We start from the raw sequence: 144,179 nt of genomic DNA on the forward strand, positions 1-144,179 counted from the left end.
AAATATTTCCTTAAGCCATTGAATTTTGATTCTCATTCTTTTCTTAAAAAAGATTTTATTTATTAATTTTACATAGAAATTAGAGAGAGGGGAGCAGGGAAGCAAGAAGTATAAACTCATAGCTGCTTCACTTTAGTTGTTCATTGATTCTTTGTCATATGTGCCTTAACTGGGCACCCCAGGGTTTTAAACTGGCGACCTCAGCATTCCAGGCTGATGGTCTATCTAGATTGTGCCACTACAGGTCAGGCTGATTCTCATTATTATAGTAGAACATTCTTCTTTCCATAACTAAAAAACAACTGTATGCAGCTCCACAATCTTTTACACAGCATTTCAGTTAGCTAGCTCTAATAACTTAGAGTTGGCTTGCAAGTTAAATGTATTTACCATACTAGCACTAAGGAATCACTTATTAAAAGTAGATCCTATTTTTTAATTACTTAATTAATTAACTTTTTAGTGAAGGAAAGAAAGAGAGAGAGAGACAGGGAAGGAGAGAAGAAAGGGAGGGAGAGAAATGAAAAGTATCAACTCGTAGTTGCAGCACTTTAGTTGTTCATTGATTGCTTGTCATACATCACTTGACCAAGGGGCTCCAGCCTAGCCAGTGATCCCTTGCTCAATCCAGTGACTTGGGCTTCAAGCCAGGGACCTTTAGGCTCAAGCCAGTTACCATGAGGTCATATCTATGATCCCACACTCAAGCCAGTGACCCTGTGTTCAAGTTGGTGAGCCTGTGTTTAAGATGGATGAGCCCGCACTCAAGCCAGAGATTACCTCAGGGTTTCAGACCTGGAACCTCAGCATTACCACTGGTCAGACTTGAAATTTTTTTTGAATTTACAGTGTTGACATGATTTCAAGTGTCTCATTCAATATAACACCATCTACACACCGCATCATGCCCCATGCAAAGTCTCTTTTTACCTCATTTCTCCCCTTTTGCACCCCTTTTCTTATTTCCACCCCCCCCCTTTCCCTCTGGCTATTGCTGTCCTGTATCTGTATCTATGTGTTACGTACATATGATTTTGGCTAATCCTTTCACCTTCTTTGATCCTCTCCCCTCTTCACTGGAGTGACCCCCCAACACTTCTGGCAACCCCTTGCTTCTGGCAGCAATGAGCTATTGGACTTGTGGAGGACGTAAGAGGTGAGGCAGTGAGGAAAAAGGCTAGAGACAAAAAATGTCAAATAACACCTAGCATGGGGGGATGGAGATTAAAAAAAAAAAAGAACCCTCTGGTTTACATGTAAAACTCAAAAAAGGAACAATCACTTGCATTGGGTGAGGTTATAAAGAGAAGAGTTGTTAGAGGGAAAATTCAATAAAGAACTGCTAACAATGGAGTGCGTTCTGCCTTGTCCTCAAAAGCTGGATTCTATCATCAGGTCAAGTCCAGGGATACCCTTCAAATGTAGCCCTCTAGAGTAGCTGGCCTGACTCAATGGAGTCCTGGTGGTAGCTGGGCCTGGGGTCCCATCTTGGAAAGGTGCATCCATACTTGACAAGCACACATTCAGCTTGTCCTCGACCCCCCCCCCCCCATCCTGCCTTCCCAAGACCCCAGGAAACAAAGGGGATATCAGACATAGTCCCACTGGGTTTTTTTACTTAAAGAATCTTTTTTTTTCTGGTTTTTATTTTATTTTTTTAATGTTATTAATTTTAAAAGAGTTTTAAGAAATTCAATAGGATTCTCAGCAATGATTATTTCTGAGATTTGAAACATAATTATAAAAGGCTAAAAACCAAAAGATTCATTCCTGTTTTTTCTTATTTTAAAAAAATCCAGCCTGACCTGTGGTGGCGCAGTGGATAAAGCGTCGACCTGGAATGCTGAGGTCGCCGGTTCGAAACCCTGGGCTTACCTGGTCAAGGCACATATGGGAGTTGATGCTTCCTGCTCCTCCCCTCTTCTCTCTCTCTCTCTCTCTCTCTCTCTCTCTCCTCCTTCTCTCCTCTCTAAAATGAATAAAGTCTTAAAATAAATAAATAAATAAATAAAATTTTTAAAAAAATCCAGATGATTTGCGACATCAGGACAGTTGAACAGTTGTGGCGCAGCCTCAGTCATCCTCAGAGTCATTGCCTTCCATCATGGGGGCCGAGCATCGCACGGAGGACAGTAACGCATCTTCAACTGGTTTCTTGGGGTTCTCTTCCAGGTCTGTGTTGATTGCTTCTTACTTAAACAATTTCCACTCCAACTCATCTCTTGTCAGGTTCATGCCACCAAACACTAGAGGTCCAATAAATTGAGCCTTGATGTCACCTTCAAGGTAAACAAATACTGTGGGCAGATTCCTGTCAGGAAAATTGGGTATGCATGCAGGTTGTTGAAATGGCTTTGATAAACTTGACACCAGGAAACTTCCTGGCAAGTTCACTGAAGTGCTGATTTATCAGAACACAGAGGAGAATCCCTGGTTTGTAAAGGTGTAAGATCCCCCACAAGCCCTGCCAGCTTTGGTAACTTCCTAAATATAATCCTTTCCTGAGATCTCCAAAACTTCTCCAAATTTATTCTTCAGTTTAGTTGCTTTCCACTCAGCCAGTCTCTGCTGCCTGTACATTTCAATAGCTCATTCATCTTCCTCATTAAATTAATCTTCATTATCCTCTAATTCAGGGGTCTCAAACTCAACTCAGCATGTGGGCCGCAGAGCAAGATCACAGCCGTTCGGCGGGCCGCACTAGGTCTACAAAAGGCAACTGTTACGCAACACTTTTCTCATTGCAGTTGAAAACAAAAAAAAATCAGTACAAAATTGTTCGGCGGGCCGCGAGTTTGAGACCCCTGCAGTCTAATTCTTCCAAAGTCATATCTTTGTATGTTTTCACAACTGACTGCTGAAGGACTCGCTGCTCTTCCTCTTCTGCCTCCTTTTCCAGTTTGTTCAAACTTTCCTTCGAGGGCAAGATGCCCTTTTTGCATAAGATGTCATTCCACTCAGTGTCTGCATTAGGTCCTGCATCTTGTCTCAAATAACTCAAGCCAGGCCGGCCGTGGTGTCCAGGCCCATCACCTCTCTTCCACGCACCCCTTAAAGAATCTTGTAGTTTAATATTTCATTAGTTAAAAAATGTTTTAAAAGGTTTGTACTGTGGGTGGGGGAGGGAGGGAAAGACAGAAGCTTACCAGCCTGGTCCCTTGATTCCAACCCTGGTCCAATTGCCTCTCATATCTTCATTTGTTTAAAAGCAAAACTCATACACACACCCACACACATATGAGAAAGCAATCAATGAATAACTAAGGTGCCTCAATGAAAAACTGATGATTGATGCTTCTCATCTCTCTCTGTTCCTGTCTGTCTGTCCCTATCTACCCCTCTCTCTGATTCTCTCTCTGCCTCTGTAAAAAAAAAGAAAAAAAAAAACCACATAGGATAATGTGAAATTAAAACTTTCCAACTACCCTGATCGGTGGTGGTACAGTGGATAGAGCATTGACCTGGGACACTGAGGACCCAGGTTCATAACCTAAAGGTGCCCTGGCTGGTTGGCTCAGTGGTAGAGCATCAGCCTGGCGTGTGGATGTCCTGGGTTCAATTTCTAGCCAGAGCACACAGGAGAAGCACCCATCTGCTTCTCCACCCTTCCCCCTCTCCTTTATCTCTGTCTCTCTCTTCCCTTCCCCTCCCGCAGCCAAGGCTCCATTGGAGCAAAGTTAGCCCGGGTGCTGAGGATGGCTCCATGGCCTCCACCTCAGGCCTAGAATGGCTCCTGTTGCAGCTGAGCAATGCCCCAGATGGGCAGAGCAGCGCCCTCTGTTGGGCACGCTGGATGGATCCCGGTCGGGCGCATGCAAGGGTCTGTCTGCCTCCCCACTTCTAACTTCAGAAAAATAAAACAAAAACAAAAACAGAAGAAAAAAACAAAAAACAAACAGAAATAAACCAAAGGTCACCAATTTGATGAGCATGGACTAACTGTGCTTCTGGACGATACCCTAACCAACCAAGCTATTCGGCCAGGGTAGAAATGGGCAATTCAGAACAGCTACATTTAAGTGAGGTCAAATTTAGTAAGAATGTCAAGATTTTGTGCTCAGACCACCTTGGCAATGAGTGTGCATGAGAGGAAGGCGCTGTAGGATTTAATAAAAAATACACAAGACACAACATAAAGAAAAGATGGGTACAGGGGACTCCCAGACTCCAGGACTGAGAGCCCAGATCTCTGCAGCCTCATTGTATTTATTTATTACTTTAATCAGCAAGCAAGTTACCACAGCATAGGCTCAGGAACAGAGAAGGATGATTAACTAAAACCTTGCAGGTAGGCAGGAAATGGCTAAAAGGTTCAGAAGATTCTATTAAACCAGGGGTCTCAAACTCAACTCAGCATGTGGGCCGCAGAGCAAGATCACAGCCGTTAGGCGGGCAGCACTAGGTCTACAAAAGGCAACTGTTACGCAACACTTTTCTCACTGCAGTTGAAAACAAAAAAAAATCAGTACAACAAGCACAATCGTACATGCAGTTTACTCAGTGTCACAAAACGACCAGAAACTGTAGTTCGCATCACAACTGCTGTTAACTAAGCTAATATCTAGCTAGAATGCTAGAGAATTGAAAAATACAAGTAGGCCCCTAGGCTTACTTAATTTTATCCAAAATATTTTGAACTTCGTGGATTAGTCTGCGGGCTGCACAAAATTGTTTGGCAGGCTGCGAATTTGAGACCCCTGTATTAAACAATCTTATTAGTGCTTGCTAAGGCAGCGTTGTGCCCCCGCAGGACTTGATATTCTAAAGTCCACACCAAAGACTTGTGTCAGAGCAGCATTCCAATTTCCAGCCATTTTCCTATGGTTCTGGTGTTTGACCTAGGCTAAATCACTTTCCCTTTCAGGGCTGATTTTCTTTCTTTCTTTTTTTTTCAGTACTGATTTTTCTACCTTTAAAGTGGAGATAATAGTGTCTGGTTTACCTATTTAGGAGATTTCTTTTTATTTTTCATGAGGGAGAGGACAGACAGGGACAGACAGACAGGAAGGGAGAGAGATGAGATGCATCAATTTATACTTGCAGCACCTTAGTTGTTTATTGATTGCTTTCTTATATGTGCCTGGACTGGGGGGCTTCAGCCAAGCCAGTGACCCCTTACTTAAGCCAACAACATTGGGCTTCAAGTCAGCCAGCCACCATGGAGTCATGTCGATGATCCTGCACTCATGCTGATGAGCCTGCACTCAAGCCAGTGACCGCCGGCTTTTGAACCTGGGTCTTCAGCATCCCAGGCCAGGCCAATACTCTATCCACTGTACAACTGCCTGGTCAGGCAAGGATTAAATCTTATTTTAAAATATTTGATTCTTTTTAGATTTTATTTATTCATTTTTAGAGAGAGATAAAGAGATGGAAGGTGGGGAGGAGCAAGAAGAATCAACTCCCATATGTGCATTGAATAGGCAAGCCCAGGATTTGGAACTTGTGGCCTCAGTGTTCTAGGTCTATGCTCTATCTACTGCACCATCACAGATCAGGCAGGATTAGATCTTTATGAGTACTTTATTCAGATTGTCAAGGAACTGAGAAGATGGGGGTTATGTATCCTAAAAAACCGTTTTAACATCTAATCTCAAACCAAACTCTTTATAAGGAGAAGATAAGGGTTGGTAAGGGGTTTGGTATTTAGGAACAAGTTAATTAGATAAAAGTTTCAGTCCAGAGAGTTTGCTAGCATTTCTTCATCTGCTGACCAGTAATTCTTTATCTGCATCCTTGTCAGTGTATAGTTTGTCTTGGAGCACTATGTCTCAGTTGCTTACAGATCTATTGAGCATGGGGCACAAATGTGGGTTGCTTGCAGCCCTTGTGAAGTCACTAAGCCCATTCAAGTATCCCAGCTCCAGGAACAAAGCTTTTTACTTGGATTAATAATTAAGCTTATTGATTATAACTAAAAAACTACTATACTAAAGCTAAAATTTTAACTCTTGAGTTCTCCCTATCAAAATCAAACCCATGTGACCCCTCTTTTGATGACATCATGTTTTAAGTGTGGAGGCATTATTGCAGTATTCTTATTTTCCAAATCAAAAGTTAGGATGTGTCGTCTGACAGGAACATGTGTTCTTATGAAGACATTTAAACATTAAAATCTGTACTCTGACTTTAAAAACTCAGGATGTTCAATTATAATAAGAAATACAGACATGTAGAAACAGCATATACTACAGTCATGAGCTTTATAACGATATTTGTGTCAAGGATGGGCTGCATATCCAATTATAGTCTCATAAGAGCATAATGGAGCTGAAAATTCCTATTACTTACTTACGTTGTAGTGCAACATTGTTATAAAGTAGTGTACCTTAATTCTGCGGGTTACGTAGAGACACCAAGGCAGGATACAGAAGAATTTATAGGAGATTTATTAATAAACCAGCTGCATATGACTTACACGGGGTATAGCTAACCCAAATTGTGTCGTGCCCAATATTAGCCCTGAAGCTAGTTATATATAGACTTGATCACATACAGTTTAGGGGAAAAAGGACAGGGAGGATGACACACAAGGTAACAGAATAACAAAAAATGTTGTTTTACATATCAAAAGACATCCTCAAATCTTCTAGTGTCTACCCCCCCCATCCTCATTGCGATTGCCACAGTGAAATAGTTAGCTTAGGACAAGGCCAAACGAAAATACCCTTGGAAACCTAACAAGCTAGTCCCTGCTTATTTAGTTTACAAGCCTCCATACACATAATGGATTTCAAGAGGGATGATTACCAGAAAACATATAAAATGTTACAGAATGCAGGCTTCCCAAGCAAGGGGGAGTGTTCTCGTGATCCCTTTGTCTAGAGCAGGGGTCCCCAAACTATGGCCCACGGGCCGCATGCGGTCCCCTGAGGCCATTTATCCGGTCCCCACCATACTTCCGGAAGGGGCACCTCTTTCATTGGTGGTCAGTGAGAGGAGCATAGTCCCCATTGAAATACTGGTCAGTTTGTTGATTTAAATTTACTTGTTCTTTATTTTAAATATTGTATTTGTTCCCGTTTTGTTTTTTTACTTTAAAATAAGATATGTGCAGTGTGCATAGGGATTTGTTCACAGTTTTTTTTATAGTCCGCCCTCCAATGGTCTGAGGGACAGTGAACTGGCCCCCTGTGTAAAAAGTTTGGGGACCCCTGGTCTAGAGGTACATACATCAATCATATGATTTCAGGATGGGAGGAGCTTACATGATGTCAGAGGATAAGCGTTTGTAAATCGCCCATTAAGGAGAAAGAAAGGGGAGAGGAAAGGGCTACTCAAATCTTTCTTCCCTCTCCCGCATTCCTGGCTGGCTGTTTACCTCCTCCTCACAGGTGTGGGGAAGAGAGGGGGTCCAAGTCTCCTTCCTCCTTCCATTCAAAACCTAGTACAAAAATTTCTCTATTTATAATATAATAGCCCTTCCTAAGCATGAATGTGATTGGCCATCTTGAGTTAGTATAAATCGCACACAAGTATAAAAATCATATTTACAAAATCTCTCTGAATGCTTGGCCTAAATCATAAAATGCCTTTTAAACCTCTTAGTAAAAGGGGGTTTCTTATCTCAGTATATAGTATGTCCTTGTAAGTCAGGAAGCAGGAAGCTCCCACATTCTTCTCCCTCCATTCTCCACAGAAAGGAGGGGCAAGAAGCCCGACTATTACTCCTTTTTTTTTTTAATTTTTATTTATTTATTTCTTTTAGAGGAGAGAGAGAGAGAAAGAGAGAGAGAAGGGGGGAGGAGCAGGGAGCATCAACTCCCATATGTGCCTTGACCGGGCAAGCCCAAGGGTTTTTTTTTTTTAAACTTTTATTTATTCATTTTAGAGAAGAGAGAGAGAGAGAAGGGGGGAGGAGCTGGAAGCATCAACTCCCATATGTGCCTTGACCAGGCAAGCCCAGGGTTTTGAACCAGCGACCTCAGCATTTCCAGGTTGATGCTTTATCCACTGCGCCACCACAGGTCAGGCCCGACTATTACTTCTAAAACACCAATGTTAATTTTTGCAATTCTTCAGCACCTTATCACAACGTATTACACAAATACTTATATTGTGTTATAATTACCTACACTGTGCAGTACAGTAACATTTTGTACAGATTTGTAGCCTAGGAGCTGTAGGGGAATGAAATTTGTCACCCCAAAATATGTCTATTTGGAATAAGAATCACTTTAGGTTTGCTAATTTTAAGAAACAACAGACAGGAAAAGCCCTGAAAATCAAGTAGAAGTTACCCTTTGTAAAAGACGTTTACATTTGTAAAGGAAATAGCCATTTGTAAAGGTGTCTCCCTCTTTGCACCAGGAAGAAGAGGATTTATCAATGCAGAATACAAGTGACTTAAATCTGCATAACAAACACTGGCCTAGTAGCTCAGTTGGTTATGTTGGTTGTCCTGACAAGCCAAGTTTGTGAGTTTGATCTCCAGCCAGGGCATATACAGGAATCAACCAGTGAATGTGTGAATAAGTGGAACAACAAATCAATTTTTTCTCTCTCTCTTAAAAACGAAATCTGCTGAACAATTTTACCTTTGTTTACTGTGCTTTTCCCAGTAACTTCCCATAACTGATTACTTCACTCTCAACACTTCTTTTGTCTTTAGCTGAAGGTGCTTTTCAATATGATGGATTGGGCTATTTCAGGGAGTTACTCAATTTTAATCTGTCCTTTAGTACGGAGATGTCTTAGCCAAGAACTCAGAAGGATAAAGAGAAAATTATTTTTCCTCCACTACAGAGCAATAGGCTAAACCATATAATTTAAGTGTGTAGTAGGCTATATCATCTAAGTATGTGTAAGTGCACTCTGTGATATACAAAATAACAAAGTTGCCTAATGATGCATTTCTCAGAATGCATCCATATTAAGAGGCACATAATTATATATACAATTATTAATTTAGTGTGTAAGGAGTAGGATAGACAAAGTGCTGCAAGTGTCATTGAACAGGAAGAGAATTTGTCCATAGCAGACTCAAACACCGAACACTGAGAATTGCAGTGTAGAAATTAGAATTGCTTTATTGGAGGGCACCACACAACACACAAGGAGAATGGTAACTATCTTACTTAAAAGCCTGGGCTCTCCAGTGGCTTTAATGGCAAAAAATAATGAGAAATTATGAGTAAGGAGTTTAGGATTATGGACTGTGTAGTTTAGTCACTTCTTGTGCAAGTTTCTGCAATTTTCTTTATCTGATTTTTGGGCAGTATATTGTCCAGGGTTTTTGTGTCTGTGGCCAGGGGATCTTACCTGCTTACAAAGTTCTGCAAGACATCTTGGGAATGCAAGTCTGCTTTTATGTTAAATGCAGGAAAAAAAGCAGAGCTGTAACTTTTGTGCTTAACAAGCTACAGTCCTCTATTATCTTAAGTAAACTTTATATTCTTCCCTGAAACTTGCTTTATAGGCAGTCCTCCTGGCCCCAAGACATGACTACATTTCAGTGCAACGATGACTCTTAAAAGAGCTAATGTAATAATTTTAACTAAAAGATAAATTTTAGTGTACTTATTTTGTTATGATTTGCGATGAGTTTTATAGGGAATATTTCTTTCATATGGGGTGACTGGGAAAGTCTTTACTGAAGAGGAAATATACATAAGCTTCTGGAAAGGAGGGGAAGAACATTCTAAATATGAATATAGCGGTTGTCAAAAGAGCAAATTGGTCCATATTGGAGGAAATCAGTGTTGGGTAGGTGTTGGTGTCACAACTTTAAAAAAGGTTTCTGGTTGTTTAAATAATTAACTCAAGTCCACATAGCTGAAAGTTCTAATTTGACTCCATGTTGTCCTGGGCAGCAAATGAACTTTTTTGGGGGGCCTTATTTACCTGTCCTAAAATGAATACATCAAGGGTGGCAATCAGATGGAATGAAAGCAAGGCTCCTGTTAATGAATAAGATATGGAAATGCCATAAAGATAGCATCTTGTACAGGAATATATCAACTTACAGATATTTGCACGCTGTATAGATGTATTGAAATGTCAGATCCTGTTATATTGTAACCTACTAAGGTCAGGAAGCTTCTCTTTCAATTGGTTTCCTGACTGAATCCCCAAAGAGTTCTTTCTGTGTTTACAGAGATCTATTTTCTTCTATAAAATTGACAGCTGCACAGTGGGTGGCCTACTCAGGTTCAATCAAGAGAGAGCCAGAAGAATTTTCTATATGAAATAGTAAATTTATTTATAATAAAACAAATGAAAGTTTCATATAAAAAACTTGCAAAGATGCATGTCGGGGTCCTACAATGTATACATCATAAAATAATGTTTATATAAGATTTTAGAAGTAGAAAGAGCATTACAATTAAAAAATTTTTTCTGTTTATTGATTTGAGAAAGGAAGGGAGAGAGAGAGAGAGAGAAAGAGCAAGAAAGAAATATCAACTTGTTTTTCCACCCATTTGTACATTCATTGGTTGCTCCTTGTATGTGCCTTGACTAGGGATTGAACCCCAATCTCGGCATGTTAAGACAATGTTCCAACCAACTGAATTACTCAAACAGGGCTTAAATTTCCTTTAAATTTATTGATTTTAGAGAAAGAAAAAGGGAGGGGAGAGAGAGAAATACCAATTGGATTCATTAGGTGATTCTTGTGTATGTCCTGACTAGAGATCAAACCCACAACCTTGGCATATTAATGTATTGGCACAACACTCTAACCAACTAAACAACTTGGCCAGGGCCCATTACAGTTTCTTGAAGCCTCTCGTTTGACAGCAGAGAAACTGAAGCCCAGATTACCTGAGATTTTACAGTTAGTAAATGGCTTTAAAAAAATACTCATTCCATTGTTATCTTTAAGATACTGTGCTGTCACCTACAAATCATATAAAAATGTCTAACATTTATTAAGTTTTCACTTTATGCCAGACTCTGGATGAAGTACATGTATTTTCTCACTGAATCCTCACAAGAATACTAAGAACCTGATACTATTAATATGGTAACATTGAGCCAGGTTAGTAAGCAAAAACCAGTGGAATAAGAAAAATGAGCCAGATAGTTAAATGGCCAAGCACTTCACAGCCATTTAATAAACCAAGGACACTAAGAGTAAATGGTTTACAGTTCTCCTCTCCAACCAGAGGGAAAATACTATAGTTTAAATCAGGGGTCCCCAAACTTTTTACACAGGGGGCCAGTTCACTGTCCCTCAGACCGTTGGAGGGCCAGATTATAAAAAAAACTATGAACAATTCCCTATGCACACTGCACATATCTTAAAGTAAAAAAACAAAACGGGAACAAATACAATATTTAAAATAAAGAACAAGTAAATTTAAATCAACAAACTGACCAGTATTTCAATGGGAACTATGCTCCTCTCACTGACCACCAATGAAAGAGGTGCCTCTTCTGGAAGTGTGGTGGGGGCCGGATAAATGGCCTCAGGGGGCCGCATGTGGCCCGCGGGCCGTAGTTTGGGGACCCCTGGTTTAAATCATCCTACTCAAGGAGATAGATAGCAGAAATCCAATTAGTGCCATTTGTGCCAAACACACACAAGGACGAATGAAGTTGGGGGAATAAATTTCATTTTAGTCCATTAACATAAAACTGATGAATATTCTATTGATATCCTTCCCTAAAATCTTCCCTAAAACTCCCACCTTTAGAAAACAGATAATAGCCCGAATAGGAGGTGGAGCAGTGCATGGAGCATCGGACTGGGATGTAGAGGCCCTAGGTTCAAAACCTCGATATTGCAGGCTTGAGCATGGGGTCAGTGGCTGAGCCCAAGATCACTGGCTTGAGCAACGGGTCACTGGCGAGGCTGGAGCCCCCCACCCCCAATCAAGGCACAGATGAGAAAGCAATCAATGAACAACAAAGGAGCCGCAACTATGAGTTGATGCTTCTCATCTTTCTTCCTTCCTGTTTTTCCCTCTATCTCTATCACATTAAAGAAAATTTAAAAAACAAGTGTCTGTCTTCATTTTGAGATTCTGCCTTCTCATTTGTATTGGAATAAATGCTCTTGAAGATTATTTTCCATATCTAACACTTTGTCCTTCTATATTTTGCATGAAGCTTAAAATTTAAATGCAAGTTTGAGTTTTTTAGAACATCGTGCCAAGACAACGAATTTAGATCCTACAGGCCCCCTGTTCTATTATCACAGACTACCTCCTAAAATCTAGTCAGCAGTCTCACAAATATTTGTTACTGCTTATGAGGAGATCTGAACAAAAGAGTGTGTGGGTTACATTCTCAAAACTAGTGTGAAAAATATCAAGGTAATATAACCTGAATATGAGAAAAACAATGCATGATCTCCTTAAAACTATTATGCCAGTTTGTTGGAAGTCAGTGAAAAAGATTCAAAAGAAGAAAGCAAGTAGAATTCTTTCAGTAGCCTACATTTGAAGAAAAAAGTGGAAAGAGTAATTAATAATCTTTAGTACTATACGCCAGTAAGGTTTCACACAAACTTTGAATATTCCAAGGGGAAAAATAAGAAGTCAATAGCTGTGGGAGTTCACTGGCTACAACTACAGCTCCACTAAGGAAGAAAATCCTTTCTCTTCTTGTGGTTGTCAGTATGTGTGGTGATGTCCTGACAACAGTAATACACTCTTTTACTTATAGTTTTGAAAGCTCTTCCACACCTATGACCTCATTTGATACAATAGTTCTATGAGATAAGGATTATTTCAGTCTCTGCATTTCATAAGTATATCAAAAATTTTAAGTGATAACAGGACTGGTAAACATAGAGCTGGAATTTGAAGCTATATAATCTGATATCAAATTCAGTGCTCTTTCCACCAAACCATTTTGTTCTATCTCTGGTGCCGTCTCACAGCAGTTTCCAAGGGTGACCTATTCTTTCTTTTTTTTACTTATTGGTCTATGATCTCTTTTAACCCTTATTTTTAGTATTTTCAGTTCTGCTTTACATTCTGTTGTAACTCAACATAACTAAAAATCAGAAACAGCCTGACCTGTGGTGGCGCAGTGGATAAAGCATCGACCTGGAAATGCTGAGGTCGCCGGTTCGAAACCCTGGGCTTGCCTGGTCAAGCACATATAGGAGTTGATGCTTCCAGCTCCTTCCCCCTTCTCTCTCTCTGTCTCTCTCTCCTCTCTAAAAATGAATAAATAAAATTAAAAAAACAAAACAAAACAAAAAACCCAAAAGCCTGACCTGTGGTGGCGCAGTGGATAAAGCGTCGACCTAGAAATGCTGAGGTCGCCGGTTTGAAACCCTGGGCTTTCCTGGTCAAGGCACATATGGGAGTTGATGCTTCCAGCTTCTCCCCCCCCTCTCTCTCCTCTCTCTCTCTCCTCTCTAAAATGAATAAATAAAAATTAAAAAAAAATCAGAAACATTTTTTTAATTAAAAAAATTTTTCAGACAATTAATTTTAACAGGGTGACATTGATCAATTAGAGTACATAGATTCAGAGAAAACATCTCCAGATCATTTTGACATTTGATTATGTTGCATATCCATCACCCAAAGTCAAATTATCTTCCATCACTTTCTATTTGGTTTTCATTAAAAATCAGAAATTTAAAACTAAATTGTGAATGTGTTAAAGGCTTAGTTGATGGCAGTTCTTGAGAAACTATTTATTTTTACAAATTATAAATAACTTTTCTTAGAGAAAATATTGCCCAAGTCATAAAAGTTATTGCCAATGTCTTATGGCCAATCTTTTCTATTATAAAACTAGACAATATGAGCATAAATTGTCTCCATTAGTCATTACTGAGGAAGAAATAGAGAACAGTCTTTGAGTGACACTCTCAATGACTTATTATTATTTTTAAACATAACTTTTTTCTTCTTTTCAATTTTCTTCTTTTTAATTGATTTTATTTTTTTAATTTAATTAATAGTGTTTATATAGATTCTAGTGTCACCCCGAATCAATCCCAATCCCCCTATTCCCCTCAACATCTCCCTTGTTCCCCTCCCTACAGCACCCTCCCCCCTTTCTTTCAGGTTTATCCCATCCTATCATCCCCTTTCCCCTCTGTTCTCTTTTCTTCTGTTCCCTTTGACCCGTCCCCTGTCTCAATTTCGTTACTCAGTTCTCATTGTTCCTTGGATTCCTCAAATGAGTGAGGTCATATGATATTTTTCTTTCTCTGCCTGGCTTATTTCACTTAACATGATAGTTTCCAGGTCCATCCATGTTGTTGCAAAAGGTAATATTTCCTTCTTTTTCATGGCTGCATAGTATTCCATTCATTGTATATATCAGTGGTCCCCAACCTTTTTTGGGTCACGGACCGGTTTAATGTCAGAAAATATTTTCACGGATGGGCCTTTAGGGTGGGACAGATAAATGTATCACGTGACTGAGACAAGCATCAAGAGTGAGTCTTAGATGGATGTAACAAAGGGAATCTGGTCATTTTTAAAAAATAAAACATCGTTCAGACTTAAATATAAATAAAACTGAAATAATGTAAGGTATTTATTCTTCCTCTGTGGACCGGTACCAAATGGCCCACGGACTGGTACTGGTCCGCGGCCCGGGGGTTGGGGACCACTGGTATATATGTACCACATCTTTTTATTTTTTTAAAATTTTTTAAGGCTATTTTTAAAAATTATTTATTCATTTTAGAGAGGAGAGAGAGAGAGAAAGGGAGGAGCAGCAGGAAGCATCAACTCCCAAATGTGCCTTGACCAGGCAAGCCCAGGGTTTTTTGAACCAGCGACCTCAGCATTCCAGGTCGAGGCTTTATCCACTGTGCCACCGCAGGTCAGTCTGTACCACATCTTTTTAATCCACTTGTCCACTGACAGACATTTGGCCTGTTTCCAGATCTTCGCTATTGTGAACAATACTGCCATAAACATGGGGGTAAATTTCTTTTATTCAGTCGGTGATATGCTGTTCTTGGGATATATTCCTAAAAGTGGGATGGCTAGGTCAAAAGGCAGATCCATTTTTAATTTTCTGAGGAATCTCCATACTGTTTTCCACAGTGGCTGCACCAGTCTGCATTCCCACCAGCAGTGCAGGAGGGTTCCCTTTTCTCCACATCCTCGCCAGCACTTATTCTGTGTTGTTTTATTGATGAGCGCCATTCTGACTGGTGTGGGGCGATATCTCATTGTGGTTTTAATTTGCATTTCTCTAATGATTAGTGATGTTGAACATTTTTTCATTGATCTATTGGCCATCTGTATGTCCTCTTTGGAGAAGTGTCTATTTATTTCTTTTGCCCATTTTTTGATTGGATTGTTTGTCTTCCTGGTGTTGAGTTTTACAAGTTCTTTATAAATTTTGGTTATTAACCCCTTATCAGACGTATTATCGAATATGTTCTCCCATTGTGTGGTTTGTCTTTTTATTCTGTTCATATTGTCTTTAGCTGTACAAAAGCTCTTTAGTTTAATATAGTCCCATTTGTTTATCCTATGTTTTATTTCACTTTCCTGTGGAGATAAATCAGCAAATATATTGCTGCGGTAGATATCGGTGAGCTTACTGCCTATGTTTTCTTCTAAGATGCTTATGGTTTCACGACTTAGATTTAAGTCCTTTATCCATTTTGAGTTTATTTTTGTGAATGGTGTAAGTGGATGGTCTAGTTTCATTTTTTGGAGGTAGCTGTCCAATTTTCCCAAACACAATTTGTTAAAGAGACCGTCTTTATTCCATTGTATGCTCTTGCCTCCTTTGTCAAATATCAGTTGTCCATAAAGGTGTGGGTTTATTTCAGGGTTCTTTGTTCTGTTCCATTGATCCATATGCCTGTTCTTATGCCAGTACTAAGCAGTTTTGTGTACAATAGCCTTGTAGTATAACTTGATATCAGGAAGTGTGATACCTCCCACCTCATTCTTCTTTCTCAAGATTGCTGAGGCTATTCATGTTCTTTTTTGGTTCCATATATATTTTTGGAATATGTGTTCTATATCTTTGAAGTATGTCATTGGTATTTAATTGATATTGCATTGAATTTATAAATTGCTTTGGGTAATATAGACATTTTAATGATGTTTATTCTTCCTAAGCACAAACATGGGATATGCTTCCACTTGTTTGTATCTTCCTTGATTTCTTTTATTAATGTTTTATAATCTTGTGAGTACAAGTCTTTAACCTCCTTGTTTAAATTTACTCCTAGGTACTTTTATTTTTTTCTTGCAATAGTGAGTGGGATTATTTTCTTAATTTCTCTTTCTGACAGTTCATTGTTGGTGTATAAAAATGCTTCTGATTTTTGTGTATTAATTGTATACTCTGCCACTTTGCTGAATTCATTTATCAGGTTGAATAGTTTTTTTGTTTGTTTGTTTTTTTAAAAGAGACAGATAGAGAGTCAGATGAAGGATAGATAGGGTCAGACAGACAGGAACAGAGAGAGAGAGATGAGAAGCATCAATCATTAGTTTTTCGTTGCAATAGCTTAGTTTTTCATTGATTGCTTTCTCATATGTACCTTGACTGTGGGCCTTAAGCAGACTGAGTAACCCCTTGTTCAAGTCAGCGACCTTGGGTCCAAGCTGGTGAGTTTTGTTCAAACCAGATGTGCCCACGCTCAAGCTGGTGACGTTGGGGTCTTGAGCCTGGGTCCTCTGCATCCCAGTCCGAAGCTCTATCACTGCGCCACTGCTTGGTCAGGCAGGTCGAGTAGTTTTTTGACTGAGACTTTAAGGTTTTCTATATACAGTATCATATCATCTGTAAATAATGATAGTTTTACTTATTCCTTTCTTATTTGGATGCCATTTATTTCTTCTTGTCTGGTTGCTGTAGCTAGGACTTCCAGTACTATGTTGAATAAGAGTGGTGAAAGGGGGCACCCCTGCCTTGTTCCTGATCGTAAGGGGATTGCTTCTAATTTTTGCCCATTGAGTATGATCTTGGTTGTGGGTTTGTCATAGATGGCCTCTATCATGTTGAGGTATGTTCCCTGTATTCCCACTTTGCTGAGAGTTTTGATCATGAATGGGTGCTGGATTTTATCAAATGCTTTTTCTGCATCTATTGAAATTATCGTGTGCTTTTCCCCCTTTCTTTTGTTTATGTGATGAATCACATTGATTGATTTAGGAATTTTGTACCATCCTTGCCTCCCCAGGATGAATCCCACTTCATCATGATGTATGATTTTTTTCATGTATTGCTGGATCCGGTTTGCTAATATTTTGTTGAGGATTTTAGCATCTAAGTTCATCAGGGATATTGGCGTATAGTTTTCTTTCTTTGTGTTGTCTTTGCCTGGTGTTGGAATCAGAACTATGCTTACCTCATAAAAGGAGCTTGGAAGTCCTCATTCATCTTGAATTTTTTGAAATAGCTTGAGAATTATAGGAGTAGTTCTTTGAATATTTGGTAGAATTCCCCTGTGAAGCCATCAGGCCCAGGGCTTTTGTTTCTTGGGAGTTTTTGATAAGTGTTTCAGTCTCATTTGTTGTAATCAGTCTGTTTAGGTTTTCTGATTCTTCCAGATTAATTTTTGAAAGATTATATGTTTCAAGGAATTTGTCCATTTCACCTAGGTTGTCTAATTTTTTGGCATAGAGTTCTTCATAGTATTTTTTTAATTTTTTATTTATTTATTCATTTTTAGAGAGAGAGGAGAGAGAGAAGGGGGAAGGAGCAGGAAGCATCAACTCCCACATGTGCCTTGACCAGGCAAGCCCGGGGTTTTGAACCAGTGACCTCAGTGTTCCAGGTCAACACTTTATCCACTGCGCCACCACAAGTCAGGCCTTCATAGTATTTTCTTACAATATTTTGTATTTCTGGTGCGTCAGTTGTTATTTCTCCACTCTCATATCTGTTTTTATTTATTTAAGTCTTCTCACTTTTTTTTTGGTGAGTCTGGTTAAGGATTCATCATTCTTGTTTGCCTTTCAAAGAACCAGCTCTTGGTTTCATTGACCTCTGTATTGTTTCTTTAGCCTCTATGTCATTTATTTCCACTCTGATCTTTATTATTTCCTTCTTTCTACTACCTTTGGGCTTTACTTGCTGTTCTTTTTCTAGTTTTTTTTTTAGATGCAGGGTTAAGTTATTTATTTGAGCTTTTTCTAGCTTCTTAAAGTATGCTTGTAATGCTATGAACTTCCCTCTCAGTACAGCTTTTGCTGTGTCCCATAAATTTTGAGTTGTTGTATGCTCATTATCATTTGTTTCTAGGAATTTTTAATTTTCTTCTTTGATCTCATTGTTAACCTATTCATTATTTAATAACATGCTATTTTGTTTCCATATGTTTGAGAATTTTTCAGTTTTTCTGTTGTGGTTGATTTCTAGTTTCATGTCGTTGTGATCAGAGAAAGTGCTTAATTTGATTTCAATCTTCTTAAATTAGTTGAGACCGCTTTTGTGCCCTAAGGTGTGGTCTATCCTAGAGAAAGTACCATAAGCACTTGAAAAGAATGTATATTCTGCTGCTTTAGGGTGAAAGGTTCTGAAGATATCTATTAAATCCAGTTGATTTAATATGTCCTTTAAGTTTGCTGTTTCTTTGTTAATTTTCTTTCTTGAGGATCTATCTAGTGATGTTAGTGGGGTATTGAAATCCCCTAATATTATAATATTGCTGTTGATCTCACCCTTTATATCCACCAAGGTCAGCTTTATATATTTATGTGCTCCTATATTAGGTGTGTAGATATTTAGAATGGTTATATCTTCCTGTTGGATTGCTCCCTTTATCATCATGTAGTGACCTTCTTTATCTCTTACTATAGCCTTTGTTTTAAAGTCCACTTTGTCAATATAAGTATTGCTACGCAGCTTTATTTTTCATTTCCATTTGAATAAAATATTTTTTTCCATTCTTTTACCTTCAGTCTATGTGTATCTTTTGTTTTGAGGTGTGTCTCTTGTAGACAACATATGTATGCATCTTGTTTTCTTATCCACGCCACTACCCTATGTTTTTTGATTGGGTCATTTAAGCCATTTACATTTAAGGTTACTATTGATATGTAGTTTTTTATTTCCATTTTATTCTTTAAAGCTTTATTCCTCTTTTACTATATTCTTTCCCCTTTTTGTTCTGTTTACAACAGGCCTCTTAATATTTCTTGTAGCATTGGCTTGATTGTAATGAATTCCTTGAGGTTTTTTTTTTTTTTTTGGTCTGGAATGTTTTTTATTTCTCTTTTAATTTTAAATGGTAGTTTTGCTGGATAAAGAAGTCTTGGTTGTAGGCTTTTGTTCTGCATTACTTTGAATATTTCTTGCCATTCCCTTCTGGCCTCAAGTGTTTCTGTTGAGAAGTTGGTTGTCATCCCTATATGGGCTCCTTTGTAGGTGATAACCTTTTTTTCTCTAGCAGCTTTTAATATTTTCTCTTTATCTCTTAGCTTTGGTATTTTAATTATAATGTGTCTTGGTGTAGATTTCTTTGGGTTTCTCTTTAATGGAGTTCTCTGTCCTTCTTGAACTTGTGTGAGTCTTTCCTACATCAATTTAGGGAAGTTTTCAGCTATGATTTTGTTGAGCAAGGTGTCTATCCCTTGTTCTTTCTCTTCTTCTTCAGGAACCCCTATGATGCGGATGCTGTTTCTCTTTAGGTTGTCACAGAGCTCTCTTAGAGTTTCTTCAGATTTTTTCAGCCTCTTTTCTTTTTGCTGCTCCACTTCTGTTTTCATTTATCTTGTCTTTTAAATTGCTGATTCGATCCTCTGCTTCATCCAGCCTGATTTTAATTGCTTCTAGTGTAGCATTCACTTCTGATATTGTATTTGTCATTTCCGACTGGTTCTTCTTTATTATTTCAATGTTCTTTTTGAAGCTTGTTATCTCTTTATTTTTGTGTTCATTGTGTCCATCCATTGTTGTTCTAAGATCTTTCAGCATTCTATTAATCCTTATTTTAAACTCTGCATTGGTAGTTTTGTTATTTTCATATCACTTAGTTCATTTTCTGGAAGTTTCTCTTGTTGATTCGTTTGGATTGCACTTGTCTGTCTTCCCATTATGTCTGTGTTTTTGGGTGTGTTGTTTGTAGAGCTGCTTGAGTCTAGGGTTTGTATTGTCTGCCACCAATTTTCAGTTGTGTTATTTTTAGGTATTCTTGTGTTGGCATCAGCTGTTGTTTGCAATCCACTGTCTGATTTGGCTTTTCTAGTAGAGTTGTTTTGAAGTCTTGATTTGTTTGTTTTTTTCTCAGTTTTCTTAACTCGGTGGTAATGTTCTTAACTTTCTATTTTGCCACTTGTTTTCCTCTGAGACATAGAAGTACCAAGGCCATGCATTTGCATGCTATAGAGACAGGTCACCACCTTTACTGTGAATTTGCCTCCTTGATCAAGCTGTTGCTGTTGCATGGATAACTTCTCATTCTTACTTTCCAGCTCTTCCACATTAAACATCATGGCACATTCTCCTTTTGTGTGCTCATACCTTTTCCTCTCCTTTTTCATCTCTTTATTCATTTTAGAAAGAGTAAACAGAGAAAGGGAGAGAGGAGTGGGAAGTATCAACTTGTTACTTTTTAGAAAAGATTTCATTTATTGATTTTAGAGAGGAGAGAGAGGAGAGGGAGGAGCAGGAAGCATCAACTTATAGTAATTGCTTCTTGTATGTTCCTTGATTGGGCAAGCTTGGGGCTTTGAACTGGAGACCTCAGAATTCCAGGTTGACTCTTTATCCACTGTGCCACCACAGGTCAGTCTTACTGACTTATTTAGATTCAACAGCACACATTTTTTCAGCTGATTTATTTTTTATAGTAGGTCTTGACCCCATTTCTCTATTCAACACAACTTCTATAGTTAGCATAAGCTGGCTATCGGTGATCTCAAAATTTTCCTTGGTCTGGCATTCTGTTACCTTTTTTTAATTAAAAAAATTTTAAATTAGAAATTAAACTTGATGAGGTAACATTGATCAATAATAGTATATAGGTTTCAGGTAAACATCTCTACAACACTTGAACTGTTGATTACATTGTGTGCCCATTACCCAAACTCAAATCATTTTATGTACAGTATATTTGTCCTTCTTTACTCCATTCTCCCTTGCTCCTTCTCCCTGGTAATCACTTCACCTACGTATGTCCATGATTCTCAGTTTTATCTCCTACATATGTGTGAAATCACATAGTTCTTAGCTTTTCTGATTTACTTACTTCACTTACTATAAAGTTCTTAAGGTCTCATGTTGTCATAAATGGCAATATATTATCATTTCTTTCTTTTTAAAATTTATTTATATTGCTTGACCAGGCTGTGATGCAGTGGATAGAGCATCTGACTGGGACATGGAGGACCCATGTTCGAAACTCCAAAGTTGCCAGCTTGAGTGCAGGCTCATCTGGCTTGAGGCTCACCAGCTTGAGTGCGGGGTCGCCGGCTTGAGAGTGGGATCATATACATGACCCCATGGTCTCTGGCTTGAGCCTAAAGTCACTGGCTTGAAGCCCAAGGTCACTAGCATGAACCCAAGATCGCTGGCTTGAGCAAGGGTTCACTTGCTTTGCTGTAGCCTCCTAGTCAAGGCATGTATGAGAAAGTAATCAATGAAGAACTAAGGTGCTGCAACAAATAATTGATGCTTCTCATCTCTCTCCCTTCCTGTCTATCCCTATCTGTCACTCTCTCTGTCTCTGTCACACAAACAAAATACTTATTCATTTTATAGAAAGGGGGGAAGGAGGATGGATGAGAAATATCAACTCAAATTTGCTTCACTTTAGTTTTTCATTGATTGTTTGTCATAGGTGGCTTTACCAGGCAAGCCCAGGGTTTCAAACCAGTGACCTCAGCATTCCAGGTTGACACTGCATCCATTGTGCAACTACAGGCCAGGGTATCACTTTTTATGGCTGAGCATTATTCCATTGTATATATATGTTTCACATCTTTTTTATCTAATCCTCTATCAAGCAACACTTTGGTTGTTTCCATATCTTTGCCATTGTGAATAATTCTTCAATGAACATAGGGGTGCATGTGTCTTTGCACATCAATGTCTTTGAGCTTTTTGGGTCATACAGTAATTCTATTATTTTTTAAGTGTTTATTGTTTTTTAATTTTTAATTTATTCATTTTTTAGAGAGGAGAGAAAAAGATATGGGGTGTGGAGCAGGAAGCATCAACTTTCATGTGTGCCTTGATCAGGCAAGCCCTGGTTTCAAACTGGTGACCTCAGCAGTTATGTTCGATGGTTAATCCACTGTATCATTACAGGTCAGGATCTTTTTTTTAAATTAAGAATAGAATTACCAGGCATGACCTGTGGTGATACATATGAGAAGCAACTGCTTCTTGCTCCTCCCTCCATTCTCTCTCTCTCTCTCTAAAATTAATAAATATTTTTTTTGACAGAATCAAAGAGAGCAAAAGATAAGGACAGACAGACAGTAAGGGAGAGAGGTGAGAAGCATCAATTCTTCGTCGTGGCACCTTAGTTGTTCATTGCTTTCACATATGTGCCTTGACTGAGCGGCTCCAGCAGACCAAGTGACCCTTTGTTGAAGCCAGCAACCTCTGGGCACAATCCTGCACCATAGGGTCATGTTTGATTCCACACTCAAGCCAGCAATCTCATGCTCAAGGTAGTGAGCTTTCACTCAAGACAGCAACCTTGAAGTTTCGAACCTGGGTCCTCCACGTCCCAATCCAATGTTCTATCCACTGCACCACTGTCTGGTCAGGCAAAAATATATAAATAAATAAATATTCCATTCGTTGGTTTTACACAGAGAGGAAGATGGAGGATGCTGAAGAAGTATCAACTCATAGTTGCTTCACTTTAGTTGTTCATTGATTGCTTTTCACACGTGCCTTGATGCGGCAAGCCCAAGGTTTCCAAACAGTGACATCAGCATTTTAGGTTGATGCTTTATCCACTGCACCACCACAAGAGAGGTTATTCTTAATTTTTTGAGGAATCACCATTCTGTGTTTCATAATGGCTGTACCAGTTTATATTACCACCAACAGTGAATGAGAATTCCTTTTTCTCCACAACCTCTCCAACACTTATTACCTGTCTTGTTGATAATAGCCAATCTATCACACGTGAGGTGCCATCTCATTGTAATTTTTTTTAGTGAGAGAGACAGAGAGAGGATCAGATAGAGACAGACAGGCAGGAAGGGAGAGAGATGAGAAGCATCAATTCTTTGTTGTGGATCCTTAGTTGTTCATAGATTGCTTTCTCATATATGCCTTGTCTGGGGGGTCTCCAGCTGAGCCAGTGACCTTTGAACTCAAGCCGGTGACCATGGGGTCATGTCTATGATTCCACACTCAATCTAGCTACCCTGTGCTCAAGCTGGTGAGCCGGTGCTCAAGCTGATGAGCCCTTGCTCAAGCCTGTGACCTTGGGGCTTCGAACCTGGGTCTTCTGCATCCAGGACTACACTTTATTCACTGTGCCACCACCTGGTCAGGCTACTGCATTGTATTTTTGATTTGCATTTCTCTAATAGCGAGCAAAAATGAGCATCTTTTTAGATATCTATTTGTGATTTGTACATCTTAATTGGATAATTGTCTGTTTAGGTCTTCTTTCCATTTTTGAGTTCTTCATTTGTGTTTGGTTCTTTTTTTAAAGTTTCAATCTTTTTGGTGAAGTGCTTATTTTCTTAATAGTTTTTTTTAGCTCATTAATTGTCTATCAGTGTTTTCTTTAATCTCATCCTCTAGACATCATGTTGCTTCCTAAGTACAGCCCCAGTGACCTAGATTTTGTGAAATCCCTCTCTTTCACATAGTCTCCCTTTCCATTTTTGCTCCATTAGTTCTTTTTTTAAATTTATTTTATTTTTAAAAATATTTTATTTATTGATTTTTAGATAGAGGGGAGAGAAATAGAGAGGGGGGGAGGAGCAGGAAGCATCAACTCCCATATGTGCCTTGACCAGGCAAGCTCAAGGTTTCGAACCGGCAACCTCAGTGCTCCAGGCCGACGCTTTATCCCACTGCGCCACCACAGGTCAGGCTCCATTAGTTCTTTAGCACATAGGCAGAGCCTCTGGGCCTTGGGATAGACAGGACTATGACTCTTTTTTTTTTTTCTTTTTCTGAAGCTGGAAACGGGGAGAGACAGTCAGACTCCCGCATGCGCCCCGACCGGGATCCACCCGGCACGCCCACCAGGGGGCGACGCTTTGCCTACCAGGGGGCGATGCTCTGCCCCTCCGGGGCGTCGCTCTGTTGCGACCAAAGCCACTCTAGCGCCTGGGGCAGAGGCCAAGGAGCCATCCCCAGCGCCCAGGCCATCTTTGCTCCAATGGAGCCTCGCTGCGGGAGGGGAAGAGAGAGACAGACAGGAAGGAGAGGGGGAGGGGTGGAGAAGCACATGGGCGCTTCTCCTGTGTGCCCTGGCAGGGAATCGAACCTGGGACTTCTGCACGCCAGGCCGACGCTCTACCACTGAGCCAACCGGCCAGGGCCAGGACTATGACTCTTGACAGCAGGAAGTAACTACAGAAGATGAAAACTCCATATTTACATTTGTAAGACTACAAAGAGCCCAGGGGTTTAAGGCAGTATGTTAGCATAAGTAGCTAAGTATTAATAAGGAAAGGGAGCAAAGGGAATCAGACATCAAATTTCATAAAACTGAAATTATTTTCAGTAGGAAATTATAGCATTCTATTTACTAAGAAGCTATAGCATTTACAATTTTAGACACCAAAGAGGTTGCTCCCTAAAGAGATTAACATTCCCCCTCCCCCCACAGGCAGCCCCCCACCCAGTGCATGGAGGAAAAAAGGTTTTCAAGCTCCACAGTATACCAGACTATTCCAAGACTATGGGGAGAGGTACTTCTGTGTTTCCTCTTTGAGGCACATGCTGTAGAAGCCAGGATGGCAGCCATAGAGGTCTCTCAGTCTAGCTTAGAAAAAGGATCTGACTGGTTTTTGGGAGGAATCAACGCAAGCTTTTGAAATTGGTTAGTTTAAAGAAAAGCTAGTTCTTCCCAGCATAAAATTATAAACACAGGTTTAACGAAGAAAGCTCTCTCTCTGCCTTCTCTCTTCATGCTTGGAAAAGCGTACTCACCCATTTGTTTAGGAGTCTTTCCAAGCAGCCATGTGGTCCTAAAAAGTTGTACTGGTTGGCCAGCCATGTGGCCTGCAAGCTTGGCTACAGCACCAACCAGAGAACAGGCAGGAACACAGAGTTAGTGCTAGCCTAATGAGGACTATTTGGATTGAACCATGGCACAGAATATCTGGACCCTGATAATTTTAGTGAGATTAATGAAGATAAGATTGGATGTTTTCCATGGTGGAACAGATGGAGATGAGACAATGGAAACCTATGGGCAACCTTCTATTTCAACGTTAAATAAATTTTACTGCAAAAAAAAAAAAAAAGGTATGTGACTCTTTCCTTCAATAATAGATCATGAAAATGTATTTTCCACACAACGCATGCTACTCCATATTTGATGTTATCAACTAAAAATATAAATTTTCTGCTGCACCCATATAATTTCAAAAAAAGAATTTTAAAACAAAACATTATGAAACTTCTCTTTAAGTTTAAGTGTGTTATCTCTGCTTTAATTTTGAATTTAAAGTCTTTCTTAAATATTTAGTACAATTACCAAAGATGCTGGAGAACATTAGTTTTTTTTGTTATATTACATTTTGTTCTGTTGAATTTGCAAATTTGTCATAAATTTTCAATAATCTTGTATTATTACTTGTTAACCAGCCTGAGTAAAACTCAAGTAGATGTTAATCCTTTGAATTTCTTACACAATCTGATGACAAAAATAAAAATTTTTGCCAAATAGTTTAATCTTTCATGTTTCAACATTTCTTGTACTAAAAATTATTCTCAGTAAGGAGAAACTCCACTTGTACTTTAATTTTATAGTTCTTAGGTAGATATGGAGGGTGAAAGCAGTCATTTAAAAACAAATTCCCACTTAGCTAGATACTGAACATAACAAAGGCTCCCCAAACCAATATATAGCATGAATTACTTACAGGATCAGACATAACACTAGCAAATATGTAAAGAAACAATATGCAAAATACAATTTTTAAAAGGAAGACTTAAAATGGTACAAACAGGGAAGTGAAAGAAGAAGGATAGATGTGCCAAAGACCACACAATTTGATTCATTAACATAGATTTGCACTTTATTGTAACTTCGCATCCTGAGATGATAAAATTTTATATCTGACAAGTGAACAATGACAGAAGCAGCAGTGAAAGTTTCAGAGAGGCAAGTATTCTTCATTTTGGCACAGCCATATATAGGTTGAGTTCTTGCAGGGGTGTTACTCCAGAACTCAAAGGAGAAAAATGAATTCATTCCATAGGCTAAGTAACAATAAAAGATTCACCAAAGTCCTTGGTTTGAATGGACATAGCCACTTTTATTATTCTCTTCTAGTAATGTTTTCCCAACAAGAGTCCTCTTCCAAAAAGTAGAAATCCTAGGTTTTTCAAACAGATATTTTGATCAATGCCTGCTTCCTGGATACCCGGATTTCCTCCTTTTGTAGCTGAGACTCATTTTTACGTGGTTAGTCCAAGGATGGCAAACTAACTTGTAGATCATACGATTTCAAACATCTGTAACTTGTTTCAAAGTCCAGGCATATAAAAAATTTTATATTTGCTTACTAGAAAAATGGAAAATTAAGAAAATTAAGCCAAAATAAATGCAAAGAAAATAAGCAGAAATAAAAGATACTTTGAGAAATTACTGCCTTGATTCATCACACTGAGTTTATATACACAGAACTACTTTGGGACTAAAAATTGATATTTACTCTAATGCTAGAACATAACATCATAACTTTCCACATTTGCAGTTTATGTGTGTGTATGTATGCTTTACACAGACACACCCAAATAAAATTAGCTATTATAAAATCCTGAAACAGAAAAGAAATTGAAGGTAATTTCTAACTGGAAGTTACATAGCTCAATCTAGCCAAAACACACCACCACACATAGTATAGCATTTCATTGTTTAGGGATTAGGGACAGGTGAATTGATTTAACAGTGGGCATACCGGGTGCGTGCCCTGAGTCCCAACTTCTGAAGGGCCCTGCAAAACCACAACTTTACACTTTTTTCTAATGACACCAAGTTTGGTTTCATATGTGCAATTTAAACATTAATAGTACGTCATATTTTTTATTTATTTAAAAATATGGTTAACATGTATTTTTATTTTCCCTGTCTCTCTCTCTTTTTAAGGGGCCCAATATTTTCTTCTGCATCCTGGGGCCTGAACCGACTTTATTTATTTATTTTTTAAAAAAATTCATTTTAGAGAAGAGAGAGAGAGAGAGAGAGAGAGAGAGAGAGAAAGGGGGGAGGAGCAGGAAGCATCAACTCCCATATATGCCTTGACCCGGTAAGCCCAGGGTTTTGAACTGGCGACCTCAGCGTTCCAGGTCGACACTTTATCCACTGCGTCACCACAGGTCAGGCCCTCTCAACGGACTTTAATCTGCCTCTGGGATTAGGCAAGCAAACTGTGGAGAGGGTCAAATAATCTTAGTTCCTTTATAAAAGTGGCTCCCAACATTTCACCATAAAAATCCCTTTATTATTCTTTCTCCATATTTTCAAGTATTTTGTTTACTAAATTGTATGTAATACTTTCTTTTTTTATTAATCAAAGCATAACTGTCATTCACAGCTTCTGATCAATGTGTGATAATTAGTATGAAACAGAAATGAAAAAATATAAGCAAAATGTGTGGATATTCAATGTCTTAGTTGGCTTGTGCAGCAGAAATATTATGTGTATTATGATTTTTAATATACTTTTTGAAATATTTAAAAAAATTCAAGGATGCCTCTGTTGCTATCTTAATGTGTCCCAAGTTGGGAACCACTGGTTTATATCTACCTGCTTTTCCTCCCTAAATCAATTATTAATGTAATATGTAACATAATTACTTACGTTAAAACATAGGGGGTTGATAACAAAGTTACTATTGAAAAATAGATTAACTGCAACACTCATTCTGTAAGGTCTGAGAAAGAAAGCAAATTTAAACTAATCTATTTAAAAATTACAAAATTATGATACCCAGTATATCTTCCAGTCAACTTCAAAAAGCACATTAATATATGAAAAGAATCTTCCCTTGTGAGGTAGATCCAGATTATTGTCCCTGCATACATAATGAGGACATGATGTGCAGAGGAATTAAGCAGCAGAGCTAAGAATTGAACCAAACAGAAGTGACTTGGGTTTGAATTCCATACCACTTTCTTTTTCATCTAATATCTTTTTGAAGACATGGAGCTTAATAAGTCACTGAAACAGATGTTGGATAAGATATGAAACTCTTTTTGCATTAATTCAAAGTAGGTCCTCCCATCTCTCTATTTTTTTTACAGCTTTAATTTTTGCCCAGATAACGACTATATCATCAGATTCCACATCGGAAAATACCACAGACCTCAGTCCTCAGGTTTTTAGGAAAATTACATTCATTCTTATTATCATATAGGGCTGAGGCCTAACTGGCATAAGGCTCTTTAAGTCTGTGTGATATGAACACACATCACCCAGGAGCCAGTTGGTGAATCAAACTTTTACTGCGTGCCAAGGCACTGTGAGAGTTCTCATCAAGGGTAGTAGATCTGAGAAAAATCATTCTGAGATTCTGCAGGGTAAAAATTTCTTAAGAATTCCTAGAATCACAGAATGTGATTAGGTGATCTTTTATTTTCTGTCCAGCTCTACATTCAACCCCAAGATTTTACAGATAAAGAGATTGACACGTAATATAAGTGACTTTCCTGGAGCCCTTAAGATTAGATCATTTCCTCATATACAGTACTATGAATCTGACAAGAGTCCACAGAAAACAAAGCATATTCTCAGGTTGCTATCATCAAAATGAAAAGGCAGGCTCCCAACCAGAAAAGAGAAATTTGGGGCAATATTCAGAATAGCTATCTACCTATCCATCATTGATTTCTATCCTTACTTTTACTCCACATATTACATAAATAGGTAATGTTATTAAACCTATTTCTTTTCTGTGGAAAACTTTTCCTGTAGTTCACCATTTAAAGAAACCTGAACAATGTTAACAATTGTTGCAAAATAGATTTTTAAAGTAGAATTTTATAGGCATGAGAAGACCTAATTTTAATAAATTTGGGCATTTTACCACTCAATTAGCAAAAAATATTTCCAGTATGTGAAATGGTTCTCATTAAACAGATGTATATAATTTCTATATGCTTGTAGGTCAAAGTCAATTCAAATGAAATATTGTTCAAATAGTGAGGTTTGATTTTTGTGAGTGGTAGTTTATTTATAAACAAAATTAAAATGGTAATGATTTTTAAAGCTCTTACATTTTTGAAAAAAATCCTTATTTATTCAGAGGCTTACAAATGTTATGGAACTTCACTCTAATTAATAAAAAAACAAGAATAAATTTCATTAAAAATGGTAGAGTACTAAATAGTAACAGTTTGATTAGTGTTTATAGATTGTAATGACATGAATAGTATGTCTATTAAATACTTAAGTGGATTTTTTAAAATTTCTTATTTTATTTTTATTTTTTTACAGAGACAGAGAGAGAGTCAGAGTGAGGGATAGACAGGGATAGACAGACAGGAACGAAGAGATGAGAAGCATCAATCATTAGTTTTTCGTTGCGCATTGCGACACCTTAGTTGTTCATTGATTGCTTCATATGTGCCTTGACCACGGGCCTTCAGCAGACCAAGCAACCCCTTGCTTGAGCCAGCGACCTTGGGTCCAAGCTGGTGAATCTTTGCTCAAACCAGATGAGCCCACACTCAAGCTGGCGACCTCGAGGTCTCGAACCTGGGTCCTCCGCATCCCAGTCTGACGCTCTATCCACTGCGCCACTGACTGGTCAGGCTTAAGTGGGTTTTGGTGGGACTTCAATTCAAGATTATTGTTCCAGAATTAAACTAGTTTTGTAAGTGACTGATAGTCTTGTCCTGTAATATTTTGTCACTAATGGATTGGAGGAAAACAAGAAAACAGGTTTTAAATAATAAGTAGAAGAAATATAATATGTAAGTGGAATAAACTCTATTGAAAAGATGTTTCTAAAACTAAAGTCTACCAATTCATTCATTCTGCTTCTTTCCACATGTTATCTTTGTTCAAAAAAGACAAGGCACTTCTTCATCTGTTTCTTTTTTTATTTTTTAATTTAAAAAATGTATTTATTGATTTCAGAGAGGAAAGGAGAGAGAACAAAAGAAACATCAATTTGTTGTTCCACTTATTTATGCAGTCATTGGTGGATTCTTGTATGTGCCTTGACCAGAAATCAAACTCACAATATTGGTGTATCGGGGTGACACTCTAACCAACTAAACTACCTGGCTAAGGCTCGATCTAGTTCTAACATTTGACTGCAATGGTCTCTTTCCTAAATTAACATGAGGGATTAAGTGGGAACAAAGAATAACTGAAAAAGGCTAAAGCTTATTTCATGAGGTTTTGTGTGTATGTGTGTGTGTGTGTGTGTGACACACAGAGAGAGAGACAGAGAGATGGACAGATAGGGAAAGATAGACAGGAAAGAAGAGAGATGAGAAGTATCAATTCTTTGTTGTGGCTCCTTTGTCTCCTTAGTTGTTCACTGATTGCTTTCTCATATATATATAAGCCTTGACGGGGGGGGGGGGGGTTACAGCAGAGTGAGTGACTGCCTACTCAAACCAGTGACCATGGGCTTCAAGTCAGTGACCTCAGGGTTTTGAACTTGGGTCCTCTGCGCCCAGTCCGACACTCTATCTACTGCACCACCACCTTGTCAGGCTCTAAAAGCTTATTTCATTTTACATACAATTTAGGTGTTTAAAGGGGTAAATGGGTGGATATGAATAAGGGGAAGTTAGAGAAAAACCAGTTTTAACTTGTAACCTTAAAGCTTTGTGAGATTTATACACATTGGCATATATGTTAATTTCTCTGGAAATAACCTCAGCAGGGTTCATAAGGAAATATTACACAGCAAAGAAATTAAAAATTACATTCTTCAATTTAAAACTAACCTTCACAAAAATATTTTACCAACTCCACGAAAAGATGTGAGTATATTCTATCCTGAGGATAAAAAAAAGGTCAGTGGAAAAGGAATTAATGATCACAGTGTGCTCTGTCATTTCAGAACTCATTATTGCCAATTTCAATGAAAAGAAATCCCCTTTAAAGTACTCCAAAATACCAAATTCTAATCAGGCCCATCCAAAAGCAAATAGTTTGAAAAAGTAGTCATATAAGAAAGTAAAACAAAGAACACTGGGGATTTTCTGAAAATAAGATGAGTCAACCAGCATAATGATCCATAAAATCATACATTTAAGAATAATTAGAGTAGGTTTTAAAATTAAGTACATACTAGCAAATAGTTTTTTATAACAAATATGAATGTAACTTAAATTATACTCTGTCACCTATATTCTATTCTTGTCTCAATATTTATATCATGGAAACAGTTCACCATTTTCTGCTGTTCTTTAAGAAAAACCAAATGTGATTTACACATAGTAGAAAAAAATTAACCATTACATGACTAAATTCTAAGTTTATAGAAAAAAAGATTTTTTGTTTGGTTGACACTTAAAAGTAATTATTCTATCAGTGATAATTAGAAATTTTGTATTATTCTACAAATCAATTTTGGTATTAAACTGTCACATTTTGAAGCATAAACCTGGTGATATTAGCTGGAACATAAACCAAAGATACAATTTTCCCCTGACTTTAGCTATAAAACATGACATTTGGTATGTATTTTCAGAGGTTTCCATCTTGTCTACAAAAATATACCTTCAATTGTGCAGCAGACAAATAATATTTGTAGGCACACACAACATATGAAAAGTTAGATTCTGGGTGGCTGAGTGGCCTGGCAATGAGCCTCTACAGGAGGAAGTGAAAAGTGTGTAAAAATTAGTCACACATCAAATAGGATTTAAAAGATTTGACCTTGTATGAAGAAATGATAGTTTTCTTCACTGGGGATAAGTGTTTGCTAAAAAAAAAATTATTAAAAGCAATAAAAATGAGGCGATAAATAAAACATTATTCAGTCCCAGATAAATTTACTTTTAACACTAGGAATTACAAATAATGCCCACATATAGGCATACATTTGCAGCTGAATTAACACAATATAGAGCTTTTCTTTATTATGTTAAAAATTCAAATTCTAGAATTAGGGTGTGGAGCTCTCACTTATCTTAGCCAGGAAGAGGAACAAAGACATAAGCACATGCATACCAATGAAAAGGTTACAGGTGGGGTGAATTTATAAGCTAAAATACTTTTTGCTAAATACTTGTCTTCCCTTATTAATGTTAAAAAAAGATCCTCAAAAATAAGGTTAGAATATTTTGTCAGTAATGATTTAGCCATCACATATTCTTTACATATAGCTTTTCAATTAGCTCTCTTTCCCAAAGTAGAATATCAAAACACCAGAAGGGGGTTAGCAGTGGCTTTTATGGGGGTCTAGACACCAACTAAGCCATCTGAAACCTTGACAAACTCCTTAAAGGCCATAATTGTGTGTTTTTTTAAATGAGGGAAAGGAAATATTAAGGAAAACAAATGAGAATAATGAGGCTGTGAAATGTGTCAGATGTCAAATGAATTCTTTTGAGGGTGGGAATGGAGGACAAAATAAGAATTACTGAATTAAATGGAAAAAATCAGGGTCTTGGTTTCAGGTGCAATGCAGAGTATCTCAGACATGATTTCAATTTTAATCGACTCACTACATAGGGCAACCCTGTCCTACAGCTGAAAATCTTAACATACTTTTCATGGCTTTGCCATACAACAGCATGTTAACAGCCTGTACATTCAAAAGGATGCTTACAAACTTCATTCATATTCAAACCTATGCAGAATTGTTGGAAATACAGTAAGAGCAATAATTAAATTCTGTAAACCATGGCATATCACATTTTACATTATGCAAAGTGACAATATTTACAAGTCTTTAGGAGTTTAAATATTTTATCGACTAACATAAGTGATAATTTAGCTAAGGGCAGGACAAAACCAGTGCTATTAATTGCGTGTCCTTTAAAAGCAGGTAGGAGTAAAACCATTTCTAAAAGCTACCAAAAACTTATTTATGTATGTTCAATAAGGGATTACAGAGCATTAAAGTAGTCTAGAAAAACAATGCATATTTAGAAACAGTGAGTATGAAAATTATAAGGCAGCATGCTTAGAACAAGTTTTTGTTTTGTTTTGTTTTTTTAAATGCCAGCACTAATAATGTTTTATCTTTAATGGCAACTATACATGTACACACATATGTATGTGTATTTATTTAAAAATTGAGAGTGCAAAACACAAGCTTCATTTAACAACAACAAAAAAGATGTGCAAATTTTCTTCTTAAACCAACACAAATAACAGAGTGAGGAGAATATTCTACAATTATAAAGAATAAACTGAACACAGCAAAGGAGACCATCTTCATTCCAAAATCATCTACAAGGCACTAAGGGTAGGAAATGACAGGTAACACAGAAGTGACTGAAGAAATTCCTCAGTCAGGTCGGAATATGGGATATTTTGGTAAGAATTCTATTAGTATTACCTGTAAAATAAAAACAAACAGAATATATTGACAAAATAATTTCATTTCTTGAAACATATATAACCTAGAAACTCTATAATTATTTTTCACAAGACTATATTTTCCCCTGTATTAAAGTGAAATACATAAAACAGTTATAAAAAAACACACATTTTTGTTTAGATAGGAAATTATATTGGAAAACAAGTACTTACTATAGCTAACAGTTTTTATTACCTGATTTATAATAACCATTTACTTAGGTGCAGAAAAGTAAACCTTAGTACATTATTAGGCCCTTCTATAACTTCCCAGTCCCCCCAATTTTTTTTTTAGCAAAAAGAATGTTGAGTGGAAAGAATTAAAATTGTGCTATACATAGTAAAAAATCATATTACATCTATGTATTTTTCAATTACAGCTGATATATGGTTGAATATTATGATCTTTTACAGGTTGTTTGTAAAAAATAATAAAGTGACCAAATAGAATGATTATTAAAACATTTTAATTAAAAGTTTGAAAAAATAATGAAAACTTAAGATATTTATAACAAATTTAATAGAAGATTTCGGATTTATGGCCATTTGTACATTTCCCCCAAAACTATTCAAAGCGGAGAAAGAGACCATAATAATCCTTATTTAGGAAATGGAAATGGAATGTTTATTATTAAATATATACTACATGTGAGCAACTTGAAATGAATAAATTTCATATTCTTTCAATGTTAATGTTCAATTTATCAGACTGGCTATGTGTGAATTTATGTTTTGTGATTAAGATTGCATAGCTTTCAGTAAAAAATACAGAAACTACAGTTTCCTCAGTAAAAGTTAAATGTAAGTTAAGGGGGAAAAACCAATAAAATGAATCCAGAATTCAGAAGTCAGTTCCTATATTGTGCAAGTTTTGATAAGATTACATTTAGAAATATTTTGCCATTCTAGTGCCTGAGCTCTGGTTGCGACAGAGCATCGCCCCCTGGTGGGCATGCCGGGTGGATCCCGGTCGGGCACATGCGGGAGTCTGTCTGATTGCCTCCCCGTTTCCAGCTTCAGAAAAATACAAAAAAAAACAAAAACAAAAACAAAAAGAAAAAAAAAAAAAAAGAAAAAAAAGAAAGAAATATTTTGTTCAATAGCAGCTGTTACCATCACCACATGCAATGGTTTGCATCTATGTTTAAAAACATTAAGGTTGTGCAATATTTTCATCTGAGCAGACTAGTCGAGGTTTTTCTAAGATCTAAATGATTGCTACTTCTCAAGATATTTTATGTTGGCTACAAATCTAAAGAAGGTGGAAGAAAACCTATATGTTCCAACAGACAAAAGTTTAGGCTAAGGAGAAAAAAGGTAGAAAGATGATTTGACAAATGATAAATACAGTAAAATGTGACAATTAGAATGGGACCCAAAAAAGTTTAATTAAAAACAACTTCATACTTACATACTCCATCATATTGCTGGTTTCACATTTCCTTTTAGTCAACTTCCAGTGTAAAGCAAGCTAAGAAAGTACAGTTTGTTAAGAATTTTGATATCAATTTATACTAATTATTACCTACACATTTGAATAAATAATTGAAAACAATCCAGGAAAAAGTATAGGAACCAAAACAGCATTTAAAAATACCTGGTAAAGAATATACAGTAAAAATCGAGTATTAATTCTCTCATTTCTTTTAGATTTTATTTATTTATTTTAGAGAGAGGAGAAAGACACAGAGAGAGAGAGAAAGAGAGAGAGAAGGGGGGAGGAACAGGAAGCATTAATTCCCACATGTGCACTGACCAGGCAAGCCCAGGGTTTCTAATTGGCAACCTCAGCATTCCAGGTCAACGTTTTATCCACTGCACCACCACAGGTCAGGTGAGTGTTAATTCTCTAATCCAGGGGTCGGGAACCTTTTGGCTGAGAGAGCCATGAATGCCACATATTTTAAAATATAATTCTGTGAGAGCCATACAATGACCTGTGTATGTTACGCATTATCCAATAAAAATTTGGTGTTGTCCCGGAGGACAGCTGTGATTGGCTCCAGCCACCTGCAACCATGAACATGAGCGGTAGGAAATTAATGGATTGTAATGCATGAGAATGTTTTATATTTTTAACATTATTTTTTTTTTATTAAAGATTTGTCTGCGAGCCAGATGCCGCCATCAAGAGCCACATCTGGCTCACGAGCCACAGGTTCTCGACCCCTGCTCTAATCCATTCTTTTGTGGTCTGAAAAATTCCCATTTTTAAAAAATTTAATAATACAAATATATAAAGGGGTTCTTATTTGCTTAAATTTCTTACCTTGTGATATAATCTGTTGTTTTCCCATTCTAATAACTTCTGAATTGATCTTCTGGTCTAAGAAGAAGAATCAAGACATTGTTATAAGATGACTTGAGGAGATTTGTAAGCTATGTGTATGTATATTTTTCTGATTAGTTGTAAAATCCCAATATTTTCTCCTTTGGTTTTTCTAGTAGAAATCAGAAAAAAATATATAACTGACAGAAACTGCTAAAAGAGGAACAGTATTTTGGGTCATTATTATACTATTATAATAAGATCTCCCTCCCTCACACCCTCATACACACACACACACACACACACACACACACACACACACACACACACACACATGCACACATGAAATTTTAATATATGCATTTCAAAATGATTTATGTATAAATTACTCTGTGTTGAGTCCATTCACTAAATTATTGTGGAAACATTACTAATACTGATAGAAGTCCATTTATGGATCTAATCTACATTTTCATATACTTTTCCACAGGGTTACCTTTTTAATATACATGCAATATGCAAGCTAATTTGATTTCTTCTAGAAAATTTCTTAAAACTTTTATTTATTTATTTTTATGCAGTGAGAGGAGGGGAGGCAGAGAGACAGACTCCTGCATGCGCCCCACCAGGGATCTACCCAGCAAGCCCAATAGGGGGCTATGCTCTGCCCATCTGGGATGTTGCTCCATTGCTCAGCTACCGATCTCTTCTTAGTGCCTGAAGCAGAGGCAATGGAGCCATCCTCAATGCCCAGGGCCAACTCGCTCCAATCTAGCCATGGCTGCAGGAGGAGATGAGAGAAAGAGAGAGGGAAAGAGAGAAAGAAGCTAGATGGGGAAGAGTGGAGAAGCAGATGGGCACTTCTCCTCTGTGCCCTGATCAGGAATCAAACCCGGGACATCCAGATGCTGACACTCTACCACTGAGCAAACTGGCCAGGGTCAGAAAATTTTCCTATCAAGCTCCTAGCACAATGCTTGGCGTATAGTAGTCAGTCAAGGTTAACAGGTTCAATAAAGCAAATCAATATAGATCAGAATTCCAGCTGGAAAGAACATGTTAAACGTAGTCAGACAAAAAACTTGTTTTAGAAGAAAAAATATAAACAAAAGAAGTAGCACTGTATTAAACAGAACAGAGGTTGTTTCATTTGGAGTGCATATAATTTGTAAGGAGTAAGGAAAGTTTGAAAAACCTTTGAAAACATTAACATAAAATATTACTAGGTATTTTTAATTCTCATTTCAGGAGTTTTATAAGGTTTCTGATAAAAAGCTAGTAGGTTTTTTATTTTTATTTTATTATTTTTTTATTTTTAATAATACCCAATTTATTTTTTTATTTTAGAAAGGAGAGAGAGAGAGAGAGGGAGAGAGAGAAACAGAGAGAGAGAAGGGGGAGGAGCAGGAAGCATCAACTCCCATATGTGCCTTGACCAGGCAAGCCCAGGGTTTTGAACCGGCGACCTCAGTATTTCCAGGTCTACACTTTATCCACTGCGCCACTACAGGTCAGGCCCCGCTAGTAGGTTTTTTAAAATTTAAAACTACTCTCTAAAATTAAATGATTTGCAAATCAAACTATTTCTGAAATGATTTACAGAGCACCAACACAAGAAACTGTGCTACCTGCTCAATTATGTAAGTTAACAACCAATGGCAATTGTATTCAGCTAATTTACAGTAGCCCAGATCAGCAACGATAGCCGCTAGTTTACCATGGGGACCTGTTACTTGACAGAATGTTTCTAAACAAAATCAGTGAGTTAATAAAGAAAGATATTGAATTAGTAATTATAAACCTTCCTGTAAAGAAAAAGCCAGGCCCAGATTGCTTAAATGATGAATTCTAAAGGGAAATCCAAGATGGTGGCAGAGTAGGTGGCAATCACACTTACCTCCTCCTAGGATCAAACTGCAGTATAACCAAATTTAAGAATAATCATCCTGAAAAACTAAATAAAGACTAAAGAAAGAGGAGTCTTATAACCAAGGATTCACAGAAAAAGTCACATCAATACTGGTAGGAAGGGCAGAGATGTGAAAAGGGCTGGACCCATTCCTACAGGTGGTGGCTGACATTCTGGAGGGCTATCTCAGCTGAGAGGTTTCCCTCTGAAAAGTGTAGGGCATGAATCTCAAGCCAGGATCCCCAGCTCAGAGCACCAGAGCTGAGAAGAGATGCCCACATACCATTCGGCTGCGTACAGCAGCAAGGTTTCTGTCTGCCAGAAAGAGACAGGAGACCATAGAGATGTGGACACCCTCTTAAAGAGCCAATGCATAAAATCTTATTCACAGCCATTTACCCTGGGCTCTGGCAGAGGGAAGGCTAAGAGGACTACAAATATGTGAGGAAAGTATGAGGTTTGCAACTCTGGGGAGAGACATAATGAGAGACAGCCAATAAGACCTTTTTTGCTGAGTCATTCTCCAATATTGCAATTGCCTTTTCTCTTGGGCAGATCACTCTCCTCACTGCGGCATCAGCCTGGGAGATAGTAACTGTCCCACCCCAGGAATCTCTTGCCCCATCCCAAAGAGATTAGGCCCTGCTGTGGTCAGCAGCCTTGGCCAGGGAATACAGGTCTGGATAGACTTGGGTGGTGACAGTTGTTCTGACTTTCCTTAGAATCTGACTGGTGCTTCCCCCTCATGACAGATTCAATGGAACCATTGCCCTGGCTGTTGGCAGGCCAGATCTCTGGGCTCCAGAAGCCCTGCCTTCCCAATTCCTGTTGGCTCTGTGTTGTTGAGGTGGGAGGAAAAATCCAGGATAGACTGAGACCTGTGGCTTTGGGGTCGGGCCACAGTTACCACCTATCCTGAAGTTTGACAAGCACCGTCCCCATAGGTAAGATCACTAGCACCATCGTCCTGAGTCTAGCATAGGTTCTTTCAGTGGCGAAGCTTAACAAGCAGGCAACAGAAGGAGGCAGATGGGAGGTGGATGGGATGCCTTGAGTATTTTGGTGACTGTCCCCTGGGACTGGTGCTGATAAAAGCCAGTTTTCGTGTGCAGCTTGGTTCTTCTGCACACAATTAAGCCAAGCAGAAGCAGTCACAAACTGTGGATCACTTATAGCTCCAAACAGGTTGCTGAGGGTCAGTCACAGGCAGTATCTTACACTGGCCTGTATCAGCTTCCCTTCTAAGAGACCCAGAACCGACTCACCCAGTGGCCAGCTTCAGAAATATCACAGCAAAATCCAATTAGCTTTACAAATAGCATATCCAAAAGGAGAGCTAGTCAGACTTCAAACCTAGTTGAAGTGAATTCTGCCTATTGCATGGTCAGCACCTGCACAGCGCTCACACACATTGGTCAAGATAGAGCCTCACAGTCAGCCAACCTGAAGGTCAATTTTATGCACCACGGGCCAATAGTAAAGAAGATTCAATGACAATAGGAGGGCCCATGTAACCCACAACGATGACATTCCTGGAGCACACTGCTCAGGTGATCAAGAAGACACTGGACCCCATAGAATACCTACTACATAAGGCCACCTCATGAAGACTGGGAAACACAGCAGATCTATTTAGTACATAGAAACAAACACAAACACACAGCTAGAAATGGGGAGAAAAAAAAAAACAGGCTCCAAATGACAGAACAGGAGAAATCTCCACAAAAAGTGCTAAATGAAACAGGTAAGCAATTTAATGGATATAGAGTCCAAAGTAATGGTTATACGGATGCTCAAGTAAAAGAGTGACAATTTCCACAAACAGCAAACATAAAAAAACCATAGAAATCATAAAAAGAAACCAATAAAAAATGAAGACTATAATATCTAACATCAAGTGTATGATGGAAGGAATAAACAGTTGGATGAAGCCAAAGATCAAATCAGTAATTTGGAGGACAGGGTAGGAAAAAATACCTTATCAGAAGAGCAAAAAGAAAAAAGAATGAAGATAGTTTAAGGCACCTTCGGGACAACATGAAATGTAACAACATCTGTATCATAGGGGTACCAGATGGTAAAGAAAAACAGTAAGGGATCAAGAACCTATTTGAAGAAAAAATGACCAAAAATTTCCCTAATCTGGTGAAAGAAAAAGACACACAGCCCAGGAAGCACAGAGAATCCCAACAAAGATAAACCCAAAGAGGCACACACCAAGACACATCATACTTAAAATAGCAAAGACTGTGCTCACTTCAGCAGCACATATACTAAGATTGAAATGATACAGAGATTAGCATGGCCCCTGTGCAAAGATGACATCCAAATTCACGAAGCATTCCATAAAAAAAAAATAGCAAAGGTTAAAGACATGAGAAAATTATTTATTTATTTATTAAATTTAATGCAGTGACATTGATAAATCAGGGTACGTATGTTGAGAGAAAACATCTCCAGATTATTTTGACATTTAATTATGCTGTATACCCCTCACCCAAAGTCAAATTGTCTTCTGTCACTTTCTATCTGGTTTTCTTTGTGCCCTTCCCCTCTCCCACCCCCTCTCTCCTTCCTTGCCTCCCCTACCCTTCCCGTTACCATCACATTCTTGTCCATGTCTCTGAGTCTCATTTTTATGTCCCATCTATGTATGGATTCATATAGTTCTTAGTTTTTTCTGATTTACTTATTTCACTCCGTATAATGTTATCAAGGTCCATCCATGTTATTGTAAATGATCCGATGTCATCATTTCTTATGGCTGAGTAGTATTCCATAGTATATATGTACCAAAGCTTTTTAATCCACTCGTCCTCTGATGGACACTTGGGCTGTTTCCAGATCTTTGCTATTGTAAAAAATGCTGCCACAAACATGGGGGTGCATTTCTCCTTTTGGAGCAGTTCTATGGGATGTGGAAGGACCCAGGTTCCAGTCCCCGAGGTCGCCGGCTTGAGCGTGGGCTCATCTGGTTTGAATAAAAACTCACCAGCTTGGACCCAAGGTCGTTGGCTCCAGCAAGGGGTTACTTGGTCTGCTGAAGGCCCATGGTCAAGGCACATATGGGAAAGCAATCAATGAACAACTAAGGTGTCACAACGCAAAACTGATGATTGATGCTTCTCATTTCTCTCCATTCCTGTCTGTCTGTCCCTGTCTGTCCCTCTCTCTGACTCTCTCTCTGTCTCTGTAAAAAAAAATGGGCAAAAGAAATGAATAGACACTTCTCCAAAGAGGACATACAGATGGCCAATAGACAGATGAAAAAATGTTCAACATCACTAATCATTAGAGAAATGCAAATTAAAAACACAATGAGATACCACTTCATACCAGTCAGAATGGTGCTCATTAACAAAACAACACAGAATAGGTGCTGGTGAGGATGTGGAGAAAAGGGAACCCTCCTGCACTGCTGGTGGGAATGCAGACTGGTGCAGCCACTGTGAAAACAGTATGGAGATTCCTCAAAAAATTATAAATGGATCCGCCTTTTGACCCAGCCATCCCACTTTTAAGAATATATCCCAAGAACAACATATCACCGACTGAAAAAAAGAAATGCACTCCCATGTTTGTGGCAGCACTGTTCACAATAGCGAAGATCTGGAAACAGGCCAAATGTCTGTCAGTGGACGAATGGATTAAAAAGAGGCGGTACATATATTCAATGAATGGAATAGTATGGAGCCATGAAAAAGAAGGAAACATTACCTTTTGCAACAACATGGATGGACCTGGAAACTATTATGTTAAGTGAAATAAGCCAGACAGAGAAAGAAAAATATCATATGACCTCACTCATTTGAGGAATCCAAGGAACAATGAGAACTGAAGAATGGAATTGAGACAGAGGAGGGATCAAAGGGACCAGAGGAAAAGAGGACAGAGGGAAAGGGGATGATAGGATGGGATAAACCTGAAGGGAAGGGAGGAGGGTGATGTAAGGAGGGAGGGAAAGGAGATGTTGAGGGGAATAGGGGGTAGGGGGAATGCATTCATGGTGACCCTAGAATCTATGTAAACACAACTAATTAAATAAATTAAAAAAAAATTAGCCTGTTCCTGAAGTCACTGCTCTGAGGCTTATGGTCAAAAAAGAAAGAAAAAAAAATGTAACCAAGGACTGATATAGTTATATATATTTTAAAGAAAGATGGCACTGCAGAAGGAGATGCAATTCTATAAGTGCAAGGCCTTAAGAAGCACTTACTATGATAAACCTCTTCCTTAGAAAGGTATCATTTCTATCACTGATACCACAAGTTAAATTATATGGCATGCCATCTTCAAGTAACAGTTGAGGCAACAGCATAAATGCAGAGGCATCACGATGAATCCCACTTAATACAACTATACAAACTAATACTTCTCTACAGATTAGGTTCTTTGTCTGACTGCCAGTTAAATACAGAATTTTAACTTTATGGCTTAACAAATAAGAGTCATACACCAAAGTCAATATGTATACCTGGCATTTCAGTGTAAGTTATTTCATGTACATAGATGAAATTAATTACAAAGTATGGCATAACAAATGCTAGGGGAAAATGTCTTAAAGTAGTTTTTACAGGTTTTATACTTATCTTGCACACAAGTCATCATTCATACAGGGCAAACTCAGCTTTTATATTTGAGTTTATTCTACATTTAACTTTTAAAACAATACTATAGTTCAACATTAAAACAAAAACAATAGCAAGTAGCGAGCATATTATGATTATAGTCCTTCACTCATTTAGTACAGTATACAAAAAGCCAGCAGTGAATGTTATTCACTGGCACCATTAAGAGGTCTGACACTGAACACCACCCCTAGGATGATGCTCATCATCCTCCTATGCTTCTCCATTGTAATGGCACTGTCTTTCTCGATTTGGATCCAAGTCCACCAGTTCTGTCTGGTCCATTTCACCAGTCTTTTCTACTTCTTTTCTTTCAGGTAGGAGTTTTTCCAGCAAAAAAAGTTTATCAGGGGAGAGAAAGCCATTTTCAGGAAAGTTTACCTTAAATTAGATGATTAAGTGACCCTTTTCATATGGTCTATGATAATCTGGCATGCCTTCATTTAGCACACACTTGATATCTCCATGCTTGACAATCTGACCTGGATGAGAGGTGATGACTATGGTTTGGTTGTCAAGAGTAGATATTGGGTTTTGGAAGCCACACAGTGCTTCAACCAGCTGTATGTTTATACACATGAAAAAGTCTTCTCATCAAGTGAAAACAGCATGGTCCTTTCTATCTAAAACAGTATCTCTTGGCACCAGTCTTGGTTCTTGGTCTCCTTCACCATAGAATGTTATCCTCTGTCCATCTTTCATGCCTCTGTCAACATGAACTTCTAGAATCTTCTTCTCTCGAACAATCTTTCTTCCACTGTAGCTTTTACATCTATCTTTAGGACTGATCCGTTCCCGTGGCCCTGGCACTTCATGCACACAGACTGAGTTTGCTGAACCATTCCAGGGGCTATCTGATGAATTCTGATTTGCATTCCAGGACCTCAGAAATTGAAACAGCACTCTATTGTTCCTTTCTTACCACCTTGGCCTTCACATTTGTCAAATCACATTGTTTTGCAGAGCTAGTTTTCTTGTTGCATCATTATATAAATCTTCTAAGGTTACAGAGAGCTGATGTACAACATGTTTACTTCTCATTTCTCTCTGCATCCTTCCTCCTCTTCTGAAAGACATATCCAAGATGTCCATGGGGGAGCCAAAACTACCACCTGCCCCACCTTCTTTAATTGCTTGTTCTCCTCCTTTGTCATATAATTCCCTTTTCTTTGCATCAGAGAGTGTCGGAAGCCGATCAACAACTGCTGGTTGACACAGTCATGGTAAAAGAAGAGGTGCAATGATACTGCCCCCTTTAACTTCTTGAATTAATTTGGCTTTTTATGCCCCCCTTTTTCTCTGGGGGGTGTGTGTGCTATCATTTATGGCACAGGGAGAATAGCACCGTACTTTCCCTGCAGATTTGCAGTAATTTCTCTGGGAGTGAGACAGAGTGTGTGAATTCCACAGAAAAGCCTATAAACATCTTTGCCTAGGCCTATGGACCTAGGAGGCTGGCTATGATATCCCCCCAAAGGGGCTGGATCTATAGAAAAACTCCCTCCTGAAATCCTATTAGGAAAATATAGATTGTGACTTATGAATAGGTAGGATTTAGAGACTAAACACAAAAGCACCTTTCAGCCTTAACCCAATCCATTACTTAACACCCCCCCCCCCAGTCCTTTACTCATTATAAAAGAATAGAAAAGCTTTCCATTCCTCTCACATAGCCTCTCACATACCTAGCCTTCAGGTAGTGGAACATTCTGGGAGTAATAGTTGGGATTACTAATAGATGAAAAATAGTAGACAAACATAGTTTTTACTAGATAATAGATTGCTAAGTAAGATAGAATCAACAGGGTCTTTTTAGAAGGTTGCGCCAATATTGTTGCTGCTGCTCAAGTTATTGTATAACTGTACTTAATGACTTACCACCTGATTCATAGCTTAAAGAAATGTACTGGCCTGACCTGTGGTGGCGCAGAGGATAAAGCATCGACCTGGACTGCTGAGGTCTCCTGTTCGAAACCCTGGGCTTGCCTGGTCAAGGCACATACGGGAGTTGATACTTCTCCCCCCTTCTCTCTCTCTCTCCTCTAAAATGAATAAATAAATAAAAATAATTAAAAAAAAAAGCCTGACCAGGCGGTGGCGCAGTGAATAGAGCGTTGGACTGGGATGTGGAAGGACCCAGGTTCGAGACCCCTGGGGTTGCCAGCTTGAGTGCGGGCTCATCTGGCTTGAGCAAAAAGCTCACTAGCATGGACCCAAGGTCACTGGCTCGAGTGGGGGGTTACTCAGTCTGCTGAAGGCCCGTGGTCATGGCACATATGAGAAAGCAATCAATGAACAACTAAGGTGTTGCAACGAAAAACTGATGATTGATGCTTCTCATCTCTCTCCATTCCTGTCTGTCTGTCCCTATCTATCCCTCTATCTGACTCTCTCTCTGTCCCTGTAAAAAAAAAAGAGAAAAAAAAAGAAATGTACTAACCCTTTCCTGGAATATTTACTCATATTAAAGCAAAAATAACTGTTAATCAATATATTCTGCATACCATGTGATTGTAACCTCAATGTAGTCTGCATACCATGTGATTATAACTTAGTGTATAAAAATAAAGCTATACTAGCCATTGGCAGAGATGCCTGGCAGATGAGCTAAAAAAGAACTCGGCTCTCTCACTCAATTTGTGCTGACGCCATCTCTTCCTGTGGGACCCCTGGATTCCCCCCGGGGCTGGACCCCAGCAAGAGAGCATTTGTAAGCTTGAGAAATCTGCTTAAACTTCTCTCCTTCATTTGGATTCTTATCAGGGTGGTACTTCAAGGCGAGCTTCCTGTAACCTTTCTTCAATTCTTCCTGGGTGGCATTGGGTTTGACCTCCAAAACATCATAGTAAGTGAGTTTTTTCACCTTTTTTGACAGGCAGTGAGCGGGCAGAGGCCAGAGTGGAGGAGTGGGAAAGAGTGCATTGCTACACACAGCTCTGAAAGCTGTCACTGCTCTGCCTCTCACTGAGTGTTCTGGAAAGTTCCTTCACAATAGAATTAACAATAAAGTATCTATCAATAAATTTAACAAAAGGAATTCAAATTAAACCTGAAACTGAAAACAAAAAACTGTTAAGATAAATGAAAGAATATGTAAATAAATAGAAAGATATCCCATGTTCATGAATCAGAAGACTCATGTAATAGCATTTACAAAAAATGGCGCTGGAACAGTTGCATATCCAAAAAAATGATAACTTAAAACCCTATTTCATTCCATGCACAAAAACCACTCAAAATGGATCAAAGGCTTACTTTTAAAAGGTGAAACTTTAAAACAACTAGAAATCATAGGAGAAATCCTTGTGTTGTGTCTCCCTTCCTCTCTCTCTTTAAAATCAATAAATTAAAAGAAAAAAACATGAATGTAATCCATTTAGGCATCTAAGGAGCTTAGGAGTTGTCTGTCCTGCCCACACATCAAGAAGAAGAGACCTGAGCCTGACCAGGCAGTGGCACAGTGGATAGAGCATCGGATTGGGACGCTGAGGGCCCAGGTTTGAACCCCGAGGTCACCAGCTTGAGTGCAGGCTCACCTAGTTTGAGCAAGGCTCCCCAGCTTGAGCCCAAGGTCGCTGGTTTGAGCAAGGGGTCACTTGGTATGCTGTAGCCCCCCCACCCCAGTCCAGGCACATATGAGAAAGCAATCAATGAACAACTAAGGTGCTGCAACAAAGAATTGATGCTTCTTATTTCTCTCCCTTCCTCTCTGTCTGTCCCTATCTATCCTTTTCTCTGTCTCTGTCACAAAAAAAAGAAAAAGAGACCTTAACGTATAAATCAACACATTTTAAAAGATTTCTTAGAGAAGTGAGGGTATAGAATACACTAGTGACCTCTGAATTGAACAGAGATAGATGCATACAAAGGAACACAATTTACCAGAGTAGAAATGCAGGAAAGGAAATCTCTGTGAGAACCAGGACTAGGGTAGCATAACCTCAAGTTTAATTGATGAATTGCTGGAAGGTCAGTGGGAAAATCTGAGTTACAAATTCCAAGGAAGCCCAGTCTGAGAGGAAACTCCCACACTTTTATGAATTTTACTACCTAGAGCTCTATCAGGCTCTCGCAGTGACTAGAGAATAACTTCCTTGTCTTTCTGCAAAGGAGGAAACAGAGCAGGCTCTGGCCAGTTGGCTCAGTGAATCCACAGTGTGTGGATGTTCTGGGTTTGGTTCTCGGTCAGGGCATACAGGAGAAGTGACCATCTGCTTCTGGCCGTATAGCTTTGTTGGTTAGAACACTGTCTCAAAGTGCAGAGTTGCCGGTTCAATCTCCAGTCAGGGTACATATACGTTCAGCTTGATGTCCTTGTCTCTCTCTTCCCCTTCCTCTCTCATTAAAATCAATCAATAAAAATTTTTTTAAAGGTAAAAAAAATTAATATCTTTGTAGCTAAGAGATATATATTTTTCTTCCAGTGATATCCAAAACTGTGACAACTGCATTTTATGTTTGGACACCAGAGTGACATGAGAAGGTAAATCTATCAGTTTTTCATTTTCACAATGATTAAGGGAGCAGGAGTTGATATCTTCCATGAATAGGTTATTGATCCAGAGGTTGCCTTTATGGGGATCCCCATTTTCAGGATAATAATGATCAAAGTTTTGAAGCAATGCTATTAAAACTGACATTATATTAAATATAAATTTCCAGTTGATGTTTGCAGCAATCAAAAAATCTTGAAAAAGTGGAAACATTTCTACATCTTCTTCCTGTATGCAACTTTCCCAAAGAACAAGATTCATTTTGAAAGCATCCATCTTATTTTTTTTTAACTTGAGTTTTTATTTATTTATTTTTAATTTATTCATTTTAGAAAGGAGAGAAAGACAGAGGGGGGGAGGGGCAGGAAGCATCAACTCCCATGTGTTCCTTGATCAGGCAAGCCCAGGGTTTCGAACCGGCGACCTCAGCATTTCCAGGTCGACACTTTATCCACTGCGCCACCACGGGTCAGGCTCCATCTTATTTCTTAATGTAACAATGTTTGTGTACAACTCCTGAAGAGAAATATTTAGTTCACTGAAGTGGTGAAATATATATGCCATATATGCAAACTTAGCTGTCTATTCTTTATCCAACAAAAACTACTAATGCCAAGTTCCTCTCTTGCAGACTCTGTTTCACATATTTTCTCAGCTGGAAAAGGGGACCACCTAACTTCTGTATAGAGAAGAAGATGTTGGTGTTGTGAAATTATACTTTCACATAGTATTGTGAACAGTCTAGAGTGCAAACCTTGACTACAAATATTAATGATTTTCACTGAGTCATTCATCACTGTGTTCAGTTCAAGGGAAAGTTACTTTGCAACGAAATGCTGCTGGTGAATCATGTAGTCCGTGGAGATTTCTGGAGGTGCAATGTCCTTTATTTTCATGATTACCCCTGAGAAATGTCCAATCATGCTCTCAGCACTGACTGTATACACTCCAGTACAGTTTCCCTGGTCTGAGCCCTCTGTTTGAAAGTATTCATTAAGAGCATTAAATATCTCTGGAGGTCTGACCAGGTAGATCAAGATAACAGAGTAGTTCTTCCCTAAAATCTTTATCATCAATATACCTCATGAAGCAAAGTAGAATACTATGGTTATTTATATCAGTTGACTCATCACATTGAATGGCAAAATGTTCAATTTCTTATTTAAAAAATTTTTTTTTGAAATAAAAAAAATTTTATTTATTCATTTTTAGAGAGGAGAGAGACAGAGAGGGAGAGATAGGAGAGAGAGAGAAAGGGGAGGATCTGGAAGCATCAACTCCCATATGTGCCTTGACCAGGCAAGCCCAGGGTTTCGAACCGGTGACCTCAGCATTTCCAGGTCGACGCTTTATCAACTGCGCCACCACAGGTCAGGCCCGTTCAATTTCTTTATCCCCTCTACAATCTGCTCTTCAATATTGTTGGCCATATCAACAATTCTCTGAATGGTATTGTCTGAAAGTGATATACCCACAAGTTTTTGTTTGGATTGAGGATCCCAAATTTCTTGAGTGACATCTAAGATGTAAGGCTTTACTAATTATTTACCAATAGTGAACAGCTTATTTATTTTTGATATTTGAAAGGCAGCTAAATAAGATGCTTAAAGCAGCTATTTGTCACTAGTCATCATTCCTTCATTTGAATTTTCTGACTTTTCATTTGGTTGTGCAATCTAGCAAAAAATCCAGTAGATTCTCAGTAAGATTGCTATGCTTCAAATGCAAATGACAAGTAAGTGTGAAAAGTTTCATTGCATCATTTGACAGATTTTCAGAACATACTACACCCAAGGGCCATGGCCATAATCCACTACCAGGTGCTAAAGTGAAACCAAGTTTTAAATACTCCTATCATAGTGCCAAACAAAATTTCCTTTTCTTTTCTTGGTTTTTGTTGCACCTTCCAAATTAACAACACATTTTTAAAAAAATTTGAAGCATTTACTTGGCTTACTTTTGGTATCATTACTACTATTCTTTTTTTAAAAAAATTTTTATTCATTTTTATAGAGAAGAGACAGAGAGAGAGAAAGGGGGAGAAGCAGAAAGCATCAACTCCCATATGTGTCTTGACCAGGCAAGTATGGAGTTTTGAACCAGTGACCTCAGCATTCCAGGTCGATGCTTTACCCATTGCACCACCACAGGTAAGGCACTACTATTCTTTTGACTACTGTTTTTGCTTTTGAAGAAGGATAAAATGTTTTGTTTTTTGTTTCATTTTGTAGGGTTTAAAACTTACAGCACCTGACCTGTGGTGGTGCAGTGGCTAGAGCATGGACCTGGAATGCCGAGATTGCTGGTTCAAAACCCTGGGCTTGCCTGATCAAGGCACATATGGGAGTTGATGCTTTCTGCTTCTCTCCTCTTCTCTTTGTCTCTCTGTCTCTCCCTTCTCTAAAATGAATAAATTAAAATAAAATCTATAGAGCTATTTTGCTTGACCTGTAGTGTTGCAGTGAATAAAGTGTCGACCTGGAATGCTGAGGTTGCTGGTTCAAAACCCTGGACTAGCCTGGTCAAGGTACCTATAAGAATTGATGCTTCCTGCTCCTTCCTCCTTCTCTCTCTTTTTATCTCTCTCTCTGTCTCTCCTCACTAAAATAAAAAATAAAAAGTATTAAAAAATGATCCACCTTCCATCTGGCAACTTAAAAAACTTACAGCACAATGACACTAAAATACACAATAATTTATTTGCAAACAATCTGGACAAATTCTAAAGAAGTGAGTACATGCTTAACTATTTGTGCAAATGTGAAAAAAAGCACTACTTAGGAAGGGTATTAGAAATGGAAACATAAAACAGATAAAGTTTTATCATGCTGCACATGACAGTGTATTATGGTACAAGCTGGTACTTGGCTTCTAAATGCCACAGGTAAGATGCATTGAATGCCACATAAGTTTGTCAGAATGCTGTTTGTGCAAGTTTGAAAAAATTAACTATAGAGTGAGGGGGAGTTAGAGCCTGCACATAACCTAGCCAACTGGAAATGAAAACATGCAACAAATAGTTTTACCTTACTTTGCATAACAGTGCAACATGGTACAAGCTGCTGGTTGATTTCCAAACTCTATATGTATGAGAAATTGAATGCTACATAAGTTTGTATGAATGCTTCTTGTCCTTGTGCATGATTTGTAAATGCTCTGCATGATGTGAGTGGTTGTTTTAATGAGCCTACAAGTTCCAAAGATATCTAAGCCAACCTCAATAGTATTTTCTTATTGATAATATGGGCTGATAAGTGGCAATCACCATGAAGATAAGTGAATTCAACTAAGATTATTGAGTCTATACTCTTCATACAACATCAGGGTGTTTAACTCTTGCATAGCGGCACAAAATTTTCACTCTGGTGTAGTGGGCCACAGACCAGCAGATTAAAAATACTGCTACAAATTTAACAAAATTCCTACCAAAACACCAATGACATATTTCACAGAACTGGAAGAAATAATCCAAAAATTTATGTGGATCTACAAAAAACCTGAATAGTCCCAAAAATATTGAGAAAGAACAAATTTGGACATATTACAATACCTGATATGAAACTATATTACAAAGCCATAGTAATAAAAACAGCATGATACTGGCATAAAAATAGACATATAGACCAATAGAACAGAAGATAGCTTAGAAATAAAACCACATATATATAGTCAATTAATATTTGACAAAGGAGGCAGAATAAAGAACAGGGAAAAAATGGTCTATTCAGTAAGTGGTACAGGCAAAACTGGAGAGAGAAATGCAAAAAATGAAACTACACCACTTCCTTACACTATATACAAGACTAAACTCAAAATGTTTAAAGACTTAAAATTGAAACCATAGCCCTGGCCAGATAGCTCAGTTGGTTGGAGCATTGTCCCGAAGTGCAGTAACCACTGGTTTGATCCCAGGTCAGGGCACATACAGGAACATGTCTCTTTCTTTCTCTATCCTTTCCTCTCTCACTAAAATCAATAAATAAAAAAATTAAAAAAAATGAAACCATAAAACCTAGAAGAAAACAAAGGCAGCAAATTCTCTGACAGTGTTCAGTGTAATATTTTTTCAGATATATCGCCTTGGTCTAGGGCAGTGGTTCTCAAAGTGTGTGCCAGGGTGCACTGGTGCACCCTAGAAGATTTCCAGGTGCACTTTATGGTATTTCAGAGAAATACGTGCCTTTTGGGGACCAAAAACCCAACAGGGATTTGGGAGTCTAGATTTTTGGGGGACAGAGGTGTGGGGAATTGGCTGTAAGCTGACAGTCTGCAAAACCCCCCGCCTCTCTTGCCTGATTAGGTTGAAAAAAGGCTGTTAAGCTGTGGTGCTGGATTGTTTACACTACCCCCCATGTTCCCCAGAAAGACTGGAGTTAAGTTTCTTCTATCCTTTGTTTGGTGTAAAGTTAAGATGATATGTATGGTGGGGGTTTTCTGCACATGGTAAAATTCTTTGGTTGCCTTGGAAACATGATCAAAGATCTCATTGATTTGATAATGGCCCACTTTGCCTTATAAATAAAACAAGATGTGGTTTTGGGGCACGCTTTGTTCTTGCCAGCAGCAATTACAAGGCCCTCCCGACCCCCCGTATTTTCTTAATTACACACCATTCCCACTTGGGACCTGGAATTGTTAGCTGTGCTGATTCATGGTGTGCCCAGATATAAAAATAAATAGTTACTCTATTATACCATTTCATTACAGAAGTACCGCTTTTTGTTAACACATTATTATTATATTTATTACTAACACATCATTATATTCTTTTTAGATAAATACACCCAAATAAAATGGGTAGATTTCCAAAAAGAAGCATGATATTAAAGAATCCGATTCTGGAAGTGAGCTAAAGTTAAGTGAAAATAAAATAGGACTTGAAGGTTGATGGGCAGAAGTTATAGCATTTTCCATCACTTAATACTGAACAATACGATTGGATTAGAAACCCATTCATGAAAGCTTCAAATGATTTTGGATTAACATTAACAGAAGAAGAACTGGCAGGTATATCCACTGATCGTGGATTGATGATTAAACATAAGGAATTGTCTCTTGAAGCCTTTTGGATTTCTATAAAAGAAGAATATGTGGCAATATTTTAAAAAGCTTTGAACATATTACTACAATTTTCAACAACCTATTTATGTAAATTAGGATTTTCTACCCTCAACACAATTAAGAGTAAAAAGAGAGGAATTCTTCAATGTATTGACGAGGAAATGAGAGTTTGCCTTTCAAATCTATGCCCAAACATTGAAGAAATCACTAGGACACATCAGGCTCATGTTTCTCATAAGCACAAGAATGAAAAACTTAAAACTTAAACACCCACACCAGGACCTGCTGAATTTACTAAATCTTACTAAGACTATATCTATATATATAAAAAGATAACTTTTTTGTCGTTTCTTTTATTTTTTCAACCCCCTTTTTTATGAATTCTAAAAAGCATAACTCAAAAAATGTAACATAAAAATGTTCTTTAATGTCAGAATAAATATAATTTTGTTGTACTTATTTCATTTCATTACCATAAAAGCACGCTTGGACTTTATATATTTTTCCTTTAATATTTGACTTATTATAACATACTTCTCTGAAATTTGTATATAGTGCTCCTACAATTATTTGTAGGATTTTAAATGCACCCCAACTTCAAAAAGTTTGAGAACCACTGGTCTAGAGTAAAAAAAGGAAAAATTAACAAACAGGATCATATCAAGTTTTTGCACAGCAAATTAAAACAAAAACAAAATAAAAAGACAACCAAATAAATGGGAGAACATATTTGTCAATTATATATTTAACAAGAAGTTAATATTTAATATTTATAAAGGACTCATACCACTCAACACCAAAAAACAAAACAATCCAATTTAAAAAAATCATCAGAGTATCTATACAGACATTTCTCCAAAGAGGACATACAGATGGCCAAGAGGTATATGAACTGATGCTCAATGGTCACTAATTTTCAGAAAAATGCAAATGAAACCACAAAAAGGTATCACCTCACACCTGTTAGAATGGCTATCATCAATAAATCCATCAATAACAATTGTTGGCGAGGCTGTGGGGAGAAGGGAACTCATCAACTGTTGGTGGAAATGCAGATTGGTGCAACCAATGTAGAACACAATATGGAGTTGCCTCAAAGAATTAAAAATGGAACTACCATACGATCCAAGATTCCAATTCTGAGGATTTATCAAAAAACAAACAAAAAAACCCAACAAAACCTCAAATCACTAATTTGAAAAAATATATGCATCTGTATGTTCATTGCAACATTATTTACAATAACCAATACATGTGAATAACCAAAGTGTCCCTCAGTAAACGAGTAGATAAAAAAACAGTGGTACATATATGCAATGAAATATTACTTGGTCATGAAAATGTATTAAATTTCACCATTTGCCACAACATGATGAACCTAGAAGGTTATTATTCTCAGTGACATATGCCAGTCAGATAAAGAGAAATACCATATGATTTTAATTATATGTGGAATGGAAAAACAAAATAAACAAACATAATTGAAACAGACTCATAGTCACAGGGAGTTGACTGATGATTGTTAGAGGCAGGTGGAGGGGCTTTAAGACACTGAGAGAAAGATGTGAAAGGATTAAGGAGTAAAAGTTAGCAGTTATAATATAGTTATGAGTATGTAAAGTATAGTACAAGAATATAGACAATCATACTGTGATAACTAAGTATGATGTCAGTTGGGTAATGGAAATATTTGGAGGGGAGAACATTTCATTCTTTATATGATTGTCTAATCACTATGCTCCACATGTGAAACCAAAATAAAATAATATTGAAAGTAAAAAGTTAAATTTTAAGCGCAGGCAAAGAAGGACATTACATAATAACAAAGGGATCAATTCAACAAGAGAACATAACCCTTGAAAGCATTTACGCACCCAAAGCAGCAAAATATACAATCTTTTCAAGTGCATACGAAATACTCCAGGATGGACCACATGTCAGTTTACAAAATAAGTCTCAATTTAAGGAGACTGAAATCATATTAAGCATCCTTTATTACCTCAAAGGTATGAAACTATAAACCAATTACATTAAAAAAAAAAAAAAAACAACCCTTGAAAAACACACAAACATATGGAGGTTAAATAACATGTTTCTAGACAATTAATGAATTAACAATGAGATCAAGTAAACAATTAAAAGCTAACTTGATAGAAATAAACATGGAATCATAATAACTCAAAATCTATGAAAGACAGCATAAGCAGTCCTTGGTGGTAAATTCATAGCATTAGAGGCCTACCTACCTCCAGAAACAAGAAAAATCTCATGTAAAACAATCTAAGCTTAGGCCCTGCCAGTTAGCTCAGTGGACAGAGCATTGGTCTGGAGTATGGATGTTTTGGGTTTGATCCCCAGTCAGGGTACACGAGAATTGATGATCTGCTTCTCACCCCCTCTTTCTCCCCTTTTTCTCCCTCTTCCCTTCCTGTAGCCAGAGACTCAATTGGTTCAAACATGTCCTGGGCATTGAGGGTGGCTCGGTTGGTCCCAGTGTGCAAGCCTCAGGCACTGAGGATAACTCTGTTGATTCAAGCATTGGCCCCAGATGGAGGTTTCTGGGTGTATCCCAGTCTGGGTGCATTTGGGAGTCTGTTTCACTATCTCCCTTTTTCTCACTTAAAAAGAGATAAAAAGAATCTAAGCTTACACCTACAAAAACTAGAAAAAAAACAACAACGCCCAAAGTAAGGAGAAGGAAGATAATAGTAAAGACCTGGACAAAAATAATAGAGTCCAAAAATGACAAAAAACCAATAAAACCATGAAATGGCTCTTGGAAAAGACAAAAAGATTGCCTGACCTATGGTGGCGCAGTGGATAAAAGCGTCGACCTGGAATACTGAGGTTGCCGGTTCAAAACCCTGGGCTTGCCCAGTCAAGGCACATATGGGAGTTGAAGCTTCCTGCTCCTCCCCTCCTTCTCTCTCTCTCTCTCTCTCTCTCTCCTCCCCCTCTAAAATGAATAAATAAATAAAAATAATTTTAAAAAAAGAAAAGACAAAAAGATTGATAAAACTTTAATCACAATATAAAAAAAGTTTTTTTTATTGCATTCGTATTCTTCAAGGAGTTTTATGGTTTTGAGTCTCACATTTAAGTATTTAATCCATTTTGAATTTATTCTTTTATTTGGTGCAAAAAGGTGGTCTAAGTATCATTATTTTTTTGCACATATTTGTCCAATTTTCCCAAAACCATTTATTAAATAGATTGTCTTTACCACATTGTATATTTTGACCTCCTTGTTAAATATTAATTGACTATAAAGGCATGGGTTTATTTCAAGGCTCTCTGTTCTGTTCCATTTATCTGTATCCTGGTATTTATGCCAGTACTATGCTGTTTTGATTACTATGGCCTTGTAGTATACTTTGATATCAGGTAGTGTGATTCTTCCAACTTTGTTCTTCTTTATCAAGATTGCTGTTGATATTTGGTGTCTTTTGTTGTCCTAATAAATATTTGGAATATTTTTTCTTTTTTTTTTTTAATTTTTATTTTATTTATTCATTTTAGAGAGGAGAGAGACAGAGAGAGAGAGAGGAGAGAGAGACAGGGGGGAGGAGCTGGAAGCATCAACTCCCATATGTGCCTTGACCAGGCAAGCCCAGGGTTTTGAACCGGCGACCTCAGCATTTCCAGGTGGACACTTTATCCACTGCGCCACCACAGGTCAGGCGGAATATTTTTTCTAAGTCTGTAAAATATGCCATTGGTATTTTAATAAGAATTGTGTTGAATGTACAGATTGCTTTGGGTTGTATGAATATTTTAAATGATGTTAATTCTTCCTATCCATGAACATGGTATATGTTTCCACTTATTTTATCTTCTTCAATTTATATCTTCAGTGTCTAATAATTTTCCAAGTACAGGTCTTTTACATCCTTGGTCAAATTTATTCTTAGGTATTTTATTCATTTTGAAGCAATTGTGAATGGGATTGATTTCTTAGTTTCTCTTTCTGATAGTTTATTATTTGAGTATAAAAATATGGCTGATTTATGGATATTTGTTTTGTATTCTGCTCTTTACTGAATTAATTTATCAGTCCTAGTAGTTTTTTGGTGGAAGCTTTAGGGTTCTCTATATACAATATCATGTCTTCAGCACATAATGGCAGTTTTACTTCCTCCTTTCTAATGTGGATGCCTTGTATTTCTTCTTCTTGTCTGATTGCTGTGGCTAGGACTCCCAATACTATATTGAGTAAGAATGGTGATAGAGGACATCCCTGTCTTGTTCCCAATCTTAAGGAAAATGATTTTAGTTTTTGCCCATTGAGTATGATGTTCGCTGTGAGTTTGTCATATGCAGCCTTTATTAAGTTGAGGTACATTCTCTGTGTTCTCACTTTGCTGAGAGTTTTTATCATTAATGAGTGCTAGATTTCATCAAATGCCTTTTCTGCACCTATGGATATGATTATGTGATTTTTATCCTTCATTTTGTTTATGTGGTATATTATGTTTATTATTTGTGGATACTGTACCAACTTTGCATCCTCAGAATAAATTCTGCTTGATCATGGTGCATTATCTTTTTAATATATTGCTTGATCTGAAGTGCTAATATTTTTTTGAGAATTTAACTTCAGTCATATGTGGAATCTATTGAACAAAATTAAGTAAAAAGCTAAATAGAGACAGACTCATAAGTAGAGAGCTGGCTGACAGCTGTCGGGGGGTGGCTTTGGGAGAAGGGTGGAGAAATTGAACAAAACAGGATGAAAAAAGGAGAAAAACTCAGACACAGAAAACAGTGTGGTGATTGCTAAAGTTGGTGGAGGTGGAGGAGGGTATAGGGCAGGGGTAGTCAACCTTTTTATACTTACCGCCCACTTTTGTATCTCTGTTAGTAGTAACATTTTCTAACTGCCCACCGGTTCCACAGTAATGGTGATTTATAAAGTAGGGAAGTAACTTTACTTTATAAAATTTATAAAGCAGAGTTACAGCAAGTTAAAGCATATAATAATAATTACTTACCAAGTACGTTATGTTGGATTTTAGCTAAGTTTGGCAGAATAAATCTTTATAGAACAACTTACTATAGTTAAATCTATCTTTTAATTTATGCTTTGGTTTCTCCGCTACTGCCCACCATGAAAGCTGGAATGCCCACTAGTGGGCGGTAGGGACCAGGTTGACTACCACTGCTATAGGGGGTTCAAAAGATGATGGACTGAGACATGACTTGAGGGTGTAATACACAGTATAGTATACAGAAGATGTGTTGTAGAAGTGTGCACCTGAAACTTGTATAATTTTTTTAACCAGTGTCACCCAAATAAATTCAACTTAAAATATTGTGGACAATTAAAAATAAATCATAGATATGAAGAAAAGACTGACAACTGTCAGAAGGGAAGCAGGTTGGGGGGTTGGGTTAAAATGATGAAGTTTTGGATTAAGCAAAGAGAAAAACTTTCCTAAAATTAAAAAAATAAAGCAAATCTTATAGAAACATTTCCAAAAGTAAAAAGTAAATTAACATTGCAAAATAAAGATAACTACAGTTAACATAATGCACAACTTCTTAGTTGTATTAATTTGTTTTTTTGATAAAACACTTTTTTTTAACTTAATTTTTATTTTTTTATTTATTCATTTTAGAGAGGAGAGGGAGAGACAGAGAGAGAGAGAGAGAGAGAGAGAGAGAGAGAGAGAGAGAAGAGACAGAGAGAGAGAAGGGGGAGGAGCTGGAAGCATCAACTCCCATATGTGCCTTGACCAGGCAAGCCCAGGGTTTCGAACCAGCGACCTCAGCATTTCCAGGTCGACGCTTTATCCACTGCGCCACCACAGGTCAGGCGATAAAACACTTTTAATTGTTCTGATTGCAAAAAAATAAAATAAAATAAAAGAAGATATAGTATCCAAATAAATAAAATCAGAAATGAAAGCGTGAAAGTGACAAGGGACACCAAGAAATACAAAGTATTATAGTTAAATACTATGAAAATATTATATATGAATAGATTGGAAAATCTAGAAGAAATGGATAAATTCCTAGAAAGATGAACTTTCCAAGACTGAATTATGAAGAAATAAAAAGTCTAAACAGAATAAGTACAACCCCCCCAAAATCAAAGTAGTAATCAAAACACTCAACAAACAAAAGTCCTGGACTGAATTTTACCAAACATTCAAAGAATTAAGACCTATCCTTCTCAAAGTATTTCCAAAAATTTAAGAGGAGGGAAGTCTCCAAAGCTCATTTGATGAGGTCAGTGTTATCCTGATTACAAAACTGGACAAAGATTTAAAAAAAAAAAATATACACACACACACACACACACACACACACACACACACATCAATATCCTTCGTGGACATAAATGCAAACTTCCTGAAAAGAATATTAGCAAATGGGATCCAGCAATACATTAAAAAGATCATACACCAGTAAGTGGGATTTATTGTAAAGATATAAAGTTGGTATAATACCTACAAATCAATGAATGTAATACATCACACAGACAAAATGAAAGATAAAAACACATGATCATTTCAATAGTTGTAGAAAAAGCATTTGATAAAATCCAGCACCCATTCATGATCAAAACTCTCAGCAAGCCCTGGCCGGTTGGCTCAGTGGTAGAGTGTCGGCCTGGCGTGCAGGAGTCCCGGGTTCAATTCCCGGCCAGGGCACACAGGAGAAGCGCCCATCTGCTTCTCCACCCCTCCCCTCTCCTTCCTCCTTGTCTCTCTCTTCCCCTCCCGCAGCCCAGGCTCCATTGGAGCAAAGTTGGCCCGGGCGCTAAGGATGGCTCTGTGGTCTCTGCCTCAGGCGCTAGAGTGGCTCTGGTCGCAACAGAGCGACGCCCCCTGGTGGGCGTGCCAGGTGGATCCTGGTCGGGAGCATGCGGGAGTCTGTCTGACTGCCTCCCCATTTCTGGCTTCGGAAAAATACAAAAAAAAAAACAAAAAAAAAAACCCCCAAAAACTCTCAGCAAGGTGGGATTACAGGGAACATACCTCAACATAATAAAGGCCATCTATGACAAACACATAACTAATGTCATACTGAACAAAGAAAAGCTAAAGGCATTTTCTTTAAGATCAGGAACAAGACTGTGATGTCCAGTTTCACCACTCTTATTCACCATAGTACTGGAAGTTCTAGCCACAGCAAGCAGACAAGAAGAAGAAATAAAAGGAATCCAAATTGGAAAAGAAGTAAAACTGTCTTTATTTGCTGATGACATGATACTGTACATAGAAAACCCTAAAGATTCTACCACAAAACTACTAGAACTGATAAATTCAGTAAAGTAGCAGGATATAAAGTAAATATACAAAAATCAGTTCCATTAAAATATTTTTTTCATTGATTTGGGGTGGAAGGAGAGACAGAGAAAGAAGCACCAACTTGTTCTTCCATCTAGTTGTGCATTCATTGGTTGCTTCTCATATGTGTCCTGACTGGGAATCAATCCCTTGACCTCAGTGTGCCAGGTCAATACTCTGTCCACTGAGACACCTTGCAAGGGCCCATTTCTATACATCAATAATGAAATATCAGAAAGGGAACCTGAGAAAATAATCCCATTTACAATCGCACCAAAAAAAAATACCTAGGAGTAAATTTAACCAAGGAGGTAAAATAACTACTTGAAAAACTATAAGGCATTAAAAAAAATCAAAGAAGATACAAATAAATAGAAGCATATATTGTATTTATGGATAAGAATTAGCATCATTAAAATGTCCACATTACCCAAAGTAAACTATAAATTCAACACAATCTATAGATTCAATACAACCTCTGCTAAAATACCAATGGTGTATTTTCCGGAATTTAAAAAAAGAATCCAAAAATTTATATGGAACCACAAAAAACCTGTATATTCTCAGTAATATTGAGAAAGAACAACAAACTTGTCACTAAACAAGCCTCAAGATATTTGAAGATATTAAAATTATACTATTTTCTCCAATAATAATGGAATGAAACCAGAAATCATAAGAAAAGGAATAAAACCTACTCATGTTTTGAGACTGAAAGAATATAGTCCCTTACCTCTGAACATCACTCTCAATTTAGCAAATATTATAGTAAAAAAGGAAAGGTTAAAAGTTATTTCAAATTTAAGGATGGTGGTATGATGAGGCCTGAAAATTGAATATAAGATCATTGTTATTTCAGTGGTAAATGTAAAAACAGGTAAATAAAAACCTTCATTTCATATATCATGTAGCCATAGAATCTGACCACAGCTAAGAGAGACTAAGGAGTAGCTCAGGGCACCCTGGTGTATATTTCTTTTCTTCCACCTAATTGGCTAGAAAAAATGTCCAGTAAGTATACTAGCTAAAAAACATATTCATAATTCAAACTGTTTATATAGAAGTTCTTTTCTTGGATACATTTTACAACCACTAGTTCACACAGCAACCTTGTAAGACAGGGCAGAGTAGTATTATTTCCATTTTAACTTGTGGAGAAACAGACATGACTAAGCTAGATACCTCATTAGAGCTGGCTGGAGCAGAATGGCAAATTATCTGGCCTGCTGCCTGTTTTTTTCTTTTTAATGCTTATTTATTTATTTGAGATAGAGAGAGGAACATCAATCTGTTCTTGTACGTGCCCTGACCAGGCAACCTCTGTGCTTCAGGAAGATGCTCTAACCAACTGAGTTATTCCTAACTGAGTTATCTGGCCAGGCCTGCTGCCTGTAAGAAGAGATTATTTTCCTGGTTGTGCCATTTACTGTGTGACACTTGTAAAGTCACTTCACCGCTCTGGATCTGTTTCTACACCTGTAAAAAGTTAAGAGAGCCTGACCTCTGGTGGCGCAGTGGATAAAGCGTCGACCTGGAAATGCTGAGGTCGCAGGTTTTGGTTCAAAACCCTGCACTTGTTGGGTCAAGGCATATATGGGACTTAATGCTTCCTGCTCCTCCCCCCTTTCTCTCTTTCTCTCTCTCTCTCTCCCTCCCTCCCTCCCCCTCCCTCCCTCCCTCCCTCCTCTCTAAAATGAATAAATAAAATTTTTAAAAAAAGTTTAAAAAAAGTTAAGAGATTTAGGGTATATGAATGCTAATCATCTTTCCAATTAAATTATTATAGTCCTATATAAAAGATTTTCAATCTTTTCATCTTATGGCACACATGAACTAATTGCTAAAATTCTGTGACAACCAAAAATCTATTTTTTACTGATCTTACAAGAAAAATATGTATGCCTGATCAGGCGGGGGCGCAGTGAATAGAGCACTGGCCTAGGATGCTGAGTACTCAGGTTCGAAACCCCGAGATCGCCAGCTTGAGTGTGGGCTCATCAGCTTGAGCACTGGGTCATTGGCTTGAGCGTGGGATCATAGATACAACTTCATGGTCGCTGGCTTGTGCAAGGGGTCACTTGCTCTGCTGTAGTCCCCCAGTCAGGGCACATATGAGAAAGCAATCGCTGAACAATTAAGTTGCTGCAGTGAAGAACTGATGCTTCTCATCTCTCTACCTTCCTGTCTGTCTGTCCTTGTCTGTCTGCCTGTCTCTCTCTGTTCCTCACTAAAAAAAGAATATATATATATAATTTTGAATCATTCACACCAGAAGACTATTGTTGTGTTGGTTGTTATTTTTTTTATTTGACAATTTAAGGGGAAAGAGGTCAGTATCTCTGACTAGTCAGGTAGCACATCTTTTAAAAACCCTTGTGGCACACCCAGTTGAAAATCACTGATCTATACAACTTAGTTTATAGATTATAAAGCAATAGTGAAGGCATAAAGATTCTTAAATTGTTGTATTTTCATTTTTATTTCTCCATTTGGATGAAAAAGCAGCGAAAATCTTAAAAGTAATACCTCAATTTTGTAGGTAAGGAAACTGAGGCTCCAGAAAAAACAGTATCTTGCAGAAGTTTACTAGTATATGCTTACTGATTGTCTGCTGTGTTAACAACATAGCATGTACAAAACCAAGGGCCAAAACTATAAAGAATACAAAGTAAGGCAGATAATGTAAATGCTCAATGATTCTGTGCTGAGCCAGAGACGACATGACCTATTAAAAGGAGCAGCTACCACTCAGGTAGAGCCAATTGCTGAAATACAGACATGTGGGTCCAATACTGCCAGATCATTAGATTTTTAGAAGAGAGGCTAGAATGTTTCAAATTTTATTTTGAGTATTCCAATTTTTAATTGATTCAAAGGTTTAAAAACAATGTTGGCTGGTCCATAGAATGACAGTTTGAAAATATAAACTTAAAAAAAAAATCAACAGATTGAGGTTGCCGGTTCGAAACCTTGGGCTTGCCTGGTCAAGGCACATATGGGAGTTGATGCTTCCAGCTCCTCCCCCCTTCTCTCTCTCTCTCTCTCACTCCTCTCTCTCTAAAAATCAATAAATAAAATAAAAAAATATCTTTAAAAAAAAAATCAACAGATTAGCACCTGGCCTGTGATGGCTCAGTGGATAGAGCGCCAACCTGGAACATTAAGGCACACACAACAAGCAACCAATAAATAGCTACAGTGAAACAACTACTTCTTGTTCTCCTCTCTCTGTAAAATTAATAAATAAAATCTTTAAAAATATGGACAGATTAGTGATCTAAGAATATACTGATACCTCAATTTCAATGTGAATTCTTCATTAACCAAATTAATGGGGAATAGGGAGAAATTGCAGCATCATTAACAATATAATTTTCCATTGAATATTATTCTATCAGAAGTGCTCATAGTAAAATTATATGATGAAAAAATTGCTTTTCTTTATTTCAAGGCCTTTGGTGAAGGTGTTAATAAATAAGCAAAGAGTAAACAGTCCACCAGAATAAAGACATTAAATAATAATAAAATGAAATAAAATCTGTTCTTACTGAAGAAATTGAAATTGTATTTGTGTGATGAAAAATCCAAATATAATTAGTGCACATTGAAGCCTGACCTGTGGTGATGCAGTGGATAAAGCATCGACCTGGAATTCTGAGGTCACCAGTTCAAAACCCTGGGCTTGCCTGGTCAAGGCACATAGGAGAGTGAATGCTTCCTGCTCTGCCCCCCCTTCTCTCTCTCTCTCTTCTCTCTAAAATAAATTTAAGAAGTCTTAAAAAATTAATGTACACTGAGGCTTTAAAAATAATGGGGATGGATAGGACTTACTGATTTGTAACTTTTAGAAAGATATGACAATTAGTGAAATAAATTTGCTGTCATTTTTAACTTACAGAAAGTCATTTGAGAATACTGTACATGCTTTAATAAATAATAAGCTAAGCTCCATTTAATAATGTCTTTTTTAAAGATTTTATTTATTTATTTATTTTAGAGAGAGGAGAAGAGAGAAAGAGAGAGACAGGGAAGTGGGGAGGAGTGAGAAGCATCAACTCTCGTATGTGCCTTGACCAGACAAGCCCAGGGTTTGGAAATGGCGACCTCAGCGTTCCAGGTTGATGCTTTATCCACTGTGCCACCCCAGGTCAGGCTCAGCTCTATTGAAAGTAAGTCTCTGACCTACCGATAGTTACCAAGGGAATCAATACAATGTTTAACTTTTCTATTCAAAAAGTCATAGGGGTGGCAGTATTTTATTATTTGTTTTTTTTTAAATTTTTTTCTTTATTTTTTATTTATTCATTTTAGACAGGAGAGGGAGAGACAGAGAGAGAGGAGAGACGGAGAGAGAGAAGGGGGGAGGAGCTGGAAGCATCAACTCCCATATGTGCTTTGACCCGGCAAGCCCAGGGTTTCGAACCGGCAACCTCAGCATTTCCAGGTCGATGCTTTATCCACTGCACCACCACAGGTCAGGCCTTGTTTTTTTTGTTTTTTTTTTTTGTATTTTTCTGAAGCTGGAAATAGGGAGAGACAGTCAGACAGACTCCCGCATGCGCCCGACCGGGATCCACCCAGCACGCCCACCAGGGGCGACGCTCTGCCCACCAGGGGGCGATGCTCTGCCCCTCCGGGGCGTCGCTCTGCTGCGACCAGAGCCACTTTAGCGCCTGGGGCAGAGGCCAAGGAGCCATCCCCAGCGCCCGGGCCATCTTTGCTCCAATGGAGCCTTGGCTGCGGGAGGGGAAGAGAGAGACAGAGAGGAAGGAGGGGGTGGGGGTGGAGAATCAAATGGGCGCTTCTCCTATGTGCCCTGGCCGGGAATCGAACCCGGGTCCCCCGCACGCCAGGTCGACCGGCCAGGGCCTGTTTTGTTTTTTTTAAAGTAGACAGTAAGGAGAACAGGAGAAAGATGAGAAGGAGAAATTGAGTATTTCTTCAAAACTTTTTGGTCTTTATGAAACAACTGCACCACTAGTTATACAACCAGAAAGGGCTGTGATTTTGAATATGGTTCAGGTTAATTATTATTTATAAGTTTAATTGAAATCATTAATGTAGTACAAGGAAAAGAAATTCAGGTAAAATGAATTAATTTTCCTCATTGGTGTCAATTAAAAAGTTTAAAGATATCTTTCCACTGGGGGGGAAAAACATTCATAGACTGTAATAACATTTTAAAGAAAGTGAGATTGAGATAATAGTCTTAAATTAGTGACTTAACTAGTAATGTCATGTTAAAATATTGTTTCAACATGTTCAAAACTCAGCAGCACTGCAGCCTCCCACAAACATTGTAGTTTGCTCTCACTTCTGCATTTCTTCATATCAGAAGAATCTCTCCTGTATACATGTAGCTTGGAAATACTTTAAATCACAGATTTGGGTTTTATAAAAAGAATAAGTAGATTTATTTATTTAATTACTCTACTAATAATGCATTTATTTAAAGTGATGGAAAGTCATATTAAGTTATAAAGTGTTGATAAACTTTGGACAAATGACTTAATCTCTCTGTCCCTGAGTTTATCTTTAGAATGAGTAAGATTGTTATGAGAAATAAATAAATCATGCAACATACTTGGCACAAAGCAAGTGCTCAATAAATATTAGTTCTTATTATACAATAAAATAGTTACTTACCCTTTTGTTGAGACAAATAACAGGCCACAAGCTGCAACCCAGTGTGCAACAACAGCAGAGACAACCACACAGCAGCCATTTCACATTGACTGGAAGAGTCTTTTTCAAGCATGCATTCACACGGCCAATGCTTGTCTTAAATTCTTCTGGGGCAACCTACAACAAGGGCACAATCTTTAACAGTTTGTGGGCAACTATCTAGTGTTTATCTATACACCTAAAGAAAATGTTTGTTTTATTACAAGTACTTTAAAGAATTACATGTTTAAATATATTTTTTTCCTACCTTCCACAAGAAATATGTATCACGTATTCCTGGATGACATTAGAAAGCAAAACCAATATAATTTCATGTTTACAGAACTTATTCTGATATTCAAAAAAATCTTTGAAAATTACTAGTAATAAAATTGGTAGTAAAGGATACTCATTAAGTAGTTTTCTTACTAAATATTCTCAATATTAGAGAAATAATATTTATAGTTTCCAGTCACTGACCAGAAGTTGAGGAAGATTAGAAATATAACATAAAAATATGAACTTACATACTAGAGGAAATGGAATTAAAATGAGACCTTGGCAATATTCCTTGATTACTTTTCTTTTTTAGAGAGAAAGACAGGGACAGACAGACAGGAATTGAGAGAGATGAGAAGCATCAACTCATAGTTGTGGCTCTTAGTTGTTCATTGATTGCTTTCCCATATGTGCCTTGGATGGGGGGTTCCGGCTGAGCTAGTAATTCCTTGCTCAAGCCAGCGACCTTGGGCTTCAAGCCAGCCATCTTTGGGCTCAAGCCAGCAACCATGGGGTCATGTCTATGATCCTATGCTCAAGCCAGTGACCTTGGGGTTTTGAACCTGGGTTCTCAGTGCCTCAGGCCAAAGCTCTATCCATTGAGCCACCACCTGGTCAGGCCTTTGATTAGTTTTTAAAAGACAATTCTCAAACATTTTCTCCCTGACAAATTAGCAACATCATTTTATCACTTGCTATTGTTTCGACTGTTTGCAAATAAAAGCTACACTAACAAAAGACTGTAAGGTAACTACATTTAAGAACTGGTCTTAGTATTTAGTATAAAATGGGACTCAAGATTGCTGTAAATTTTGAAAATTGAAGGGTCATTATACAAATTTAGTATTTTTAATTACTACCTCCATTCCTGGAAGTGACAGCTTGTACAAGAGCATGAGAGGCTTAATTAGATTTATACTGAAAATTCTACAATTTCAAGATATACTAAAGATAGTCTGATTTCAGTGAAATCATATTTATGAATCAGAGAACTATTACTTTGATTTAGAAAGCTGTCAGACTGTAAAATTTAAGGGGAAAAATATTCAATATCCAGCTTTGCAAGCAAAACTTATGAAACTATTATGAAGAAGCTGCTATAAAATGAAATGTCGATTAGTATGTTTAGTATAAAAAGTATAGAGCTTTACAATTCTTCTAAGCAAAAATTAACAAGAATCAATTTATTACATTTTTGTCTTTTAATCAACACTACATAACATATACCTATTAGCAGATGTAAGAAGGATATATGGCCACAGAACTCAGCACTATCATGATTAAAACATTAAGTAATTATATATTAACTTTATTAGAATCATTCATGCCACCCAATAAGGTTAATTGCTCAACCCATAAATTTGGTTTTCTTCTTTTTTTTTTTTATTTACAGAGACAGAGAGAGAGAGTCAGAGAGATGGATAGATAGGGACAGATAGGAATGGAGAGAGATGAGAAGCATCAATCATTAGTTTTTTGTTGCGACACCTTACTTGTTCATTGATTGCTTTCTCATATGTGCCTTGACCCCGGGGCTACAGCAGACTGAGTAATGCCTTACTCAAGCCAGTGACCTTGGGTCCAAGCTGGTGAGCTTTGCTCAAACCAGATGAGCCCGTGCTCAAGCTGGCGACCTCAGGGTCTCAAACCTGGGTCCTTCGCATCCCAGTCCAACACTCTATCCACTGCGCCACCACTGGTCAGGCTGGTTTTCTTCTTAATATGTAAACTAACAACAGTTGTAAAATTATGAGGCCCAAAGCTGTATTTACATGAGGAAATTAAACCAATTTTGTTCTCCATCCAGTTAGCTGGCAATATGACCTAAAGACAGTGAGTAAAAAGAATCCCAATTAAATGACTAAATTTGCAAGGTAAATATAAAAATAAATTTAGAGAACCATGACTTATAACTAAAAATATTAAACAGTAACAGGCTAAACACATTAGCCTGAATAATTAGATCTGAATTATAATAACTTATTAGCTATAACAAATCCTAAGCAAATTCATTTAATATCTCTGAGTTTTAGTTTCCCAACTATATAAAATGAGAATAATAATCTTTGTTTATATACCTCACAGGGAATGAAAATTAGGCCTTAAAAAGGCCTCTTGACTATAATGTTTTGAAAAAGGAAGTCAGTGAATCATCTCTCTGGCTAGATTTGGAGAAAGAAAAGAAAAGCTCTTTTCCATGAAGTCTCAAACAGTTTTGCTACACATTTAATTATAAAGAAAAGAATAATCTACATTCTGAATTAAAATTCAATAATCTTCAGTTCTTCAATTCTTCAGAACAAAAGATGATTAATTTTTATTTTATTTTTATTTTAAAGCAATTTTTATAAGAGTTTGAATTTATTTGAACCAAACTGATGACATGCCAGGAAGCAAGATGTTACCCAAAGATTTTTTTTAAACAAGGTACCAAGTTGTTACCTTAAGATTTACCTCTCAAACAATGATATTCAACTTCTTTTCCTTAGAGAACCCTTGAGCAACTAAACAGAAATTAAATAATGAAAATATACCAACATATCTAGCTCTAATCTGTAATATAATATTATTTTCGCCTGACCAGGTGGTGGCACAGTGGCTAGAGCATTGGACTGGGACGCGGAGGACCTGGGTTTGGGACCCCGAGGTCTCCAGCTTGAGCGTGGGCTCATCTGGTGTGAGCAAGGCTCACAAGCTTGAGCCCAAGGTTGCTGGCTTGAGCAAGGAGTCACTCAGTCTGCTGTAGCCCCACGGTCAAGGCACATATGAGAAAGCAATCAATGAACAACTAAGGTGTCACAACGAAGAATTGATGTTTCTCATCTCTCTCCCTTCCTGTCTGTCCCTCTCTCTGACTCTCTCTTGTCTTACTCTCTCTGTCTCTGCCACAAAATAAAATAAAATAAAATAAAACAATACTATATTCACAGAGACGATTGTTATCACGATCCATTATAAAAAAATATCAATTCTTTATAAATTGTGTATCTAGAAACACTAACACATTTTAAAAACATGGCAAATTTTGACATAAACACATGTAAATCATAAAATTAAATCTTTCTGTTACCAGTGATGTTGGCTCTCAGTTCTTGAGTTTGTCAAAGAAAGAATTCAGATCCAAGAACTCTTGCAAAAGAGGAAGTTTATTTAGCATACAAAATGAATGTACACTCAAGGAGAAGATTTCAGTGGTCTCCTCAGAGAGCGGCCTTAGCCTTTTAGAAAGTCACAGAGGCAGAAGAAGTAAGCCAGTTAGTCAGTGCGGACTCATGAAATAAATTAGAAGCAAAAAGGGTCTTTGGTGACAAGTTCAAGGGGTTAGCCCAGTATGAGGTGCTGCTGCCTGTTGCTCCCCTGGTTGCAAGTGTCCTGGAAACCTTTAGATCTTAGAAGGAAGAAAGCAAAGATACATGAGGGGTGAAAGGGGAGAGGAAAGGCATGGGTGTGCTCCAGGGAGAGTATGTGCTAGGTCTTTTGTCTTAAGGGATTTTATCTGTTTTCTGAAGGTAGAAATTTTAGGAAAAGTCACAGGGGAGGGTCTCAACAGAACAGTTATCAACTTTTCAAGTGTCTTTTAATATGCTGATTCATCAAAATGGACATATAGTGTCAGAGTCCTGGTCTCTACTGATTGTTCAGCTACAGGGTAGAGGGTCACTGGTTATTTCATCTGGTCCTGATGTCAGCCATGGCATCATTTCTGGTTTTGCTGCTTTTCTGGGTCTGGAGCTGAACACACTGAGGCCTCGATGTTATCTCTACTTTGACCAAAACTGTCTCTGTGATCAACAGACTCAAGGCTTTGTTCCTAAGATTATTTGATGCTGATCAGATCCTTATTATCCTGGGAGCTTAATGCTAAAGGGAAGAGTGGATGGGCAAGGGAGGAAGCAGGAGAGTCAGGGCCAGTTTGAATCATCTATCTGTTTCCCCATTCCATTAGCCAAAAAATTTTCTTAGCTTCTTATTATCCTGCCTCATTTCCATTTACAAATTCAAGTGCTTGTAATTAGACTTTAAATTTTTGAACGCTGAGGTCACTGGTTCAAAACCCTGGATTTGGCCCTGGCCGGTTGGCTCAGCGGTAGAGCGTCGGCCTGGCGTGCGGGAGAACCGGGTTCAATTCCCGGCCAGGGCACAGAGGACAAGCGCCCATTTGCTTCTCCACCCCCCCCTCCTTCCTTTCTGTCTCTCTCTTCCCCTCCCGCAGCCAAGGCTCCATTGGAGCAAAGATGGCCCGGGCGCTGGGGATGGCTCCTTGGCCTCTGCCCCAGGCGCTAGAGTGGCTCTGGTCGCGGCAGAGTGACGCCCCGGAGGGGCAGAGCATCGCCCCCTGGTGGGCAGAGCGTCGCCCCTGGTGGGCGTGCCGGGTGGATCCTGGTCGGGCGCATGCGGGAGTCTGTCTGACTGTCTCTCCCCGTTTCCAGCTTCAGAAAAATACAAAAAAAACCAAACAAAACAAACAAAAACAAAACAAAAAAACCCCCTGGACTTGCCTGGTCAAGGCACATATGGGAATTGATGCTTCTTGCTCTCCCCCTTTCTCTCTCTCTCTCTCTCCTCTCTAAAATGAATAAATTAAAAAAATAAAATAAAATAAAACTTTTTTATTTAAAAAAGTAAATTTTTTATGTAAGGTATATAAAATTTGTTTTAAAGTTTGTCTTTTACTACTTACTTCTGGAAATGAATTAAAACAATTTTTAAAATGTGATGATTTTCCTTCTTTACTGCCAATACGTTTCCCTTTTAACACTTACTAGTCTCAATTTGTACTCTATTACCATAGACAAATTAAAAAAAACTAGAATATTTACGTTACTAAAAGTGAGAATTCAGATTTTTAAAAAAATTAATATAGTTGGCATACTATATATTAGTTTCAGGTATACAACATAGTAAGAATCATAAAACAGAGATAAAGGTATAAGAAATGAGAACTGGTTAACTATTAATTTTAAATAATGTGAAAAAAGTGTTTAGTTAACTGTGTAGAATCAGAGTTAATAAAATATTACTCCTTTATTTCCATATAATTATCTCTAGTAATGAATGTTACATGGATATTCTTTACTTCCTAGCCAAGCAGTGGGATGTAAAGTAACATTTAATTCTTTTTGACATTCTTAGAAAGAAAAATAAAGCCACATTATAAAGGTGGAGAAAGGGTCATGATATTTTATAACAACATACAAAAAACAAACAGAAGAAAATTTAAGCAAAACCCAGCAGGACTGATTTGCCTCCTTCAATCATGGAGACACAACCTTATCAATCACTTGTCATACTGGATTACAAAAGTAAAGGTTGATTTTAGTTTATGATTCCCAACACTGCACACTAATCTTCCCGTAACACCACTTAATTGTTTCTTTTTTCTTTTTTTTTTTAGGGAGAAAGAGAGACAGAGAGGGAGAAAGAGACAGAGAGAGAGAAGGGGGGAGGAGCTGGAAGCATCAACTCCCATATGTGCCTTGACCAGGCAAGCCCAGGGTTTCGAACCGGCGACCTCAGCATTTCCAGGTTGACGCTTTATCCACTGCGCCAGCACAGGTCAGGCATCACTTAATTGTTTCCAGCTGAGGATCAGAAGCTTTTATTTCTTTTCTAAAATTCCAAGGATCTTTCATTTTCCAGAGAATAGAATCTGTGTGTATACACCTTTCTGGTATGTCCTAAGGTGACAGGACTTATCTTTAGTAAAAGGATGGGAACAATGTTTTCTGCACTTAATCTAAAAATTATCTTTTAATTTATATTTGAAGCATTAATACATAACAAACACAGAATCAATATTGAGCCATAGAACTTGTCATAATGTTTTTTGGGTTTTCAGAATGCACTCTATTGCAATTTTGCTTAGTTGAGGCATAAAAGCTATTTATAATCCCATTCATGCTGAAAGACAGATTTTGTAAAAGGTAAAATTATTTTTTTACTTTAGCTATTGCATTTTTCAATTTTTACACAAAGGCTGCTAAATTCACGATTCAGACTTTTTTCTTTTAGTTTTTTTTTCCTGGTTTATGTAAATTCTTCTTACTTCTTCCTTCCAGTTATCAGAGAAGCATTTTTTTATTTTTCTAAAGCTGGAAACGGGAGAGACAGTCAGACAGACTCCCGCATGCGCTGACTGGGATCCACCCGGCACGCCCACCAGGGAGCGACGCTGTGCCCACCAGGGGGCGATGCTCCGCCGCGACCAGAGCCACTCCAGTGCCTGGGGCAGAGGCCAAGGAGCCATCCCCAGCGCCCGGGCCATCTTTGCTCCAATGGAGCCTCACTGCGGGAGGGGAAGAGACAGAGAGGAAGGAGAGGGGGAGGGGTGGAGAAGGAGATGGGCGCTTCTCTTGTGTGCCCTGGCCGGAAATCGAACCCGGGACCCCTGCACGCCAGGCCAACGCTTCACCACTGAGCCAACTGGCCAGGGCAGAGAAGCATTTTGATAATCCAAAATAACCTATACAAATGAAACAGTGCCTACTGGAGAAAAAAATAATCTCATTAAAGATAAAATGAATAAAGCTAATGCTACTACCATATGATAAAAAAAAAATAAGACTTTCAGAATTCTTTTCGGTGTGTTTTCTCCTTTTTTAAAAATTACCAAACAGTAAACCAAGAAAAGCATCACATTATCATTTGTATCAATTTAAATAATGCAAACTAGAATAAAATATCTAATCATTATGGTATGTGCTAAAAAAATGTTCACTTGAAAAAACGATGTCTTTAAGAGCAACTCATGTCTACATCATTTAAGTTGTGTGCAAGCATACTAAAACAGCTTGAAATTCTTACTTCTCTAGTTTAAAAAAAACTACTTTTGGGCTGGTGGAGTTTTTAGTTTTAGAAGGCTTGGAGAGAAATAAAGAGGTGTAAAAAATATTCTGAATTCCTTGAGTACATACAATAGGCTTATTTCAAATATGGATAATTCTTATGCTTCGAACTCTTTTCTATGACACACATTTTTCAATTATTCGTTTTTCTAGAATTTCTTGAATTTGTAATTCAAATTAAAAAACTAAACCAGTAATAAAAGCTGGATGTAACTGCCCAGAAAACACATGCAAATAGCACCAAAGGAAACATAAAGAACAAATTTTCCATTGAAAATGGTTTAGGCCTGTGATGGCACAGTGGATACAGCACTGATCTGGAATGCTGAGGTCACCAGTTCAAAACCCTAGTCTTGCTGGGTCAAGGCACATACTACAGGCTATCAATGAAAATGTTTGAAGCCCTGGCCGGTTGGCTCAGTGGTAGAGCGTCAGCCTGGCGTGCAGAAGTCCCGGGTTTGATTCCCGGCCAGGGCACACAGGAGAAGCACCCATCTGCTTCTCCCCCCCTCCTTCCTCTCTGTCTCTCTCTTCCCCTCCCGCAGTGAGGCTCCATTGGAGCAAAGATGGCCCGGGCGCTGGGGAAGGCTCCTTGGCCTCTGCCCCAGGCGCTGGAGTGGCTCTGGTCGCAACAGAGCGATGCCCCGGAGGGGCAGAGCATCGCCCCCTGGTGGGCAGAGCGTCGCCCCCTGGTGGGCGTGCCGGGTGGATCTCCGTCGGCGCATGCGGGAGTCTGTCTGACTGTCTCTCCCCGTTTCCAGCTTCAGAAATAAAAACAAAACAAAACAAAAAGAAAATGTTTTAATTCAAATTCTCTTTAATTTGCTATCTTCCCACAAACACACTATTCAAGAGATCTTTTTCATACCAATTTCTTGAATCTGAAGAACACATTTATGATTAATTCATATGAAACAAGTCTAACTCTGACTGCTGCTTCAATTAAAAAAATTTTATTTATTGATTTTACAAAGAGAAGAAGGAAGGGAAAGAGAAAGAGAGAAAGGAACATGGATCTGTTCCTGTATGTGCCCAGATAGGGAATTGAACCAGCAACTTCCGTGCTTTGGGACGATGCTTTAACCAACTAAGCCATCTGGCTAGGGCTGAACTGCTGGTTCAATATTCTAAGTGATCAGGATAAGAAAGTAGAACATACTAGAGAGTAAGGCCAAAATCTCACACCAAAGGGCTCTCTGTATTCCTAAAAAGTTATATGGCCACATATTTTCAATGTTAATTAGCCTTGGACTATTACTATCTGCTTATTATTATATGGAATGATTTGTCATTATACACCAAGAGAGACATAAAAGGTCCAAAACCAAGAAGACAAATTATTAGTGGGACCGGAGGATAACCATTACTCAGATGAAGAATGTAAAACTAGCAATAACAATTAAAAAATGAAAGCTGGTGAATAAATTAAACTGGATAAACAATTAGGATGAAACTGAGATACACTAAGTACAATGGTCAACAGCAACCACAAACTTCATTGGGAAACTAATAAGTATATGACAATATGCTCTTTTATTTGATCTTTACAACATTAGTTAAATACTAACATCATCATTTCTATTTTTCATATAATAACTGAGGCTCAGCAAAGTAACTTGCCTAAGGCTACAAAGCCAGCAAGTGACAGACTTTGTATTCCAACCCAGATATGGCTTCAAAGTTTGTTAAATAACTCTATACTGTCTCAAGTGAGTTCCCATTTTTCAGGGGGAAATGAACTCCTCAAAATATAAGGCACCTTTTAGGATTAAATTAAATAGAATTTATATTATAATTTTAGTGGTAATCCCTGAAAAAAGAAATAGCCTTGCTGCTTTCTTTTTCTGATGCCCCTATCCCCAAATGAGGCTGGGGAGATTGGGAATAAGACAAAAATGAACAGAGTAAACAGTTGAAAATTTATCATGACAAAAAGGAGCCACTATTAATAGTATTTTATTCCATTTTCAAAAAGTTTAGAATGAGAGGACAAATTAAAAGTATATTAAGGTTTAGCAAAAGGAAAAGAAGGTTGGGGAACTGGGACAGAGAAGAGGGTAAAGGGGGGATAAATAGTGATGGAAGAAGACTTAACTTTGGGCGTTCAACACACAATACAATATACAGATGATGTATTATAGAATTGCATACTTGAAACCTATGTAATTTAAAAAACCAATGTCACCTTAATGAATTCAACACAATTTTTTTTTGTATGAGAGACAGAGACAGAGACATACAGAGAGAGGGACAAATAGGAACAGACAGACAGGAAGGGAGAGAGATGAGAAGCATCAGTTCTTCATTGCAGCTCCTTAGTTGTTCATTGATTGCTTTCTCATATGTGCCTTGATGGGGGGGTGCCGGGGTCCAGCCCCGGGGGGGATCCAGGGGTCCCACAGGAGGAGACGGCGTCGGCGAAATCGAGTGAGAGAGCCGAATTCTTTTCTTTCTCTTTATTCTCTGGTTAGCATTTACTGCCAGGCATCTCTGCTCAATGCTAGTATAGCTTCTTTTTTATACACACATACTGAGTTACAATTACATGGTGTTAATCATTGCTTCTGTTTCACTATGTTTACATGTTTCCGGATAACAGTTAATTTATATCTATAAATTACAAACCAGGTAGCAAATCATTCAAAGTATAAAATAACTTGAATAGTGATAACAACATTGGTAAAAGCTTTTAAGGTATTAGTACTAATAGTTAACTAACTTTACTGCTGTTGTGAGTTAAGGGCAGAGAGAGATTAGCAGATGAGATTATTAAGGACTAACAATGGACCACCGTTTGCTCAGGTAAATGGCTTTGAGTTTAAGCAGTGTCCTACTTTTTCTCACAAGATTCTAAAAGGCTTGCCTATAAAGAAATTGACATAACATTAAGAGTAGCTTTCACCCAAAGATATACAGAGTGTACTTGCAAGATAGCCTAGTAGCAACATAAGACATTAATTGTTATTACTTCTATGAATTCCCCTACATTTTTCTCATTATCAAAAAATCTTGGAAAGTATTTACTCATGAGAACATCTCACTGAGAAAGTCCAATAACTGCCTTTAGTCAAAAGACAATTCTCTTAGTAAAACATTATTTTCTTGCGGACTGTGCTCTCATTCTAGGCCACACAATGGGCCATTCTACTATACCTTACCTAAGATACTATTGTCTAGTCAAATATTACTTATTTATTATATTTAAACACTAGTTAAGTTCTGACTCTATTCTTCTCAGAGTGTACCACTATCTGCAGATTAAATAAGCAAGAAGAAAGGAATGTTTCTTTACTCTATCACATGAAAAGGCTAGGGAGGAAAAATGTTGAATTAAGTGAAGGCTGAAAGGTGCTCTGTGCACAGCCACTGCCTCCTACCCATTCACAAGTCACAATCTATTCTTTCTAACATGATTAAGAAGGAATTCTCCTACAAACTTAACCCTTTACGAAGGATATCATAGCCAGCCTCTTATGTCTATAAGCCCAGCTCAAGGGGCTTACAGGCTTTTCTGTGGAACTCACACCCTCTGTCTCATTTCCAAAGAAATCACTACAAATCTACAGGAAAAGCACGGTACTATTATCCCTGTGCCATAATTAATAGCACACACCCAGAAAAGGGGGGATATAAGGCCAGATTAATTCAAAAAGTCAAAGGGAGAAGTATCATTGTGCCTTTCCTTTGCGGTGACTTTGTCACCCCGCAGCCATTGGTCTTCTCTGCTATGACTTTGTCAATCATCAGTTTTTAATCTTCTTCTGCTGTGACCTTGTCAGCCAGCAGTTGTGGGTCTTCTCCTGCTGTGACCTTGTCAGCCAGCAGTTGTGGGTCTTCTCCTGCTGTGACCTTGTCAGCCAGCAGTTGTTGATCGGCTCCCGACGGGGGGGGGGGGCTCTAGCAAAGCCACTGACCCCTTGCTCAAGCCAGCAACCTTGGGCTTCAAGCCAGTGATCTTTAGGCTCAAGCCAGTGACCATGGGATCATGTCTATGATCCCATGCTTAAGCTGGTGACCCTGTGTTGAAGCCAGCGACTTTGGTATTTCAATCTAGGACCTCACTATCCCAGGTCGATGGTCTATCCACTGCTCCACCACCTGGTCAGGCTCAATCAAGAATTTAAAAAGTAAATTAAGATTTGAATAGGCAATATAGTTACATGGTTGAAAAAACTCCAATGTATTCAGAAAATGATCTCATTCTTACCCTTGCCTCCATCCATCTCATTCATCTTTTCCTATGAACCTAATCACGTGTATCCTTCTAGAATTACTTCATATATTTTAATGTGCCTATTTCTCTCCTTTATTATAGACTATACACACTAATTTGAACTTTGCTTTTTTCAATTACAATATGAGAAATATTAACACTAAAACAGCATATTAAAGCCCTTTAGAGAATGAAATGATTTTAAAACATGACCAAAATCTATACTGACAAACAGCATTATCTAGTACAGGGGTCGGGAACCTATGGCTTGTGAGCCAGATGTGGCTCTTTTGATGGCCGCATCTGGCTCGCAGACAAATCTTTAATAAAAAAACAATAACGTTAAAAACATAAAACATTCTCATGTATTACAATCCATTCATTTCCTACCTCTCATGTTCATGGTTGTGGGTGCCTGGAGCCAACTACAGCTGTCCTCTGGGACAGCACTAAATTTTTATTGGCTAATGCGTAACGTACACAGGCCGTTGTATGACTCTCACAGAATTACATTTTAAAATATGTGGCATTTATGGCTCTCTCAGCCAAAAAGGTTCCCAACCCCTGATCTAGTAGTTAAAATAAAGAGAATAATATTAAATTACAGGTTTCAAAATATAAAAAGTTAATTTCTTTTAACCCTAACTCAACATTTCAGGTACTAAGTACTCAGTTCTTAACCACTTGGAAATTATTGAGTGTTTTGTAATATAATGGCTTTTCTCTTTCTTTGCTGTATTTTCTCAAGTTAACAAAAATGTATAAATATCCTTTTGCCTTACTCAGAGCCTTTTCCTTTGGGCCAAGAAGTCAGCATTACTGTTGTAAGAGGATTTTATCATTTTAAAACCTGAGAAGTCTCTGACTATTGAATCCCCGTGCTAGAAGAAACTACTGAATATAGAGAAACCAGGGAACAGAAAAAGACAGCAATTTATTGCAGTGAGTCCAATTTTAGAAACTCTATCTAAACAGTAGAAAAATAACCAAAAATTTGATGTTTTTGATGTGTAACAAAATCAGACAGGACAGTTTAAAAAAGAGTGATACAAAGTTAAATAGTGATAACTCTATTCACTGTAAAACATCAGAAACTAAACGTTGCCTGCACCCACTTGGAGCCAGAGGTTCTTTGTGCACTCAAGCATACAGTGAGATGCATGGTGCACTGACAGAGTGAACACGGGCAGAGTGATGGTAGCCAGGCTCCAGTTGAGGCTGTTGCTTCTGGTGCTGCTCTTCCTACCAATGCAGATTTACTCAAATCAAACAACTGCTGTATCCCTTTTTCAGTAACCCCTCCCATAATACCTTGACTGCCCCAAGTCCAGCAAATGCCACCACTACGGCAAGTGGTGGTACTCTGCAGCCAACAGCCAGTCTCTTCGTGATCTTGTTCTCTCTTCTACAACTCTAGTGTTAAGTGATTTGGGCCAAGAAACATCTATATTTTCCCATTTCTAAACCCAATCCAAATGGCATCTAGGCAGCCAATGTGACAAAGAAAAAACAGGTTTTCATTGAATCTGCTAACTCCAAAACTAATTTTATTATTGTCGGGAGCCGATCAACAACTGCTGGCTGACAAGGTCACAGCAGGAGAAGACCCACAACTGCTGGCTGACAAGGTCACAGCAGGAGAAGATCCACAACTGCTGGCTGACAAGGTCACAGCAGAAGAAGATCAAAAACTGCTGATTGACAAAGTCACAGCAGAGAAGACCAATGGCTGCGGGTTGACGAAGTCACCCAAAGGAGAGACACAATGATACTTCCCCCTTTGACTTTTTGAATTAATCTGGCCTTATATCCCCCCTTTTCTGGGTGTGTGCTATTATTTGTGGCACAGGGATAATAGTACCGTGCTTTCCCTGTAGATTCGTAGTGATTTCTTTGGAAATGAGACAGAGGGTGTGAGTTCCACAGAAAAGCCTGTAAGCCCCTTGAGCTGGGCTTATAGACATAAGAGGCTGGCTATGATATCCCTCGTAAAGGGTTAAGTTTGTAGGAGAATTCCTTCTTAATCATGTTAGAAAGAATAGATTGTGACTTGTGAATGGGTAGGAGGCAGTGGCTGTGCACAGAGCACCTTTCAGCCTTCACTTAATTCAACATTTTTCCTCCCTAGCCTTTTCATGTGATAGAGTAAAGAAACATTCCTTTCTTCTTGCTTATTTAATCTGCAGATAGTGGTACACTCTGAGAAGAATAGAGTTAGAACTTAACTAGTGTTTAAATATAATAAATAAGTAATATTTGACTAGACAATAGTATCTTAGGTAAGGTATAGTAGAATGGCCCATTGTGTGGCCTAGAATGAGAGCGCAGTCAGCAAGAAAAGAATGTTTTACTAAGAGAATTGTCTTTTGACTAAAGGCAATTGCTAGGCTTTCTCAATGAAATGTTCTCATGAGATTTATATACTTTCCAAAATTCTTTGATAATGAGAAAAATGTAGGGGAATCCATAGAAGTAATAACAGTTAATGTCTTATGTTGCTACTAGGCTATCTTGCAAGTGCACTCTGTATATCTTTGCGTGAAAGCTATTGTTAATGTTATGTCAATTTCTTTATAGGCAAGCCTTTTAGAATATTGTGAGAAAAAGTAGGACACTGCATAAACTCAAAGCCATTTACCTAAGCAAGTGGTGGTCCATTGTTAGTCCTTAATGATTTCATCTGCTAATCTCTCTCTGCCCCTTAACTCACAACAGCAGTAAAGTTAGTTAACTATTAGTACTAATACTTTAAAAGCTTTTACCGATGTTGTTATCGCTATTCAAGTTATTTTGTACTTTGAATGATTTGCTACCTGGTTTGTAATTTATAGATATAAATTAACTGTTATCTGGAAACATGTAAACATAGTGAAACAGAAGCAATGATTAACACCATGTAATTGTAACTCAGTATGTGTGTACAAAAAAGAAGCTATACTAGCATTGAGCAGAGATGCCTGGCAGTAAATGCTAACCAGAGAATAAAGAGAAAGAAAAGAATTCGGCTCTCTTACTCGATTTTGCTGACACCGTCTCCTCCTGTGGGACCCCTGGATCCCCCCCGGGGCTGGACCCCGGCATATTATCACAGAAAATATTGAGAATCCTAACTTTGATGGGTTTGAAGAGCATGTGCAGGGTTTGACTGGATGATGAAAGCCAATATTAAATCTGCTGGAGTTTCATACACAAGATGAAGAGACACATCCAAAATTGGTTCAGAGATAACTTCCTTAACTATGGCTTGAGAAGTATAGCCACACCCTGACCAGGCAGTGGCGCAGTGGATAGGGCATTGGCCTAGGATGCAGAGGACCCAGGTTCAAAACCCCGAGGTTGCCGGCTTGAGTGCAGGCTCATCTAGCTTGAACGAGGTTTATCTGTCTTGAGCCCAAGTTCGCTGGCTTGAGCAAGGAGTCACTAGTTCTACTGTAGCCCCCCACTCAGGGCACATATATGAAGCAATCAATGAACTAAGGTGCTGCAACAAAGAGTTGATGCTTCTCATCTCTCTCCTTTCCTGTCTGTCCCTATATGTTCCTATCTCTGTTTCTCTCACACACATACTCAAGAAAAGAAGTATGGGAGGCGGAACTGAGACCTTTTTCTTGATTATCATGTGTCGGGTTCCAGATTTAATGGGGGGAAAAGTGTGTAATAGGCCAAGGATCCAAAATGGCGAATTCCCTGATCTTCGCGCTCCTCTCCACTCACCAGCCAGTGGCTCTGCCAGGTGAGTCTAGGGATCGGACGAACTGACATCCTTTACCGGCCTCCGGAAACCTGGGTGGGCTGCGCCGCCACCACCCTCCCCGCCCCCACCCATTTACACTCCCAGCCCCAAAAGCACGGAAACCTGTTCAGCACCCGGCTTCTGTGTGCGCTGTGGATCCTGTCGTGTAAGAACAGCGTTCAACTCCAGAAGGGTGTATTTCACATTTTTCGACGCTGCAGCAGCCTCTTTAAACTGTTTAAATGAGAATGTCCTTGGCTCAGAGAGTACTACTCACCTGGCTTTTCACATTACTCTTCTTGATCATGTTGGTGTTGAAATTGGATGAGAAAGCATCTTGGAACTGGTTTCTCATATTTATTCCAGTCTGGATATTTGATACTATACTTCTGGTCATGCTAACTGTGAAAATGGCTAGGCGATATAAGTCGGGCTTTGACTCTCAACATGGATCACACAATATTAAAAAAACAACAACTTGGTACCTCATTGCAATGTTACTTAAATTAGCCTTCTGCCTTGCACTCTGTGCTAAACTGGAACAGTTTACTATCATGAATCTGTCCTATGTCTTCATTCCTTTGTGAACCTTACTGGCTGGGGCTTTGATAGAGCTTGGCTATAATGTCTTTTTCGTGAGAGACTGACTTCTAAGGACATAATTTTATTTTATTGCTGTTCAACAAGCTGTCATTAAAGTGTTCTGAATTTTTGCAAGATTGAAGAATACCAGGAAACTGAGAAAAATACCAAATGTAGTTTTATACTGCTTCCATAAAATAGTCTTGGTGAATTATGGGCTTCAGTCAACCAAAAGCTTAATTATTCAATATTTGAGTTATTAATATCTTTATTATCCTTATTTAAATAAAGTTTGTTTTGGAAAAATATCTAAAAATATCTAAAGAAAAGAAAAGAAGTATGGACACATGAAAAAAGGAATATATTTTATCTAAAGATAAAAGATGGTATTTGGAACAGAGTCAGTTTTCATTTGGTTCACTAAAGCTATGAGACGATAAAACAAGTAATGCAAAAAGCTTCCATGATTCTATTTATATGTACATTAGAAGGAATGTCCAGCTGTTTCTGTAAATCCTCAATGTTTTGCATCACAATACTAATTAATTTAATGCCCATATAAGTCTTGGTAAAGTTTTACATTGTTAAACTATCACTGTTCTCTTGGAAACAGAACTCTTTTCTCTGAGGTTTTCGATTTGACATAGCATTTGAATTTTTGTGTAGTAATTGATATGTGCCAGAGCAATTAGGGATTAGAATCTACCCCAAATCCAAGCAGAATGAATGAATTCTGCTTATAAACTTATCACCTGCTCCTATTCAACAAGAGTGCCAGATTCATTTAAACCAATTCCAAAAAGTAGAAGAACACTGACCTCAACTAATTTCAAAATGATTTTTATTTCTGCATATTGAATACCTTTTACAATTTAAAGATGATTTGTTTTGAAGCTAAAAATGACAAATCTTAAACATCAAAAGGTAATTATGGCCCTGGCCGGTTGGCTCAGCGGTAGAGCGTCGGCCTGGTGTGCGGGGGACCCAGGGTTCGATTCCCGGCCAGGGCACACAGGAGAAGCGCCCATTTGATTCTCCACCCCCACCCCCTCCTTCCTCTCTGTCTCTCTCTTCCCCTCCTGCAGCCAAGGCTCCATTGGAGCAAGGATGGCCCGGGTGTGCTGGGGATGGCTCCTTGGCCTCTGCCCTAGGCGCTAGAGTGGCTCTGGTCGCGGCAGAGCATCGCCCCCTGGTGGGCAGAGCATCGCCCCTGGTGGGCGTGCCGGGTGGATCCCGGTGGGGCGCATGCGGGAGTCTGTCTGACTGTCTCTCCCCATTTCCAGCTTCAGAAAAATACAAAAAAAAAAAAAAAAAAAAAGGTAATTATGTGAAGGAGCCAAAACTGTAAATAAAGTATTTGGGAGTAAAGACTGGAAGCTTACTTACATTAAATTCGGAAAAACTTTTATATATATATTTTTGTATTTTTCTGAAGCTGGAAACAGGGAGGCAGTCAGACAGACTCCTGCATGCACCCAACCGGGATCCACCTGGCATGCCCACCAGGGGGCGATGCTCTGCCCATCTGGGGCGTCTCTCTGCTGCAATCAGAGCCATTCTAGCGCCTGAGGCAGAGGCCACAGAGCCATCCTCAGCGCCCAGGCAAACCTTGCTCCAATGGAGCCTTGGCTGCGGGAGGGGAAGAGAGAGACAGAGAGGAAGGAGAGGGGGAGGGGTGGAGAAGCAGATGGGCGCTTCTCCTGTGTGCCCTGGCCGGGAATTGAACCTGGGACTCCCGCACGCCAGGCTGACGCTCCACCACTGAGCCAACTGGCCAGGGCCATAATTTTTTTTAAGGTGAGAGGAGGGGAGGTAGTGATGCAGACTCCTGTATGCACCCCAACTGGGATACACCCAGCAACCCCAGTGAGAATCCAGTACTGCGGTATTTTTAGCACCTGAGTTGCTGAGCTGCTGGGATCAACTGAGCTATCCTCAGGGTCTGGTCCACACTCTAATCCAGGCATAGCCAACATACAACCCGCGGGCTGGATCCAGCCCGCTAAATGAGTTGGCGGACCGTGATTAAATTTTTAATATTCTCTGCTACTTTAAAATCTCAGCTACTCAGAAGCGGAAGCATCTTTGATTATTGGAAATCGAGATATTTAAGAAGATAGTGATACGCGGAATTCTAATCTAGTGTTAACTTCCAATAATTGGTCAAATGGATTCACGATACTTCTTTATTTTTTAAAAAAATTCCATTATAAAGATTTACAACTTTTGTACTCGTCTGTACTCGATATGAACTGTTTGACATTTAGAGGCGATGTGAAGCCCACAATTCTTTTAGGTGGAGTTTGCCAGTGCACACTCAAGGTCAAACAAATCGTTATTTTTGTGGTCAAGTGTGCTGAATCAAGTGGCATTGTAGCATAGACAATAGCTGCAGTTGATAACTGAAAACGTGTCCAGGCTGTTTGTGAAATTAAATAATTGTTTTATTTGCGGTATAACCCCTTCAAGTTCATTCTATTAATTTTGTTTCGATCGATTGTGATACAGTTTGAATATATATACGGTATGTAATTATATTTTTATTAAAATATATTTTTATTGGCCTGACCTGTGGTGGCGCAATGGATAAAGCGTCGACCTGGAAATGCTGAGGTCGCCGGTTCGAAACCCTGGGCTTGCCTGGTCAAGGCACATATGGGAGTTGATGCTTCCAGCTCCTCCCCCCTTCTGTCTCTCTGTCCTCTCTCTCTCTTTCTCTGTCTCTCCCTCTCCTCTCTAAAATGAATAAATAAAAAATATATTTTTATTAAAATAATATTGTATATTAAAAATTTTTACTCACTTACATTTATTCATAAACAAATTACATAATAAAATTTTATTTACTTAAATGAATCATTTTTGTATTTAACATTTTTTAATTTTAATATTTCGTCCAGCCAGTGAAAAATGTTTTCTTTCTAATCTGGCCCAGGAGCAAAAACTGTTGGCCACGCCTGCTCTAACCAATCAAGCCACTGGCTGTGGGAGGGAAAGGAGAGAAAAGGAGAGGAAGAGGGGGAGAAACAGATGGTCACTTCTCTTCTGTGCCCTGACCAGGAATTGAGCCCTTGACATCCACATGCCAGGCCGACACTCCATCCACCAAGCCATCAGCCAGAGCCTCCACTCCTTTCTATACATACTTAAACAACAACAACAACAACAACTATGAATCAGCCACGTTTGGAACACTTCCTCTTATTGGTCAATATTTTTAGATAGCTAGATCATGATCTTAAACCTAATATGGGGTTGATTCTGGAAAGTAAATCTTTTAGCAACTTCCTTGATGCACAAAAACTTTTTTTTTCCCCACAGAGTCAGAGAGAGGGATAGACAGGAACAGACAGACAGGAATGGGGAGAGACAAGAAGCACCAATCATCAGTTTTTCGTTGTGACACCTTAGTTGTTCATTGATTGCTCTCTCATATGTGCCTTGACCGCGGGCCTTCAGCAGACTGAGTAACCTCTTGCTCGAGCCAGCGACCTTGGGTCCAAGCTGGTGAGCTCTTGCTCAAACCAGATGAGCCCGCTCTCAAGCTGATGACCTCGGGGTCTTGAACCTGGGTCTTCCGCATCCCAGTCCAAAGCTCTATCCACTGCACCACCACTGAGTCAGGCCAAAAACTTTTTTGTTTTATTTTTAAAGTCTTATTTAATGATTTTAGCGAGTGAGGAAGGGAGAGACAGGAACATTGAGCTGCTCCTTCATATATCCTGACCGGAGCTTGAACCAGCAACCCCTGAGCTTCAGAATGATGCTCTCACCATCTGAACTATTAGGCCAGGGCCACAGAAACCTTTTTAAAAATAGACACTTACTAAAGTCTTTAGTTCACATGGTCACACACAGATGCTAAGATGTTCCAGTATATAATATGACCACAGTACTCTTGATAACCAAAGTACTTCCCCCCCCCCATTCTTAGAAACCTACCGTACCTAGGAACATCATATTCAACAGATCTCAAGTTACTGTGTGTGAATGAACATTCCTTTTGTTTTGTATCTAAATGTTATGCATCTATTTTGGACTATATAGTGTTTAACTTCTCATGTTATGGAATTGATTCGCATTGAACAGAAACTGTAAATAAAATGAAATGGCTGAAAGGGCATAAAATAGAAACATTGGAAATTACTGACCTAAATGAAAACAGTTATAGCTACCAGTGCTGAGAAAAACAACAAAACTGTAAAAACTGAATAAATAAGTGAATAATGGCTGGCATTACTGGACAATGAACAAAATAACTGGTCATAAGCATGGCCTTCAACTAACAAGAAGACCTTTAAGTACCCTGGGTTCTTGTTATTAGATTTCATTACCAGTGAGTCAAACATTTGTCATTACATTAAATAAGCCATAAAACAATGTTTTTAGAATTGAAAAGTTCCAAGCAAACTTTCACTTACCTTCCCTGTTAGAACTGAGGGAAATTCAGTGTCAAACTTGTTGCTCAAGCCAAACCTTAAAGACAAAGACAGAACAAAATATATTCCACCCAGCACATTTAAATCTCTCCCATAAAAAAGTTACAAAGCCATGCATTTTTCTTTGATGTTGTGATTTTAAAATGTGTCCTACAAACAATTTTATGATATTCATAGAAATAAATCTTTGACTATTAATCTAAATTAATATGAGAAAATAACTAAATCCATGGGATTAAAAAAACCAATTAAAGAAACAATAATAAAGACCTGGAAATTTAATTTTTGACTGAAATGTTTCTTTTAAAACCTATTTTAGTTGTTAATTGTTGGGACTGGCTGATGGGTAGTATGTGAGAGTAAATTTTACTATTGTTCTTATTTTTGTGTATATATGAAAAATTTCCTAATAAAAATGAATTAAACCTTTGGAAACATAGAGTTTGACAATTTATAATCAGTTACTATACAGAAACTCAAAGGATGTTGTTTTTGAATGGCTTTAATGTATATGTTCAACCGATTTTAAGAAAACAGATCCCAGCCTTGAAAGCTCTCCAAGTACGTTTAGTGAAATCTGTACTAGGAAGTCAAAATAAATTTTATGAGCCTTTGTTCAACTACTTGTTGATTTCAGAAGGCATAACAAAGTTCACTTCTAGCATGTTAGATAATGTATCATAGTGACTACAATTTTATGTTAGTGATTGATGGGTTGTAAGCAAAAAGGAAAAAATACTAAAATTTATTGAGAACCTTTTCTGAGGTAGGCAATAATAGTAACAGTTATCAGTAACTATGGACTTACCATGAGCTAGATACTGTGCTAGGCAAATACATTACTACTTCTATAATTTAGAATTCTGCAAGAGAGGTATTGTTATCCTGGATTTTTTTAAGACTTTATATATTCATTTTAGAGAGGAGAGAAGGAGGAGAGAGAGAGAGAGAGAGAGAGAGAGAGAGAGAGAAAGAGAAGAGGGGAGGAGCAGGAAGCATCAACTCCCATATGTGCCTTGACCAGACAAGCCCAGGGTTTTGAACTGGCGACCTCAGCATTCCAGGTCGACGCTTTATCCACTGTGCCACCACAGGTCAGGCATTATCCTGGTTTTATAGATAAAGAAGCTGACACTGAAAAATTAAAAAAAAAAAAGATTAAATGACTTGCCTACAGTTACGTAACTAGTGAGGGGTGAACCTAAATTCAAATGCCAATCTTTAACTTCTTTTTCTCTTTATTAAGCTCCTGGAAAACAGAAACTGCTGTTTATTAATTTTGTTATATTCCATAATGCTTAGTAGCAGTAGCATAATGGAATCTTGTATGTGTTTAATAAAAGCTTGTTGAATAACAACTTACTATATTGTTTGAGTTAAATGATTTATGGCAGTTTGGTTTTAGGGGCACTTTAAAGACATTAAGAATCCAATGTCCTATTAAAACTCTATGTAGGAATAGTATATTCTCTTTGTATTATTAAGGTAATAGTTTCTTTTCAAGGATACAAGCCAGTCTTAAACACAAAGACTATATTTAGCACCTAGTAGCAAAGCACATATCTGTGCATAAATATACTATACCTGTACATTTAAGATGTATTTTACAACAAATTCTTTTTTTTAATTTTTTTTAAAGATTTTATTTATCCATTTTTATTAGAGAAAGAGAGAGAGAGAGAGAGAGGAAAGAGATAGAGAGAACAGGGGGGGGAGCAGGAAGCATCAACTCCCATATGTGCCTTGACCAGGCAAGCCCAGGGTTTTGAACCGGCAACCTCAGCATTCCAGGTTGACGCTTTATCCACTGCGCCACCACAGGTCAGGCACAACAAATTCTATATATCAAAATAGTTGAGCAAATTGATTAGCAATTGAAAACGGAACTTAATTTTATTAGAAAAAGTACTTCATTACTTCTCCAGGTGTCAGTACAACATGTAACGAGAACAAAATATTCTCACAATAATATTCTCTTTAAATTTATACATAGATACAGGAGCATAGCCAAACTTAAAAACAAGATACCCTATGTGTGAATTTTTATAACAACTTTTATATGCTGTTTGAGAAACTGACATTCTAGTATTAAATATGTATTTGTAATTATGTACTAACTCAGCAATCAATTATAACATGATAAAAGTTAATAGAGGAAGAAACATTTCATTTAAATTGTGTTTAGCTAAATAGTGACTTTATTATTGGTCAAAAAGATGTAATTTAATTTATTATTCCACAAAGAGTAAATTCATATTGTGGAATACAAACAGGTTTCATTTTAGAAAGTAGACATGATACATTTTAAAGTAGAACTCTATTTCCATATCTTGTCTAAATATTTTTTAGATGCAAGGTCAATAACATTTTCTTACCTCCACTAGATTGCTATCATTTTAATTTTCCTCAGCTGCCATTCTTTTAGTAGGTATCAAATATGTACAGGATATAGACAGATATATACTAAAAAATGTGGGGCTATTTCTGTTATTTTAAAACTTCTTAGGAATAGTATATTGTTATTCTCTTTGTATTTATCACAAGACAGATGAATCTTTCTTTCCACTATTTCCATTTCCTTAATATACCCTCATTCTTATTTCTTAGCTTTTTGCAATTTGAGTTTTAATGCCATCACTTTACTGAAAACAACCTCTTACTTAGTAATTTTTTGAAGAACAAGTTCATCTTGTCTTATTTATTGCCAAATTCAATGTCTTTTTCTCAGAACCTTTCCCCTTGATTTTGCATCCTGACACTGTTGATCACACACGCTCCTTAACACTTTTCCAATCTTTCACTTTCTTCAAATATGCTTGTTTTCCCCCAAAATTTAGCTTTTAGTCATCTGCTTCTCTTTCTAAGGGAGTTAGAACAATTTATCTATATTTAATAGCTTTAAAAATTACTTCTATGTTGATGACTATCAAATCTGTATCTTTAGTTTTATATTTTTTTACATGTTCTAGTCCTTTATCTCTAATTACATCCTGAAAATTTTCATTTGGATATAGTTATAAAATAATAATACCAGAAATCAAATATGTCTAAAATTAAATGTCTTTCATTGGAGACTGGATGCCTTTTTCAAATTCCTAATCTTTATCAATGGAACACTGACTCTCTTTAACCTAGACTTTGTTATCGTTTTTTGTGTACCTTCCTTCTACTTTTTTTTTTAGGTTGCTTATATTCAGGTAGTTCCAAATGGTTATTTGTTCCTTTGAAATCATCTTCACAATGATTCCTTTCTTTCCAGTGTCACTGCTATGCTGGTTCTCATCTTTGCTCATGTAGTTCCTCTTGCTTCCTCTGTCTAGTTTAAATCTAATGAAGATTTCAAAGCTCAAGTTAAATTCCAATGCCTTGAATGCTCAAGCCTTTATGGATCCTTCTTTTCTCTGAATACTCACAGCCACTTCTAATATGCACTATACAATTCAACAGTTAATAACTTAAATTTTATTTTCTGCTGTTCCACATCAATCTCTTCAAGGTATTTTTCCTGTTAGTTTCATAAAGTAAGGCCTGTACTTTGTTTTTCTGTGTTCTTTGCAATGCTTGGCCCAATGTTCAAGTTTGCAAAAAATATTTGCTATATTCACATTACTAATTTTCTACTCTAGTATAAAGAAGGATTGAATTTTCCTAAAACATAAAGATTATATTAGAAATGATAAGGAAAGTATCATTTTATTTCTTAAAGTACTCTTGTATGGCCTACATACATACATCTATGTCAAAAATGTATACAGATAGGTAAATAAGCAAAATATACTTTTATAATTTTGGCTAAAGGGCAGTATCAGTCCTCTTCTTGCCTCCTAGGGATTTCTTCCTTAACTTTCTCTATTAGAGACTCAGCACTTAAAAAGACTACTTAACTCAAATAACCTTAAGCATATTTCACTTAGTAGCCAGTAAAAAATGTTGAAATGGATGCTGCTGAAGAAAATTATCAACTGTTTCATAAACAAACCATTAAGTTAGGAACTTTGAGTCCACAGAGGTTTGACAAGCTCATTTACCCATTACTCATTAGTGATAGACATTAGCCAAGATGTGAGGTTCTTCAATATTACACAGGTACTTGTGAACTGCTCATGCTATCATTTTATTGGCTTCATTAAATATACAGGCTATTATGCTTTTGAGGTAAACCCAGCTTGTGGTTCCTAATGATTGTATTTTATTTGTCAAATGTCTTCAATGTTCCAAATTTTAATTTCTTAGACAGTTCTTTAGAGTAAAGGAAATTAAGGCAAAGAAGGAAGGGTTCTCTTAGATGTTCTTCCCTCCTTTCCTTCACTATAACCTTCACTGGTTTTAATCCTTTTGAAAATGGCTATACATCAGCCTTTGAAAACCTTGCAGAAATTAAAGTTCATGTGTTTAGGTTGTTAAAGAAAACAAATATCAAAGTGTAGTAAAATTCTGTCCACTAGAAATATGATTTAACTAGAAAACTATGCACTAATAGTAACACTGATTTTGAAGCATGTGCACTGAACTTTATTTACTATATACAAAAGAAAAGAAAAATCTATGCCATACAATTCAAAGAGATTTTCAAAAACATATTGTTAAATCTCTTTGTTATGTCATATGGAAACAATCATGTCTTGCCACACTGTATAATGGCAAGTGTTACTATAACTTCTGTATTTTTTTTTCAGTGAGAGAAGAGGAGGCAGAGACAGACTCCCGCATGCACCCTGACCAGGATCCACCTGGCAAGCCCATTAGGGAGTGATGCTCTGCCCATCTGGGGTGCTGCTCCATTGCTCAGCAACTGAGCTTTTCCTAGCACCTGAGGCAGAGGCCATGGAACCATCCTCAGTGCCTGGGGCCAACTGGCTTCAATCAAGCCATGGTTGCATGAGAGGAAGAGTGAGAGAGAGAGAGAGAAGAGAGAGGGGCAGGAGTGGAGAAGCTGATGGGAGCCTCTCCTCTGTACTCTGACCAGGAATTGAACCTGGGACATCCACATTGAGGCTGACACTCTACCACTGAGCCAACCAGCCAGGGCCTAACTTCATTATTCTTAAAGCCTAAAATCTTATAAAATATGTACCTCATACAAATACAAATTAACAATACATCACTATAATTCCTCAAAGACAGCTGTTAACAGAAAAGGTGTTCCATTCATTGATTTGAGAAGTATTAATATTTCTAGTGCTCTGTAAGTTTTTGTAGAAATGTATTGTTTGGAAAATTTGGCCATTTTCAATTCTATATGTAATAATTTCAGCTCTTTTAGTTTAATTTTAATGAGATAATTTTATAAATACCTCAGAGTTGGTAACCTATCATCTCTACTGACTTCTTTACAGGTTACAGGTGTACTATATTACTTAAAATATATATTTTAAGTAATATAAAGAATGTGGTAATGCTTATAAATAGAAAAAATACTCATGAGATAGAATTTTCCTTGAATTTCAGTACATTGGATCCAAATAGTTTTCCTAAAACTATCAAGAAGAAAAGTAATAGATACTAAATTGTATCACTCAGATGTATAGTATTTTTGAAACATTTAATACTTCTAAGAGACATTTCATAATTTCTGTTTCTAGAACCTCAAATTGGTGGGAGCTAATCTAGCCAAAATTGTCTTTATTTTGAAATTTGGAAAAAGATCTCCAAATGTCCACTTATGATCATCATCTCAAAATTGGAATTATAGTTAGTGTGGTTTGGTCACTATACTTCTTAAGAAATTATAATTAATTTCACATTAAGAGATTAATATTTTGTTAAAGTAACTAGAAAGCCAATATATTAGAAATATACAAGAAGATAATATTCTGACACATAAGTGCTTGCTTAACAAAGCTTTCAAAGGTAAAACTATTCCATACCTCCCCATCACTGGTGTCATTATTGTATCCAGATACACCTATGGTCAGAAACACAAGTACTCTCAGTGGCATGATTCAATTAACTAGTATTTGTTGAGGGAATATAATATAATATAATAATATAATATAATAAAGTAAAATATAATATGCACATTGGTGTTACTAAAAGTGAGCCAATACTGAATGTTACTGAAGAAAACCAGTATTCATTCAAGTCACTTTTATTGAGTGTCCAATCCAGGGCAGGCACTGAGGATTCAAGGGGAACCAGAAATTGTTTCTGCTATTGCAGCTTACAATTTAGGAGGGGCACAGAAGACTTGCAAGAGTTGGTGACATATGGAGAGGTGGGGTGAAGGTTGTGGATACTAGACTAGTAGATGAAGGCCCCATCTTAGAGGCAAAGAAATAAAAAACAGCATACTATGAACAGGAAAATATAAGCAGCAAGGGGAAATGTCAGGAGATTTTGCTGAAAGACTGGCAGGGTCTAGTTCTATATGCCATTTATGGAGCTTAGATTCTATCCTGCAGGTAAAGGAAAAACAACAGAATAGTCTTAAGCAGAACAGTGGTGCTTTAATCTAGCAGCAAACTGGGGATGAATATGAAGGTGACAAAGATGACAAGTCAGTGTGATGAAAGAGGCCTGAATCAGAGAAGTGGTGGTAAGAAGGAGAGGGATAAAAGTTTCGGTCATATATTGTTAATACTTGCTGATTGCTTAGCTGTGAAAATTGCAAATGGGAAGAAAGAACCAACGATGAACAATGAGATCAGTGGAGGTACATTTAACTGAGATGGAGAATACAGAAATAAGAGAAATTTTTTGAAGGGTTGGGATGGGAGTGTTAGAGAGTGTATGTGGGGGAAACGAGTTCTGTATTGAATATGTTGAATTTAAGATAATGATGGGCTATAAGGTGAGAAAAAACAGGATAAGAGTTTGGGTAGAGTCTGTACAGAGATACATATTTGGGAGACATCAGATAATTGAAATCATGAGTCAAGATGAGATCATCTAGGGAGAGTAAGAAATGAGAAGAATTGCAGGCTGAGAACAAAACCTTGTTGATCACTGATGTTTAAGGGGCAAGAAAGGAAGAGAAGCCCATGAATAAGACAGTTAAGGGTTAGCCAGAAAAATACCAGGAGAACAAAGAAAGTGAAGTGGCCAAGGAATTTCTGGGTTTGTGTGTCTGGGAAAAATGTTTTATTTTTTTAAATCAAAATTAAAATACCTTTAGGCAAAACATATACTTTCCAGTTCAAGTGAGGCCTCATTATTACTCATGCTGCACCATTTTCTGTGACCCGTCTCCCCTCTGAAGATTTGTGTGTTTGTGACCCCTGGAGTAGAAGCCTCAAAGGAAAAAAAAAGGAATTATTATAAGTGTCATATGCAGTCATGAGGATCAGAAAGATAGGGAATAAAAGATGCCCACTAATTTAGCAATAAGAGGGTCATGGTGATCTTAAGGTCAATTAATCTGTAGTCATGATGGGACAATAGAGATTATAGAGGAGTAAAGAGAAAAGAAGTATGGTGAATACAGCTACTCTTAAGAAATCTGGAGCCTGACCTGTGGCGGCTCAGTGGATAAGGCGTTGACCTGGAATGTTGAGGTCGCTGGTTTGAAACCCTGGACTTGCCCGGTAAAGGCACATATGGAACTCGATGCTTCCTGCTTCTCCCCACGCTTTTCTCTCTTTCTCTCTCTACCCCCTCACCTTTCTAAAAACATGAATAAAAAATATTAAAGCCCTGGCTCATTGGCTCAGTAGTAGAGCATCGGCCCAGCGTGTGATTCCCAGGTTTGATTCCTGGTCAGGGCATACAAGAGAGGGGACCGTCTGCTTCTCTATCCTTCCCCTTTCTCTCTGATTCTCCTCTCGCAGCCATGGCTCAATTGGCTCGAGTGAATTGTCTTTGGGCATTGAGAATGGCTCCATGGCCTCTTCTTAAGTACTAAAATATGGCTCCCATTGCAGTGGAGCAACAGCCCCAGATGGGCAGAGCATCACTCCCGAGTGGGCTTGCTGGGTGGATCCTGGTTGGGTCACATGCAAGAGTCTATTTCTCTGCCTCCCCTTTTCTCACTAAAAAAAAGAAAGAAAGAAATTTGGAGCCCTGGCCAGATAGTTCAATTGGCTAGACAGAGGTTGGTGTCATGGTCAGGGCACATACAGGAACAGATTGATGTTCTACTTCTCTGTCTGTCTCCCTCTCGGGAGGGGAGGGGAGGGGAGGGGAGGGAGAAAGAAACAAAGAAAGAAAGAAAGAAGGAAAGAAGGAAAGAAAGAAAGAAAAAAAGAGACAAAAAAAAAGAAAGAAGAGATAAAGAAGTTTGGAAAAGGAAGAGAGACTAGACAGCAGCTAAAGGATAATGTAGTTCTAGGACGGTTTTTGTTTTTAAAGAATTAGAATCTTAATATGTTTACAAGCTGAGCCAATAGAGAGGCAGAGAGGAGTGATATTAGAGAGAAGGCTACATAATGGAGCACAATTTGAGAGGAGGCTTCAAGAGAAGGGTATGGAATGCACAAGGAGAGGGATGAGCTTAGGACAAGTGGAGACTCCCTGACCTCAGAGATTGGAACAAAACACAGGAATTTAGACCTAATTAAGATCCAATGCTGGCCCTGGCCGGTTGGCTCAGCGGTAGAGCGTCGGCCTGGCGTGCGGGGGACCCGGGTTCGATTCCCGGCCAGGGCACATAGGAGAGGCGCCCATTTGCTTCTCCACCCCCCCTCCTTCCTCTCTGTCTCTCTCTTCCCCTCCCGCAGCCAAGGCTCCATTGGAGCAAAGATGGCCCGGGCGCTGGGGATGGCTCCTTGGCCTCTGCCCCAGGTGCTAGAGTGGCTCTGGTCGCGGCAGAGCGACGCCCCGGAGGGGCAGAGCATCGCCCCTGGTGGGCGTGCCGGGTGGATCCCGGTCGGGCGCATGCGGGAGTCTGTCTGACTGTCTCTCCCCGTTTCCAGCTTCAGAAAAATACAAAAAAAAAATAAAAAAAAATCCAATGCTGGTTTTTCAGCAGGAAAGTTACATGATTAAACTGTGTTTTAAGAAAATTAGTTTGGCACAAGCATGCAAGATAGATTGCACTGGGGAGAGGGGTGGTCTATGGCAATAATTCAAGCAGGAGATGATGGCAATCCAAACTAAAGTGGTGCCAGTAGAAATGGATAAAATAAAAAAATCTAATAGCCATTTCAAAGCACACGATGACATAATTCTGGAACATACTGACATTGGACAATTCAAAGAGGAGGAAGAGTTAAAATGACTAAAGGGCTTGAAATATTACTCTGGATGATTAGAATGGTGATATCAGGGTCAGAAATGGGGCAACTGAAATGCATAAGCAATGGGGGAAGCAAAACGCTGGATTTAAGATATAATGAGTTTGAGGTAATGGTTTCAAAATTTAACAAAGTCCTCTACAGAACAGATGACTGGACAGAGAATTAAAAAAAGGCCCTGGCCGGTTGGCTCAGTGGTAGAGCGGCAGCTCAGCGTGTGGAAGTTCCAGGTTTGATTCCTGGCCAGGGCACACAGGAGAAGCATCCATCTGCTTATCCACCCTTCTCCCTCTCCTTCCTCTCTGTCTCTCTCTTCCTCTCCAGCATCCAAGGCTCCACTGGAGCAAAGTTGGCCCAGGCACTGAGAACAGTTCCATAGCCTCTGCCTCAGGCACTAGAATGGCTCTGGTTGCAATGGAGCAACGCCCCAAATGGGCCGAGCATCACCCTCTGGTGGGCTTGCAGTGTGGATCCCGGTTGGGCGCATGTGGGGAGTCTGTCTGTCTGCTTCCGTTTCTCACTTCAGAAAAAAATAAAGGTGGGGGAGAATAAGAAATATTTCATTCAGATAGGGCAACTCTAATACTCTTATGCCAGAAAAAAGTTAAACAGAAACTGATATTTCAGATGTCTCAGAATTAGATCACATATGTATTTCCTAAAGATCTTGCTTCACCTGATATAAGGAAGGTTTTTCTACCCTTTATTATTTTTTTTTTTTTGTATTTTTCTGAAGCTGGAAACGGGGAGAGACAGACTCCCGCATGCGCCCGACTGGGATCCACCCTGCACGCCCACCAGGGGCGATGCTCAGCCCACCAGGGGGCGATGCCCTGCCCCTCCGGGGCGTCGCTCTGCCGCGACCAGAGCCACTCTAGCGCCTGGGGCAGAGGCCACGGAGCCATCCCCAGCGCCCGGGCCATCTTTGCTCCAATGGAGCCTTGGCTGCGGGAGGGGAAGAGACAGACAGAGAGGAAGGGGGGGGGTGGAGAAGCAAATGGGAGCCTCTCCTATGTGCCCTGGCCGGGAATGGAACCCAGGTCCCCTGCACGCCAGGCCGAGGCTCTACCGCTGAGCCAACCGGCCAGGGCCGGTTTTTCTACCCTTGACAGACCAGAGTCTCAGATTAAGTAAGATTGTCTGCTAAACATTTAACCTTTTTTCAAATCTCACACTTTTGACATCAAATGGTGAGAATGTGTACAATACAAAATAAGTTTCCAAACTATATGCATTGGTTAGCAATTCAATTACCGGTTTGCTGCTTTTCAGGTTTTGGCTTCAAGGAATACCAACAGTTGCTACCAGCATCACCACTTCATACTCCTAATCCCAGAATTTTTAAACTGGGAGGGACATTATACCTATCACAAGTGTCTGCGTATGGTAAGTGTCAGTGCTTTGCTTTTCATTACAAATATGTTGGTAAGTACTTTACCATGGTTGTGTGAAGAGTAAAATGGAACCACAAATTAGTTTCAAGGATCTTAAATTCTGTTTTCTTGCTCCTTGTTGGTTCAATGAATTTTAGAAAATTATGAGGGGAGGAGTGCTAGAATATAAAATATGGCGTGGAATAAAAACTCCTTTTCTATTCAGTCATGTTAAATAATCTGCATGAAAGTAATCTTTTGTTCCAGAAGTGTAATTAGTTTGAATAAGAAATGTCTCCCTAGTGATAAAAGATGAAAATAAAACTGCAGAAAGCTGGCATCTGGTCATTGTAGTCTATCACTAACATTTTTCAACCAAAAATAACTGCTAAAATTGCCTAACCGAAAAGCATATTTAAAAATCTTCCTAAGCTCTTCCACAACTTAAAAATCTTTCTTAATACATTTCAAGAAAAAATCACAAAAATATATTACAATAAAAATGGTCAGCCTGTTAAAATTAAAAGCTAACATGATGAGGAGAGGTGGTGCATATTATAACATGATTTTAGATAATATAAAGTCAGTTAAAAGTCAAAGAGGCTGGGGGAGCCATTATCAAAATTAGAGGCAGTATGACGCAATAGTAAAAAAGAAATACAGCTCTATTTTGAAAATGCTGTAAAAAGTAGAGTAGTTAAGAGGACGAACATGACACAATACTCCAAGTTTCAAGTAGTATGTATAACCCAAGCATATAAAAGCTAGAAAGCAGTCTTCAGAGCTCAGAGAATCATAAAAATTTTCTTTTGCTTTGCAACTACTATGCTGAGGTTACCTCTTATTTTCTCAAACATTATCCAGAATTTCTACTCAAAAACTCACTCTGCATAAATTTTTAAGAAATCATCTTTGGCTTCATGAGGAGTAATTTCCATATATACATTTAATGTTTACATATTAATGTTCAAGCATACACAATCTCCTATAAGTATCTCAAATTATCTCAGAGCTAAAAGGCTTTATAAATTTATCCCCAAATCCTCATTTTATAGATAGAGAAATAAAAGCACAGGAGTGGGAAGTAACCTGACCAAGGTCACAGGGACAGAAAGAAGCAAAGCTGGACTAACATCCAAAAAGCCCTTATTTTCAATCCATTACTCTTTCTGCTTTTCATAGCTGCCTTTCAGCCTGAACCTCTAATTGTGTGATATTTAGGGAAAGTCAGAGTGAGCATGATCAAGACATGGAAAGAATAACTGTATTTATTCATATAAAGATTGGATAGGAAGAATGGATGGCTAGGCTGTGGGTGGGTGGGAATTCTACCATATTATTCACAAAATATATCATATTTCTGTTTTGAAGAAAGCAAGTCTAGGTAGGTGCCACGTGTAACAGCAGTCACCGTATTCCCGCAGACGCCAATCTTGGCTGCAAATAATATTCTCATACATCCTGCAGTTGCATTTACTTGCTAGCATACAAAGAGAAGCAAGAAAGCTCACCCTTACTCCAGCCCTTTTGCCTCCCAAATCCCTCACTTCCCTGTCTTATGCTCACTCTTACCTGGCGTTGGTGCATTACATTTGCATTTTCACTTCCTTTACACCTATCTCCCTCGATTTCTTCATTAACCGTATGGCTCAGTAAGCCCTCCCCCACACCAATGGCCCCTTAATCGCCTTCTCATTTTTCTGTCGCCAAATCTCAGCCTTTTAAAACCCCATGACCCCCTCTCGCTTACACGGTGATGTGGCCGGCGCCTCGCACCAATACAGGGTCGGGCTCATATCTCCGCAGATGCTCTTCGCTCACTACCCGAGGCGGTGGCGGCATCCCCTCTTCCTGCTCCTTTTCCTCCTCTTCCTCCTCCTCATCTTCCTCGTCATCGTCGGGCCCCGATACTGATGACGACGGCGACGACGACGACGCTGCCGCCTCTTCTTCTTCTTCTCCTTCTCCTCCTCCTCCTCCTCCTTCTTCTCCCTCTTCCTCCTCCTCCTCTTCTTCTTCCTCCTCTTCCTCCTCCTCCTCCTCCTCCTTTCCCTCCTCCTCCTCTTCCTCCTCCTCCTCCTCCTCCTCCAGTTCCGAGATGGTGTCAAACTCCGCCATGTTAGGCAGCAGAATGCTCATCACGTGACCTGTCGATCGCAGCCACCCTCACGTACAAGAGTTTGAACCTGCTGAGGTGCTGAAAGAGGAGGGGGAACGAAACGAAGAGAAAGAAAATATGGTAGGGACAGGATTCGAGGAGATGCGCCTGCGTGTTGTGGCGGACTGGATGGGGGTTTGGAGGCGGGGGCACAGGAGAGCAAATCAGTGTACGCTTGCGCGGCTGTAAGCGAAGAGGGTCGTTAGAGGTGAACTCTAGGGAATTATGGAGGTACGGTCTGCCGGTGCTGATCTTAATATAGCTCTTTGGGCTTCTGTTTATATGGGAGGGTACTTATCTTCTGGCTTTACTTCGTACTAATATATAGTAATATTACCCACCCCACGCCCCCATTCCCCAGTGTAAGGAAAGTGTATTCTATAAAACTGACGTTCAAGGCCCTGGCCAGGTTATTCACTGTATAGAGTGTCATCCACTATCCCTGGTTAGGGCACATGCAAGAAACACAACTAAATGGAACAGCTAAGTGGAACAATGAGTTGATACTTCCCTCTCTCTCTCTACCTTTCTCCCTCCCCCCTCTTCCTCCCTCCCCTTGTTCCCCTCTTCAGCTCTCCCTTCTTTCCCCTCTTTCTCTCTCCCCCCTCCTTTCATCTCTTTCTCTTTCAAATCAATAGAAAATTTGTTAAAAAACTGACAAGAAGTGAAGTTTGAGTTTCCCCCAAATATCTCAAGGTATACACCAATTCTTTATATTCATCATTACTGTTTAAAAGACTTTAGCATCAGCACTTATCCACACCCTAGAAAGCATTTCTATGAACATTTTACTGAAGAAGAAACTTTCTATTACTTCTATTCCTGCTCTGTAATACTTATAGAGGACTTTCTAAGCTTAAGCACTCTAATGTGCGTATCTCATTTAATACGCACGATTATCTTACTTTATAGATGAAAACTTAGATGCAGACAGGATAAGTTGTCCAAGGTTATCGAGTTACTAAATGGCTGTTCTGATTTTAAACTTTCTCCTTTGATTCCAGAAGCCCAATACTATTAATCAAACTACTAAAGTTGTTTACATATGCTTTGTAGAATAGTGCCTTTTGATAAGCTTTTTGAAAGATGTATGATTTTGGAGATTTTTGAGGGGTTAGTGGAGGAGAATGATAGGGATTGAGGAAGCATTCCAACCTAAGGAAACATTAATTAACATCCATTTTCCAGAAACAGAGCTAGACTTTTTCACATACAATATCTCACTTAACCCTTAATCCCATGAGGTAAACATCATATCTATTTTATAGATGGCACAACAAAGTCTCAGGAAGTTTAAGTAACTTATTAAGGTCTATGGTGACCTTTGTCCAAAATATTTTATTTAAAATATTCTATCTTCTAAAATAGTGTAGAAATCTCATATTTTGAGTTTTCAATTCGTGTCTCCAACTATTTCATACTTCCATGTCAGAATTCAGGGATCATTAAGACAGAAAAGTCACACCTCTGCTACATAATGAAACAAATACTATAATCCAAGTACTCAATATCAACGTCTCTGCTCTTTCTGTTACATTATAGCTACATCCCAATTAGATGGTGAGACTGGAGAAACACACATATCCACAGTTTACTTTAGGATGAGCTTTAGATGAACCGTGTAGCAGTATAAATAAAGCATTTAGGATGAGCTGTTGCTAAAGCCAGTGAACTCGGGGTCTCGAACCAGTGTTCTCAGCATCTCAGGCTGGCTATCTACTGTTCCACTACCTAGTCAGACAAGACCATTTCAAACAATCCAATAAAAAAATGAGAAGAGGACATGAAAAGACACTTCTCCCAGGAAGAAATACAAATGGCCAACAGATATACGAAAAGATGCTCATCTTCATTAGCTATTAGAGAAATGCAAATCAAAACTACAATGAGATACCACCTCATGCTTGTTAGATTAGCTATTATCAACAAGACAGGTAATAATAAGTGTTGGAGAGGCTGTGGAGAAAAAGGAACCCTCATCCACTGTTGGTGGGAATGTAAAGTAGTACAACGATTATGGAAGAAAGTATGGTGGTACCTCAAAAAACTAAAAATAGAACTACCATATGACCCAACAATCTTTCTACTGGGTATATATCCCCAAAACTCAAAAACATTGGTACGTAAAGACACATGCAGCCCCATGTTCACTGCAGCATTGTTCACTGTGGCCAAGACATGGAAACAACCAAAAAGCCCTTCAATAGATGATTGGATAAAGAAGAAGTGGTACATATATACTATGGAATACTACTCAGCCATAAGAAGTGATGACATCGGATCATTTACAACAGGGGTCGGGAACCTGTGGCTCGTGAGCCTGATGTCACTCTTTTGATGGCTGCATCTGGCTCGCAGACAAATCTTTAATAAAAAAATAATAACATTAAAATATAAAACATTCTCATGTATTACAATCCATTCATTTCCTATCGCTCATGTTCATGGTTGCGGGTGGGTGGAGACAATCACAGCTGTCCTCTGGGACAACACCAAATTTTTATTGGATAATGCGTAACATACACGGGTCATTGTATGGCTCTCTTGAAATTACATTTTAAAATATGTGGCATTCATGGCTCTCTCAGCCAGAAAATTTCCTGATCCCTGATTTACAACAACATGTATAAACCTTGATAACATTATACTGAGTGAAATAAGTAAATCAGAAAAAACTAAGAACTGTATGATTCCATACATAGGTGGGACATAAAAATGAGACTAAGAGACATAAACAGAGTGTGGTGGTTAGGGAGGGGAGGAGGTTAGAGAAGGAGTGGGAGGAAGGGAGGGGTACAAAGAAAACCAGATAGAAGGTGACGGAAGACAATTTGACTTTGGGTGATGGGTATGCAACATAATTAAATGTCAAAATAACCTGGAGATGTTTTCTCTGAACATATGTACCCTGCTTTATTAATGTCACCCTGTTAAAATTAATAATAATGAAAGAAAAAATGGCAACCTGATTGGACTAATACATGCTTAAAATCTCCCCTTGCCTCTTTTTTATAAAGAAACATAATTGCCTGACCAGGCGGTGGCGCAGTGGATAGAGTGTCGGACTTTGATGCCTAAGACCCAGGTTCGAGACCCCAAGGTCGCTAGCTTGAGTGCAGGCTCATCTGGTGTGAGCAAAAAAAAGCTTACCAGCTTGGATCCAAGGTCTCTGGCTTGAGCAAGGGGTTACTCGGTCTGCTGAAGGCCCATGGTCAAGGCACATAAGAGAAAGCAATCAATGAACAACTAAGGTGTTGCAATGGAAAACTGATGATTGATGCTTCTCATCTCTCTTCGTTCCTGTCTGTCTGTCCCTCTCTCCGTTCCTTTCTGTCTGTCCCTCTCTCCGTTCCTGTCTGTCTGTCCCTATCTATCCCTCTCTCTGATTCTCTCTCTATCTCTGAAAAAAAAAAAAAAAAGAAACATGATTGCATGCAATGTCTACCCAGACAATCTAGGGTTAGATCTTTCTGTAAAGTTCCTCAATCTAGTCACATTTTCTTGTCACATAAGAAAATATTTACTCTTTTAAAATATGGTATTATTCATAAGTTTAAAGAAGTAAGAAGTGGACATATCTTTTTTAAGGTGCCACAATTCAACTTGTTCCAGGCTCAATTTTACTTCTGTTGTTTTTTTTTTTTCCTCCCATCAGGCTAGCAGAGGACCGGAGACACTATGCTGGAAGAAGAAAAGGAAGATTTTTTTTTTCCTTTTCTCTAGAAGACATATGACTTGTTGCTTCTCTTATCTATAGGGGCAAGTCAGAATTCTGTGCACAAGCACAGCTAAAGGCAAACTTATAACGTTGAAATGATTTGTGTTCATTCTTGTCTGGTATCTTTCTTCTGCCCTACGGGGTTCATTTCTGATTTGAGGAGACATTTCCAAGTGATTCATTTTGAGTCTGCCTTTCTAAAGCTTTTCTGGTTTTAAAGTGTTTAGAGAAATGACTCTTAGCAGTTTAAGTGCCTTCCCCTTCCAGTGATCTACTGACATTTGAATTTTAATTAGATATTCACAGACCCAGAATTTCAGAGATTAGTGAGATTAAGATCAAAATTCACACTTTATAGATGGAGACATGGGTATTCTGAAAGGGTAATCCCTACCATAAATTCTGGAAGATAAAAAGTCTTTCAGACCAAAGGAATGAATCTCACATGAGTGGTACTCTAATCCTTGAGAAAGCAAGATGATGTGTATGTGTGTGTGAATGTGTGCTTTGTGTGAGTAGTGCACAAGGGGGAAAGTATATGGGGTCTTCCCAAGATGTTATGTAGAAAGTAGAGCTGGAATAAACCCTTAAAGACAAATCAGTTTCCTAGATTGTACAAATGAAATGACAGGGACTCTTTATTTGTGAAGTGGCTTAACCAAAATTACACAATTATTAGGTAAAACTAGAACTTCATGTCTTATTTTCCAATTCAGTGTTTCTTTTTCCATATGAGAGGAATAGCTACTTTTACTACAAATTCACAATACTAGCCTGAAAGTACACAGTAGAGTACTTTGCTTTGCATTGGCACTCATACTTGAAAATTCAATGATCTTATACCCTTGTCACCTTCTACCCTTTATACCTATCCCTGTTCTTGAGAGATGCACTTGATTATCAGTTATTGGTATCCCTCTTCAGTAGAACATTCAGACATAAATATACAAGGAAATAATCCCCACCTGGGAAGGGGGCTGGTGCTGAACCTAAGTTATCTAAAGTGACTATCTCCATAGACTAAATATTCTGGTAAGTTTCTCCCTTCTATATAGTTATCAGAGTTGCAACTACTCTGCTGAATTTGTAACTTTCTTAAGGCATAACTGACATATAAAAAATGTAGATATTTAAAGTAAAAATGTTGATTTTTGACATGTATACTCATGAATTCACCACCAGAATTAAGGCAATAAACATATATACCACCCCCAAAATGTTCTTCATACTCTGTTGTAATATGTCCTTCCCTTCTGCCACTTACACCTCTTTCTCCTCTTGTCCTTGGTTTGGTAGTGTTAAAATCTTCCAACACTGATCCAGATAAGGATCTGAGCCAAGAGTACAAAACTTCCCTTGGGTTTTGCTTCCTTACTCTTTTGAATAGAAGCCAGACTTTCCCAAAGACCTTTCTTTACAGCTATACACAAAACAACTCCCAGACTAGATCAAGAAGGACCTGGGAGATTGGAACACTTATGTAAGTTGCAAGGAGGATTCTAAAATTGCAAATTACTTGAGGATAAAGAAAGATTTTGGGTGAAACATGTTTCTTAAGGAAACATTTTTCTATTACAAAATATAATAAATTTGAATAGTAATGAAAAGAAGAAAATCCACATAATCCCATTACCTTAGCACCTTAGCTGAAAACTGTCAGGCATTTAACATGTTCTCATTCCTGTCTCTTTTTCCACTGGAAAAATAATTCTTTATTGAAATGTAGTTTGAATGCAACTTTTTTAAGTGAGAGGAGGAGATATAGTGAAAGAGACTGCGTGCACACCAATCGAGATCCACCTGGCAACCCTGTCTGGGGCCAATGCTTGAACCAATGGAGCCACTAGCTGCAGGAGGGGAAGAAGGAGAGAAGGAGGAGAGGGAAGGGAAAATAAGCAGATTATTGCTTCTTTTATGTGCTCACTGGAAATTGAACCTGGGACATCCATACACCAGGCCGACGCTCCATCCACCGAACCAACTGGCCAGGGCCCGAATGCAACTTTTGAGTTTTGGTGTTAATCTTCTTTTTTCTACATACCTTCAGCACACACCAGTATAACATAGCTATAAATGCATGGGATGTATATTTTTTCTCAGATTTAAAAAAAAGAATCAATGCAGTGATTTTCAACCTTTGTTTCTCACGCACTCATAAACTAATTACTAAAGAAAAAGGGAGGCCCTGGCCGGTTGACTCAGTGGTAGAGCGTCGGCCTGGCGTGAAGGAGTCCCAGGTTCGATTCCCGGCCAGGGCACACAGGAGAAGCGCCTATCTACTTCTCCACCCCTCCCCCTCTCCTTCCTCTCTCTCTTCCCCTCCTGCAACCAAGGCTCCATTGGAGCAAAGTTTGCCCGGGCTCTGAGAATGGCTCTGTGGCCTCTGCCTCAGGCGCTAGAATGACTCTAGTTGCAACAGAGCGACGCCTCAGATGGGCAGAGTATTGCCCCCTGGTGGGCATGCCGGGTAGATCCCGGTTGGGCACATGTGGGAGTCTGTCTGACTGCCTCCCCATTTCCAACTTCAGAAAAGAAAAAAATACCAAAAAAAAAAAAAAAAAAAAAAAGAAAGAAGAAAAGTAAAAGGGGCCCTGACCTCTTCTTCTTTAGTAACTAATTTATTTGTCCCATGAGATGAAAATGGTTGTATTTAGTCAGGGGCACTGACCTTAGTAATTTGTGTGTTTGTGCCATGAAAAAAAAGGTTGAAAATCAGGAAGTGGCTGTAATATTACTAAAACCAAAAGATCAATATTGTGGTTCTGTTAGCATTCTCTAGAGAATTAGAATTTATAAAAATAGAGCAATGTTTCTTCTCTGTGGAACAAAAGTTTACAGTGAGAAAGAACAACCTCCAGGGAAATCCAACTGCTAAATCCAAAGATATATATACCTTTGAGGGATGGGTTAGGGTTAGGGATGAGAAAGCTAACTTTGAGTATACTTGTCTATGTACACTCAGAACTTGGCTTCCTCATCCTTAAAACTCCCACCTTCCCCTACCTTGATTGGAACGACTCATTTTAATGATGATTTTCTATGTTCAGCACTCCAGATGGCAAGCCAACAATTTCCATCCTTATATAGTCCACCTTATATTTATTGGACACACTGAGGTAGAATAGAGTTAATGCTGTCTTGGGAGTCAAGAATATCTAACACAAAATAGACAGTCAATAAATATCATTGAATCTAGTGGACCTGAGTTCTAGTAGTAGATTTTTCAATTAACTTACAAAAAAGTTGGTAACTTTTTGAAGAGAAAGGAGTTTAAATTAATCTATCCTTATAATCATCTTCCAATATATAGACCTGGGCTGAGAAAGCAACTGGTTAACCAAAGGTACTTAAACCTCCTTAGTCCATAGTTTCTTAAACTATAAAGTGCAAATAGCAATTCTTGCCGATCTCATGACAGTATTAGGCAAAATAATACAACAGGTGTGAAAGTGCATTGAAAAATATAAAATATTATACTTGTAAGGCATTATTAAGTTTATGGAAAATCCCCAACTTCACTAATGGGTAGGGTAGGTGACCTGGAAAAAAAAGATTAAGGCTGCATTCCTAGATAGTAATTACCCACTGGTTGGTGTTCAGGAAGTTATATGCAACTTCAATGGTATAATCAGATACCAAGTAAATAGGGAGGGGTGCTTTGAATTTGGATCTATCACTGGAGATTGAAAATCATTTTAGATCATCTAACTCTCATCAGCATCTATGATTGCTTTGCTGTGATCTTTGTTTACCTCTCCATTTCCCTAGCAGCAGCAGAATTGGGCAATTAATAATTTCTTCATAGAAATGTTGTAAAGATTCATGAAGGAAAGGCCGAATATAATTCTAGGTGCCTAGATCAAATATAGAAGGGGTTTGCTCTTAAATCTTACCATTAGTAAATGATGTATGTACTTTCAGGAGCAGCCATAGAAAGTAAATCCTCTTTTTGAGATTTTCATAAGGAGAGGGAGCATAAATTTCTTACTCTCAACACAAAAATAAGTAGTTATGCTTAAGATTTATCTTGAAAAGGAAAGTTGTACTCTGATTGCTTTCCTAGTTAAACCAAACTTTCTTTTAAACCATCTCAATTTAAAATGTTTCAGAGCTCAGCTTTTGGCCACTTCTATATGCAAATAATATACAGGATCAACACCAGAAACTCCAGACAACCCATGTTGTGTATTTGTAACCTGTGAACTGTAGTTCCTTGAGTTATACCATATACATAATGTAGGTAAAATTGAACAGATTGAAGGTAATGGCAAGGAAAAGCTACTTGTGTTTATATTAAGACTGACTGCCACTGAACTATAACAGTAAGTGGAATGGAAAGACAGAAAGGGGGAAGTATTTATTCTGTGTGTTGGAGATCTGCCTTTCCAATGATTCAAAGAAGCTAGACTATATTATTCTAGTCTGACTTAATTCTTTTGACAAGATTTGAAATTGACACTGTAGGTTGGAAGTTCTGAGATAATTGATGTCAGACAAATATGATTGAGAGACAAAAATTGTTTTTTTTAAAAATTTATTGTTTTTATTAACCATTGGCAATAGATTCAGAATCACCTCTTACTGAGATTTAAAACATTTGTATTCTTATGAAAATGCTGTTAGCTTTTGAATTAAACACTTGAAAAGGTAGTCAAAGATAGATAAATTTCTGCTTACCTTTTCCCCACCCTCCAAAGACAGCATGAAAGAATACACCCAGCACCAACAACAAGCACAAATACAAATATGTAAATGTGCCTCCTTGCAGAACTGTTTTTTTTTTTACAGTCTGTTCACTGGCAAGTTTCTGAAATTGTAAATAAATTTGCAAGGGCTTGTGATTTTTGTTATTAATTATATATATACCTTACTAATAAGCTTCCTGAATGACTGACAGACACATAGCTTAGCACATAACAGGAATTTTCTGGGGATGGTTTCTAACAATAAGTGACCCCTGAATTATTTTTAACTCATTGTGTGTCCACTTGTTCTGCATAGTGTCTTACAAGGAACTATATCCAACTTCCCTGCTGGTTTCTTGGATGCCAAAAAGGTAATGCTTAAGGAAGGACACTTTCTATTTTTCTTTGCTTTGTTCCATTCAGACACTATGACCTGTTGTATCTCAATATGCTGAAATCCATGGACAACAGATGGGGTGATGAAAAGAGTGTTAGGTAGTTCCCCAGAACTGATGGAGCCAGAGTCACTTGCACAGAGCCTCCATTGTTCTCAAACAGGGAGATTTTCTTTTTGATCATCTTTCTCTCCTTGGCTCTGCGATTCTGAAACCAAATTTTAACCTGAAACAGAATACTTTGGATGTACTGGCACAACTTATTGAATGCAGTTTTCAGTTATTGCAGATATTTTACAGGGACTTTAGCATTTACAAAGCTCTCTCACAGGCATCACTTCATTTTAACCTCATAATAACCTTGTAAAATATGCATATTTAACAGGTTAAAAAACTGACTCAGGGAGTATATCTTGCATGAGATGAAACTAAGATTGAGTTCAGGACTATTGAATATGACTACAGTGCTCTTTATATTACACTTCACTCACCACCTCTGTTGTACAGATAAAAAAAAAATGATAGAATGGCAGATACTGAGGTCTGGTTATAAAAAGTGAGGGATTAAAATAGCAAAGATGGTTATGATCTGTTATTAGAGAAACTTCCTAATAGTAAGGTTAATGAAACATAGAACTGGGTGATGCCTGACCTGTTTTCCCACTTTGCTGAGAGTTTTGATCATGAATGGGTGCTGGATTTTTATCAAATGCTTTTTCTGCATCTATTGAAATTATCATGTGGTTTTCCTCCTTTCTTTTGTTTATGTGATGAATCACATTGATTGATTTGAAAATATTGTACCGGCCTTGCCTCCCCAGAATAAATCCCACTTGATCATGGTATATAATTTTTTTCATATATTGCTCGATTTTGTTGAGGATTTTAGCATCTAAATTCATCAGGAATATTGGCCTATAATTTTATTTCTTTGTGTTGTCTTTGTCTGGTTTTGGAATCAGAATTATACTCACTTCATAAAAGGAGTTTGGAAGTCTTTCTTCCTCTTGAGTTTTTTGAAATAGCTTGAGAAGGATAGGAGTTAGTTCTTCTTTGAATATTTGGTAGAATTCACTTTTTTTTATAATTTTATTTTTTTAATGGGGCAACATCAATAAATCAGGATACATATATTCAAAGATAACAAGTCCAGGTTATCTTGTCATTCAATTATGTTGCATACCCATCACCCAAAGTCAGATTGTCCTCTGTCACCTTCTATCTAGTTTAGAATTCACTTTTGAAGCCATCAGGCCCAGGACTTTTCTTTTTGGGGAGATTTTTGATAACTGTTTCAATCTCATTTTCTATAATCGGTCTGTTTAGGTTTTCTGACTCTTCCAGATTAATTTTTGGAAGATTATATGTTTCAAGGAATTTGCCAATTTTATCTAGGTTGTCTAGTTTTTTGGTGTACAGTTCTTCATAGTATTTTCTTACAATATTTTGTATTTCTGTTGTGTCAGTTGTTATTTCTCCATTCTCATTTCTAATTTTATTTATTTGAGTCCTCTCTTTTTTTTTGTCATGGTGAGTCTGGTTAAAGGTTCATTGATCTTGTTTACCTTTTCAAAGAACCAGCTCCTGGTTTCATTGATCCTCTGTATTGTTTCTTTTTTTAAATTTTTTTAATTTTTATTTTTTTTGTATTGTTTCTTTAGCCTCTATGTCATTTATTTCTGCTCTGATCTTTATTATTTCCTTCCTTCTACTAGCTCTGGGCTTTACTTACTGTTCTTTTTTTAGTTCTTTTAGATGCAGGGTCAAGTTGTTTATTTGAGCTTTTTCTAGCTTCTTGAGTTATGCCTGTAATGCTATGAACTTCCCTTTCATTACTGCTTTTGCTGTGTCCAATAAATTGTGAGTTGATTTATACTCATTATCGTTCATTTCTAGGAATTTTTAAATTTCTTCTTTGATCTCATTGTTAACCCATTTGTTATTTAATAACATGCTATTTAGTTCCCAAGTGTTTGAGTATTTTTCAGTTTTTCTGTTGTGGTTGATTTCTAATTTCATGCCATTGTGATCAGAGAAAGTGCTCAATATGATTTCAATCTTCTTAAATTTGTTGAGACCTCTTTTGTGCCCTAACATGTGGTCTATTCTAGAGAATGTACCATGAGCACTTGAAAAGAATGTATATTCTGCTGCTTTAGGGTGAAAGGTTCTGAAGATATCTATTAAATCAAGTTGATCTAGTATGTCCTTTAAGTCTGCTGTTTCTTTGTTAATTTTCTTTCTTGAGGATCTATCTAGTGATGTTAGTGGGGTATTGAAATCCCCTACTATTATAGTATTGCTGTTGATCTCATTCTTTAAAACCATCAAAGTCTGGCCCTGGCCAGTTGGCTCAGCGGTAGAGCGTCGGCCTGGCGTGCAGGGGACCCGGGTTGGATTCCTGGCCAGGGCACATAGGAGAGGTGCCTATTTGCTTCTCCACCCCCCCTTCCTCTCGGTCTTTCTCTTCCCCTCCCGCAGCCGAGGCTCCATTGGAGCAAAGATGGCCCAGGCGCTGGGGATGGCTCCTTGGCCTCTGCCCCAGGCGCTAGAGTGGCTCTGGTCACGGCAGAGTGATGCCCCGGAGGGGCAGAGCATCGCCCCCTGGTGGGCAGAGCGTCGCCCCTGGTGGTCGTGCTGGGTGGATCCCGGTCGGGCGCATGCGGGAGTCTGTCTGACTGTCTCTCCCCATTTCCAGCTTCAGAAAAATGCAAAAAAAAAACCAAAAACCCATCAAAGTCTGCTTTATATATTTAGGTGCTGCTATATTAGGTGTGTAGATATTTATAACGGTTATATCTTCCTGTTGGATTGCTCCCTTTATCATTATGTGGTGACCTTCTTTATCTCTTACTATAGTCTTTGTTTTAAAGTCCATTTTGGCCTGACCTGTGGTGGCGCAGTGGATAAAGCATCAACCTGGAAATGCTGAGGTCGCCGGTTCAAAACCCTGGGCTTGCCTGGTCAAGGCACATATGGGAGTTGATGCTTCCAGCTCCTCCCTCCCTTCTCTCTCTCTGTCTCTCTCTCCTCTCTAAAATGAATAAATAAAATAAAATTTAAATGTGAATTTCTTTAAAAAAAAATAATAAAGTCCATTTTGTCTGATATAAGTATTGCTACACCAGCTTTTTTTTTCATTTCTATTTGCGTGAAATAGTTTTTTTCCATCCTTTTACCTTCAGTCTATGTGCATCTTTTGTTTTAAGGTGTGTCTCTTGTAGACAGCATATGTATGGGTCCTGTTTTCTTATCCACGCAGCTACCCTATGTCTTTTGATTGGATCATTTAAGCCATTTACATTTAAGGTTATTATTAATATATAATTGTTTATTGCCATTTTATTCTTTAAAACTGTATTCCTCTTTTGCTATATTCTTTTTCTCCTTTGATCTGTTTATAACAGGCCCCTTAGCATTTCTTGCAGCCTTGGTTTGGTTGTAGTGAATTCCTTGAGTTTTTTTTTTTGGTCTGGAAAGCTTTTTATTTCTCCTTCGATTTTAAACAATAGCCTTGCTGGATAAAGTAGTCTGGGTTGTAGGCTCTTGTTCTGCATTACTTTGAATATTTCTTGCCATTCCCTTCTAGCCTCAAGTGTTTCTGTTGAGAAGTCAGAAGTCATCCTTATGGGGGCTCCTTTGTAGGTAATAGTCTTTTTTTCTCTAGCATCTTTTAATATTTTCTTTTTATCACTTAGCTTTGGTATTTTAATTATGATGTGTCTTGGTGTAGATTTTTTTGGGTTTCTCTTTAATGGAGTTCTCTGTGCTTCTTGAACTTGTGAGATGTTGTTCTGCCTTAATTGATGGAAATTTTCAGCCATGATATGATTGAACGAAGTCTCTATCCCTTGTTCTTTCTCTTTTTTTTCAGGAACCCTTGTGATGCAGATGTTATTTCTCTTCATGTTGTCACAGAGCTCTCTTAGAGTTTTTTCAGACTTTTTGAGTCTCTTTTCTTCTTTCTGCTCTGCTTCCGTGCCTTCATTTATCTTGTCCTCTAACTCGCTGATTCGATCCTCAGCTTCATCCATCCTGCTTTTAATTCCTTCCATTGTGTTCTTGATTTCTGATATTGTATTTGTCATTTCTGACTGATTCTTTCTTATTATTTCAATGTCCTTTTTTATATTTGCTATCTCTTTATTTAGGTGTTCGTAATGACTATCTATGGTTGTTCTAATATCTTTGAGCATCCTAACAATAGTTATTTTAAACTCTGCATCTGTTAATTTGGTTATATCTGACTCATTCAGATCCTTTTCTGGGGATTTCTCTTGATTCCTTTGTGTTGCATTTCTCTGCCTTCTCATTCTGTCTGTGTAAAAGAAGGTTTTGGCCACTGGAGTCCACTGGCTGTGGCCTCTATGTTCCCTAGGTGTGGTCTGTCTGCAGGCCCACCACTCCCTCTGGTGCTGCTGTCTAGGGCGTTCAGTTATGGACATTGCCGGTGCCTGTCCACTAGGGTTGTTGCTGCGGTCTCTGCCTCTCCTTCATGGGAGTGGCTGTGATCACGTGCTTGGGTTTACAAGCCCTGGTGGCCTTGGCCTTCATGCTGCCCCCACAGGTGGCATTATGCTCATCCCTGAGGGCAGGGGTGAGCACCTTTGCTCAGTTGCAGGTCTCTGCCTGATTCCAGGCTTTCGCCCTGCCCTTGCAGGAGGAGCCCCTCGTGGGAAGACTGGAAGCCTTGGCTCCGCAGGCTGGGCAGGACTGCATGCCCACGTTCAGTAGTGGGACTCCACCTGTTCTGGGCTTTTGGCTCCACCCCCGTGGGAGGAGCTGGCTCCCAAGTCAGGACACAAGCCTCAGTTCCGCAGGTGGGGCAAGGCTGTGCTCCTGTGGCCTTGCTCCAGGGTGGGTCTCCACCCCTTCCCCCACAGGCTGGATTTCAGACAGCCCGCAGCTGGGCTTGACCACTTTTGCATGCCCCGTCCTCCCCAGCCGGGCAAGACTGAGCTCACACCTAGGCCTCAGTGTTGGCCAGCTGGCTTCTGCCCTTACTGACAGACCCACGTTTCCACGTCCCACTGCTGCCCACCCTCTGGCGAACCCTCAGCCATGTGGATGGGGGCACTGCTGCTCAGACCCTAACACTCACAACTGTAGTCCCAAAAGCTCCCTCCTTCTAAGTGACTCTGCTCTGAGTGCTGCGGGAGAGCTTGTTTGGCTGGTGTCCTGCTTCCCTTTGCTGGTATTGCTGTTTCCAGGGGAAATATTCGCTTCAGATTTGGCGAGTGACTCATCCCAGAGGTTACGTGGCTGTCTCTCAAAATGTTTCTCCCTGTGCCTCCTAGATAACACTCTCTTTCTGCTACTCCAGTCCTCTCCTCTCTCCCTGTCCCCTGTAGCCCCAGGTGAGTGGTTTTGAGAGAGGTGTTCTGTGCGGTCCCTTTAAGAAGAATCCTGGGTCTGAGAAATCAGTTTCTTTCTCACAAACAGTATCCTTACTTGTTTCCACCTAAATACTGTCCATACGCCTCTTCTAGGCTCTGGGGCTGCAGGCTGGGGCTTTGTTCCTGGGACTCAGGACCCTCTTCTCTCTGCTAAATTCACTTCCCGCCATGCGAGCCTCTCCTGGCTGCCATTCGCTCCGGGGAGATGGGCAGCCCTCTCTGCATTTCCGCTTTTCTTACCAGTCTCAGTGTAGCTTCTTCAGTGTTTCTTGGTTGAAGAGTCCTCTTAGTTTAGTCCAAAGTTGGTTTTTTCAGATGATGGTTCTTAAAATTAGTTTGTAATCCACTTTGGTTCTGGGAGGTGGAAGTTGGTACGTCCGCCAACTCCATTGCCAGCTTGTCTTTCCAAGACTAGGCCTCTTTATTTGCCATGAAAATCCTAACCATTTTCGGCAATATAAACCCTGAAGAAGGGAGGAATGAGGATGATCTTGGTTGCATATCAAAGCCATGTGAAGTGTTGAAAAGGATCTGTTGCCCCAATCTGACAGATAAGGCCTCAAACCTCAAGAAGACATAGCTCAGGGGAAAATACTGACTGCACAGTTTACAGAGAGAAATTAAGTTTCATTTCCTGATGCTCCTCTTGTGTCTTTCCCTGTGAACTTCTTTCTTTTCTCCTTCTTTGCCTTAAATGATGGAATAAGTTAAATGGCATTAGGCATTTTCTAGTAGAGCATAATGTCCATACTCACATACACATACCAAAGCACCAACAAAGCACTGAGTACTAGATTTTATTGTTAAGATATACTTTTCTCCCAGTTGCTACCTATTTCTAAGGGTGAGGGATCCCCTTCTCTAGCACTATTATGAGTTAATTTAGGAAAGTAACAAAGTTTAATATTTATTAAAGGGCTGCTTCTACCCTCTGTAGTGAGGATTTCATTGCTTACCCCCCCCCCCCAGGACTCTGTAGTTCAGGATATGTGTAATCCTCCTCATTACACAGGATACAGTATTTCCACAGAGTTTGCAAGACTTTATCCAGTATGACTTATTATCACCCTAAATTTGCTCCTTTGAGAGACAGGCTGTAAACTGTTACTGAGAAAAGCACTCTTCAAACCTAGGAGTTATGATGATGACGACAATAAGGGTAAAGATGATCAAACCAATTTCCTTTTGTAGGAAGTACAGTGGGATTGACTCCATTATGGTGATTTTAAATCTTAATGGAGTCACTGGCCAGGTGGCTCAGTGGATGTAGTGTCATTCTGGTGCACTAAATGAGGTCATGGATTCCATCCCAGATCAGGTTGGTCAAGGCACTTAACAGAAGCAACCAATGAGTACACAACTAAAAAAAATAACTAAGTGGAATGAGTTGATGCTTCTCTCTCTCTCTCTCCCTCCTCCCTCTCTCTCACCTCTCTCTCAATGGAAATATTAAAAACAAATCTTAATGAAAATCCTTTGCTGTTTTTAGTTAAAAATTGTATCCAAATTCTTTTATAAAAAAATTGTCCAATGCAATGATCAAAACCAAGGAAGACAATGATAAACTTCAAGAATTATTAAGCAACTAATTTTCTGAAGTGTCCTATTGAGTAACCCCTTTTAAGTATAACTTACTCAGTATTTTGTCCAGTGGCTTAATCAGATTTACTCAAAGCCACTTTCTTCTCTCCCCTTCTTTCCAACCCCTAACAAGAAAGCTTCTTTCCAGCTCTGTTTAGATTTCCACCTTGCCAATCCTCATCCAGGGCTCCAACTCTAGGTAAAAGAAAAGATAAAAAAATTTGAGCTGTAATGCACTGACAATGTTTAAAATATGAAAATATTTAACTTTTCACAAAACCTTTCTGTCAGGTTCCTTTTCATATAACCTTTAAAACAAGATGTGTATTGGAACAGACCACTCAGGGAATGAAATTGAAATAAAAATACCTCACTCTTAAATCGAATCACCTAAGGGACAGTCATTTAGTCTGTATGTCAATCCTCCTTCATGAGAAAATCAAATGCAATACTAATCCATATGAAATATTTTCTAATTGTCCCTTAGTATGTGTATTTTTCTTTCTTTAGTCCTGAAGGCTATTTAAAGTATTCTTCAGTAATGGAAAGAGCTTTCATTTGATTACTTTTATCAGGGAGGAATTACTTTCATTTTGTAGTTCATCTATTTTCTTCTCAACCATAAGCTAAATGCCCCACAATACTACAGAGTGAAGTAAAAGCTTTAGGAGTTCTGACTCATTCATTCAACAAACATTTGTTTAAAACTTATGTGCTAATCATAAAATGGATGTATTTTAGTTCAAATTGGTCCAGTGAAATTATCAGCTTAATTTTTTTTGTGAGGTTCATAACCTGAGATCCATGGAAGGTCTTCAGTGGGTCCATGAATCTCCCAAAATTATTCAAAAAATGACGTGTGGGCCCTGGCTGGTTGGCTCAGCGGTAGAGTGTCGGCCTGGCGTGCAGGGGTCCCAGGTTCGATTCCCGGCCAGGGCACACAGGAGAAGTGCCCATCTGCTTCTCCACCCCCTCTCCTTCCTCTCTGTCTCTCTCTCCCCCTCCCACAGCGAGGCTCCATTGGAGCAAAGATGGCCTGGGCGCTGGGGATGGCTCCTTGGCCTCTGCCCCAGGCGCTAGAGTGGCTCTGGTTGCGGCAGAGCGATGCCCCGGAGGGGCAGAGCATCGCCCCCTGGTGGGCAGAGCGTTGCCCCCTGGTGGGCATGCCGGGTGGATCCCGGTCGGGCGCATGCGGGAGTCTGACTGTCTCTCCCCGTTTCCAGCTTCAGAAAAATACAAAAAAAAAAAATGACGTGTGTGTGCACAGGTATGCATCAGGTGTGCTTTTGTCCTTTTTCTGGGTTGAGAATCCTTAGTTTTATCATATCCTTAAATTGTTAAATATGCATCTTGTGCTACAAAAATATAATAAAGGGAAATTTTAATTTAGAAGACATTAAAATGAAGCAAAGATGGAATTTAATGAAGTATCATCTATTGATAGGTTGCAAAATCATTCAATTTTAAATTTCTCATAGAAGTTAGAGAGAAAATCCTGTGAAAGTGGCATTTTACAGCCACCTTTGAAGGCTTAGCTAATGATGAAGATAAAAGAGTCTAATTATCCAAGAAAGAGATTCTGGCTCATAAAAGCAAATGGAAGACTTTTAATGAACAGAAAATTCATGACACAATATAATTTCTTTCATCTTGCCCTATTCCTCTATTGTTCTCTCTTCCAAACATACCAGTGACTTTCCTCTTCTAAAGTGTTTCAAAACATAATCCTGGACTTGGAGAAACTACTTTTCTTTCTTTTTGTCTTTTGCTGATGGTTAGGGCTTAGTGAGTGGATGTTAATTACAAACCTAAGATTAGTTGTAATAACAGCTCCACCCTAACCTTATTTTCTATTCTACTTAGCCAACAAACCCATATTTGAAAAAAAAAATGCAAACTTACTTCCAAATACTTTAAAGCAAAGTATTTAAATCCTACTACTAGTTTAGGATTGCTTCCCTACTTGGACATTACTAATGTTCCCATGAACCAGAACTGGCTCCTTCCACTGAGTCCTCCTAATGGAAAAAGTTGGTCCCTTCCCACCTTCCCGCCTTTGCTTTTTAGAGGGAAAGAAAAAGTGCAGAACTGTGAACAGGAACATCATTTTTATGGACTAATGCTACTGAAATATCATTTCCTCCCCAGATGGATAAAATTTATAAAGTCGAGTTTTACTGATTTTTCTCTAATGACAGAGAGTGACAGGTTAGAACTATTAGAATGATAAACAGCTACAGCTGAAAACAACCATCTCCCAGCCTTCCTTCTCCAAGACTAAAGCAGAGTGCTCATTTCCCCCATCCCCCATGCTACTCTTTGGCTAGCTGGTAGGAGCGTGAATCAGCATTAGGTTGGGATCTCTGCACTTTCTTGTGCACAGACATAAACCAGAATACTGTCCACACACTTCAGATATCTGCCTGGACAGTTATGAAGACTTTAACCACTTATTAATGTTGGGTCAATAGTCTTGCACGTCTAGCGGATATTAAGGTTATGTAACATATTATGTCCCAGAGGCATGCTGTAGCCTTCTCACCAGCCTCAATACTTCTATTGGCAAAAAGGACTTTGAAAAAAGACAATGGGTTTGAATAAAGCTCACCTGTACCAACTTGGGCATAGGAATCTGGAGTCTTTGAGAGTCCAGGTTGATGTGGCCAATTTGCCATCGAGGCCTTCATGGCTAGCTAAACTGTAAGGTCCATTGCCAGTCAAGCACCTTGAACCTAAGTTGAACATCATCAGCTTGGAGGGAAGCCAATCCACCCAGCTGGGGAAGGGTTTGAAATGGAACATACAAGCAACAGTGATTGAGCATAAGGACACTGTAGCTATCCTCTTGCTTCATTCACCCATTTGTCTTTCCCGTGCATCTGTTTTCCCATCCAGCCAACTATAAGGTCAAGTCTTGATCCCTGCGGCTTAACATGCCCATTGTCCACGTACTTGCTCCCTTGATTAATCAGGAAATGGTGAAAAAGATAATTAGGGTTTAGTTCCAAGTGCCACATTCTGCTGGCTTTGAGAAGAGGCACACGTGAGGGAGATCACTAATGGTCCCAGTCCCTGGGCAATCACCCACGCAGTAGTCCTCCTCAGTTAAGCTGTCCTTGGAAAGGACTGAAGAGTAGGTGGTAAGACAGGTCAAGAGAAGTGAAAGAAGGAAAGGTGTGAGGACATTGGAATCAATTACTCACCAGTCACCTGTATGGTCCTGTGCATCCAAGCATAGTGGCTGTAGTGATTTCTGCTGGGAGAACAGGCAGCAGTGGTGCCGGCATCTATGGGAAAGAGTGACCTGCCAGCTGGGGCTGGAAGGCTGCTATCGCTGCTTCCACTGCCCGTGGGGCTTAGGTTGCTGTGTTCCTGTAAGCCTAAAGCGCCCGGGGTTGAGGTCATGTCGCTCATGGGCCCAGTGTTCATTGCACTGGATGGCCCGGGGTAGTAAGTGCTCCAGTCTTCCTGAGGGGGTCTATAAGGTGAGCCCCAGGTCTGCCAGTGACGGCGGGTGAAGATCTATGCTGGGCCCATGAGTATACCCGATGTAGTGAGTGTAAGCCAGGACTGCTGTGAAGTTGGAGGTGGGAAGCTCACTCCCACCTCCTCCAGTGGTGCTTCCTTCCACGGGGCTCCTGAGAATGCCCAGATACATTCTCGCTTTTTTTCCCAAAAGGCAGCTTCTGTACACGGTAGACTGGGTATGAGGAAGGAGTTCCTTAAACCATCCTTAAGTCCCTGTAAGGCCCCAACCCGACTTTAAGAAGCAGCAGGGAATCAATAGTTCAGTTTGTACCTGTGCTGAACTCTCCACTGCTCCTCTCAGACTACTCTATCCTGCATTTGCTATCTTGACGGTTTCCAGGTGACTAGTAGCCTGGTATAGATGGGCCAGCAATGGTTGGGCTGACAAGGGACTACAGGCTTTTATATAGCGTTTGCATTCAAATGAAGGGCCATTTCACTTTCACAGGGACTTGTTTACTCTATGCCTCCTCTCTCAGAACTCCCAAGCCTTTGAGTCTTATCTTGATCACTTTTGTCCATCTGGCCCCCATATCACTACTCTTGCATTTTGGGAGGCAAGAGGTCCTCCAGGAGTTTCTCACTAGCCCCCTTCATTAGTGAAATGGAGACATGCAGAGGCACAACCAAGTTCTGCTCTTTGGGATTCAGTCCTTACTCTAAGGCCTCTTCACTTTCCACTGACTTTCCTGTGCCCAGCATGCATGGTATCCCCTCTGCCCACATTCTCTAGAAAGGGTACTGGACATGCCACTGCAAAGGAGGGCTTTGTTTTGAAGAACAAAGATTCATTGTACAACTATATATTGTGCACCTACTCTGTGTGAGGTTTGTTGGTAATGGGGGAAGGTCATATAAGGAACCAGGCCCGGGAACTTTGGCTGGAACTGCCCACACCCATGCCCGCCAAAAGAAACTTCCCAGGAACACTTTGGAAAAGAATGACTATCAGCCAATGAAATTTCACCATATCATATCAACCCGACCACCCTACTGATGCTATAAATTACCCCCCCCCCCCCACGGAAGAATCTGTGCAACTTCTCTGGCCCGTTTTGCAAACCAGAGAACCTCGTCCGGGATGCGCTCTACTAAATAAAGCTTTTGCTATTCCACACTTGGTGAATACACCCTTCTTTCTTCCTTGGCGGGGAAATACCTTACATTTGGTGCCAAAACCCGGGAGGAACTTGAAGTCCACAAGGGACCACTCCTCTTCCCTTCCCTTCCAAGGAAGAATCAGGACCTCTGACCTTCCACCCACTTTGGCACGTGGTGTGGTAAGTCCCCGGCCTCCAGCCTCCCCTCAGTTCTTTCCACTGAGACTCCCTGTTCGTAATCGTAATCACAGCTGTGTCAGGGACCTCATATCCATTCTGAGTGTGTGTGTGCTCATGGAGACATCCCAGACACACCCACTCTACCTAACCATCCTGTAACCAGAGCTTGAGTTGTGGGATGCCAATTCTCATCTCTGATCACTCTGAGACTGAGGGAGGCCATAAAGGCACAGGAATCTAAACCTGACTCAAAAACACTCTTGGAGTGCCTTATCTGGAATCTTTCCTCCCTAAAGAAGAAACTGATCTTCTTCTCTGATGTGGCCGGGCCACAGAACTCACTGGATAATTGAACCAAGTGGCCTCCTGAAGGGACTTTCAATTTTAACACCCTCACAAATTTAACTATTGCCAAAAAACTGGGAAATGGTTGGAGATCGCTTACATTCAGGGTTTCTAGTATTTGTGCTCCCATCCTAATTTCTGTGCCACCTGTTCTACAGCGCAGGCCCTTTTTGGCCAGAGAACCCTCAGCTAAACCCTCCACTCCTTATCATTTGTACTTCACTGACACCCAACTCTCTCCCCCTCCTGCTTGACCCCTGGGGTGCCCTTCTCTCGAGACCCCTCTCTGGTCCCTCTGTGGACCTTTTCCCTTCAGGAAGTCCCCTCCCTTGTTTGCCAGGATGCCCTCCCTTCTCCACTGTGTTCTTAAGCTCCTCTTCTGCTGTCCCTCTTCTGCTGGCCATTGGCCCTCACGTGGGTTTGCAGGGCTCCTGACCTCACGGACCAGCCCCGGTCTTCTTGTAGGAAGGCTTGGTCCTGTCCTGCCTCTGGCTCCAGTGTTTCTGGCTGGATCTGGGTGCCGGGCTCCCCAGGAGCCCCCCTCTTCTTATTCTCAGCCCCCAAACCCCTATCTGAGTCCTGATGAACATGGCATTTAAAGTCGGGAGGAAAAGGCTGAGGCTGCTCACCAGACTCGCATGCAGCAGAAGGTAACACCCCAAACCCAGACTCTTGTGTCAGCCCTGAGGCTGGCAGAGCAACAGGGGCAAGGCATAGGAGGTGCCTGACCCAAGTCTGGGCCGCAAAATGGAACCCCACCGGGGGCTTGCTTTAAATGTGGCAGGGAGGGTCACTGGGCCCAACAGTGCCCCTGCCTGTGGCCACCCACTAAGCCCGGCCCTGACTGCAAGTAGTCCAGTCACTGGCGGAGCAATTGTCCCCTTTGGGCAACAGCTCCTTGGAGCCTCTGTGTGGAGAACAAGCCACCCAATTGGGAGGCCAAGCCAGCCAGGCAGGCCCATTGCTCGAACTCCTTGGCCTCATAAACAACTAACTTGGCCCGGACTCAAAGACCCCATCACCTTCGCTGAGCCCAGGGTAATACTACAGGTATTGGGTAAGTCCATGTCATTTCTTGTGGACACGGAGGCTATCTTCTCTGTTTTGCCATCACAATCTGGACCTCTAGTTCCCTCATAGGTCTTGGTTATGGGAATGGATGGGACCCCTTCTCTTCCCCTTCGCACGCCACCCCTGACATGTAATTTGGAAGAATTCCCCTTTTCGCACTTCTTCTTAGTTATACCATCATGACCTGTACCCCTTCTGGGTCGGTACATTCTACAAAGTCTTGAAGCCACTATCCAGCTGACGGTATCTTCCCACTTACTTCTACCACTCCTTACTGAAAGCTCTCCTCTCACTACCACAGATTACCCTAGCCTGATCGCACCCCTTCTCCTTTAAAAAATCCAGATGTAATACTCTTTGTAAATGGGAGTTCTGTACAGAGACCCAAAGGATGACGATGGGTGGCCTATGTGGTGGTCACCACCTCCTCCACCCTAGAAGCCCAACAGCTACCAGAGGACACCACCTCCCAAAAAGCAGAGCTAATTGCCCTCACGTGGGCTCTCACTCTGGCCCAGATAAAATGCGTAACTATATATACTGACTCTAAATATGCTTTTCTTATCACTCACAGCCACTCTGCCCTCTGGAAGAAAAGGGACTTTCTTACCACCAAGGGCTCCCCCATAATTAATGCTACCCTCATTTCTAAACTTTTGCAGGCATTACAGCTTCCCACTGAGGTGGCTGTGGTACATTGTAGGGGCCATCAAACCTCTCAAGACTTGGTAGCCTTGGAAAATGCTCGGGCCAACCCTGTGGCTCGAAACCTCACCCTGGGAGCCTCCCCCACTCCTCTAATGTTTCTTTCCACTTCCTTGAAACCTTCCTACACTCCTGAGGAAGAACAGATCCTCTTCAGAAAGGGTGGAGATGTGTGCAACCAGGAATGGATATTTCTCGGAGATACAATTGCCTTACCAAAAGGACAGGCTGAAACTCTCCTTTCTGATATCCACTGTTCCTTACATAGAGGGCCAAAAGCTCTCTATCGGTTCTTGTAACCACTCTTTTTCTTCCCAGGCCTCTAGCAGCCTATCGAAAAGGTACACGCAGCATGCACTATCTGTTCCAAAACCTTTACACAAGGGGGACTTTACCCTCACTTCCCTACTCATCAACTGAGGGGGCACGTGCCAGGCCAGGATTGGCAAATTGACTTCACTCATATGCCCCCTCACAAAAAACTCTGTTATCTCTCAACTTTTGTTAATACCTTTTCGGAGTGGATAGAAGCCTTTCCTACCTCTCAAAAGACGGCAGACACCGTTGCCTCCATTCTTGTTGAAAACATCATCCCGCAATTTGGACTGCCGACTGCCATCCCGTCAGACAATGGCCCGACCTTCACTGCCCAAATAGTCCAGCAGGTTGCCACTTCTCTCAACATTACCTGGAGACTCCACATACCCTATCACCTTCAATCGTCGGGTAAGGTGGAAAGGGCCCATGGCATCCTGAAGGGTCAGTTAACCAAAGTTTCCATCGAGACCAGACTTTCCTGGCCAAACCTCCTCCCCCTGACACTCACCAGAATCAGAACAACCCTGTGAAACTCAACTGGACTCAGCCCCTTGAGCTGGTTTATGGTAGACCATTCCTAATTAATCACAACTCATCTGTCAACCCCCCTCCTCTTGCCACATACCTCCCCTTTCTGTCTTTACTCCACCATCTTCTCAGGGAACATGAAGAACGGACCCTTCCTCCCATAGGGGGTCCAGATGAAGCACACCCAGCTGTCCCCCTCCAACCAGGAGACAGGGTTCTTCTGAGGGAGCTCCAGCCTGGCTCTGGTTCACCAAAAGTTTGGGCCCTGCAGATCCTCCTGTTGTTCCTATCCCTCCCACTGGGAACCTGCCACCACAGTGAGTTAAAGCAGGGAGCAATGCTGTTCAATGAGACTTGCCTGATGGAAGAAAACGTCAATGTCCTCAACTGACTGCAAGAGAAACTGCACAAGGATCTCTCCTCCCACAACCAGCTTAACTCCTGATGGCAGCCACCCATCCTTACCTGAGTTGCCCCTATCCTAGGTCTGTTTCTAATTATCAACATATTACTCATATTTGCTCCTCTTTTTTAGATTCTTACAGGGCTGCATCCGTGAGGTTTCTTGAGTCATGGTCAACCAGATATTCCTACACCCATATACATGACTCCCTTCAGAGCCACCACCTTCTGACCTCCCTTCCCCACAACGCCCCTAACCAGCAGGAAGTAGCCAAATAGCGGAGCTCCTATCTGACATAAAAGGTCGGAATGTGAGGTCGGTTGATAATGGGGGAAGGTCACATAAGGAACCAGGTCCGGGAACTTTGGCTGGAACTGCCCACACCCATGCCCGCCAAAAGAAACTTCCCAGGAACACTTTGGAAAGGAATGACTGTCTGTCAGCCAATGAAATTTCACCATGTCATATCAACCCGACCACCCTACTGATGCTATAAATTCCCCCCCCCCCCCCCGCAGAAGAATCTGCGCGACTTCTCTGGCCCGTTTTGCGAACCAGAGAACCTCGTCCGGGATGCGCTCTACTAAATAAAGCTTTTGCTATTCCACACTTGGTGAATACACCCTTCTTTCTTCCTCGATGGGGAAATACTTTACACTCTGTGCCAAGTACTGTTATGAGCACTGAGAATACAGCAGTGAACAACAGACAACAGACAAACCTTCCTGGTCTCCCTTCCTAAGGCCCGTGTATAGGAGGCTGGATTAATTGGATGTCTTTACAAATATGCACAAATTAAAGAAAGATGAAAAGAGTACAGTAGATTATGGAAAGGGGAAGGAAAGAGGGAGAAGAACCATATGAGTATTAGGCTTTCTTATTTTCCAGTCAGTTCTCTAGTTTCAGATGTCTTTTTTTTTTTTCTTCCAGGTATGGCTTCTGCCTCAAAGCCTTATAATGCAGAAACTGTTAGGATCTCTAATTTAAACAGGAAATTGTTGCCCCAAGGGGCCCAATTCCTGCAGTTTCAAACACCTTTCAGCTGCAGCCCCAACTTTCTTTTACACATAAGGAGATTTCCTTTGTAAAAATACAATTGTTGAAAGACATGGATTTGTTAATAATTGCCATTGAACTCAAAATTTTGCCTCAAGAAACCAGATCACCTCTTGACCACAAAACCAATCCGTATTCCAGTGTTCCTTCCCACATCCTCCTTCTCCAACCTCCTACCCATCCCTTTCCCCAAACCATCACAACCTTTAGTCCAGGTATAATCTTACTCAGGGAATGCGGTATTCTATAATGTTCAATCCAACCGGTACTCTATAAAGTTCAATCCAACCTGGCATCCCCATTAACTAATTCTTTTTTGGCTTTGGGAATATCACCTTAAATCTGGGAATTTCAGAGTTTTTCCCTGTTTAAATTAGAGATCCTAACGGTTTCTGCATTACAAGGCAGGATTTATTGAGCTAATGTACACAAACTGCTTAACTTAATGTTTGCCACACATCATGGGACCATGTATTCACAAATTCACTCAACAAATATTGAGTCTTGGGTGCTATTCTATGAATGGAGATATCAATAGTGAACAGACAGAGCCTCTGGCCTTATTGAGCTTATATTCTAGTGGGCAGAGACACTAATAAGTAAATTTTATGGCATGTCAAATCATAATAATACTATTAAGTCAAAGAAAGCAGAAAGTGGCCCTGGCCAGTTGGCTCAGCGGTAGAGCGTAGGCCTGGCGTGCGGGAGACCCGGGTTCGATTCCCGGCCAGGGCACATAGGAGAAGCGCCCATTTGCTTCTCCACCCCCCCTTCCTCTCTGTCTCTCTCTTCCCCTCCCGCAGCCATGCTCCATTGGAACAAAGATGGCCCGGGCGCTGGGGATGGCTCCTTGGCCTCTGCCCCAGGTGCTAGAGTGGCTCTGGTCGCGGCAGAGCGACGCCCCGGAGGGGCAGAGCATCGCCCTCTGGTGGGCAGAGCTTCACCCCTGGTGAGCGTGCCGGGTGGATCCCGGTTGGGCGCATGCGGGAGTCTGTCTGACTGTCTCTCCCCGTTTCCAGCTTCAGAAAAATACAAAAAAAAAAAAAAAAAAAAAAAGAAAGTAGAAAGTAAAATAGGGAATGCTGGAAGGTGTTGCAATTTTAGCTGTGGTGGTCTGAGATGATCTCACTTAGAAATAGATACTGAGGACAGAATCCAGAAAGAGGGAACAATAAGTGTAAAGGGAATGGCTATCTTCTGTTGGAGAAAGAGCAAAAACCACAGTATGGCTAAAGAGTAGATGAAGTCCAAAAGCTAACAAGGAATAGGTCATTATAAAGATTCTAGTTTGCTGTAAGTGAGGTAGGGAGACATCGTAAGGATTTGAGCAGAGGAGTGATGTGATTTGACTTAAGTTGGAAATGATCACTATGGCTGTTGGATTAAGAGTAGACTGTAGCCTGACTTAGGGTGGCACAGTGGATGGAGCGTGGACCTGGAATGTTGAGTTTGCCGATTCAAAGCCCTAGGCTTCCCAGTCAAGGCACACACAACAAGCAATCAATGAACAACTAAAGTGAATCAACTGTGAGTTGATGATTCTCATTCCTCCCCCTCCTGTCTTCTTTCTCTGTAAAATCAGTGCATAAAATCTAAATAAATTAAAAAACCTCGATTGTAAATAGGCAAAACCAAACGAGGCTGGTTAATTTTATAAACTTGCAATAATCCAGGGGAATTTATTGGGCATGGAGAGAAGTGGTTGGATTCTGTACATTGAACCATGCTTTGGAGAAGAAGGAGGAGGTGAAAGAACAGAAACAATTGGTCAACAAAGATTAATGAAAGTATGCAATGTGGGGAAGGAATTAAGGAACAGGAAAGTAATATACCTGTAGACACTTTTCCTTCATGATCTCATTTAACCTTTACAACAGCTTCATGAGTTATTTATTATAATTCACATTTTATTTTTATTTAAAAAAATTTTTAATTTAATTTACTAAGGTGACATTGGTTAATTAAATTATACAGGTTTCAGGTGCACAAATCTATAATACATTATCTGTATACTGCATCTTGTTCACCACCCCAAGTCAAGTTCTCCTTTATCACCACCTATGCACCTTCTATTCCACTCTATCTCCCCCTCCTTTTCCTCTTGAAACACCCACACTGTTGTCCGTATAATTAAGGTTTTTTCTTTGCTTAATTCCTTCACCTTTTTCACCTGGCCCTTCAACTCCCATTCCCTCTGACAGCTGTCAATCTATTCTCCATATTTATGACTCTTGCTATTTCAGTTTTTAGTTTATTGTGTTCATTAGATTCCACATCTAAGTGAAATCATATGATGCTTGTCTTTCTCTGACTGACTTATTTCATTCAGCATAATGATCTCCAGGTCATATTGTCACAAAATGTAAGATTTCCTTCCTTTTTATAGCTTCGTAGTATTCCACTGTGTAAATATATCACAGCTTTTTTAATTCACTCATCTACTGATGGCCACTTGGGTTGCTTCCAAATCTTGGCTATTGTAAATAATGCTGCAGTGAACAGAGGTGCATATATTGTTTTTTTTTTTTAATTTTATTTATTTATTTTTTACAGAGACAGAGAGTGAGTCAGAGAGAGGGACAGACAAGAACAGACAGACAGGAACGGAGAGAGATGAGAAGCCTCAATCATTAGTTTTTCATTGCACGTTGCAACACCTTAGTTGTTCATTGATTGCCCCCTCACATGTGCCTTGACCGTGGGCCTTCAGCAGACTGAGCAACCCCCTGCTGGAGCCAGCGACCCTGGGCTCAAGCCAGTGGGCTTTTTGCTCAAACCAGATGAGCCTGAGCTCAAGCTGGAGACCTCGGGGTCTTGAACCTGGGTCCTCTGCATCCCAGTCTGATGCTCTATTCACTGCGCCACCGCCTGGTCAGGCTGCATATATTGTTTTGAATTAGAGATTTCTTTGATTGTATTTCTGGAAGTGGAATTGCTGGTTCATAAGGCCATTCCATTTTTAATTTTTTGAGGAAACTCCATACTGCTTTCTACAGTGGCTGCACCAGACTGCATTCCCACAAAGAGTGCGCGATAGTTCCCTTTTCTTCATATCCTTGCCAATGCTTGTTGTTTCTTGATTTATTAATGACAGCCATTCTGGTAGGTGTAAGGTAGTTTTAATTTGCATTTCTCTGATCACTTGTGATGTTGACAAGACACTTTTCATATGTCTATTGGCCATCTGTATGTCTTCTTTGGAGAAGTGTTGATTAAGGTCTTTTACCCATGTTTTAATTTGGATTGCCTGTTTTTTTGGTGTTGAACTTCATAAATTCCTTATAAATTTTGGATATTAAGGCCATACAAGATGTATTGGCAAATATGTTCTCCTATTCACTGGGTTGTTTTTTCATTTTGTTGATGGTTTCTTTTGCTGTGCAAAAACTTTTTTGTTAGATGTAGTTCTATTTCCTTATTTTTTCTTTTGTTTCTCTTATCCAAGGTGCTATATCAGAGAAAATATTACTATGAAAAGTGTTTGCGATTTTGCTCCTTACGTTTTCTTCTAGAATTTTTATGGTCTCTAATCTAACATTTAAATCTTCAGTCCATTTGGAGTTTATGTTTCTGTGTAAGGTGTAAGAGGTTATTCAGTTTCATTTTCTTGCATGTATCTGTCCAGTTTTCCCAACACCATTTACTGCATAAACTATCTTTACCCCATTGCATGTTCTTGATTCCTTTGTCAAATATTAATTGACCATATAGGCATGAGTTTATTTCTGGGCTCTCTATTCTGTTCCATTGTTTTATGTATCTGTTTTTATACTGTACCATGCTGTTTTAATTGCTATGAACTTGATATCAAGTAGTGTGATTCTTCCAACATTTTTCTTCTTTCTCAAGATCACTGTGGCTATTCAGGGTCTTTTGTAATTCTGTATAAATTTTTGGAATATTTGTTCTAGTTCTATGAAATATGCTATTGATATCTTGATAAGAATTGCATGGAATCTGTAGAATGCTTTGGATAATATGAAAATTAAAAAAAAGGATTTTACTTATTTATTTTAGAGAGAGAAAGGGGGGAATAGAAATGGGAAGCATCAACTTGTAGCAGTTGCTTCTCATATGTGCCCTAGCTGGGCAAGCCTGGGTTTTCGAATCTGCAAGCTCAGCATTCCAAGTCAACACTGCACCAGTGCAGGTCAGGCTAATATGGGCATTTTATTTATTTATTATTTATTTATTTTTTTATTTAATTAATTTATTTATTTTCTGAAGCTGGAAACAGGGAGAGACAGTCAGACAGACTCCCGCATGCGCCCGACCAGAATCCACCTGGCACACCCACCAGGGGCGACGCTCTGCCCACCGGGGGGTGATGCTCTGCCCCTCCGGGGCGTCGCTCTGCTGCGACCAGAGCCACTCTAGTGCCTGGGGCAGAGGCCAAGGAGCCATCCCCAGCGCCCGGGCCATCTTTGCTCCAATTGAGCCTTGGCTGCAGGAGGGGAAGAGAGAGACAGAGAAGAAGGGGGGGGGGTGGAGAAGCAAATGGGCTCTTCTCCTATGTGCCCTGGCTGGGAATCGAACCCGGGTCCCCCGCACGCCAGGCCGACGCTCTACCGCTGAGCCAACCGGCCAGGGCCTTAATATGGGCATTTTAATAGTGTTAATTCTTTTTATCCATGAACATAGAATATACTTTCTGTTATTTGTCTCTTCTTCTTCTTCTGTACATATATATATACACACAGAGAGAGAGAGAGAGAGAGAGAGAGAGAGACAGGAAGGTAGAGAGATGAGAAGAGAAGCATCATCTTGTAGTTGCGGCACTTTAGTTGCTAATTGATTAATTTCTCATACATGACTTAGCTGGAGGGCTCCAACCAAACCAGTGAACCCTTGCTCAAGCCAGCAACATTTGGACTTAAGCCAGTGACCATGGGGTTATGTCTATGATCCCACACTCAAGCCAGTGATGCCATGTTCAAGCTGGTGAGTCCATGCTCGAGCTGGATGACCCTGTGCTCTAGCCGGTGACCTTGGGGTTTTAAACCTGAGTCCTCAGTGTACCAGGTTGACCCTCTATCCACTGCGCCACTGCCTGGACAGGCTTCAATATCTTACAATTTTTTGATTACAGGTATTTTACATTCTTGGTTAAATTTATTAAGTATTTTATTCATTTTGAAGCAAATGTGAATAGGATTGTTTTCTTAGTTTCTCTTTCTGATAGTTAATTATTTATGTACAAAAACGCAACTGATTTCTGGATATTTATTTTGTATTCCACTACTTTATTGAGTGTATTTATCAGTTCCTGTAGTTTTTTGGTGGAATCTTTCGGGTTTTCTAAATACAGTATCATGTCATCTGCAATTAATGAAAATTTTACTTCTTTGTTTCTAATTTTGATGTCTTTTATTTCTTTTTCTTGTCTGACTGCTCTGGCTAGGAATTCCAATACTATGTTGAAAAAGGGTGGTGAAAGCAGACATCTCAGTCTTGTTCCTGATCTTACGGCAAACACTTGTAGTAGTTTTTGCCCTTTGAGTATGTTCTTAGCTGTTGGTTTGTCATATATGGCCTTTATTACTTTGAGGTATGTTCCTTTTAGTCCCACTTTGGTGGGAGTTTTTATCATAAATGATGTCGAATTTCATCAAATGCTTTTTCTGCATGTATTGGTATGATAATGTAATTTTTTCCCTTCATTTTGCTTATGTGGTGTATCATGTTAATTGATATGTGGATACTGCACCAACCTTGCATTCTCAGAATATATCTCACTTGATCAAGGTGAATCATCTTTTTAATATAGTGGATATCTTGTTTGTTAATATTTTGTTAAGGATTTTAGCATCTATGTTAGGGATACGGACCCACAATTGTTTTTTCTTTGTAGTGTCTTCTGGTTTTGGAATTAGAATAATGTTAGCTTTGTGAAGTGAGCTTGGGAGTCTTCCCTTCTCTTAAGTTTTTTGAAAAGTTTGAGAAGAATAAGTGCTTTTTCTTGTTTGAATGTTTGGTAGAATTTACCTGTGAAGCCATCTATCTAGTCCAGGACTTTTGTTCATTGAGAGCTTTTTGATTACTGCTTCCATTTCACTAGCTGTAATCTGTCTATTAAGAATCTCTTATTCTTCCTGATTCAGTATTGGAAGTTTGTATAGTTCTAGAAATTTCTCCATTTTGTCTAGATTATCAAATTTGTTGGCATATATTTGTTTGTAACATTTTCCTACAATTCTTTGTATTTCTTTGGTGTCAGTTGTTACTGTTTATTCGAGTCCTGTTTTTCTTGACAAGTCTAGTTAAAGGTTTGTCAAGCTTGTTTATCTTTTCAAAGAACCAGTTATGGGTTTCATTGACTTTATATTGTTTTTTTAAGACTCCATTTAAAAAAGTTATATTTTAAATTTATTGTGTTGACATGGGTTCAAGTGTCCCACTCAATATAACACCCTCTACTCACTGCATCATACCTTATCATGACCAATGCAAACTCTCTTTCCACCTGCATTTCAACCCTTTTCTTCCCTTCCTCTTACATCCATTCTCTTTTCCCCCTTCCCTATGACAGTTGTCCATCTGATCCTTGTGACACTGCCTGTTTCTATTTTGTTCCTCAGTTTATTGTGTTCATTAGAATCCACATATAAGTGAGATCATATATTTGTCTTTCTCTCCCTGGCTTATTTCACTTAACATAATAATCTTGAAGTCTATCCATGCCGTCACAAAAGGTAAGATTTACTTCTTTTTCATGATCATGTGGTATTCCATTGCATAAACGTATCATAGCTTTTTTTATCCACTCATCTACTGAATGGGCACTTAGGCTGTTTCCAAAAGTTGGCTATTGTAAACAAGGCAGCAATGAACATGAGAGTGCATATCTTCTTTGAAATGAGTATTTTGGGATTCTTTTTTTTTTTTTTAGGATTTTATCTTTATTCATTTTACAGAGGGGGAGAGAGAGAGAGTGAAAGAGAAGGGGGGGAGAAAGGAGAGCAAGAAACACTAACTCCCTTATATGCCTTGACCAGGCAAGCCCAGGGTTTTGAACCAGGGACCTCAGCATTCCAAGTCAACATTTTATTCACTCTGCCACCACAGGTTAGGCTGTTTTGGGATTCTTAAGATATATTTCTAGAAGTGGGATAGCTGGTTAAAAAGGCAGTTCCAATTTTATTTTTTTGAGGAAACGCCATAATGTTTTCCATAGTGGCTGCACAAGTCTGCATTCCCACCAGTAGTGCATGAGGGTTCCCTTTTCTTCACACCCCCATCAGCACTTGTTTGTTGATTTGTTAATGAAAGCCATTCTACTAGGTGTGAGGTGACATCTTATTGTGGGTTTAATTTGTAATTCTCTGATAATTAGTAATGTTTAGCATTTTTTCATATGCCTATTGGCTATCTGTATGTCCTCTTTGGAGAAGTGTCTATTCAGGTCCTTTGCCTATTTTTGTTTTGTTTTGTTTTTGTGACAGACAAGAGAGAATCAGAGAAAGGGACAGACAGTCAAGAAGGGAGAGAGATGAGAAACATCAATTCTTTGTTGCAGCTCAGTTGTTCATTGATTGCTTTCTCATATGTGCCTTGACTGTGGGGCTACAACAGACCGAGTGATCCCTTGCTCTAGCCAGCAACCTTGGGCTCTAGCTGGTGAGCCTTGATCAAACCAGATGAGCCCATGCTCAAGCTGGCAACCTCAGGATCTTGAACCTGGGTCCTCCACATACATCCCAGTCTGATGCTCTATCCACTGCATCACCACCTGGTCAGGCCTTTGCTCATTTTTTAATTGGATTGTTTAACTTCCTGGTGTTGAGTTTTTATAAGTTCTTTATAAATTTTGGTTATTAACCCCTTATCAGATTAATTGGCAAATATCCTCTTCCATTGAGTGGATTGTCTTTTTATTTTGTTAATGGTGTCCTTTGATGTACAAAAGTTCTTTACTTTGCTATAGATCCATTTGTTTATTTTGTTCTTTATTTCACTTACTTGAGGAGATATATCAGCAAAAATATTGCTTCAAGCCTGACCAGGCAGTGACACAGTGGGTAGAATATTGGACTGGGATGAAGAGGACCCAGGTTTGAAACCTTGAGGTTGCTGACTTAAGCATGGGCTCATTAGCTTGAGCACAGGCTCACCAGCTTGAGTGTGGGGTTGTTGGCTTGAGTGTGAGATCATAGACATGATCCCATGGTCACTGGCTTGAAAGCTCAAAGTCGCTGGTTAAGCCCAATGTTGCTGGCTTGAGCAAGGGGTCATTTGCTCTGTTGTAGCCCCCCGGTCAAGGCACATATGAGAAAGTTATCAATGAACAACTAAGGAGCTGCAACAAAGAGTTGATGCTTCTCATCTATCTTCCTTCCTGTCTGCCCCTATCTGTCCTCTCTGTCTCTCTCTCTCAAAAAAAAAATATAGCTTCAAGAGATGTCTGAGAGTCTATTCCTTTGTTTTCTTCTAGAATTTTTATGGTTTTCAAGTTACATTAAGCCATTTTGAGTTTATTTTTGTGAATTGTTTAAGTTATTAGTCTAGTTTCATTTTTTTGCATGTACCTGTCCAATTTTTCCAGCATCATTTATTAAAGAGACTGTCTTTACCCCATTGTACACTCTTGCCTCCTTTATCAATATCAACTGACCATAAAGATGTGGGTTTATTTCTGGGCTCTGTTCTGTTCCATTCATCTGTATGCTTGTTCTTATGCCTATAACAGGCTATTTGATTATAATGGCATTGTAATATAGCTTGATATCAAAAAGTGTAATATCTCCCACTTTGTTCCTCATTTTCAAGATTGCTGAGGCTATTTAGGTTCCTTTTTGGTTTTATATAAATTTTGGAATATTTTTCTAGATCTGTGAAATATGCTATTGGTATTTTAATAGGAATTACATAGAATGTATAGATTGCTTTGGTAGTATGAACATTTTAATGATGTTAATTCTTCCTATCCATGAACATGGTATATGCTTCCACTTATTTGTGTTTTTCTCAGTTTCTTTGTTCAGTGTCTTATAATTTTCCAAGTACAAGTCTTTTACATCTTTGAATTTATTCCTAGGCATTTTATTATTATTTTTTGTTGTTGCAATAGTCAATGGGTTTGTTTATTTAACTTCTATTTGTGATAGTTCATTATTGGTATATAAAAATACCACTGCTTACTTAATATTAATTTTGTATCCTGCCACCTTGCTGAATTCATTTATTAGGTCTAGTAGTTTTTCGAGTAAGACATTAGGGTTTTCTACAGTATGTATAATAAATACCATGTCATCAGACATTAATGACAGTTTTACTTCTTCTTTTTCAATTTGGATGCCTTTTATTTTTTCTTTTTATTTGATTGCTGTGGTTAAGACTTCCAGTACTATGTCGAATAAGAGTGGTGAAAGGGGTGCCCCTGCCTTGTTCCTGATCTAAAGGGGATTGCTTTTAATTTTTGCCTATTGAGTATGATGTTGGCTGTCAGTTTGTCGTATACGGCATATATCATGTTGAGGTATGTTCCCTGTATTCCCACTTTGCTGAGAGTTTTGATCATAAATGGGTGCTGTATTTTATCAAATGCTTTTTCTGCATCTATTGATACAATCATGTGATTTTTATTGTAATTTTTTTTTGTATTTTTCTGAAGCTGGAAATGGGGAGAGACAGTCAGACATACCCCCACATGCGCCCAACTGGGATCCACCCAGCACACCCACCAGGGGGCGATGCTGTGCCCACCAGAGGGCGATGCTGTGCCCACCAGAGGGCGATGCTCTGCCCCTCCGGGGCGTCGCTCTGTCGCGACCAGAGCCACTCTAACGCCTGGGGCAGAGGCCAAGGAGCCATCCCCAGCGCCCGGGCCATCTTTGCTTCAATGGAGCCTCGGCTGCGGGAGAGGAAGAGAGAGACAGAGAGGAAGGAGAGAGGGAGGGGTGGAGAAGCAGATGGGCACTTCCCCTGTCTGCCCTTGTCGGGAATCAAACCGGGGACCCCTGCACGCCAGGCCAATGCTCTACCACTGAGCCAACCAGCCAGGGCCTTTATTGTAATTTTATGTGATGAATCATGTTTACTGATTTTTGAATATTGTACCAGCCTGCTTCCCCAAAATAAATTCCACTTGATCATGATGTATGATCTTTGTAATGTATTGCTGGTTCTGGTTTGTTGAGAATTTTGGCATCTATTCTCATCAGGGGTATTATTGGCTTATAGCAGGGGTAGTCAACCTTTTTATACCTACCGCCCATTTTTGTATCTCTGTTAGTAGTAAAATTTTCTAACTGCCCACTGGTTCCACAGTAATGGTGATTTATAAAATAGGTAAGTAACTTTACTTTATAAAATTTATAAAGCAGAGTTACAGCAAGTTAAAGCATATAATAATACTTACTTACCAAGTACTTTATGTCAGATTTTCACTAAGTTTGGCAGAATAAATCTTTATAAAACAATTTACTATAGTTTAATCTATCTTTTTATTTATACTTTGGTTGCTCCGCTACCACCCACCATAAAAGCTGGAATGCCCACTAGTGGGCGGTAGGGACCAGGTTGACTACCACTGGCTTATAGTTTTCTTTCTTTCTTTGCTCTTATCCATTTATTTCAGAGAGAGGAGAGAGAAAGAAATGGGGAGAGGAGCATGAAGCATCTACTTGTAATAGTTGCTTCTCATATGTGTCTTGACTGGGTAAGCCTGGCAAGGCTTTGAACTGGCAACCTCAGCCCTACAGGCTGATGCTTCATCCACTGTGCCACCACAGATCAGTCTAGTTTTCTTCTTTTTTTTTTTTTGTAGTGTCTTTACCTAATTTTTGGAATTAGAATAATTGTTGGTTCATAGAATGAGCTTGGAAGTCTTCTGTCTTCTTGAATTTGTTTGGAATAGCTTGAGAAGGATAGGTGTTAATTCTTTGCAAGTTTTGTAAAATATGCCATGTGAAGCCATTCAATTCAGGAATTTTGTTTGCTGGGAGATTTTTGATAACAGTCTGAATTTCATTTGTTGTAATTGGCCTGCTTAGGTTTTCTGATTTTTCCAGATTCAGTTTTGGAAGATTGTACATTTCTAGGAATTTATCCATTTCATTCAGGTTGTCCAATTTTTTGGCATATAGTTCTTTATAGTATTTTCTCACAATCTTTTGTATTTCTGTGAAGTCAGTTGTTGCTTCTCTTCTTCCATTTATAATTTCATTTATTTGGTTCCTCTCTCTTTTTTAGTGATGAGTCTGGTAAAAGTTTGTCAATCTTGGTTACCTTTTCAAAGAACCACCTCTTGGTTTCATTGATGTTTTGCATTTTTTTAGCCTCTATGTCATTTATTTCCACTCTGTTCTTTATTATTTCTTTCCTTCTCCTTCCTCTTTATTTGTTGTTCTTTTTCTAGTTCTTTTAAGTGCAGAGTTAGGTTGTTTATTTGAGCTTTTTCTTGCTTCTTGATGTATGCCTGTATTATTTATTTCCTTCTACTTCCTTTGGGATGTATTATTTATAAAAACTATTATTTATAAAACATAAACATTTTAAGTATAAGGTTATTGAAAAATTTATAACTCTAGGGATAGAGTTTACTGGACAGAGTTCTTTTTGATTGTACAGTAAAAATATTCAAACCAAATCTTAATGACTTATTAAACCACTTTCTAGAGTAATGTTGATTATAATAATATTTGTATCTTTAATTATAACCAAAATGATCAGAGTCATAATCAATCATAATAAATCAGTGAATAAAAATAAGCAATAATTAATTATGACATAGTTGATAGTAATAATAAATTTATCATTAAATATCACTTTATCCTTTTCAAAGTAACACTATATCATCTCATTACATTTTACAATAATCCTAAATATCCATGTGGGACTGTAGGGCTTGTCAGGAAACCAAGGCTTGCATATTCTAGAAAATAATTATTTTTTTTTTAAGAAGTCATCTTTAATTTAACATCCAGTATTTAGGTATAATCAAATCATATAAAGGGTATGAAATTGGTAGTATGATGATTATCTAACTTGATTTACTTGTATAAATATTACTTATAGAAATTGGATATTTCTCATACATAGACATATAAAAAATGACCAAAAATATTAATGCATCATTGGTAGTCAAATCTAATTTCAAATAGTAAACTGATTTTCATTATAAAAAAATGAGAGGTGGGGAGTAAGAAGAGGACTAGTAATCAGAATTAACATATAGGGACACAGGCATTTCTTTGATTTTTAAAATTTTATAAAACAATATTCTTAAACTCCTAAATGTATTACTATCAGTTTTGCAAGTTCTATCCTATTCAGTTCTCAGGTCAGAGGTTGAATCTTTTTGGAAGTAATTTTTAATTTAAAATTTGAACTACACTTTAGAACAATAAATGGAACTCAGTGAAGTAGCAATCTGACAATACTAAGAAGGGTTAAATATCTTTTTCCCTGTCTCTTTTTTTTGTAGATTAAAGATAAAAATAGTTTGTATGATTAAAATGTGTTTTTAAAATCCTACAAACACGGCAAACAATATCATTGCCAAATAGGCTACATTTAAAATAAATTTTTATGTTCTGGTCTCTTGTTCTTGTAAGTTTAAAAAGAATTTCCCTGTTACTATTGATCATTTAATTTTGATTATGAAGATAGTATAGCTTCAAAAACAGGAGACAACAATATTGCAAGTATAACTTTTAGGTGCTGTTGTTTGGTTGCTATTTCTTATTTTTTTAGACATGTTAGAAATAGTAGGAGCTTGCCAAGGCATATACTGTGTGTATGAACCTGCATGTGTGAATCTCTGTGTCTGTTTTAAGAAGTGCATTTGTTTGGAGCAAAGAATAGTTTTTCATTAAAATTTTACTGGTCTTCAAGAAACTCTGATATTATGAGGTTGGGGCTTCTCACAGGATGGTGTAATGTCAAACCTTAAAAGATTCATGTCTTAAAATTATGCACATGGGTAATCAGCTAGAGGCATTTTAAGGCCTTCCCCAATTTGAGATTCTGTGAGACTCCTCTTCCTCCAGAGTTAAAAGAGGCTTTGGATTAGTCTGTTTGACTATTGAATCAAAAGTTTTGATCTTCCAGTGATAGAGCTCAATTCAGTCTAGTATAGATTGAGGAGAATTGGGCAGTCATCTTAATTTTTACTGTTTGGCAACAGATCTCAATCTGTTCCTTAGGATTTCATCTTCCTTAGCTGTCTAAAGGATGTTCTCTATTCAAATTTCCCAGGGGTCTCTGGACATAACCATGTGACCCCCTAGTGAGTAAAAGGTGTATTCCCTATTGGGGCGTTATTTCATTACCCTGCCCCACTTATTTCCTCATTTAAACAACTTGAAGTTGACACTTTTACCCATGGCCCTAAGAGAGAAGCTCAAAACTAGCTTCTTTTGAATGCTAATGTTTCTCTCTTTATCCAGGAATTATGAGATCTAAGAAATAGCTTCCTCTAAGTTACTTTTTCTAGGAGGTTGAAGTCTTATCTGTCATTTTGTAACAACAGACTCTTTCAGCATTTCACATGGCTTTGATATGCAGCAGGGTTCCTCTCTCCCTCCTATCCTTGGTTCATTTATTACAGAAAAAAGTGAGGATTTTCACAGCAAATAAAAGGGGCTATTCTGGTCTTTTTTAAAAAAAAGATTTTATTTATTCATTACTGAGAGGGGAGAGAGAGAGAGAGAGAGAGAGAGAGAGAGAGAGAGAAGCAGGAAGCATCAACTCCCATATGTGCCTTGACCAGGCAAGCCCAGGATTTTGAACAGGCAACCTCAGCATTTCCAGGTTGACGCTTTAATCTACTGCGCCACCACAGGTCAGGCTATCCTGGTCTTTATTGTTGTTTTTTCTTAAGGCATTAGGAGGGAGGTGATTATGACCCATGATATTATTACTGAAATAAACCCTACCAGTTCCTTTCTATCATCAATTTGAATTTAGCCTTCATTTTATCTGAAGAGCACAAAGAAGAGGGAGTGTGGACTGGTTGGAAGACTCAGATTAGTGAGAGAAAAAAAGAGCTGTATAGTAATATTATATGCTATACTTTCACAACTCTTATCCCTACCTTTGTGCTTTTGTGGGGAGGAGCTGAAACGAATAAAATATACCTGTGTAACTGAGTTTATGTGAGTAGTGTTCTGACTTTGCTTGTCTGACTTAAAAGATATGTCTGCAGTTAAAGATTGGGGGATGATTTTAGAGATTTAGAGGAAAGACCAGGAATTTTAATTCAATATCAAAAAGTGTTTCCTAGATCAAAAGGGTTACTAGTGGATTCTAAAGAGCAATATAACCTTTCCTAAAACAAACAATTTATAGTGCCAGGAACCTATAAATCCTGAAACTTAAGTCGTTGACTTGAAACTTCATGCAACATGTTTGTTGCATTTTTTCTCTAGTAATCTGGAAGGGATTCCAATATTAATGGCTTGGGAAGGGGAATAAGGAAAGTAAAGAAAGTGATAGGACTGTAACCTGATCTAATGTAAGTACTGTGGTCCTTTAACTTTGCAATTCTTTCTTTTGAGTCTCTCTATTAATTTTTCCCATATCGCATTACTTACTCTCTTTGTTTCTTTTTCTTCTTTCCCCTGCTTTGCTCTTATTTCTATGTCAAGAACATTGCTCAACCTTTTTAACTTCCTATTAATGCTTCAAGAAGAAAGGTCTAGTCTAAACTCTGACACCTGGACAATTCTATTTTTCTTGAAATTACCCAGTTTTCTCATCTATAAAGCAGGAAAGTTGGACTTTAGATACTTTCTGAAATTGTGATTCTGATTAAGTGTGGTATTTTTAAAGACATTGAAAAAGCAGGGTAAAAAAATGAGATAGGGCTTCTGCATGCTGGGCCGATGCTCTACCACTGAGTCAACTGGCCAGGGCCGCTATTGTATTCTTTTAATAATGCTTTTACTTTCTTTAACCTTTATTATATACACCCACAAAAATTATAGGATATTTCAAAATGAGTTTGAAGCGATAAAAAAGAAGCATTTGATTATTTTTTATTAAACAAGAACATCAGCAAAACAAGCAACAAGTGAAAGAAAGTTGTTCAATCATGCAAATGAGATGCAAACTCAACTATAGTGATTAAGTAACATGTGACATATTGGTGGGGGTGAACAGAAGCATGTCAAACTGGACGAGAGTGCCACACTTTGACTGTTCAGTAGACTGTATGGTCACTCAAGACTGCCAAAACACTAACAATGATGGGGCATGGACAGGATCAGATTGTCCAGCAGTTCTTGTGGGATCCTCTGTCACTCTTGCTCCAGGGCAACTTCCAGCTCAAGAAGTGTTTTGGGAGGCATTGGACAGTTTGCCAGACATCTTCCCAGTGCATCTCAAGCATGTTCAATGGGATTCAGGTCTGGAGAACTTGAAGGCCAGTCCATGTGCTTGATTCCTGCCTCCTGAAGCATGTTGTTGACGAGATATGCATGGTAGAGCCTTGCATTATCATCCATGAAAAGAAAGTTGTTTCCAACTGCTCCAGCATAGGGTACCACTCTAGGGTGCAGGACCTCATCTCAATATCTGACAGCAGTCAGTGATCTATTTCTGATGATGTGGAGGTTGGAACGACCACCAATACTGATGCCAGCCCACACCATGATTCTGCCACCACCAAAAGTGACACCAAAGGAGTCACTTTCTCACATGAAACATGGATTCTCTTGTGTTCCTCATTCACGCCAGATCAGGACATGCTGATTGTCAGGCTTCAGACTGAACTGTGACTAATCAGAGAGGAGGACAGTTGACCACTCATTTCGGGTCTAATGACAATGCTTATCATCCCACCTTCTATGTGTTCTATGGTGTTCAACAGATAACAAAATGCATACTATTTATTGCTAGGCATGCAGTCCAACATGATGGAGCCAATTTTGGATGGTCTGGGTGCATATCCATCATCTAGTGGCAGCAAGAAACTGCCCCTGCAGCTTTGTTACATTGCTGCACCTGTTCCTTCTTGCCAATAAGGTCAAATAGCGGTCATCTCTTGCTGTAGGGGCAGATGGACGACCTTGCTCTTGTCTTCTTCATACTGTGTCAGTCTCTTGAAAGAGATTTCACAGTCTGCTAATCACACTTTGGGATGTTCCAAGTGCTGTTGCCACTGTCGTCTGTGTTTGACCAGCTCCAGCTCCAAGACGTCCTATGGTTCTCTAGGCTTCACATTCAGGCAAATCGTGTTGCAGGGGCATTGCAAGGGCTGGGAACTTGCAGAAGGTGCACTTTCAAGATCAGGGAACGGCCTGACCTGTGGTGGCGCATTGGATAAAGCGTTGACCTGGAAATGCTGAGGTCACCGGTTCAAAACCCTGGGCTTGCCTGGTCAAGGCACATATGGGAGTTGGTGCTTCCAGCTCCTCCCCCTTCTCTCTCTCTGTTTCTCTCTCTCCCTCTCTCTCTCCTCTCTAAAAAAAAAAGAATAAATAAAATTAAAAAAAAAAAAAAAAAAAAAAAGATCAGGGAACGTGCAGATACTCTAGTACTTTTAGCCTTTTGTATAGTGCATTTTCACCAATGAAATAAAAGTTGTATTTGTTTAATACTCTATTCTGAACAAAAGTTGTGATTACCTGTTTTTATCATCATCTTACTGATAATTTTGTATCCTTTTTTTTGTTTGTTTTCTGCTTTTTTTTTTTTTAAAATATAAGTCTTGTCCTGGTAAATTCCCTTAGCTTTTGTTTGTCTGGAAATACATGGAAATACATTTATTTTGCTTTTATTCCAAAAGAATAACTTTGTTGGATATAGTATTCTTAGCTGGTGATTTCTCTCTTTTTGAATATTTGATTCCACTTTATTCTAGCTTGTAGATTTTTTTTCTGAAAAATCTGATAATAATCTAATGGAGTTTCCTTTACAGGTTACTGTCTTCTTTTCTCTGACTGCCTTGAGAATTATTTCTTTGTCATTAATTTTTTACAGTCTGAATATAATGTGCCTTTGAGAAAGCCTTTTTAAATTGAGAAAGGTGTTCTGTTTGCTTCTTAAATTCAAGGATTCATTTCTTTCTAATGGTTTGGGAAGTTTTTAATGATTATTGTTCTGAATAAGGTCTTTGTTGCCTTTTCTCTTTTTTACTGTCTTAGAATATTCATTAATCTTATATTGCTCTTTCTAATGGAGTCAGATAGTTTTTGTAGAGATTTAAAATTTTTTTACTCTTTGTCTTTTCTCTTTTACTTGAATTGTTCTTAGATTTCTATCTTCAACATCACTAATTCTTTTATCAGTTTAGTTTTTTTTTTTTTTTTTTAGTTTTAGATTTTAATTATTCATTTTAGACAGAGGAGACAGAGAGAGACAGAAGGGAGGAGCAGAAAGCATCAACTCCCATATGTGCCTTGACCAAGAAAGCCGGGGGTTTTGAACCGGCGACCTCAGTGTTCCAGGTCGATGCTTTTACCCACTGCGCCACCGCAGGTCAGGCTCTTTTATCAGTTTGTTTTGCTCTATTTCCTATGCTCACTTGTTTGCATTAGTCATCTCATATATTGAGTTCTTCAGCTCCACAATTTGTTTTTAATATAGTTTTATTCTTGTTGGTAAAGTATGTTTTTGTTCATTGATTTTATTTATGAACTTATTGAAATAATTTTCTGAGTTCTTTTGTATCTCTTTTAGTTTTTTAGAACTGCAATGTTGAGTTCCCTGTTATTTAAAGCACAGTTTTCTACATTTTTAAGTTTCTTTTCCAGAGATTTTAAATTTTTCTTTCTGAATTTCCTCATTTTCCTGGTTATTCAATGTGTCTGATGGATTATTTCTCTGGGCATAGGTGGGCATGAAATCTTATGCATGTATGTATGTATTATATTGTATTTAAAATATTTAACTCTTCATTGTAGAGGTCTTTCTTATGTTTTCCAGTAGGTGGTGCTGAAGCACAAGTTTTTGTTTTTTCTTACCTGCTCTAGGGGAGCTTCTGGGATCTCTGTGTGGCAGTGTTGCCTGAGCCTTGGACAGCACCCAGTATTCACTGAGGAAGTGAGTATCCTGTTTACGACTCAGTCACTTTGGTCTTGGGCATCACCTCCACGGAGGGAAGATCAGACTATGGTTTTTCTGGCCTGTGTGTTCCCAGTGACCCCTTCCTGTAGCCAGAAGCCACTGGCAGGGCTGTTCTGTCTGATTTGATCCAACTGCTTCTACCAGGCTCTGCAGCTATGGTTGGGGAAGGAGTAGGTCGAGGGAAGTGGCTGCACATGTCTGTGTTTCTTTAGCTACAACGAATACAGATCACTTAGGCTGTAGTTTTTTCCTGCCTTTTTGCAATCTGTCACGTGAGGATTTTACTGCTGGGTGGCCATGGGAAGATCAGAGTAGGGGGCAGATTTCTGCATCTTTGAATTTTTTTTCCATTGATGGTGGTTTGTGAGACCACTGCCACCCTTTGAACTGCTTTTCTGCTCCTTATTCTGGGCTCAGGGTCAGTATGTTCTGGCTTACTGTCATTGCCCCTCTGATTTGCCCAGTGTGAGTCATTTTACCCTAACCCTTAACTGCTATCATGTCTGCTGGAACTGCAGCAAACACCACATTGTATCTGTGGTTCTCACCGCTGTTCTTCCTCCAGTTTGTTTTTCTTATTTGCTCTGTCTGGTACACCTACCTTCAGATATCTCAATCCGTGAATCTCTCAGACATGTCTGTGTGAAGCAGGAACTTGTTTGTTGAGTTATAGCTATGAAACTGTTAACTTCAGAGGTGAGATCTGGGTGAGACCACACCACCATGTGGCTGACATAGTTCTATTCTATAGTTTCTGTGATACCTTTAATTATATTGGCTTTCTCATTCTTAATATAAAATGTCTTTACAGTTTCATTTTAAAATTTCTGATCAGTCTGCTAAGTGGTTGATGAAGTTTATTGCTCTTAATAAACCAATTTTGAGTTCACCAATTTTCTTCACCATTTTTTTCCTTTTTTACCCACCTTTATAAGATAAAATTGAAATAAAATATTGTGTAAGTTTAAAGTGTAAAATGTGATGACTTGATATATATTTATTAAGAAAAACTTACCACAATAAAGTTAGTTAAAATATCCATCACATCATATAGCTATCTTTTTTGTGAGAATACTTAAGATTTACTCTCCTACCAACTTTCAAATATATGATGGTGTTGTTAACTATACTCACCATGTTGTGATTAAATCGCCGGAGCTATTTCATCTTATAATTGAAAGTTTGTACCCTTTGACTATACCTCAATTCCCCCACATGCCATCCCCTGGGAGGGTGTTTTTGCCTGCTTCTGTTTTTTAGATCAGTTAGTAGATTTCTTATATATTTTGGTGCTCCCTCATTCAGTGCGTATATATTAAGAAATGTTATCTCTTATTGATACAATGTCCCCTTTTCATTTTGAAATGTCTATCTATGTCTCTGGTTACCTTTGTTGTCTTGAAGTCTGCATTGTCAGATATGAGAATGGCAACACCTGCTCTTCTTTGGATATTACTTGCTTAGAGAATCATTTTCCAACCTTTCACTTTGAATCTACTTTTGTCCTTGAAACTTAGATGTGTTTCTTGAAGGCAGCATACAGCTGGGTTTTGTTTTTTGATCCAATCTGCTACTCTGTGCCTTTTTATTGGTGAGTTCAATCTATTTACATTAAGTGTAATTATTGACACTTGAGGGTTTCCTATTGCCATTTTATATACTGCTTTCTGATCATTCTGTGTCTTGTTTGGTTCTTCTCTTTTGTTTTTTTTGTCATTTGTTTTTGTTTGGTGGTATTCCATACTTCTTTCTTCTGTTTCTTCTTTTTTTAAGCTGTGTGTTTCAGTAGTAGCACTTTCAGGGGTGGTTAACATTACGTAACTAAAAAAATAGATATCATATTCACTATAGTCCTTTGCTACTGCTAATCTTTGTCCTCTCCCGTTTTTTGTTTTTTTAAAATTTATTTATTTAATTATTTTTATTAATTTTAATGGGGTGACATTAATAAATCAGGGTACATATGTTCATAGAAAACATCTCTAGATTATTTTGACATTTCATTATGTTGCATATCCTTCACCCAAAGTCAAATTGTCTTCTGTCACCTTCAATCTGATTTTCTTTGTGCCCCTCCCCTCCCCCAAACTCTCCCTCTCCTTCCTCCCCCTCACCCCCCCCCCCGTTATTATCACATTCTTGTCCATGTCTCTGAGTCTCACTTTTATGTCCCATCCATGTATGGAATCATATAGTTCTTAGTTTTTTCTGATTTACTTATTTCACTCAATATAATGTTATCAAGGTCCATCCATGTTATTGTAAATGATCCGATGTCATCATTTCTTATGGCTGAGTAGTATTCCATAGTATATATGTACCAAAGCTTTTTAATCCATTTGTCCTCTGATGGACACTTGGGCTGTTTCCAGATTTTGCTATTGTGAACAATGCTGCCATAAACATGGGGGTGCATTTCTCCTTTTGAAACAGTGCTATGGTGTTCTTAGGATATATTCTTAAAAGTGGGATAGCAGGATCAAAAGGCAGTTTGATTTTTAATTTTTTGAGAAATCGCCATACTGTTTTCCACAGTGGCTACACCAGTCTGCATTCCCACCAGCAGTGCAGGAGGGTTCCCTTTTCTCCACATCTTCGCCAGCACTTATTCTGTGTTGTTTTGTTGATGAGCGCCATTCTGACCAGTATGATGTGATATCTCATTGTGGTTTTAATTTGCATTTCTCTAATGATTAGTGATGTTGAACATTTTTTTCATATGCCTACTGGCCATCTGTATGTCCTCTTTGGAGAAGTGTCTATTCATTTCTTTTTCCCATTTTTTTTTTGTATTTTTCTGAAGCTAGAAACAGGGAGAGACAGTCAGACAGACTCCCGCAGGCACCCGACTGGGATCCACCCTGCACGCCCACCAGTGGGCTACGCTCTGCCCACCAGGGGGCGATGCTCTGCCTCTCTGGGGCATCGCTCTGCTGAGACCAGAGCCACTCTAGCGCCTGGGGCAGAGACCAAGAAGCCATCCCCAGTGCCCGGGCCATCTTTGCTCCAATGGAGCCTCAGCTGCGGGAGGGGAAGAGAGAGACAGAGAGGAAGGAGAGGGGGAGGGGTGGAGAAGCAGATGGGCGGTTCTCCTGTGTTCCCTGGCAGGGAATCAAACCCGGGACTCCCGCACGCCAGGCCGACGCTCTACCACTGAGCCAACTGGCCAGGGCCTCTTTTTCCCATTTTTTGATTGAATTGTTTATCTTCCTGGTGTTGAGTTTTACAAGTTCTTTATAAATTTTGGTTATTAACCCCTTATCAGACGTATTGTCAAATATGTTTTCCCATTGTGTAGTTTGTCTTTTTATTCTGTTCTTATTGTCTTTAGCTGTGCAAAAGCTTTTTAGTTTGATATAGTCCCATTTGTATATCCTGTCTTTTATTTCACTTGCGCATGGAGATAAATTGGCAAATATATTGCTGCGAGAGATGTCGGAGAGCTTACTGCATAAGTTTTCTTCTAAGATGCTTATGGTTTCACAGCTTACATTTAAGTCTT

The 144,179-nt window shown here is 38.9% G+C and overlaps 3 protein-coding genes, 1 non-coding gene and 2 pseudogenes across 4 annotated transcripts; 2 read left to right on the forward strand and 4 right to left on the reverse strand.

Moving 5' to 3' along the window:
* Window positions 1-2,020: 2,020 nt before the first annotated feature.
* LOC136386350 (phosducin-like protein 3 pseudogene) lies at window positions 2,021-20,393 on the reverse strand (annotated as a pseudogene).
* A 5,658-nt stretch (window positions 20,394-26,051) lies between these two features.
* On the reverse strand, window positions 26,052-97,766 carry CHIC1 (cysteine rich hydrophobic domain 1). Its single transcript, XM_066356189.1, has 6 exons — window positions 97,252-97,766; window positions 84,941-84,995; window positions 64,850-65,005; window positions 35,818-35,874; window positions 34,960-35,019; window positions 26,052-33,528 (listed from the first exon to the last, which is right to left on the reverse strand). Exons 1-6 carry the CDS (start codon window positions 97,638-97,640, stop codon window positions 33,478-33,480), a joined length of 768 nt encoding a protein of 255 aa, XP_066212286.1. The 5' UTR covers window positions 97,641-97,766; the 3' UTR covers window positions 26,052-33,477.
* Window positions 39,976-40,079, forward strand: LOC136386600 (U6 spliceosomal RNA). The gene has a single exon (XR_010747969.1). It is a non-coding gene; the product is annotated as a U6 spliceosomal RNA (small nuclear RNA).
* LOC136385791 (dnaJ homolog subfamily A member 1 pseudogene) lies at window positions 42,517-43,229 on the reverse strand (annotated as a pseudogene).
* Window positions 80,180-80,524, forward strand: LOC136386089 (transmembrane protein 60-like). Its single transcript, XM_066357417.1, has one exon. The coding sequence runs from the start codon at window positions 80,180-80,182 to the stop codon at window positions 80,522-80,524; it is 345 nt and encodes a 114-aa protein (XP_066213514.1).
* Window positions 97,767-116,271: 18,505 nt separating the features above from the next.
* On the reverse strand, window positions 116,272-118,717 carry CDX4 (caudal type homeobox 4). The gene is given in 4 exon segments (XM_066357810.1): window positions 116,272-116,393; window positions 116,638-116,932; window positions 116,934-117,134; window positions 118,688-118,717. Coding segments are annotated over 4 exon segments (648 nt in total).
* Between the last annotated feature and the right edge of the window lie 25,462 nt (window positions 118,718-144,179).

This window comes from Saccopteryx leptura, chromosome X (assembly GCF_036850995.1).
Source record: "Saccopteryx leptura isolate mSacLep1 chromosome X, mSacLep1_pri_phased_curated, whole genome shotgun sequence".
NCBI classification, from domain to species: Eukaryota; Metazoa; Chordata; class Mammalia; order Chiroptera; family Emballonuridae; genus Saccopteryx; species Saccopteryx leptura.

What these genes read in the sequence shown, in the direction of transcription:
- LOC136386089 (XM_066357417.1), top strand. Translation starts at nt 80,180, where the DNA reads ATGAGAATGTCCTTGGCTCAGAGAGTACTACTCACCTGGCTTTTCACA.
- CHIC1 (XM_066356189.1), bottom strand. Translation starts at nt 97,640, where the DNA reads ATGAGCATTCTGCTGCCTAACATGGCGGAGTTTGACACCATCTCGGAA. An exon ending in CCTCAGTTCTAACAGGGAAG is followed by an intron (nt 65,006 to 84,940) that starts GTAAGTGAAAGT and finishes CCCTTGTTGTAG; the next exon opens with GTTGCCCCAGAAGAATTTAA. An exon ending in ACAACAGATTATATCACAAG is followed by an intron (nt 35,020 to 35,817) that starts GTAAGAAATTTA and finishes GTACTTTCTTAG; the next exon opens with CTTGCTTTACACTGGAAGTT.